The 144,179-nt window shown below is 44.6% G+C and overlaps 2 protein-coding genes and 2 long non-coding RNA genes across 13 annotated transcripts; 3 read left to right on the plus strand and 1 right to left on the minus strand.

Annotated features, from left to right (window-relative positions):
- Nucleotides 1–9,945: 9,945 nt before the first annotated feature.
- SNX31 (sorting nexin 31) lies at nucleotides 9,946–90,688 on the plus strand. Of its 5 annotated transcripts, none has more exons than XM_075920269.1 (14): nucleotides 9,954–10,256; nucleotides 10,617–10,691; nucleotides 20,266–20,380; nucleotides 24,544–24,608; nucleotides 46,883–46,993; nucleotides 51,563–51,653; nucleotides 54,387–54,474; nucleotides 68,199–68,268; nucleotides 73,496–73,588; nucleotides 74,871–75,074; nucleotides 76,212–76,319; nucleotides 79,211–79,288; nucleotides 82,773–82,826; nucleotides 90,520–90,688. In XM_075920269.1, exons 1-14 carry the CDS (start codon nucleotides 10,191–10,193, stop codon nucleotides 90,613–90,615), a joined length of 1,314 nt encoding a protein of 437 aa, XP_075776384.1. In that variant the 5' UTR covers nucleotides 9,954–10,190; the 3' UTR covers nucleotides 90,616–90,688. The 5 variants fall into 5 exon arrangements, with proteins under 5 accessions (XP_075776386.1, XP_075776387.1, XP_075776385.1 ...); XM_014573294.3 differs by having other exon boundaries at nucleotides 9,955–10,256; nucleotides 82,770–82,826; XM_075920270.1 differs by lacking the exon at nucleotides 82,773–82,826 and having other exon boundaries at nucleotides 9,952–10,256.
- LOC142826978 (uncharacterized) lies at nucleotides 20,390–23,056 on the plus strand. The gene is made up of 2 exons (XR_012901290.1): nucleotides 20,390–21,698; nucleotides 22,561–23,056. It is a non-coding gene; the product is annotated as an uncharacterized LOC142826978 (long non-coding RNA).
- Nucleotides 63,724–77,011, minus strand: LOC142826977 (uncharacterized). Of its 2 annotated transcripts, none has more exons than XR_012901289.1 (2): nucleotides 76,953–77,011; nucleotides 63,724–64,592 (listed from the first exon to the last, which is right to left on the minus strand). It is a non-coding gene; the product is annotated as an uncharacterized LOC142826977 (long non-coding RNA). The 2 variants fall into 2 exon arrangements; XR_012901288.1 differs by lacking the exon at nucleotides 76,953–77,011 and adding an exon at nucleotides 67,207–68,192.
- A 6,146-nt stretch (nucleotides 90,689–96,834) lies between the features above and the next one.
- ANKRD46 (ankyrin repeat domain 46) lies at nucleotides 96,835–121,780 on the plus strand. Of its 5 annotated transcripts, none has more exons than XM_075920274.1 (4): nucleotides 96,835–96,985; nucleotides 114,287–114,629; nucleotides 116,565–116,723; nucleotides 120,212–121,780. In XM_075920274.1, exons 2-4 carry the CDS (start codon nucleotides 114,319–114,321, stop codon nucleotides 120,426–120,428), a joined length of 687 nt encoding a protein of 228 aa, XP_075776389.1. In that variant the 5' UTR covers nucleotides 96,835–96,985; nucleotides 114,287–114,318; the 3' UTR covers nucleotides 120,429–121,780. The 5 variants fall into 5 exon arrangements, with proteins under 5 accessions (XP_075776389.1, XP_075776388.1, XP_006122478.1 ...); XM_075920273.1 differs by having other exon boundaries at nucleotides 96,871–97,014; XM_006122416.4 differs by lacking the exon at nucleotides 96,835–96,985 and adding an exon at nucleotides 97,021–97,317.
- Nucleotides 121,781–144,179: the final 22,399 nt, after the last annotated feature.

A 144,179-nucleotide genomic window follows, 5' to 3' on the forward strand; every position in this document is an offset into this window, starting at 1 on the left:
TGACTGACTGGGCGGGGCTGATTAAACACCTGTGAAACTGTGCTGCTTCACAGTTCAGTGGGAACATTGATTACAGCCCAGGGAAAATCCCTGAGATTATTCCAATTCATGGCTTTTAACACCAAGTCATTTACTATGCTTGCAAGGATAGTCTTGTTTTAATAATAAAAGTGTTTTCTTTTTTTAGTTCTGTTGACTGGTATTGGTTTATCTTGTGTGTCCTTAAGCTTAAGTGCCTGGCTGCAGACATGTTATCAGGGAGAGAGCACAAGTTCATTGTTCTCTGCTAAAGTGTGCTCTGTTTGTTTTCCCACTTCTTGGGGAAAGGAGGTTGGGTAATTTAGCCCTCAGGAAAGAGATTCCAAGTGATTTCTTCTATGGAAAAAGATTTGGACACTTGGGGGTGGCAGCGATCGCTGGATTTCAGGGAACTGAAACCGGAAAAGTTGTGGGGTTTTTTTTGTTTTGTTTGTTTTGTCTCCGGGAGTTGCAGAGACAGGATCTTACAGAGGTTTTATTTCGCTAGCCAGCCCCTGCTACCTACACTGTAAGTGCTAGGTGGGGGAATTCAGCCGTGACAATGTGTTTCTGCAAACATGGGGAGAAGGAATAGCCTGGCATCACTTCCCACCAGACTCCATATCTCCTTTCTCTCACCCAGAGAGATTATTATCTAGGGGTCACTCTCAGGAAAAAGCAATTCAAAGGGGGACTGAACTATAAGTGTCAGGAATGAAACACCCTAGCTATGTCTACACTGGCGCGATCTTGTGCCAGAAATATGCAAATGAGGCTAAGCATGGAATATTGCTGAGCCTCATTTGCATATATAATGAGCAGCCATTTTTGCAGAAGAGGCTCTTGCACAAGGAGTGTCTACACTGCCCCTTCTTGCGCAAGAAAAACCTTCTTGTGCAATGCCATTATTTTCAGGAATAATGGCATTGTGCAGGAGGGTTTTTCTTGCACAAGAAGGGGCAGTGTAGATGCTCCTTGCACAAGAGCCTTTTCTGCAAAAATGGTGGCTCATTAGATATGCAAACGAGGCTCAGCGATAGTCTACACTTAGCCTCATTTGCATATTTTTGGTGCAAGATCACACCAGTGTAGACAAAACCCCTATGTTCTCTCTCCTTGACCTGCTCTCTCTCTCTCTCCACCTAAAAAGATAAACAGAGAGACCTTGGACCTACCGAGCAGTCCTTGATCTAACACTTGGTCAGCAAGGACACTAAAAACCTGTGGTAAAAATTTCCTTTGAATCAACTCTATTTTGCTTAGAAAGTGTTCTATCTTTATTTTCATTTCTGACTTTTATACCTCGATGCTTGTACTCACTTATAATCTGTTTTTGTAGTTAAATAAACTTTTTACTCTTTTGTTGTGAACTGTGAGAGTACATCTATTTAAGGTGGCAATTTGCTGTATATTGTTCACCTATGAAGACAATGAACCTGAAGTTTCTGAACGGTCCAGGAAAGGGCTGCACAGTAGAGAACACGCATTCTGAGGGAGGGGCGATTCAGGATTGGAAGTGTGATGGAGTCACCTTTCAAATAATGACCAAGGCTGATTGAAGCCAGAGTGTGGCTTGTATTTGCTGACAAGCAGCTGAAATCAGAGTTGCTGAACCAGCGCTGTGACCATACACTGACACTCCGGATGTGACTTGTATGCTGACAGGCTGTTTGTGAGCGACTCAGGTGGGAACTACTGCTGCAAGGCATTCAAGGCTGCAGGGCAGGGTTGACACCTCCCCCTCACTGGTCTGTATTGCACCCAGAATGTCTTCAGGCTTAATTCTGATGAGTCCACTGAGGCTTACACACAAACATAAAGGCTGTGTCTAGACTGGCAAGTTTTTCCGCAAAATCATCTGCTTTTGCGGAAAAACTTGCCAGCTGTCTACATTGGCCGCTTGAATTTCCGGAAAAGCACTGACGATCTCATGTAAGATTGTCAGTGCTTTTCCGGAAATACTATGCTGCTCCCGTTCGGGCAAAAGTCTTTTTCCGAAAAACTTTTGCGCAAAAGGGCCAGTGTAGACAGCACTGTACTGTTTTCCGCAAAAAAGCCCCGATCGCAAAAATGGCGATCGGGGCTTTTTTGCAGAAAATCGCGTCTAGATTGGCCACGGACACTTTTCCGTAAAAAGTGCTTTTGCGGAAAAGCATCCTGCCAATCTAGGCGTGCTTTTCCGAAAATGTTTTTAACAGAAAACTTTTCCGTTAAAAGCATTTTCGGAAAATCATGCAAGGGTAGACGTAGCCAAAAAGTTTTATGAGAGACCACAGGGTCATTCTCCAGAATAGACCCCAATTCCAGTAACTCCACAACCCTTTTATATAGTTTTGAAGTGGACTAGATGCATCCTCAGCTGGGAAGGCCTGGCGCTAGTGCTGCCTTAGCAAAGGAACTTATAAAAAAGATTTATGCTTCTCTGGAACAAACTAGTTGCAGCTATTGGTTGTAAAGATACAAGATTTTTTTTTAAGGGAGCGGGCGGAGGAGGAGGTTGGGTCAGGGCAGCCTAAATATCTTCTGCCTAAATACTCTGCTGACTTGGCACTTTTCAAGTTTAGTAAATTTGAAGATTAGCCTGAATTTTCACTTCAACAAAAGCTATAGTTTAGATTCTAAGAGAGCAGAGAAAGAAAGTGCTATGTCTCCTGGAGGGCAAAAGTGGTTAAAAGCCAGTTTTGCAGTCTCCCATGTCTGAACCAAGAGAGGCCAAACTAGTCCTAGATATCAGTTTGCTAGCCAAGGACCTGCTCTGTTACAGCAAGACTTACAGGTTGTACTCCACATAATCCAGAGCTGTCTCAAAATTTCAAGCTGTCTGTGTTCTGACTTCACCCCTTACAACCTCAGAGATGGCCCCAGCTGTGTTCCGGAAGCGGGTGCTTGCATTTCTACAGCAGCCCCCTTCAATGCCTGTGCTGAAGGAGTTCTCCCATGGCTGGCAAATCAATTTTTACAGGTCTGTATGCATAGTAGGAGAATTCCTCCAGGTGTCATGGGAACAACACTAAGTGAAGGATCATAGAAATGGGAGAATTTCCAACCTCATCTGAAGTATACTGGGTTGCAGAGGCAGGTTTGTCAGCACTGCTGGACATGGAAGGTCCTGGCAGAAGAAGTGTTTCTTAGCCCACCTTGTAAGTCCTAATCACCTGGAACAGTGGGACATGAGACTCTGGAAATATGTCAGAATTATGGACCATCACTTGGATTATCTCTAAAGATAAGAAAAAAATCTTATGTTTCAAGATTGTCTTGATATGCCATGCAAAATCTTGATTACTAGAAGTAGAAGGAAAAAAGCCTATTTGCTAAGGTTCTTAGTGTAGAAAAATGGTAGTGGCTTTCTTCCAAAATCCAGTTCTTCATGACAGTCACTGAGAATGTTGCTGATTTCTTGGAAGAGAATATAATTAGCCTGAAGGACATTGTTTACTTATTGAAATGCAGATTGTGTGTTGATGTGACGGTCACAGAGCCTATCTGACCTGAGAGAGCACCTGTGATTATGCTGCCTGAACCAGAGATACTGATTAGATATCCCCCTCCAAAATATAATCACCAGGCCCACTGCAGAATCCCAAAGAGAATGCTTGTCAACCCAAATAGTTTCTGTGTAATCCTTTGTATGTGACTAAAAGTATTCTCTGCTTATGAACATTTGGAGATTTAAATGTTTCCATCAAATATTTCTAGTGTCCCCACATTTCATGGATACAACCAGCAGCTTTTGACTCTCTCATCCCATCATCTCACTTGAAATGTTTTCTCTGGTTAAATGGAAGATGGGAGCCGAGGAAATGAAATGCTAGAGGATTCAGCAAAATCAGCTTAGTGGTCAGTGGTACTGTAAAGGATCAATGTTTCCTGGTTTTGGCTCTGGATGGGTTGAACTATGTAAGCCTGTGATAAACAGAATGCCCTGAGGGAATGTGAGATAGAAGGAAGTGATTGCTGATTAAACTAGCTAATAGCCTGAGGTAACAATGCCTTGCCTGCTGAATAAACTGACATTCCTGAGTGGGGGGAGGGGCTACTGCTTAACACTTTAAAAAGATAATATTGCATTAAGAAGCAAAATAAATAATCCTGTTAGCTCTAAAATAATTTAAAGGACAGAAACAATGCTTTGGAAGGTTAAAAAAATGATGCCAATGAGGTGTCTGTTTTCTAGCCTGGGTGGTTATTTTCTAACAGAAAAGTGGGAAAAATAGAGCTTGATCCTTCTTTCATTGAAGTCTTAATGAATGGGAGAACTCCAGCTAACAGCAGAATTCCCTCATCCCCACACACATTTATCTCTTTGTTTAGTGCTGGCACATATATTACAATTCTGAGCATTTATACAGCACTTGTTTATGGATCTCAAAACACTTTACAAGTGTGGGATAACATACTTTTTCCATTGTACAGATGGGGGAAATGAAGCACAGAGATATTAAATGACTTGTCCAACTTACACACTGTATGGAAGAACAAAGAATAGATCCAGGAATCCTGACTCTGCTACTTTAATTGCAGGTCCATGCTAGCAGTTAAGAGAGAAATTCAGTATTGCATAGATTCACTTATTTCATGCTAGCAGGGCCCAGTGTGCTAGGTGCTGTACAAACATAGAACAAAAAGTCCCAGTTCCACAGAACTTACAATTTAAGTGCAAGACAAAAGCGACAGAGGGTGGAGCACAGGAAATTATGAGAATATTGGTCATCATAGATATGTAGTGGTATCTGTACACCAACAGCCCAAAGTTTTTCTGTAGGCATTAAGGGAAAGAGGAGGTATTTATAGGATAAGGAGGTAGCTTTGTGGATATTTAGGGAGAATGCCTCTGAGACACTGAGTCATCAAGAGTTAAGCAACTAGTAGGCTGGTTAAATGAAAAGCAACCTTTCAAGGACATATTAGAAAAGTACTGAAGTGGTAAACAGGGCCATTTTTTGAAGATCATTAGGAAAGCCATATTAAATAGACTAGAGTTCTTGAAATGTAAGTCTCTATTGCTAGAGAATCAGAAAGTAGATATTAATTGTTTTTGACTGTGTTTACTTATATCTTGTTAGAAATTTAACAACCATTTAGTATTTAGATGCTAAACTTCTATTTCTGTTTGTTGTGTTTCAATACCATACTCTATGGATTCAGAGATATAATGAGGATATTAACATTTGACAAAATGTGTGGTGTAATAATATCACTGTCTTTATTTCACTTTGAAGTTTGTGGTAAACAACCATTCAAACAATTCATAGGTAAATTGCCTTATGTTAATCAGTACAACTAGTTATCCGTTTATGCCCAGGAAATAGAAACTTACATCAAAGCAACTGTGTACATTCCCTAGTCTTCATCTCAGGATTGCCTGCTGTGTTCATTTGCTGACAAGAGGCTAATCAGCTGAGCTTCAGGTATAAAGGGACTTTGGGGCCTGATCCTTATGATCTCAGATCTTCTTACATTTTTTCAGGGGAAGGTTGAGCTGCAGGACAAAGGGCTCCATATCCACTCTGGATTAGCCCTGCAATTTCTTATGGAAGAATTTGAACAAACTCTGCACAGGGATGGCCTGCTGGACTACTGAACTAATTCTGGAAGGACTTCTAAAAATCAGCAGTTTCACTGTCTCTACTATGAAACTGACCTAAGAACTTTACTACTATCTACACACATAGTCCTTATTCTTTTAAAACAAATCTTAGATTTAGTTAATTGACTATAAATGTCTATTTGGTAAGATCTGAAATATCCATTGACCTGGTGAGTAATGTGTCCAATCTTAGCGACTAAGCTTCCTCACTTTATAAATTTGGCTGTCTGGGTGGGAACCAAAAATTCGATTGCTTGAAGGAAACTGTATTTTGGCTTCTTGATGATCAATAAGGTAGTCCAGAAGCTGTTTTATTACTGGCTTGGCAAATCTAATTATAAAAATAAACCACCAGTTTTGGGGTTCATTTGCCCTACTCTTCGCAGTTTGCTTTCATTGACCATTCTCAATCTAGCTTCTTCAGTGACCACAGTCAAGTGGGCAATGAAGGCTGGCTTCATGAGGTGATCAAAGGGTAGCATTGACTGCTCCAATGCAAATGAGAAATGATAGGGTGATAAATGAAATGGGAATGGAGCTGCTACTTATCTGGAATGGTTTACAAGCTAGAATACCAGCCTCATGGCTGACCAGAAACAAGGCACAAACCCCAAAAGTGGTGAGTTCTGGAATTAGATTTCATCAACCAAGAAACAAGGGTTGGAAAGGGTGATAACAGTGAAGCACAGTGTCCTGACATAGGTTTTCATTGTGTATAACACCGGCTATCAAATTGAAAGCTGCCTGAAGGGATGGAGATAGAAATGTAGCCGTGTTAGTCTGGGGTAGTTGAAGCAAAATGCAGGACAATGTAGCACTTTAAAGACTAACAAGATGGTTTATTAGATGATGAGCTTTCGTGGGCCAGACCCACTTCCTCAGATGAAGGGATGGAGTGACCATGATACTTAGGTTGGGAAGATGCAAGGAATGTCTAGGAGGAGTGGGGGGCATGGCAAGCAGTTCTGTATTGGCTTCAGAATGAAGGAAGGGAAAACACACACATTCTTCCTGTAGCACAATTAGCCACCTTCTCATCGGCACTGCCTCCTGCCCCACCAGTTGGGGGGTGAGCAGGCAAGCATCCTGCAAGCAGCAGTTCCTATCCCTCCTCCCATGTAAATGTGTAACTGCTGAAAATGTCAGCAGTTACACATTTACAAAAATACACACTTTTAACACCTCTTACCTGAAGGCCATTTACAGTGACATGACATAAAGCACAGGATCTACAATGACACTTTGTCAAGCTAACTTTGCCACAAAAAGTTCTATGCCCCTCACCAAGGTGGATTTATTTTGTTGGCAGAAGTAATGCTTTTGTATGCACATCTCCAGCTTTTTGTCAATGAAAGATTACTTTTAGTGACAAAACTCTGTTGTGTAGACAAGGCCTCAGACACAAGTTCAGCACATGACACAAATGGATGTCCCAATCCAAAATGGAAGTTACAATATAAAATGGATCTCACTATTTGGCCCAAATGTATCCCTGCTGTCACACCTTCATCTGTAAGTCTCACCCAACCCTGTCTCCTTCCACCATAACAAGTGTTGCATAAATTGCTGGTTTCGTCCCCTTGGAGGCTAGTCTGATTTACCCCAAGAAGAGAGTCACACTTTCAGGCTGGGTCCAACTCAAGTTTATTGGTTGCAACCAAGGTACGGCTAAGGAACTCAATGTTCAAATCAGAGCCGACCCCCAACATCTCATAGGCAGGGGTTTTTATAGGGTTCACATCTTTCCTGGTTTAGGTGCCTTAACATGATAGGTTACTTCATCTTTGACATTTAGCATTCCTATAGGTCAGGTTAATTTTCCAAATGAGGTTAAATACAGTGCCTACTTGCTGAACAATGGGCAAGCCATACTTCCCTTTTTCCTTTCCTGCTTGAGCCGGTCACAAGTTTAAAGGATGTGGAATCTATCCATATCTCTACTTAACAGAAGACTGGTTTCACTTCCCCTCGTCTCCTTATTATAAGTTATTACCTGTGACAGGCCTTGACCTTTGTTATGTCTTACTCCTATACAAATAGCAAATATATCTAAGCATTAGCAATGTATGTATATTGTACATGCCCCTCATAGGGGAATCAATAGCTCCGGGGGATTTGATTTCCCTTTTACACATCACAAGGAACCAAACTGCAAGGGAGCTGGGAACCAAATCAAACACCAATCAATCAAGCTCAACCCCCACCTACATCTATCACTGGCTAGTGATTTATTGATTAAAGAACCAAGGAGGCAGGAATAGATGAAAACAGAGAACAGTTTATTTAAGAAACTCTGCCCCAACAACTATTCCCAATTAACAGACAAACCCTACTCACATGTTAACCGATCTAATAGTCTTTAAGCTCCAACCCCAAAACCACAACAATATGGGGTGAGGGGTTAATAGAAATTAAAAGGGTACATATATTCCCATTCTTATTGACACAAGGTACCAGGACAGGAATTACAGGAACCAAAGTACCAATGGACGCCACAAGGAACAGGAGAAAAGAACCATGATTACAGGACTCAAGGACTGTGTCTAGACTGGCAAGTTTTTCCGCAAAAGCAAGTGCTTTTGCAGAAAAACTTGCCAGCTGTCTACACTGGCCACTTGAATTTCCGCAAGAACACTGACTTCCTACTGTCTGAAATCAGTGCTTCTTGCGGAAATACTATGCTGCTCCCGTTCGGGCAAAAGTCCTTTTGCGCAAAGCTTTTGCGCAAAAGGGCCAGTGTAGACAGCTCAGATTTGTTTTGCGCAAAAAAAGCCCTGATCGTGAAAATGGCGATTGGTTTGTTTTTTTTTTTTTTGCGGAAAAGCATGTCTAGATTGGCACGGACACTTTTCCGCAAAAAGTGCTTTTGCGGAAAAGCATCCATGCCAATCTAGACGCACTTTTCCGCAAATGCTTTTAATGGAAAACTTTTCCGTTAAAAGCATTTGCGGAAAATCATGCCAGTCTAGACGTAGCCAAGGGATCTCAGGAACAGGTACAGGTAAGCTGCTTTTCTTCTCCCTTAGCCAATTGCAGTTACCTTACACAAGAGGCTACCAGGAAAGGGAGGGAGAGACTTTGTAGCTTAGTGCCACAGCTTCTCCCTCTAGCAGAGTTTCTGTGGTTTGCCAGAAAAGAGCAATGGCCTGCCAGACCAGCTGTTGAAGTTTATTGTTGTTTGTGCAGGGTATTACCTTTATTAAATCCAAAGGCTAGATGATATTTATATAATTGGTCTAAACATCCCTAAAAAGCCTAAATAACAAGCAATTTCCTATGTCCAAACAGTAACAAAACATTTATAAGCATCTGATCAAGACACTTACAAACAGGCTAAACTCAGGGGTGTTTAGACCCAGGGCTCAGCCCTAGGAAGACTTGGCACAAACTAAGCATGGGGTGGGGCACCCAGTGTCTTTCAAGAATGCTCTTAAAGGGCTTCTTATGTAGTACTGCTGCTTCAACTCTGCAGCACCATAGGGAGACTCTAAGTCCTGGTCCATGTTACAAAGCTAGGGTGATGTAAGTCAGCCTGCAGCAACCTATTTATGCATGTTATTACACTCAATTTTTTTCTCCTGATGAAGTAAGTGCTCCATTACAGTGATGCAGTAAAACCACCCCCAAATAGCATGGATCCATGGTCAACCTAAAGAGTTTGATGCAGTGCGAGAGCAACCATGGAATAACTCTATCACTGCTGGAGAGTGACTGCTTCCATAACACTGTAACTGCTTAGGTATTTCAGAAGTTGTCAGTCACTTGTCTGACAATGAAGAAGCTAAACAAATCAGATGAATAAAAGATATTACAAAAATTGTACTTTATTCCTTTTACTTGAGTTCCCAAAAATTCAGCTTCTGCAAAAGCTTTATAAACCTCAATTGCTTTAGTAACATGTTTTCTCACCACCTCCCTTTAACACGCCCCTAAATGAGACGTTTATGAAGATCCTGTAGTGAAGCTTGGGTATTGGGTAATGCAAATCAGTGTGAAAGCTGCAGGATTCACACCCCAGCCTCCCCATGCTCGTTCAGTCCCATCAGAAGTGTTGCCTAGATAGAGATTCACTGAGAGTCATGGCTATTATCCAAATTACATAGTCAAAGATAAACCCCTTCATGCCAGGTGCATACTGGTGGCTGAGGAGTCTGAAAACTTGGTGGTTGGGTTGTAAGTACCTGTTACATGAGCCTAGTCCCAGATGCTACAGAAAAACAAGAAGGCTGGGGTTAAGAGCTGCTCAACACTCAGCACAGGGGTGGGCAGGCCACATCTGGCCCACCAAGCCTTTTAATCCAGCCTGCTCTTGCAGCATGGAACAGCTCGAAGCGGCTGGCTGCTCCTTTCAGCTCTCTGCTCTGTGTTTTGTGTGGGCGGGGGGAACAGCTGACTGGGACAGGCAGCCCTCCCTGGGGTGTGCGAGAAGGAGTTCCCCGCCGGGGTGGGAACAAGGCACTACCCTCTCCCCATCACCTGCCAGGAGGGAGGAGACATCCCCGCCCTCTGCTCTATCACGTGCGGGAAACAAACGCTATTGCTGCCGCTGCCCGGCCCCTGCGGAGAGCGGGCGCGCCGCGCCATGAAGATGCATTTCAGCATCCCCGTGTCGGAGCAGCTGCTGGAGAAGTTCGGGGGCCGCTACGTGGTTGAGTAACTCGGCTCGGGCTGAGGGGCCAGGCCGCCGCGGGGCCCGCCTCCCGGGCAGCACTGGCGGGGAGCTGGGGAGGGAGTGGAGCCGGGGGGCAGGGGAAGGAAGACATGGGCGGGGAGCCAGATAGGAGGGTGCGGGCGCTGGGTAGGAAGGGGCGCTGGGAGTTGTTTGGGGGAATGGTGGAAGTGGGGGGTTGGCAGGGAGAGGAGCCAGGTAGGAGGAGGGTGGGGGTGCTGTGCAGGGAGGGGAAATGAGAGGTGTTTATGCAGGGAGGGGAGCTATGTGGGGAGGCGGGAGAATGAGAGGGGCTGCTCTCCAGGGAGGGGAGCTGATGTGTCTTGGGTATATTTTCAGCTGTACTCTGTGTACCTGGAAGGCTTCCTCCTCTGCAAGGTGCGCTACAGCCAGCTACACCACTGGAATGATCAGGTAAGAGATTCCAGCCCAAGCCCTTCTCACTCTTGTCCTGCCAGCTTCAGCTAGGGCAGCTTCCATTGAACGGTCTGTTGAATGAGGAGAGGCAAGGTAGGTGAGGTCATATCTTTTGCTGAACCAACTTCTGTTCCTGATAGAGACAAGCTTTAGAGCTGCTCAGAGCTCTTCTTGACCTCATTGAAATGACTGTAGGTTAAAATCCCGTAACGTTACTTGTGGATGGTAGTGAGCTTTTCTAGTGGGAGGGAGTTTCGTAAAATTCTGGATACTGTGGAGCTGAGTGTTTGTTGTGTTTATTACACACATTTTAAGACCCCCTTGTCCACAGGATGTGGCACACTCTGAATCAAATCACAGAGACATATTGAGATACAAAATTCCGGGGATTTGTATTAGTGTCAAGAAAGAGCTATTTTTAAATTTTGGGCAGTAGAGGTGGCATATTTTGGCTATTCCCCATTGCACTTATGCTTACATAGAGGTGATGTGAAGTGCGAATGAAGGTGATTACAAGTCTAACTGCTTCTTGGTCAATTCTCCACCATTTGTAAACACTGATTTATTTTCTGCTTCTTTTCAAATTATTTTCATGGTAGTTCTTTGGCTCTTGTGCATTTCCCCAGGCATGCTGGTCTGAACCATATGCAAGAGATGAGCTATCTTTTTTTTTTTCTTTTATTTGCAAAATATTTTCAACTTTTTCCCCGTATGACTCCCCAATGGAGGTGTGTTAAGGTGTTTCCTTATTGACACTTAGTAACATCTGAAAACTTGAAAGGAGAATTGAGTAATGGTCATGTACCCAATATTCAGGGGAACAGGTTTCACACAGTTATTTTTAGTATCATTGACTGCAAGAAGTTTTCTCTGATTTTAGGACATCTGAAACTATTGCAGCATTCCTTTCTGAGTCATAAATTACACTGGGGCCTCTTTTAGGCCCTGTCTGGGCTAATCAGAGGGTTTTTTTTCCCCCAGAGTATTCTTGCTTGGAAGGTGCTGACGTTGTTTTGAGTTCAGGTATCTAGGCTCTAACTATGTGTGTCAGAGTCAAGGTCCTGCTGTTAACGCACTTCTGAACTGTGAGGGTGTATCTACATTGCACCATAACTTGAAATAAGATTTGCAATTTGAGCTATGCAAATTGCAGATCTTATTTTGAAATAGCTTCTTTCGTAACTTGGTGCTGTCTGTACAGCTAGCCTAGGAACCAGGACTGCTCAGTCCCGGCTTGAGTCAGCTACTGGAGCTACCCCCGCTGTGACTCTGCAGAGTGGCGCTTATCAACTAATCGTACAGGCAGTCCCCGGGTTACGTACAAGATAGGGACTGTAGGTTTGTTCTTAAGTTGAATCTGTATGTAAGTCGGAACTGGCGTCCAGATTCAGCCGCTGCTGAAACTGACCGCCAGTTCTGACTTACATACAGATTCAACTTAAGAACCCCAAGCTTCCCCAAGTCAGCTGCTGCTGAAACTGATGAGCGCTGATTCCAGGAAGCCTGGGGCAGAGCAACTCTGCCTCGGGCTTCCTGTAGTCAGCGCTGGTCAGTTTCAGCAGCGGCTGACTTGGGGACGCCTGGGGCAGAGCAGCTGGGTTGCTCCAGTAGCACCCCTCGGCGCTACTGGACCAACCCAGCAGCACCCCAGCTGCTCTGCCCCAGGCGTCCTGATTCAGCCACTGCTGAAACTGACCAGCAGCGGCTGAATCAGGACCTGGGGCAGAGCAGCTGGGATGCTGCCGGGTTGGTCCAGTAGTGCCCAGAGCGGGTGCTGCAGGACCAATCCGCAGCGCCCCAGCTGCTCTGCTCCAGGGTCCAAAACAAAAGCCTGGTCTGCTGGGGGGGGAGGGGCACACTATCCGCGCCCCCCCCCCCCCCCAGCAGACCAGGGACACGGGGAGCAGAGCAGCAGCGACAGCGGGGTGTCGCGCCTCTGAGGCTTTGCTCTGGCAAAGCCTCAGAAGCGCGGGAACCCGCCTGGTGCCCCTGGTCTGCTGGAGACGGTCTCCAGCAGACCAGGGGCACCGGAGCAGCTTACGAACGGGGCTTTCTCGCCCCGGAGCTCGCAGGTAGCAATCCACCACCTCGACCTCCGGGGCGAGAGCCCCGTTCGTGAGTGCGGATCCGACATAAGGCGGATCCGCGTAAGTCGGGGACTGCCTGTATAGTCGATACAAATTGTATCAACTATACAATTAGCCAGATAATTGCATTTTAACATCCTTAAATGGCACAATAGAGATTAACAAAAATATATAGTTTCAGAGGGATAACTGAGTTAGTCTGTAACAGGAAAAACTTAAACAACAATAAATGGTCTGGTAGCACTTTAAAGACTAACAATGTGTAGATGGTATCATGAGCTTTCATGGGCACAGTCCATGTCTTCAGATGACCAGATTTATAGAATCATGAGCTGTCATAGAGTAGGAGTAGAAATAACAGAAACCAAAATATATATAACAAAAAAGTACCTGTCAATTGTAGTACCTGTGTTAATGAAGCTAATGAAGTGGGCTGGATGTGTCCCATACATAGCCTTTGTTATGAAAATGCAGATGTGAAAAGGCAGGAGAAATTGACTTTGTAATGTGGCAACCAGTTAATGTCTTCAAGAATAACAGCCTCCCCCTACCTGTGTTGCTGCCTCTGATACAGGTAACTGCTAGATATCCTCTGATCTCAGAGACCCAGAAGAGCAAATGATGCAGTTTGCCCAGTGATGATTAGGGTTATAAAATTCCATTTAGTAAGTTAACCAGTTCAGCTTTGTTTAACTAGTTAACTAATTAAATGGAGGTGAGCTGGGCTGGAGCAGCCCCCCTCTACTCACCACATCAGTGCAGAAGCATAGGTCTGCCCTTAAGGATAAGGCTTACCAGTTAACCATTCACATCCCGAGTGATGATGGCAAAGGATAGAAACGTGCGCCTGCTTATAGAACTATAGGAAACTTTGACAAAAGAGAGAGAGAGGAAAAAGAGAGAAATAATCCATTTGTTTTGGTTATGCTGTTTATCATGATCACAGTTCATTTGTTTATTTAAGGAGCATGACATACTAAGGATGAATCCACAACCCACTCTTCTTGAGTCTGTGTAAGTCTGTATGTTTTCTGCCACTGACAGGCAACGAGTGTCTGCCCTAGAAATAAAGTTTCCTGTTTAGTATCTGAACATTTACTGGTTCTCAGCTCTTCAACCTTCTCCACCCTTTGCTGTTAGTATAGCTCCAAACTCTGTTAGAGGGATGCTAAGATATAATTCATTCTCCAGGTTCATTTGGTCTCTCTTGGTCTCTCTTCCAAAGTAGACAACAAAGATATTAACTGTGGTTATTGTGTTTGTCATGTGCACAAGCATCCTCTGGGACTAAGACTGAGATAACTAGACAGACAGTAACAACTTTTGGACATTATCACTAGAGCTGGATTTGAACTGGTGACCTAGATAAAAGTTTCTATAGCCCACAACCAATCTTTGGAGTCATCCAGCCTAAGGATGTTAAGTAATGGTTAATTGACTAGGTGTGTAGTCGATGGAATTTCCATTGACTACTCGACAAGAGGCGCTGGGGCTCTTGTACGTTTCAGAGGAGGAATGTGGAACTCCGAGTGCAGCCAGGGGCACGCGGGAAGTCCCTCTGACTCTGGGCTCCAGCGGGGGCTCTTGTACATTTCAAAGCAGCAGCGCAGCATGGAGCCCGGGGTCAGCTGGGGACTCCCCAGCTGACCCCAGGGTCCATATGTGACAGTGCTGGACAACTGATCCCCCAGCTCAACTGCGTGGCACTGTCACTTTGAAGTACCCCCTGGGCTAGTGGAGCTTGTCTGCAGAGCTGTAAAATTGTGTTGTATACATTTCGGTTCATTTTGCGGGATCTCCAAACCGGGCTCCAGCCTGAGCCCAAACAGCTACATTCAGAGGCGACTAGTGGGAGAGACACAAAGGTGGCACCAGCCAAAAGGGGCCACATGACTCCTCCCTGTGTTACCTCTAGCTCAGGGCCCACATGCTCTCCTTGTCCTGTCCCTTTTTCCATCCCGTGTTAGTTATGGTGTCTGTCCTACTACTCTGCGCCAGGCAGCAAGCATCGTCCCAGGTAGCTTGGCCAAAAGCTTCCTGAGAATGCAGCAGCCAGACAGTATGCCTGGAAGAGGGGAGGCTCTGACCCCACTGGCTGCTGGCCCCTTGCCTCCCCCCTCCTCCCAGAATTTTGGGGGTGATGTGATGCTTCTGTCTCCCCCCCCCCCCCATCATGCATCACCCCTGTCTACGCTGCAGTTTTTAGTTATCCCTGAAGCCAAGCCCTACTACCTCAGGTCAACTAATCTGGGCTCGAAGACTCTGTTGCAGGTTTTGGATTGCCATGTACACATACCCAGGGTGTTGCAGCTAAATGCAAGGGGGAACAGATTGTTTAGCATAAGGACGTCACATGATGTTAGAGAGCTTTCAAGGTGAAGTGGGATGAAGGTGTGTTAGGGGGTTACAGATTGTTATAATGGGCCATATGTCCACTCTCTTCATTGAATGAATGCTAGAAACTAAATATCATGGGAAGTTATGAATTTAAGCTCACAGGCTCATCTTTCAAAGGTGTTGTGCAGTTTCCCTTTGAGTGAGGACTGAGGTGAGATATGGAGCTTCATGCTGGGAAAAGTATTCAGCTATGGTTGATATGGTATGTTTGTCTCATTTTTTCTGTGTGAGCTCAGTCAGGAGTGTAATGACTGTCTCATTTCACCCACTTAGTTGTTGGGGTATGCATGCACTGGATGAGGTACACATCATGTTGTGCTGTGCATGGGTAGGTCTGATGGATTTTAAAGGTTAGTATCATATCAAGGTCTGATGCTGCTTTGATCTGATGTATCCTAGTCTGTGGGGAACTTCTTCTTTTTTTGGTTTTTTTCTGATGACAAGGTTGAAGGGTTGTTTAAAGGTCCGAAGAGAGTTTCAGAAAATATTTATTTCAAGATGTGGTCCTCAAGCATGGGTCTTAATTGTATAGCGATACCCTGTATTGTTCCAGCAGGAGGTAGCATGTGATAGCTTAGGGGTGTATGACCAGATGAGGCTTTTTTTCCTGTATTGAAGTAAGTTCTCTCCAGGTATGTGGGTGTCTTGTTTCAACTCAAATCAGTACCAGACTCTGCCATATTACTGCTATGATGATCAATACCCTCAACAACACGTGATTTGAGATCCAGGGGTCTTACGCCTGCTTATCGCAGCAAGTGCAGTGGTGCATTAATATATATGTGTGTGTGTGTGTGTGTGTGTGTGTGTATATAAAAAGAAACAATGAGTTCCTGGTACTGTGTCTTTTGGATAATGTTGATTACTGGTTTGGCTTCTGAACCACTGAGGCCTAAGTATTAGGGTTGTAAAATTTTGATTATTTGGCTAATCAAATAGTTGATGCAATTTGCATCGACTGTTCAATTAGTCAATAAGGGTGCTTCTGCCTTTTAAGTGTAGCAACAGTTCCAGGGCTGTTGCTACACTTCAAAGGCAAAAGCGCTGTGAGGAGCATGGGGCTAGCAGGGGACTTAAGCAGTCCCCCGCTGGCTCCATGCTCCCCGCGGCATTTCAAAGTGTCAGCGCTGCATGGAGCCCAGTTGATGCCAAGCTCCATGCGGCACTGCCCCTTTTCTGCCCCCTCCCTCCCCCTCCCCGGTTGCCTCTTTCTGATAGAGGCAGCAAGAGGGGGGAGGGGAGTGACTAGTCAACTAGTTGTTCAAATCCCTACTGAGAGTAACTGTGCTAAATAATCAGTTTGATCTTGTGTTTGCTTGTGACACCAAGTACTTTCCCCAGACCTGAAGAAAAGCTCAGTGAGACAAGGTGGGTGAGGTAACATGTTTTATTGGACAAACTTCAGGGGTTGAAATAGTGTCTCACCCACCTTATCTCTTCACAAGATAGGACAGCTTTAAACCTGGCTGGGCATCCATAGGAGCTCTACGTGTGAAAGCAACCATGGAGAGACATTGATTCAGCACGTCTCCTATTCAGGCTGACCTTGCCCAATTTAGGATGTTACCAGGCTGTGAGGTCTTCAACAGAGCAAGGGTTGCAAGAAGCTTTTGCTTCTGGAGCCTTCTCTAGGTGAATTTACTACCCTCTGGAAATCTGCAACCTATGTTGTGCTGGATCTGAACATAGCTCTGCCAGGTACAATCTTAATAATTGTCTGTGTTTAAATTTTAAAGTCTGTCTTCTGGGCTGGAGAATATTGGAAACAAGCAAGATTCCAGTCATGTTGGACTGAAACTTAATGCTTGCAGACTCAGCTCAGCCTAATTAACTCCATGCTCCAGAGTGTGTGTATAATCTATTATGGAAATTTTCTATAGTTCTTAGAAATACAAAAAAAGGGTTACTCAGGTTGAGAAAAACTTGAACTCTGACACCATCTCTGAACTCTGGCAAATCACTTCCTAGTTTTGCCTCAATTTCCCTGTCTTTAAAACTGAGTGCTTCTCTATCTTGAAGGTTTTGGAGGGATCAATGCAGTGCTTGTGTCTGTGTGTGTCTGTGTGTCTGTGTGTGTGTGTGTGTTTAAAAAAAAAAAAAGTGCCAGTTCTCCAGGAGAAAAGTTGTGGAAGTCTGACTGAAGGTTCCAGTACTGCATCTGGAGGTGCCGGTACTGCGTACCAGGCAGTACCGTCACAAAAAAAGCACTGGATCAGTGTATGTGAAAAACTGTCAAGATGAAAAGCACTATGTAAAATCTGTTGCTGTTATATTTAGGTACTGGTTTTATATATCTCGTTTTATACTCTGTGTATTTCCAAGCAATTTACAAGTATCTAATAATATGTAAATAATTGCCAGTGTCCCATTTGTTAATGTGTTACTCCATTACTTCTACACTAGCATCTGCAACATGTGCCACAAGCAAAGCTCCCATGAATCTTTTAAAACATTCAGAAACTGCTTTACTGAGAGGGATTTTTGTCCAGGCTTGTCAGTTAGGCATTTTCAGAAAGAGGCATAAGATGTTCTCTATCTTCTTTCCCCCTGCTTCCAGAAAGTGGCACTTAAATGTATTATAATAATCTGTACAAAGTAATTTCTCAGTAGTGGCCACACAGTATGGGCTCGTCTACACTGGCCCCTTTTCCGGAAGGGGCATGTAAATTTCATGAGTCGTCGTAGGGAAATCCGCGGGGGATTTAAATATCCCCCGCGGCATTTAAATAAAAATGTCCGCCGCTTTTTTCCGGCTTTTAAAAAAGCCGGAAAAGAGCGTCTACACTGGCCCCGATCCTCCGGAAAAAGCGCCCTTTTCCGGAGGCTCTTATTCCTACTTTGAAGGTAGGAATAAGAGCCTCCGGAAAAGGGCGCTTTTTCCGGAGGATCGGGGCCAGTGTAGACGCTCTTTTCCGGCTTTTTTAAAAGCCGGAAAAAAGCGGCGGATATTTTTATTTAAATGCCGCGGGGGATATTTAAATCCCCCGCGGATTTCCCTACGACGACTCATGAAATTTACATGCCCCTTCCGGAAAAGGGGCCAGTGTAGACGTAGCCTATTTGGCTGTAGAAATTAGTCTACGTTTCTAGTAAATAAAATAGCTTTCTAACTAAAGTTTGAATGGTCTGGCCTTGAGCCATTGGGTGGGAAAACCAACAAATAGTATTAATGTGAACCTTTTGTGTAGGATAATGTGTGAGGGTTTTTTTTTAAAGCTAATTATTATTTACTTACTACAACAGTCTCTAGTATAGTCAAGGAAGATCTGTGAGGTGCATATGCTTTCAGTTGACTTGCTGTCACTTTTGCCAGCCTGCAGTCTGGTGGCCCCTTAAGGGTTTACAAAAGCTGGGTCTTAATGTGTGTATGTGTTTAACTGATCAGATGAGGTCCTGAAAACAGGAGCACTTCAAACTTTGGGATCGTATGATCAAATAGGATGAGTAGGAGAGAATGGAAACTTTTCATTTCAGGGTTTTGGTGCTTTTTTTGGTTTTGTTTTTTAAACTTCAGTAGTGCTAATCCTACCATCTCAAAAATCTGGAGTCTGTCTCCCATCCCCCAAACCAATATTTTATTTTTAAGTGGAAGCTGAGCACCTTGAATTCACATGACTCTAGAAGCTGAGGCTTGGCATTTTTTTCTTGAAGCATCATGGGACTTGTGATGGAGTTGGCAGCATTAAAAACATTTGTTCCTTTTGTTTGAGATTCCTCCCTCTCGTGTACTGGAAGATTCTTATTGCATTGTCCAGATGCCAAGTTGGAAATTCTGCATTTAATTCAACTGAACTAAGAGGATCATATTTCCTGTGTCTGTCACTGCTCTTAATCTAAACAATGAGGAAACAGGTATTGTGCTAGGTGGCGAATGTAGGAAACAGAAGTAACTATGCTGGAATAATACATTTTAAAAAAAATAAAAGCTAAGCCAACTTGAATGCTCTGTGTGAGAACAAAGTTCTGTTTTCTGCTAAGCTTGGTTGCAATCTGAATTAAGTGCTCAAGAAGCAACATGCTCTCTGTAAAACTTACTGTTTTAACATTCAACCCCAGGTGACTGTACAATATGGTAACAGCTCACTGGAAGTGTAAAATGTCTCTGAATACTTCTCAGCTATATACAGTGTGTGTAACATGTTAAAGAAATACAGTGATGCATAGGAGACCTGTGAGGAGGATATTTGCATGTTGTGAATGAAAACCAAAGATAGTGATCAGTGGTTTCCAAAAGAGAGGTTTTACGTGATCCTATTGTGTTAGCGTAGATCAGTGTTTCCCAATTTTATTTGGCCACAGAACCCTTTTAAACTCGAAAGAATTTTGCGGACTTCCTAATAACAGCAACTGGTTTAACAGCTAAAGTTTCGACTTTGTCTGATGCAGCGCTAGTACCGGTATATTCGTATTCAGTCACCCATGTGATCCACACTTCCTGAGAGTGAATACGAAGATTTACAGTGGTATATAATAGACGATTGCACCATTGAGTGACTGCGCGTGCAGCGCTGATTAGTAACATCATCATCCCCACTCTCCAGCTAAGCTGGCATTACACAGGCACACTTATTGTGGCGCAAACAAATGAAAATTCTTTTCAATAAAATTCATAAATGCTTAAATATTAATTTAAAAAAAAATAATAATGTTATTGTAATGGAATTTTCTTGCAGAACTCTTATTTTCACTTCGTGGAACCCTGGGGTTCCACGGAACACCATTTGGGAAACACTGGCATAGATAGTGTGGAAAGTAAGTACTGTGGACTAAGATAGCTATAACCCATAGCATTGTCTATAAAATGCACAAGACTTCGTTAAGTAGACATGCTGTGATCCTTCTGACTGGGGCCTGAAAAGCTGCTTCCAAGCTGCTACTCAGATAGTGCAAAGCATGGTGTTTTTAGTTTTATACAATCTTGAATACATTTTAGAGGTTGGGAGAGCTGTCAGTAGCCTTGGGGCCAAAGTGAACGGACACCCCCTTCACCATAGCAGATCACAACTGACCTGGGGAATATGGTGATGTTCACTGAAGCCCTGAGCAGATCGTCACTAACGTTAAGCGTTATTTGACTGCTATTGTAGCTAAGACGGATCTTTGGGAGTACCGTGCCTGCTTTCCCTCCAAAGTTTTACCTTGCAATGACCGAGTCCATGGCTGATGAGAGGAGATCTCAACTTGAGCAGTATCTACAAAATGGTATGGAGTCTCTGCTTTAACTACATATCTGGGTTTTCAACTTGTCGCTTCAACAGTTGGATATGTTTATTGCTTCTGCAAGTCATGATTTGTGGGGGGGGGGCATACCTTTAATGTTGGGACTAAAGTACTTTGGACTTGATCTTGCAGTCCTAGTATGTCAAATAATTCCACTGAGCTCAGAGTGAAAAACAGAGCCTTTGGGCAGTCCCTTCGACATTTTATATCCCTCCTCTTTTCTTTAAATTAGCTTCTTTTTTTTTCCCCCCCCTAGAACAAAATTAATTAGTTTTTCCCAGATTTCCAAGCAGACACTTGAGAATTGTTACAAGATTAATGGAGTTATTAGAGCCTTGCAAGTTTTGTTGCCAAACCCCCCTTTTTGGTGACACAACTTGACTTTTGTCACATCAAAATGTGGACACTCTCCATGACAAATGCCCAGTTTTTGGTGATAAAACTTCCACCTCTGCACAACGCTTTTGTGTCTTCCCCCTGCCTTTATTGTTGACAATCGTGTAGTGTGTACTATCGTGGGGTTTTTGTTGAGTTTATTGACCTCTAGCTTGTTTCGACAATGCTCGATTAGTCACTCTGGCCAGCACTTTGAACTCTGCTGCTCTGCAACCACATAAGCAGATGCGCCCCTCCCACCTGCGTACCACGGGAACTTTAAAAATCCATTTCATGGTGTCTGGCTCACTGTGTAGTGGTTCTCTTGGATCATTGTGAAATGGGTCATTATGGGGTCTTCTCAGAAAACCAGGTGTGTGTATTGCTCAAAACACTCTCCTACTTGGAGCAAGGCAGAGCTTTTGGATCTTATCAGTGTGTGGGGTGAAGAATTGGTGCAGTCACAGCTGCGAATGGCCCATAGGAACTGGGACACGTATGGTCACATTTCTCAAGCCCTGTGTGAGAAGAGGTGTGAGTGAGACACCCTACAATGCAGAGCCAAGATAAAGAAACTCCGACCGGCATACCAGAAGGTAAAGGAAGCAAACAGCTGGTCTGGTGCTGCACCCCCAACCTGACATTTTTATAAAGAACTGGACTGGGGTGACCTCATGGCCACGCCCAAGGAGGGTGTGAATACTTCCTGTAAGAAAGAGTCAGAAACACTTCTCCTGGAGACAGACGTTACTGATGAAGAGGTGGAAGTGGACAAAGGGGCACGAGTCAATCTAGTGACAAGCCGCGCACCAGGCAGTGCGGAATTTTTTAACTTTCAATGTTTGGGAGGACCCTTGGCAACTGTATGTGGGGCGTGAAGGAAGGGAAGAGACGCGGAGCCGTGAAGCAAAGGAAGAGCTGCAGGGTATGTTGCTATGCAGGCAGGGGGGAGGGGGGAAAGAGTCCGGTTGGCAGCTATGTGGGGTGCAAAGTTGCTCTAGTGGAGCCAGGAGAGGGTGGGCAGAGGCTGTGTGGGGCAGATAGTCGCTGTGTATTGCAGGGGGGTGGGGGTAGGGTGGGGCGATAAGTTCCTGTGTATTGTAGTGGGGTGAGGGAGGGATGGGCAGCAGCTTGGGAAGTTGCTCTTCCAGTCATGGTGGGGTTGAGGTGCCGGGCGAACGGAGGCTGTTTCCGTGAGCTGGCTAAGCCCGGCCTAGGTCTGTTATATCCAAACAGGAGCATAACTTGCTGGGAGATGGTGATGAAGCTTTGCCTGACGTACTAACTAATCTTCCTCCCGAGGATTCCATGGTCGGGCACCATTTCCCCACTTCAGTGGTATGATGTGCTCCCAAACCATTCTTCATACCGTGCTGCTGGAGCTAAGGTGGCAGAGTTTGGCTGCATAAGGAGCAGAGCACTCCCTCCTCCCCCGTTCCCTCCCCCCCCATTCACATCCGGAAGCAGAGCCAAGGCTTGCCTGTTAACTTTCAGCAGGGATGTGTCAGCCAGAGTAATGGCAGCCTGTGGACAAGTGTAGGATGATTATAAATTGTTTCCATGTGCAACTGCTGCACAAGCCCAGACTGTCTTGGGGACCCATGCCCAACACTCGCTCCCTTGCATTTAAAACTCGCCATAGTCGAGGGGTCTGGAGAGATTTGTATTTGCCTCTAGGGTAACAAGAAAAGTGTCAAGTTTTGTTCAGAGGTGTGCATGTTAGTGAAATGTTACCATCTTTATCAGGAATAGTATAGTCACTCCATTGTTCATGGTTACTTTTCCAGACCTTGAGAAGTCAGGCATGTTCGCCCTCAGACAGACTCCATCAACTAAGGGGAAAAAAACAAGGGAGGATCTGCGCAAGGAGGTATTGCGTCAGTCAATACTTCAAACAGAGAAAAAAGAACAAAGAGCTACGGAGATGGAAGTGAGAACACGAACCACTCAACTCATGGAAGACCAAAATGAGATGCTGAAGTGTCTTATCAAGAAGCAGAGGAAACACAACTAGAGGCCCCACTCTGAAGAACTCTTTTCATAGCAACCATCCACCACACCCACACATCAGCCTCCATGGCTGCACAGGCAAATTTCTTTACCCAGTAACCCTCCCTCTACATACAATCAAGTAATGATTTGTTTGTTTATCCAGCATACTCTAGTCCCAGTGAAATGAGCTGTGAATTTGATATCTGGACATTATCAAAGTGGTTTCCAATAACCCTTACTACCAAATATCCTGATTGAAAGGTATCAATAAAGACAAAGGTGGTGCAGGTTTCCATGAGTTTATTTTTTGTGACACAACCCACACCAATCTTCCTGGCCCCGATGGCAGCCTGTAATATCCTTTGGGTTTCATGGGAATGCCTCGCTCAGGATGAGTAGTGGGGGGGGGGAGGGGAGGGGAGGCAGGGAAGCAACCCTAACACACAGAAATGTCAGTACCCCTCATTATCAAAGTGGTTCCTCAGAGCCTCCTTAATATTGGTGGCTACCTTAGGGGCTTCTCTGATAACATGAATACCTGGCTGTTCAAACTGCATCTAGGTGCTGAGTCTCATTGTTCCTTCCACAGCCAAACTCTTCACCCTTACTCTTTCACAAATTCTGTAAGGAACAGCATGTGGGGACATGGTCCTCCAATCAATCCAGCCTGCCATAGACACACACCTGTCTAGCTTTCAATCTGCCAAAAGCACATTCAACAGCCATGTGGTATCGGCTTAGCCTGATGTCAAACTGCTCCTTACTGCAGAGAATTGTGGGATCCATGATTTCTCACAGCAGATGCTGGAGTTTGACGCAAGGACTGTCATTCAAATGGTGCAAAAGTAAGCTGGAAGCCCAGGGAGAAGGTGGGAAGCAGAGGTGGCTGACAGGATGGTTCCATGTTCCTAAAATGCATAGTGCTATGTTGCGCATTCCCACAGTTCTTAATAACAGAAGGTGACGCGAGGCATTGTGGGATGCTTACCCACATTGCTTTGCTTTGTCTGTTGACAGGGTACTGACAATGTGGCCATGAAATGTCAGCAATGGGTGGCAGAAAACCGGGTTTGACCGGTTTTCGCTTTTGGTGACTGCATGTCAGCAGCACTTTTGTTGCCAAACTTTCCCAGTATAGACATAGCCTAGGAAAAACTATATATCTGAAATGCAGGGCTCTGCAGGTATAATATGCCATGCATGAATGTCACAAGCCAATAAACAAATGTAACCCTTTCAGCTACAAGATGTAGGAAGCTCTTAGGCCTTCTGAGGCAACATCTGCTTCATGGCCAAGATTTTCCAAAAACTGTAAGACTAATCTCTTCAGTAACCCCACTTCCCAAACTGCCAAGCACTCAGCAGCTCCTGGTGATGTCAATGGGAGTTGTTGGGTACTCAGCACTTCAGAAAATAGGCTCTTGAATAAATGACCGCAGCTTTAGGCCTTTATATTAAATCTTGGGGAGAAATCCTAGCCCTGTTGATGTCCATGGCAAAGCATCTCTTGACTTCAACAGAGCCAGGATTTCCCCATTAGGATGTGTGCCTAATGCAGTACCTGCCTTCCACTGTATGGTACTGGGTGGGAGTAATCTGAGCACCATCCAATAGAGAGCAAACTCTGCTTTAATCAAAGTGTATATGAATAACTCATTCACAGCTTGACCAGAAGTTTGTTAATGCTTAGGAGGGTGGTGTAAGAATCTTACTTTCAGATGGAGATCCTTTCCGCCCCACTTTCAACTAATTCTGGTTTCTATGCCCTTGTTTTTCAGTAACTGTAGATCCAAGTATTACAAACAACGACGTCTTCATCAGTTTTTTTAGAAAATTACAGCAGGTAAGTGTGTTTTTAATGTTTCAGCAACATAATTATCTGCTTGGAACCATTTGACTTATGCTTCATCTTCTCTGCACGTAGGCTGTGTTTTCTGTGTGGGCTTCCTTGTATTCATATGCTCCTAATATTGACCTCCTTTGTAAAGCCCTTTGAGATCTACAGGTGAGAATTGCTGTGTAAAAGCTAGGTGTTATCGTCTTGTCCACATTCTAAATTGTTCCCCTCTGTACAACCTCACCATGCAAATAATTGTTTGCTTTGTTTTATTTATGTCCTGCTGGGATATCTGATGAATCTTTTGCCCCAAAATAATACTCAGAAAAGTCTTTTGTTGGGAGCTCAGTGAAAGGATTATACACATTCTTGGGTTTTGCAAGCATAGAGATTTTTTTTGGTTGTGTCAGTACTTTGGGGCGATAAGTGTATTGATGACTGCTGTGAAAATGTCAGTTTCTCTTATCTTGTAACACCGGTGGCAGGCAGTTTGGCATGTATATGGAGTGTTGCAACCTGGACTGTCTTTCAAAATCCATTTTATTTGCTCCATAGTGAGGGTAGGGGAGGACATGAGGGGAATATCCAGTATAATAAACTCGAATCTCCACTACATTGAAACATCAACCAAAACACTGCAGCAAATGCACAACAAGGCAACTGTTATGACTCCCAAAGTAATCCCCTCCTCCCTGGCCATGTTCTTTCTGGAAGTGCAATACTTTGCATTATGTTAATTTTATGTTCAATGTGGCTCTTAAATTCCATAGTGAGCAGCTCTTTCTGAAAGGAGTGTTTGTCTTTTGTTTATGGAAAGCACCTACCCATTGTGTGACCATAATCCAAATAGCTATTACAAATTCCTGAGAGGAAGTTATGCTTGAAAGAATTTAATACTGCAATGGTTAATGTGTAACTTTGTAACTTATTTTGCTCTTGTTTCATATTTGTTATGAACTTTAGGGCTAACAAGACTCTAAGCAACTATACAAAGAAGCATTCTACACAAAGCATAGACAAATTCTTTCATCATAAAAATGTGGCTTATTTACTGCCTCTTTTTTCCAGATCAGGAAATATTCTTGAGTCTGTGAGCAAAGCAGCTTTCTGTATTTGAGTTAGAGATTTATTTGGGGAAGGACTTAGGCTCTGATCCAGAGCCCTTGAAAGTCAACAGAATGACTCAGGATGATTCCTATGGGGGCCTGAATGAGATCCATAAAGGTCGCTAAACAGAGAAGTCTCATCACCATCTGTGTTCCCTGTAAGCTGCGCACTTCTGTGGCTGCTTGGAGAGATTTAAATCAGCAGAGCACCCAAAATTGGGCTTTTTATTTCTATTGATGGAGCACATTTGCACATGCCTTGGTGCATATAAAATTATTCCAATTAGAACAATTTTACCAATCCCCTTTTTTTGTCATTTCTTCTTTCAACTACTCATTTCTGATAGTGAGCCTTTTCTGCCAGCATTCTGATTGGGGGAAAAAAACATTGATGCTATGTTGTCTTAACTGGGAAAGTTGGGCACTGAATTTGGAATGGCATGTCCCCCCTACATGTGTATTTCAGGTGTTTGACATTGGCTGTCTGCATTGAGAGAGTCTACTTTGGCTTGGGGCACATCTCATGGGGGTAATGTTTCTAATTATGATTATACAAAAATACATCCTATTAAAATATGCAGTGAGAAGATACTGAACACCACATAGTCAATTGATTCCTACATTTCATGGTAGTCTGGAATAAGTCTTACAAGTTTAATACAAGGTCACTATATCCTCCCAACACCAAAATTAAGAAAACTTTCTGTTCTGCTTTGGAATGACTTTTTTCTTGTTCTGTGCTTTTTCTGCCTGGCAAAGGTACTAGTTTCACAGCATTTTTGTTTACAATTTCATCTTATAATTGTTAGACGTGGTACAAAACAGTTTCTTCATAATATACATAGCAATAGTGCTGGGTATAGTCTTTCATTATTGGAAAGAGCTAGATTGAGACAAACCAGAACGCTATGTGACTGACACAAATCCATTCTCCATCATTATATGTAAGTGCCTTTCATTGGTGAAACTAAAGACTTAACAAACATCCACTTAGATATTAAAGAATCTTGCTTAACAACATGGCTTCGGTGGCGATGCTCCAAATATTTAATAACACAGACAATGTCTTGTAAAAATGTTTATAGCAAAGGAATTGTGTAGTAGTTTTGAAAGCAATGAGTAAACTTGATCCTTCATATATCCTTGTAGAGTCCTCAATTCCATTGCTCCATCTTTAAGACTTGCAAGCATCATTTATTGTGTCTTGCATGACATGTTGAATGGAAAACATAAATATAGTAGTGTTAAGCCTTTTAAAGGCCATATCTACACTACAAACTTTGATTAACAGTGCTTACTTTGGCATAAAGCCACCAGTTAGCATATTGCCATGGGCAGTGGGTGAAGGCAGGGCTGAGGGAGCTAAGCCCCGCAGCCCTGCCCCCAGCTCTGCCCCTTCTGTTCAAACCCTGTCCCCTCAATAGGAGCCAAGCCACCACCACCCCACAGCACCGCAGGGAGGGAGAAGTGGATTGTGGCCCCCGTCTCCCCAGCCCTGGAGCACCAGGGAGGGAGGGCACTTTGGGGCCAGCAACAGTCCGCCCCCCAGTATGCCTACAGTAGGTGTTCTGGGGATGGAGTGGGGGTGGGGCCAGGCTGGCAGTTTTGCCTAGCATACCCACCATCCATGTATATTGCTTGTGAACATACATACTTGGCTCCATGTGTCTGTGGAATGTGTACTTGCCGGGAGTACTTGTATTGTTGACATGCAGTGCACTGTGGGTAGGTACTCCACAGCCAATTTGTAACAGTCCCATGCACAGTCTTTTGGGAAGCTTTTTGGCAATGGATGCTGGGGCTGAAACGAGTCACAGAGAAGTGACTGGAAACAAAGGATCAGCTTCTTGGTATGCAATTGTCTCCATCCTATAACTCTGTGCCTCTTTTTTTCCCCCAAAATCCCACAAACCATCTTTTGGAAGCATGGATGCTGCACAGCTCTGCAGTATTGTCGTAAGTAGTGGAAGCACAATGCACGCAAACCTTCAGTATTAGCAGAGCTGCATGAAAAACTGAATGAGTGGAGAACAGGATCATTTCTTGGAGGACAGATTGCTGTGGGACACAGCGAGAACCAATTCAAGGTGTCAAGGGATTTGTGGAGCAGCTGCAGATATTGGAGCACTGCTTCTGGGCTCAAGAAATGAGTGCTGATTGTTGAGATTGGATCGTAATGTGGGTTTGGAATGACGACTGATGGCTTCAGAACTTTTGGAGACACAAGACCATGTTCCTGGATCTGTGTGCCAAGCTCTCTCCTGCCCCCAGTGCAGGGACACCAAACTGAGAGCTGCACAGAGAGTGGAGAAGGAAAATGGTGATTGCAGTGTGGAAACTCGCAACACTGGATTGCTCCCGGGCCAGTGGGAAGTCATTTTGGAATTGGAAAGTCTATTGCCGGGGGCTTTGTCATGCAGTTGTGCTTTTCTGCAGGGCCATTAATTGTCTCCTGCTGCACAGTACTGTGACTCTGGGTGATATGCAGGGCAAAGTAGAGGGATTTGCAAAAATGGCATTCCTAGCCTGCAATAGATGGCACACAGCTGTCTCTTAGCACCAGACCATCTTGCTGCAAAGTACAGTAGCAAAAAGCTACTTTTCCACAGTTATGGAAGCAGTGGTGGGTCGCAAGGGATGCTTCACTGACATCAGCAAGTACTGGTCAGAGAAGGTGCATGGTGCTTGTGTCTTTCAGAACATAGGGCTGTTTGGAAAGGTACAAGCAGATTACCATTGGGAATTCTGAAATGTCTTGTAGTAGTGATCTTGGGGGACCAAGTCTACCTTTACTTCCTTGTCTTATGAAATGTACAGTAGGCACCTAAGGAAAGATACAGCTACTGGCCCAGCAGGGGCAGAATGACCATTGAATGTGCCTTTGGTAGATAGAAGGGATGTTCAGGATGTTTACTGACAAGATTGGATCTCGCTGGGATATTTATCATGTTCTGTGTGGTACCTGTGAAGCCACGGGGGGAAGTTGCTGCCAGAATGGAGGTGGAATGGCTGTTTGAGGTTGAACATCCAGACACACGGGTTATCCAATGATCTCATCTATATAGCTCTGCTCTGAGGAAAGCTTTGAAAAAGCCCTTTAACAGTAAGGCATTGTGGTAGACTGTGCTTTTTGGTGCCTCTTGGGAATTGTGCCATGCTTGATGTACATGTGTGAATAGGACACTGTCAATACACCTATTAATGTTGTGATGATTGCTGTACTTTCATTTGTCACAGACCCTATGAGTTGTCATGCTGCACTGTAACAAGTAATTGGTAGCTTTCAGAGCTGCTAGGCATTCTGCAGCGTATGTTGTGAACTAATGAAGATGAATTGTGTTCTAAATCCTTTAACAAGAATGAGTGGAAAGAATCTCTGCAATTTAAAACGGAGCAGTTCCCACAGGTGTCAGCAACACTAATGAGGAACCAACGTATACTGGGGCGACTTATAGCGGGGATGTCCTGTATAGATTTGTGGACAGATTTGGCGACAGGCCTTATTGCAGGCATAGGTTCCTGGTGAGTGTATCTGAAGAGTGATGTGTGGCTGCTGGAAAGGTTTTGCTTCAGGGTGGAAGCAAATGAGGGCAAGAGACTGGACTTGATGACCTCTTGAGGTCCCTTCCAGTTCTGGTGTTCTGTGATTTCAAAGGAAGAAGGAACCCGCACCAGCAGGGTCTGCTTTGGTCCCCGCTGGCATGGGTTCCTGCTGCCTCTTTCCTTTTGAAATGTGCAAGAGCTGCCCACGGCTCCTGTACGTTTCAAAGTGAGAGACTTAGCAGGTTCCAGTTGTCTCTCCCTTTGAAATGTACAGGGGCCTCTGATGTGTCTCGTACATTTTAAAGGGTAAGGCACAGTGGGGATAGCGAGTGTCTCCCTTATCGACTAATTGAGTAGTCAATGGAAATTCCATCAACTGCTCGGTTAGTTGATTAATTGAAATTTACTATCCCTCGCCTGAGGTGGTGTTTTTTGTTTTTGTTCTTCATTCATCCTTCCTAATTTGACTTAGCTTCCACTTTTTATAAGAATCTCGGGTTTTAGGTTACTGAAGAGCTTCTGGTAAAACCAAGGTGACCTCTTACCATACTTTTGGGCTACGTCTATATTGGCAAGATTTTGTGCAAATACTCTAACGCAAGAGTTTTTGCATTAAAGTATTTGAGTAAGAGAGCGTCTACACTGGCATGTGCCTTTGCGCAAAATATGTGCTTTTGAGCAAGAGCATCCGTGCCAGTGTAGACACTCTCTTGCGCAAGAAAGCTCCGATGGTCATTTTAAACATAGGGCTTTCTTAGGCAACATCAATTTCTTGTTCGCATACACAGGCCTCTTGCTCAAGAAGAGTTGCGCAAAAGGGCTTATTCCTGAGCAGCAGCATCATAGTTCTTATGTATGAAATCAGGGCTTCTTGCACTAGAACGTCAGTGTTCTTGTGCAAGTACTCACGGCCAGTGTAGACAGGCAGCATGTTTTTGCACAAAATCTTGCCAATGTAGATGTAGTCCTAATGTTTCCTATGGACTGAGTTACTGTGCTTTGAGTTAAAGTGGTGCCTCATGTTGAGAGCCTTACAAACAGGCACAGTGGGTTGCCATGTTAAACACAAAGATTTTGCATTTAAATGAGGTGGCATAATAAAAAGAAAATCCACTGTCTAGATTGGCTCAAAAACTGTGCTTGCTGTTGGTTTTGCAATGCTTACTCCCATTTGCATTTAGTGTTTTTTCCTCCATTTCCATCACTAGTGGAAAAAATGAGTGCATCCTAGCTCAGCTTAGTCAATGCAATCATGAGACCTTGAGATCCAGTAAGCTGGTTACTAAGAAAGCAAATGATAGGCTGTGCAGCACTCTTCATGGATTTAATTATAAACACTTTGGGCTGGTAGGCTACACAAGAAGGCTTGGCAGGCCACATTTGGCCCAGTATCACTGCACAAGACACACAACCTTGTCAGGGAAAGAAACTAGGTTGGCTTGGCATGATTAATTCTTGACAAACCCATGCTGGCTATTCTTTGTAACCCTATTATCAGCCAGCTGTTTATGAATTGTTAAAAAAATTATTCCAGTGTTTTTTCAGGTATTGAAATTAGACCGAGTGGGCTATAATTCTCAGTCCTTTTTGTTTCCATTTTGTAAAGATAGGTATGGTATTTGGGCTTCTCCAATCTTTTGGGACTTCACCCAACCTCCTGAAATTCTCAAAGATAATTGTGAAAGGTTCCAAGATATTGTCAGCTAGTACCTTCGTGTTCAGCTACAAAAGCTTGAGTCCTGGAGCCAGCCCAGTCTGGAGACAAGCTGAGGACATACATTTTAGTCAGTGCATCTTGGAGCTGGAGGCAGTTTCTGTGGGCCCTGTGACGGGGCACTCGCGCCCCGCACTGAGAGCGTGCCGGGAGGCGCCGGGCGGGGTGACGGGGCACTCGCGCCCCGCACGGAGAGCGCGCCAGGAGGCGCCGGGCAGCCACACCGGGGGGCGGAGAACACGGCCCAGCCCGCCGCGGCGGGCTACAGGAACGCGCCGGCAGCCGGCGCAGGGAGCGTCGGGAGGCAGCGGGCGCCGACCAGCAGGGCCCAAGAGGGAGGGGCCGGGGAGGCGCAGGGGGATGACGTCACGGGGGAAGGGTGGCCGGGAGGCGTCGCAGGGGAAGTGACACAGAGGGGGAAAGGAGCCGGCGGGGGATTTAAACCCGGGGCTGGCACGGTGCAAGGGAGCGCGGTGGACGGAGCAAGACGAGGAGGGACGGAGGGAGAGGTGAGGCAGGAGAGGTCAAGGGAAGCGGGCTGGGAGGCCTGGTGGAGTAGGAAGCGGCCCAGGGCGGGGTCGTGGAGCCCGTGAGCGGGTGTGTTTTGGGGCGTTCCCCCATCCGCTAGGGAGGGACCACGGGGTCCCTGCCTTTAGGGCCCTGGGCCGGGGTTCGGAGAGGGGGCGGGCCCGAACCCCCCTACTCCGCCGACAGGCCGATCTGGCTCGGGTGTAAACGCGAACGTGCGTAATAAAAGGGCCACCGGCCTTGATGGTGACTGCTCAGGCTTAACTCTCTGTGATAAGATTAGCTCATAGTGGACTCTGAGGGACGAACCTGTTTACAGGCCCCAATCACAGTTTAGGGTTGCTCACAAGGATGAAATAAACAAAACACGTTTTATTTTTCTTTTAGAAAATTGACATTTTGCTTTGTTCTGCTTTGAAATGAAAGCAAACCCTTCTGAAAATTTTTCACAAGGAAAAGCAAGAGAGACACCTTGGGCATTCACCTAGGGCATTCACTCATTGGTTGCACTGAGAGAGTGGGTGTCTCACTTTGACCAGAATTTCCATCGTGCACTTGAGAAACCTTTCCACTGGAGGTTTTGTCAAAATGTACATTTACATAAATCGCTAAAAAAATCAGTTTGGCATTTTCTAATAAAAGAAATATTTAAGTGGAAAAATTCAGTCAACTTTGGTGTTCATCCCTCGTCAGTGTCTTGGGAGGACAGTGGTGATATCTTCTCTTGCCCTATTCTGGACAGGGTGTGTGTGAATCCCTTCCCCCCCCCCCATCTAATTTGGTGCGGCTGGCCTGTGCCCCTTTAGTAAATGAAGAACGTAATCAGTGTAGCATATTGTACACACCATGGGAAAACATGCAGAGTGTTTTAGGGGTTGTTACTGTACCAGATAAACAGCTCTTTGATGTGAGTAAATGGATTAAGGTGCCTCTCTAAAGAAGAGATTAAGAGTTCCTTGATCTATTGATTGCATCAAATACTCAAAGTTGAAGCAGCATTCCTGCCTTGTGCTTTATCAGAGGATTTTTATGGAGCATTTGTTTTCCTTTTAGGATTAAATTGAAAGCCAAGGAGAGCATGTCAAAAAGGAACTGTAGTCTGGGTCCATCAGGAGTATAGGACGATAGGCAATGTTGCAAAGCTGAAGTGTCTCCAAACGATATCAAGAATTATCTTGACTATTCTGACCAGGGCAGTATTTGCCCATGTTCTCAGCATATGCCCCAGTCTTTGAGCATGTAAATACTTTGCTTTCACAAATACTTGCATCCTTATTTTTTTTATCTTTATCACTTGGAAACAAAAAGCAGAACTGTCCGATGCAAACACAGTCACTTGTGCGCATAGCAAAAGTTTATCTATGTGCTTGCATATTCATGCATGCTAACAGAGACCAGATTGAGTCTCCCTTGGCTAAAATGCTACTTTCCCAAGCCAAACAGAATTGGGATTAGGGTTACCAAATAGATCCACAAAAAATACTGAACATGGCGGAAAAAAATTCGTTGAGCAAAAAAAAAAAAGTCACAGTGCCTTTAAATCCCCATGCTCTCCCCTCCCCCACCAGACGTGGCAGGAGAAGAATGTCCCAAGTGGCCTTCCATTTGAGGAAAAACAGAAAATACTGGGCATTTTACATCTCTGGTATTTTCTGTGTTGTGTTTTGGTTTTTTGGGTTTTTTTTTTTTTTTCTTAAACGGACAGAAGCCACAAATACCAGTCTGTCCAGGCCAGTACCAGACACCTGGAAACCCTAATGGGGATTCATATTTACTGATTTCCATTTCAATATTTTTATCAATGATTTAAACCAGAGTTACTCAACTTTGGAAGCCCCGGGGGCCACAGTGATACTCTCAGCACATGCCGAGGGCCGCAACTTAAGTGTGATTGCATATGCATGCAAATATATATGCAAATAGCTTCTTTCACACTGACGGGCATGAATACAAAGATTAAGGCAGGACTACACAACACACAGGCCCCATTTAAGTCAGTTCTGCTCATATTAATAAAATGCAATATTTATCTAATTTCTACCCATATGACAGGACTTTTATTGAGCAACGACAGTCCAAGAGGTTGACTACTAAAATGCATATCAACAGAAGTTCATTGACTCGCTGTTGTGGAGCGTGTACCCAGTGGAGGCCATGTTCAAAGGATCCCACCCACAGGCTGCATGTTGAGCCGCATGTAAACCCAAGGTGCACTGCAGGCTGCAAACAAATGGGCTGTGGTTTGCATGTTGAGTAGCCCTGATCTAAACAATAATAGAAAAATCTATTGGTAAAGTCGGTGTCAGTAATGTAAAAATAAGTAATAAGGAGGACAGGTTACAGTCAGTGATCTAAATCCTAGTTAAATTGTCACAAGCCATCAACATGATATTGAATACAGCCAAATGCAGGGCAATACATCTGAACACAAGGAATGCACAGTATGCCCACAGAATGGTCTCTCTCTTTGAAAAGCAGTGACTCAAAGAATGAAAAGTTAAAATACCCAGATGCGGTGTTCTGAAAAATTTTGATCTGGAGATGTCAAAATAGTTTTGGCTAAGTTTGACTTTCATCTGTGTCCCCCCTGAGCTGCTACAATGTCTGTCTTGAAATGGGTGACGGGGAGGGAATCATGTAAGGTTCACTCCCTCTGGGGCATCTCGTATTGGCCACTGTTGGCAGACAGGATGCTGGGCTGGATGGACCTTTGGTCTGACCCAGCATGGCCATTCTCATGTTCTTATGTACAATGCCTCATGGGAACTGCAGTTTGGATGGCCCTTCCCTCCCATATGGGCTCAGCTCATGGTCTGGGACCCCCATAAAGCACTGCAGCAGCTCAGCCAGAGGGAAGGCTGCTGTGTGCATCAGAGGTAGCTCAGATAGAGAGCCTGGCCTGTAGAGTGGAATGGGGGCATGAGGTACCAGAACTATAATTCCAGTGAGGCACTGCTGCAGCTCCAGCAAGGCGCATTAATACTGATGCTATCCAAAATGAAATATTTCATGTTTGACTTAACAATGGAAAATCCAAAAGAAAAAAATTTCAGTAAACTCAAAACTTCTCCAGGGAAAACGGTGCAGAAATGGCTTTGTCCATCAACACCATATTTGGGGGAGAATTCCTGGCCAGTTCTACTCAGAAGTGTGGCTATTGCTCTGGATTCTTGTATTAAACTATTGAGGGCTGTATATTTATGAGGGGACGGCAGACGCTATTTGCAGTTCAAAAGATTTTACTACTGGTGGTAGTAATAGCAACTCTAGGAGAGAGAAATACTTTTTTTTTAATGTGAGCTGTTTCATGATATCTTGGGAATCTATATATGAATGTATTTCGGAGGCACGGAGATCTAGGGAATATAGTGAGTGGTAATGGCATAAATACTGAAGGGTAGGGGTGCCAAGGTATAAGCTTGCTTTTTTATTTATTTAACCAAAGAAAAACATGAAGTTGGAGTGTGAGGAAAGTTTCTGAGCTTTGAGTAAATAAGACAAAGGCATTGCTCCTCTCCTCAAATAAAATTAAAACATCAACATAGAATAAGAAATAGATGACTAATCGTGCAGGTGATTGCAGCACTGCGGTAGCCAGGCCACACTTAAAGTTGTGGACTTTTAAATAATAAACACGTTTATTTTTCTGTTATGCATAGTAGTGTAATCTTGTATTCCCTTTCCAGCCATGACAAAACTGTTCACAATACGTTGGGAACAAATTAACCCCAAATTCCTATTTTTCACTTTTACATAAGTGTTTTTGTCTACACTGTAGTTAGCTGGATGTGGCTATGACATACACAGAAGATGTTGGCTGATGTATGGAGGTTTTGGTTTTTAACTTTTTTTTTTTTTTTTTTTTTTTTTTTTTTTGGAGTAAATGTGATCTGAGTTGTTTTCACCTGAAAGCATTTAAGATACTGATGAACTTTCGAGGGGGAGGGGAGGGAAGCAGCCATTGGTTGCAAGTATTCGTAGTGTTGCTATGACAAATATTGGAGATAAGGAAATGGAGATCTTGTGACAGGCAATTGGTTCATTTTATTGTATTGCTGTAATTTAGTGGAGACAGAGGTGTGGACATAAGATAGCAAACAAGGGAACTAAGTAATATGCAGTTCCAGAATGACTCCATGTGGCCATTCCTGTTTGGAGAAGGTTTTCTCCATATTTTTCTCTCTTCACACTTACCTCCCACCTTTCAGCAGATATCCAAATTGACCAGTCCACTAGTGCGTTATTTGGTTTGCAAGAAAAATTCAGGCAAGGCCTGTAGTTTCCGCAGCAGCTTCAGTACTGCTTCAATCAGCAGCTTGCTCTAATGACAGCTTGCTCTTTAAGATGTACAGAAGAAAGGACCCTACAAAAGATGGCATTTGTCTCCATTTTACAGCTGGGGAAAATTAAGGCCTGGAATGACACAACTTGTGCAAGGCCACCCTGCAAACAGGGAGCAAACCTGAAGGCTCTTGATTTAATCCACTGCACTCCTCTTGCCCACCCCCCTCCCCCAGTCTGCTGTTAAAACAGATAATGTGGTGTCAGAGGGATTTTTATACCAAATACATCTTAGTTTATGGTACCTTTAAGCTTTCAGTGTTTGGCTAATTTTTGTATTGAAGATATAATCATTGAACTATGGATGGAGGCAAAGCTGGAGATCAACAGCTGGGCAGAGGATCAACTGCTGGTATTTCTGTCTGTCTGGAAGCTAGGCAATAGTTTGTGGGTTGGGCAGTTGTTTGGAGGTAGCTGAAACATCTGACACGAGGAGATGCCTCTCCTCTTTCCCTCACCAGCATAGGCAGGTGACTGGGGGGGCAGGGGGTGAGAAACCTGTGCTCCGCCTCTGCGAGGCACAGCGCCACCTCTTTTCCCAGGTAGAGCCAGGCTATGGTAGCTTTAGGCCTTTCCTACCCACCTGATCCTGGGACACTGCAGAGGCTGGAATGGGCCACTCATGGCATTTAGAAAGCTCTTCACAGTCAGTGTCAGCCTATTCCTGGCTGCCTCGCTATGTGAGCACTGCTCATGCACTTCAGAGGCAGTCTAGACAGGAGATGGCAGCACAAAGTAACGTATGGGTGCCGCTCGACATGCACCTGCAGGGAGTACTTTGTGCAGGGATGCCGTACGCACAGGGTGCCCATTATGAAAGTTTGACACGTTGTAACTTGCTCGGGTGCAGTCCCACTGGTTCAAGATGGAATGATACGTTCCCTAATGTATGCCAGGCGTCAGTGCTCAGCCACACTGGATGCAGCTGGTGGCATCCAAAACATCTACTTTTCATCAGCAATAGATGGGCTTAGTGCTGAATGATTCCACTCATGACTGATAGCGAAATATTTAACAATGCCAGTGCTTCTCTTTCAATCATGGCAACAACTTAACTTCCCATTGAGATGAAAGGGACAGTTCATTATCTGAGCCGTTTAAGGCTCATGGTTAGCAGACTCTGCCATATCTACACTGGCAGATGTAAAGCGCTGGCAGTTACAGCCTCACTCACGGAGCGCAGCAGGAAAAATGCTGTTGGGTGTCCATGTTGTCAGCCACCAGTGCATTAGCATGACCACTTGCAGCACCTTTTGGAGCAGTGCATTCTGGGCAGGTATCACATGGTGCATCTCTTCCTTTTCTGCCACACAGGTTTGTGAGGAGGCACAGGGTATCCTGGATCCTGTCCCAATGCCTCATGGTTTATCGCTTCGCATCCCAGCAAACCCTATGCTTCTGGCTGCATTTAGCACCATTTTTCAACAGCTTCTGTGCTGTGCACTCTGCTCCTGGGTCTTCAGGAGTAGATCCTCACCTGCAGGCAGAAATGCTAATAGGTCTCACTAACAAGTCATAAATGGCAGTTGAGTTACTCCTGAAGCTATGTCTGGAGGCCAAGTTTGAACAGCCAGAAACTAGAGATTTTGAAGGAGCAAAGTATGGTGCTATAAGGATCAAGGATGCCTTGAGGCAGCAATTAGATGCTGAAAGTCAGTAAAACTAGTTGATATGCATGGGAGTGCAGTAGCTGTGTTGCTAGGGGGTTACTGTCATTAGTGTGCACGGTACTTAGTGCTACAGTGACCATAGCATTGCTGGGGTACACTTGCTGGCTTGCTTTCATGTAATGGAATAAAGATTTCTTTGAAACACACAAATTTCATCTGTTAAACACAGTAAATGTAGGACACCCGTGAAGCATGAAACAAACACCGGTACTGTGGGAGGAGGAGGTGAGGAAAGCCCCAGGAATTTCACAGGTTTGTGTATATCCACGGTTCATATGCAGCCTTGTCATCTGATGTGCCTTGAAAGGAGGGCTGCAGTTCATCGGGGCTAAGCTGCATGTGGATTGGCATAGAGTGCATTGGCAGCCTGCATTGGTTGAGGTTGGGCAGGCAGGTGTGGGAGTGCGGTAGGTGATGCCTGTGGACTGAGTGATGCCCAAACTTTATTGGTGTGTATGGGAAAGTTTTCAGACACCGGCTATGGGAATGGGGATGGTCACGCAGCTGCTCCAGCAGTGCCTCCAGTGTGTTTGCTTGCCGCTCCTTAATGCTTAGCAGCTGCTGCATATTCTACTGCTGTCTCTCCTGTCGCTATCCCTCCACTCCTCAATTTTCGTGTTTGGTATTTGCATGGCTCAGGACATGTCTCAAAAGCTCCTCACGGTCTTTCTTGGGTGCTTCCGTGTATGTGTCAGATGCTCTGCAGGAGTTAGAACTTCCTGAGACTGGCATTCCAAGGCAGGTTCTATCAAGGCCAATTCTGCAACATGCCAGAGGTCCTTCGTTAACGGTAGAAACAGCACTGCCTCCGACCCCTTTGAAACGCTTTCACGGTCTACATACCCTAGCACTACCTGGCTGTCCTGGAGCGAGTGTACATAACATACAGGAACCCCACAATGGTGAGTCCTCACTAAGGGCATTCAAGGGAAAACCTAGGTGCAGCGAGGCAGGGGAACGGACTAGGAAAACCCTTGCCATGGCAGCGTGGACAAGGTATCCCTTTGTGCATCTTGGATTCTCACTCTTGCTGGGGAGCAGGAGTTTTCATTTGCACATGGCTGTACTGTATTCTGAGCAGATGTGAATAAAAAAAACACACTGAGTGAGAAGCAAAAGTTTTAGTAATGGCCACTCATTTCCACAGGCTGTGTTCGCCTTGGCATACGCTTCACTGCTTAGGGTCAGCAGGGAAGCAAAGGGGAGGGTCTCTTATTTGACTGCAGATTGCCTCTGGGACCGTACTCAGCTTGTCTTTGTGCAATGATGATCCTTCCTCCCCCATCCCCCCACTGACTTAATGGCAAGGAAACGTCAGCCTTCACGAGTCCAATACCACATTTGCTTATCCAGCTAATCTGAGCAGCTTTTGATGAGGTTTGTGAGGCATTTTACCAAGATGTAAGAGATTACGTCAATGGTCTGCTTGGTCTGTTCATTGTCTGATCGACCCTTTGTTGGTAGCAACATCTCACAGAACAAAAATGCCTCCTTTCTGTTACCTTTTCCATCACAGCAAGTTGCCTGTGTGCTTCCCAAACGACTTACCAGTCGTATCATCCACAGCCTCTGAAGTCTGCGAATAGCTCGTCTCTTCAAGGGTACAAAACAGAACAGCTTGTGACTGCAAGCCTTTATGGAGGCCAAGTCTTCTTCTGGTTCTGGGTCCCTCTCCCCCGAGTGCACTCATCCACAGGTTCCTCCTCCTGACTTGGTCCACTGCCGGTTGCCCCCTGAGCCTCTGAGGTATCCATGGGGTCTTTGGAGTGGAGGTGGGGTCACCTCCAAGTATATCATCCATCTCTTTGTAGCACCTGCAGCGCGTGGGTGCAGCACCAGAGTGGACGTTTGCTTCCCATGCCTGAGGGTAGGCATTTAGCAGCTCTTCTTTTTGACCCTATACTGCAGTGTGTCCTGGTCATGGCCTCTTTTGGTTATGTACTGATAGTCTTGATAGATGTGTTCACAGGTATCATGAGCACAGCTGGGACTGGACAGCCTCCTCTCCCCAAACGCTGATGAGGACTAGTACCTTGACATTGCTCGAAGTAGGGGATCTCCTGGTGCATGGAGCGGGCATGGCCAGCTGGAGAAAGAAGCTGAGAACACACAACGTGTCACTGAGCAAACCGGAAGGGGACTTTCAAATTTCAAAAAAACCTCACCGGGCTGAGGATTGATCACCTGAGCAGGGCTGTAGAGTTCAAACAAATGGCCAGAGAGGCAAGAACAGGCATTGTGGGAAGGGTGCCAGAGGCCAGCCAGGATGCAGTACTACACCAGGGTGTCCAGAGTGGTACCCCAGTGCACTATGCTGAGCACAGCAAGCTCTCTGCTTCTTACACTAAGTGCCTTGCCATTGTGGACACTGTGAAAGTTACAGCACTGGAGGCTGACTTACTGCACAGTAATGTGCTAGTGTAGGTTTGGCTTCTGAAAGACAACACTGCCAGGGACTGCGTTTGTTTTACAATGTGAAGGTTTTCTTCCCTACTGTGTGGCTAGAAGCTTTAAATTAATGTTTGTTTTTGCTTCTGAGTGCTGCAGATTTGGATTTATTCTCTGGCTGAGGACTCGTGATAGGTTCAGGATTCTGGTTATAATACACTTGAGTACAGGGATTGAAATTGGGCACAGGAACATAGGAGTAGTTTGTGCCTGGATATTTCCCGAAGAGGGAAACCCTGCTGGATAATCTCCCTGTTATGTCACTCTGTTTGTTCATCTCTGCCGTTCACTTCTAGAGCCTCCTTTGCTTTCCACTAGCATGAGTATACCTGGTGTTTTGATCATGTAGATTTTCTGCTCTCCAATGAACTCCATGGGTGTCCAAATCAATGGCCAAAACTCCTTGTTTTAGCTCTATGCCCTAAGCATGCTGAGAGCATTATGGGCTTTTAGTTTGTTGTTCTTCCTGTTATAAAAATATTTTAGTATGACACGTATTGGCAGCATTTTAAGATGGAAAAATGTGCTTCGGAAGAAGAAAAATTATATAGATCCAGAATCTATAGTATATCCTCTTTTGAGTGATCGCTCACATGCTTTCCAATGGGTGTGTGCATGCCGCATGCACAGTCCTCGGAAGGTTTTCCCCCTAGCATCCCCGCCTGGAGTGGTTCCTGCATGGCGCAGCACATAGGGCTCAGCTGATCCTCCTCCCGCCCCCCCCCCCCCCCCCCCGCACTGCCTCAGTTCCTTCTTACTGCCAGTGACAGTCGTTGGAGCGCTTGCTCTCTTGTTGGGCAAGTCAACTATAAATACGAAAATGTAGCTAGGGTGGGTTAGTTAGTTGATAGTTGTAGCTGGGGAAGGTTCCTCCCACCTTTCCGATTTTTTTTTTTTTTTAAATTTCCCGTTCAAGTTCCCCCCCGGGCATGCAATGGAGTTTGAGAACGGTGTCGCTTGTAGCAAGCCTGTGCCCAGAGGGGAATCCACATACAGCTTGCCTCAAGTGCTTAGGTGAAGGACATGTAGGAGATAAGTGCAGTATTTGCAGGAGTTTCAGGGCAAGCACTAAGACGGTGAGATCAGTGCTTGATACTCTTGCTTATGGAGTCAGCAGTTTGACCCCCAGTGATGTCCTCTTCAGTGCGCAGCACACTGGCCTTCATGCAGAGTGTGCCGGCTTTGGTGTGGGATATGTCGATGCCCTGGAAAGAAGGCCTGGATGCAGGAAGACGAAAGGCTGAAAGGATGTGGCTACACTAGAGAGCTCACAGCAGCATAGTTGCACTGATGCAGAGAGCTCTTCTGTTGACTTAATTATTCCTCCGCCATCAAGTGGTGGTATCCACGTCTGCAGGAGAAGCTCTCGCTAAAGGGGGTGGCTAATTCACACCCTGAACAACATATTTTATGTCAAATTCTTCTTAAGCTGTAGTGCAGCAATAGCCAAATTCCATGATCTGAAGGACACGAACTGCAGAGGAGTTGCAGAACCTTCCTTTTCTTGGCAAAATCACAGTGGAAATAGTGTCACCTCAGAAGGAAAATGAATTGTAACTAAATCCTTAGACAATCCAGGGAAAGGATGACTCTTCTAAACACACAAGGCCTGTAGTGAGTTTCAACTTTGTAGTGCAAGAATGGGAATCCAGTCAATACCATACTTATCCCTTCTTCTTCGAGTCATGTCCCCGTGGGTGCTCCACCGTAGGTGCTGGGCTCACCCAGGCGCCGCAGAACGGAGACTTTCCCCTAGCAGTATTTGGCCAGACCGTGCATGCACGGTGGTGTTCATGCTCTTTTGTGTGGTCGTGCGGTCTGGCCCCCGCCAGTTCCTCTCAACTGCCTCAGGCTGCAGACAGAGTGAACTGGTCTCCTCAACTTCCCTCCTTCATAGTTCAATCGTGAGTGTTCTGTTAATAGTTATTGTTCTTTGGTTCACTTCTTTCCTGCATTCTTCCTGACTCTGCTCTGCAACATGGCAGGTAGAGACCTAGTGGGTGACACCCTACGTCTTTAGGATGGCGCTGTCGTAGGGGATGAGGCTCTACACTTCGGAGGCTGGTTTGAGGAGGCTGCACTGTCAGAGGTCTCCGGCTGAAGAGCTTTGTCAAACAAGATAATTCGGAGCCTCATTTCTCTGTCCTGTCTGGCCTTTGCAAGCAGTTTTGTTTAAAAAAAAAAAAAAAAATTAATAGCCAAGCTTTTTCCTCCTGTTTTTATGCTCTCTTCCTCAAGTTTTCATAGTTATCATTTATATATACATACACACACACACACACACTCTGTCTCTGTCTCTGTCTCTGTCTCTCTGTTGGACTCTGTTCGTATTTCAACCCCCCCCCCCAAAAAGCCTTAAAACTTTAATAGAAAATGCCGTCCTCCCCTGTTTTTAAAAAGTGTGACACTTGCTGCGAGGCAATGCCTGCCGCTGATGGTCATTCCTCCTGCATCCGTTGCCTCGGAGAAACCCATGTCCCTCAAAAGTGCCTGCACTGCACAAAACTGATATTTTTGTACCCCCTAAAGGAATGGAGTTCCTCTTTACCCATCCCCAACCCAAGTCTTTTTTACCCAGCCGAGGTAAAAAAAACACCGCAGTATAAACATGCTGCTGCTGCTAAGGACATAAAAAGACTCGACTTAATGGGCAGGAAGGTATATACATCTGCAATACTCATGTTCAGAATAGCCAATTACATAGCACATCTCTCTAAACACATCTTTGATAGTTTTACAAAACTCACACCGCTGATTGACCATCTACCAGAATCAAAACGACCCATACTGAAGTCAGTAGTCCAGGAGGGCTATCCCTCAGCAAGAGCAGCACTCCAGACACAGCTACAGCGGTACTGATGAGACGACCATCCTATGTTTATTTGGTAGGGGTGCCCAAAGACCTCCAAAACAAAGTTGAAGACTTACTATTCGACAGGGACAAACTATTCTCTGAAAAGACAGGCAACGTGCTGCACTCATCTAAAGATTTGTGCACGACCCTCCGAACGTTACAGATGATGTCGTTATCCTCCCTCCCATATGTCAGACAGCAATGGCAACACCAACAATGGACCCTTGAGCAGCAACAGGCATGGCAAAGACCTCAGAGGCATTGAAACCATACTCAGACCCCACTGAATAATAAACAGCAAGTTTGACGCCCCCGTTGAGGGTACGCAGACAGTCTCCTACATCTACAAGAGTCACCACGCTCACCTGTTCCACCATTGCTTGAGGCCCTTTTACCATCAATGGGCCACAATCACTGCAGACAAGTGGATGTTGGAGATGGTTCAATCCGGATACTCCATACCCTTCGCAATACCTCCCACTCTTCTCCCCTGTCCCTCTTCAGGTACTCCTCTCATGAGACCCTGGTATGCACCAAAGTCAACCACCTACTCTCCATAGGTGCAATAGAGCCAGTCCCAGACAAGGCAGGGGCTTCTATTCCCATTCTTTTCTCACTCAAAAGAAGTCGAGCAGTTGGCGACCTATATTAGATCTCCGGAATTTGAACAAGTTCCTACGAAAGCAACGATTCAAAATGGTGACCCTTGCTTCGATAATACCCGTGTTGGATCGCGATGACTGGTTTGCTGCCCTTGACCTCCAGGACGCGTATTTTCACATCACAATATGTCCAGCACAGAGAAGATTCTTACAGTTTACAGTCAGTACAGACCACTTCCAATACGGTCCTACCCTTTGGCCTTTCCACCGCCCCCAGAGTATTCTCAAAAATCTTGGCGGCAGTAGTAGCAGCACACCTCTGCCGAGAAGGGGTGATCATATTCCCTTACCTCGACGACTGCCTATTGAAGGGCCGCTCCCGTACCAAGATTCTTGATATGGTCCAAACCACCATGAGAACCTTCCATACCCTTGGACTACCTATCAGCGAGCAAAAGTCCACTTTTCATCCTACTCAGGACCTGGAATTCATTGGTGCCCGCCTAGATGCAACCGCCGCAAGAGCATACTTACCCATCCAGAGATTCCACGCCATTCAGGAATTGATAGAAGTCACTTGAGGCAGCCCTACCGTACAAATAATCACTTGTTTAAAACTCATGAGTCATATGGCGGCTACAACTTACATGGTACGCTACGCCAGACTACACTTTCTCACCCTTCAGTATTGGCCAGCATTAGTATACAACCACACGAAGCGTGACCTATACAGGTCAGTGACCCCTCCGCAATCTGTCCTCCGGTCGCCTGACTGGTGGATGACCCTCACGAATCTTCTTGGCAGCGTGCCTTTCCACCAACAGCAACCCTTGCATCACATCACCACTGACGCCTCCCTTCTCGGGTGGGGAGCGCAGATGGGCACCATTTCCGCTCAGGGCCAGTGGTCACCCTCCAAGACACGACTCCACATAAACCTTCTGGAACTCCAGGCAATCTTCAACGCCTGCAGACACTTCCACAGCCACCTCCACAATACCATGGTGAGAATCTTCACAGACAACGTCACAGCAATGTATCATGTGAACCGTCAAGGCGAAGCCTGCTCCCACACCCTCTGTGTGGAGGCAGTCCGTTTTTGGAACTGGTGCGTTTGCCATGGTATCACACCTGTGGCATTTTACTTACCTGGTGTCATGAACGTCGCCACAGACTTCCTCAGCAGACACTTCGCTCCAGCTCACAAGTGGGAGTTGCACGATGGAGTACTCCACATACTCTTCTGATGCTGGGGCATCCCCCAATAGATCTTTTTGCCATGTGTCACAACAAGAAATGCCAAAACTACTGCTTCAGAGCCGGACTTGGCCCCGGCTCTCTAGGTGATGAGTTCCTCCTCAATTGGAACAGTCCTCTGCTGTATGCCTTTCCACCTACAGTTCTCATTCCCAAAGTTCTGCAGAAGGTCAAAATGGACCGCCACAATCATATTGATAGCACCAGCATGGGTGTGTCAACTGGTTCCCCTTCCTTCGACGCATGTCACCATGCAGACCGTATCCACTTTCAGCCCTCCCGAACCTTCTCCTCCAGAATCAAGAGTCATTATGACACCCCCAAATACATACCATACAGCTCACCGCATGGCTCCTAGTTCACTGAATCCTTCCGAATCCCTCTGCTCTACACAGGTTAGAGATGTATTAATCCACAGTAGAAGACAAATGACCAGAACCACTTACCTTTCAAAATGGTGTAGATTCGTCTCCTGGTGTGCCACACAACAGCTGCTTCTGCATTCACCTACACTCCACCTTATCCTCGACTATTTGTTGCACCTAAAACACACAGGCTTAACCTTAGCTTCTCTCAGAGTCCATCTAGTGGCAATTTCCACTTTCAGACAACCTGTCGAAGACTCTTCCCTCTTTGCTCATCCAATTACCAAGAGATTCATGAAAGGCCTTATGAACCTAAGCCCCCCTCACAAACCCGTTCCCCCAGTATGGAATCTAGATGTTGTACTTGGGGCTCTAACTATGCCACCATTTGAACCACTGGCTACCATACCATTGCAGACCTTAACTATGAAGGTGGTCTTCCTTCTCACCATTACATCAGCACGCAGAGTCTGCGAGCTATCAGCACTCATGGCAACACTCCCATACAGTATCTTCAATAAGAATGGGGTAGTCCTAAGGCTTCACCCTACGTATATTCCCAAAATGTGTTTGACCTTTCATGTCAATGAACCAATTATCTTTCCATCCTTTTACCCCAAACCTCACTCTTCGTTACGTGAGGCATCTCTCCATACACTCGACATTCGTAGAGCCCTTGCTTTTTATATTGACCGAGACCCTTCAGAAAAATGGACCAGCTTATCGTGTCTCTAGTTGAGAGATCTAAGGGACAGCCAATATCATCTCAGCGCATCTCAAAACTCATAACCATGCGCATAACTGAAGCCTACATGACCAGACGAGTACCACTCCCAATGCAACCCTGAGCACATTCTACAAGAGCGATGGCAGCATCAATAGGCCCTCAAGGGTGTTTCCCTCAAGGACATTTGCAGAGCAGCCACCTGGTCATCACATGACACGTTTGTAAAACATTACGCAATCCAACAGAGGGGACTCTCAGATACTACATTGGCATCAGCAGTGCTCTCATCAGCAGACAAATAAGGACTCTGAGTCCCACCTTCCTGCTCATTGGGGTACTGCTGCTTAGTCACCTATGTTGAAGCACCCACAGGGACATCGCTCAAAGAAGAAAGCGAAGTTACTCACCTCGGAGCAGTAACTGTCGTTCTTCGAGATGTGTTCCCCCCTCCCCCCCCGTGGGTGCTCCACTACCTCCCTGCTTCGGAGTCTTTCTTTGTTTCTGTCTTCCGGATTCTGAGGCGGCCTCAAGGAACTGGTGGGGGCCGGACCGTACGACTACACAAAAGAGCGTGAACGCTGCGAAACACCATTGTGCATGTGCGGTCTGGGTCGCCCCAGCACCACACATTTCGAAGAACAGTGAGAACAACAATGAACCGAGGTGAGTAACTTCGCTTTCCCTCCTGTAGACTCTCATGTTGTAGGCCATGTCAACACTATGGATGCCACAGTGGCACAACTACAGTGTTGCATGCATGTTGCTGTAGCGTTGCAGTGTAGACACTCCCTGTTTTGATGGGAAGGGGATTTGCTGTCTCTGTAAGAAATCCAACTTGCTGAGCAGCAGTGGCTAGGTTAATAGAATTCTTCTGTCCACCTAGCAGTGTCTAGCCTGGGGGCTTGGTTGGCTTAACTATAGTGCTGAAGGTCTGAATTTTTCACCTCCCTGAGTGATGTATCTGGGTCAGTTGAAATTTAAAATGTAGACCAGGCCTCCATCCTGTACTAGTGTCTCTCCCTGTAACCCAGCTAATTTCTCTAAGGTAAACAGGAAAGCAGAACACCAATATCTTAAGCAAGACTTTAATAAGTAATAAACCATGTCCCTATTTCACTTTAACAGGATACATTTAAGATCAAGACACAGAGAGCCTCTTTGGATATTTACCTGGCAGATGGAAGGAATGTTAGGCTTGATATCCAGACATCAGACACTGCTGAAAGAGTACTAGAGGTAATGGGTTTCTAAATGTGACACTGCTGAAACTGCTAAATGTAAGGAAAAGTGTGTGAAATGTTGAGATACTTTCCTTCATATTTTAAGAGGACATTGTCAAAAATGCCTATTTGAGCGCATACCCGAGGAAAACCTACACTTGGCATTGTTTACAAATACTATAGATAAGTTTTAGATTTTTTTTTTTTTCACTTCACCCACTCAACATCCCTGCAGCTCTTTTCATCTCCAAAGGTGGTTGTTTTGGTCCTGTGGACAGGAGGCCATCTAAGCTGATTAGCAAACTGGTGTTTTAATTTTAAAAGAGATTGTTTTAATCTAGCTCGAGCCAAATCAGTATAAATGTTGTGGGTATGTCTAGACTACATGGCTCCGTTGGCGGAGCCATGTAAACTAGTTTACCCAGCATAAGCAAAGAAGCAGGGATTTAAATAATCCCCGTTTCATTAAAATAAACATGGCTGCTGCATTGTGCCGACAATCAGCTGATCTGGCACAGCGTGGTAGTCTAGACACAGATCAGTCGGCTGGGGAAGCCTTTGCCGACCGATCCATAAGTCTCCATCTTTTCCACCTATATTATCAGTGCCTCTAATATAGCTGGTCATCATGGGTCCAAGAATTGAGAGCACTAAATCTGTTCTCCAAGCAAAGTCCCTGATAAAGCACAGAGACTTGCTAGCCTCTCTGCCAGAATACTGGCCAGATTGTGTTTAAGTAAAGCACACTGCGACTGAGCAGCTGCTTTGCTGGGTATAAAGATTTCTCTCACGTTGGTTTCTTTTCACTAGAGCTGGTTTAGCTCAGTGGTACAGCGTGGCCACACAATGTTCTTCTAGCAGATCTGTATCATGCGAGTGAAAGGAATTCCACCCACCTTCCTTTCCCTCACTCTTTGAACAGCATCATGCTCAAGTTTGTTGAGACTCTTTTTACCTTTGGAGCTCTTCACTGCTTAGTTGCCAACAAAGGAATTACAGAACAAGGAAATCTATTAATCCAGAACTGACGCACCTTTTTAATTTGTATCTGCAGGAGCGTAGCTTTCTTCTTTATCACTGGCATCTTCAGTCCCATCACTCCATATAATATCTTGCTATCTAAGTGTAACCCTTCTGCCAGGTAGTGCTGGAAGCATCCAGGGCTGGGTTCAATATCTAGGGGTTCCTTTTAATCCATCTCCCACAGAACTGGCTCAAGCCCCCACCCAGTAGCCTGGGAAATTCACATAAACCCCTGGGCTCCTCTGAGAGGCAGTGCTTCCCCACTCGCAAGCACAGAGTCTGTGCGTAGAAAATAAACTGTTAATGGAGGGCAAGAAGTAATGTGGCATTAACTTGGGAAAACCCCACAGTCAGAGTTCATAACCATCCCACTCAAGTGGATTGAGCAATGTCCTTTGCCTCTCAGGCTCACAAGTCCAGCAATGTAAGTGTCCCATTCACATGCCCAACCTTTCTTTCTATCCCACTCACAGTTGCTGCCCTTGGTCAGGGCAGACCAGAGCTCTGAGGTGATTTTCAGAGCTGACCTCACACCCTTGGAGGGGTGGGGATAGGAGGTGTCGCACCCACTCCGTTGGCCACTCGCCACTGATCCTGCCAGCTGCTCCCACCATCTGCCTGCCGGCCATTTGCTCCTGCCAGCCACCCTGCTGGCCGCCGGCTGATGATGGGTTTGAATCTATCCCAAACCTCATGGTTTCAGCTCTCTGTGATTCCAGCTTCTCAGTGATTTCGGTTCTTGACCCACAGTGCATGCCAGCAGAATATAGAGATCTCTTATGGTGTCTGGTTTAGAATGGGTGGGGAGGAGGTGGAGAGAAAGAGGTTGAACCAGTCTTACAGAATATGCCTGGAAGGCATGAAGCCTGCTGGTTCAGAGCTCTGCTCTGCGCTCCCTCACCCCCCCCCCCCCCATCGGCTTGTCCATCTGAGAGTCTTTATAATGACTGTCTCTCTTGCAAGCATTGGCCATATTTTACAATTCCTATATTGAGGGTTAACATGGCTTGTGATCCCATAACAGCCAAATGAGTTACAACAGGCAAAATACCATTCTAACAATTGACCATCCATTGGGCCTAAAGCACTGACTGAGCTGGATTTACATAAGCACACCCGGGATGTCTTTCCCATTCCAGCATGACCTGTATTTACATAACAGTTGAATACCTTGCAGATCTAAACAACTGAGCGAGCAGAACCACACCCAGGATTCCTTTCCTCTTTCAGCTGGCTGCACTGGAAGCATTGATTCAGACCCTGCTTACATAAGCACTTGTGCACATTGTTCTGGTGCCTTTGTTTGTCCTGTTCGAGAGCCAGTGCCACTTTTTCTGTAACAGTACTTTGGATACACTTTACAATGGCACTATATGTAAACTGCAATGATGCTGATAATTCATTGGCACTGTAATTGCTGCCTGTTCTTTGGTTTTAATGTGGGACAGGCTTTGGGGCATGTGTAAGCGTTCCTCATTATTAAGAATGGCCATGCTCAGTTAGACCAAAGGTTCATCTAGCCCAGCATCCTGTCTTCTGACAGTGGCCAATGCCAGATGCCCCAGAGGGAATGAACAAACAGGAAATCATCAAATGAACCACCTCATGCCCCCCATTCCCAGCTTCTGCAAACAGAGGCTAGGGACACAATTCTTACACATCTTGGCTAATAGTCACTGATGGACCTATCCTCCATGAATTTCTCTAGCTCTTTTTTGAAACCTGTGAAAGTCTTGACCTTCATAACATCTTCTGGAAAGGCATCCCACAGGTTGACTGTGCATTGCATGAAGAAATACTTCCTTTAGTTTGTTTTAAACTTGCTACCTATTTTCATTTCGTGACCCCTAGTTCTTATGTTATGGGAACACGTAACTTTTCCTTATTCAGTTTCTCCACATCAGTCATGATTTTATAGACGTCTGTCATATCCCTTCTTAGTCTCTTTTCTAAGCTGAAGAGTCCCAGTTCTATTAATCTCTCATCATATGGCAGCTGTTTCAAATCCCTAATCCATTACAGGTAGCAGGTTATGGGGACTTTGGTTCAAGAACATATAAGGTGAAAGTGCTGGTCAGGATTGTCTTTGCCTGGGCCTGTGAACCTTTCTTCCTGCTGTATCTGAGAAGTGTCTAGGGATCTAAGTTAGAGTTGAGTGAAGTGATTTGATGCTCCAACTCTCTCTCCAGTGGAAGTATTTGAGGAATTGATACCGTCTAAAGCAGGGGTGGGCAAAAGGGCCTCTGCAGACTGGATCTGGCCTGCCGAGTGGGTTGATCTGGCCCATGGAGGTCCTGCCGCTTCCCCGCCCCCAGGCCAATTGAGGCCTGGGAGTAGGGGAACGCATGAAACTTCCTCTGCCTTGTGAGGAGCACACAGAACTTCAAAGTGCTACAAGCTCTTTGCAGGGCGGGAGGAGACGTCTCGCGCTCCCCCGTCCCCCAGGCCCTGATTGGCTCTGAATCATTTATCCTGCAAGCTGTATAACCCCTTCTGGCCGTGTGTCATAGTGTATATAGCAGGGATGGGGAACCTCTTTTGCATCTGGGTCTGCTGACCAGTGTTCCCTCTTAAGGTTGCCAGATGGTTTCAACAAAAATACCTGACACAGTTGACATTACAGCACAATCTACATTACATCTTATTTAGAAAATACCGGATATTTATATGTTCTCAGTTTTTCCTGAAGAGAGAGTTCAAATACTGGACTGTCCCGTTCAAAACTGGACACCTGGCAACCCTATTCCCTTTAAGCTGCATGACAGCTCAGCTTCAGAGGTGATTAATCAGCCCTGCCCAATCAGAGGCTCAGGGCTCCCTGCATGGAGCTGACGAGTCACATGTGAAGCTATGTGCAGGTAGAGAGAACACTGTTGCTGACCCACAGAAAAATCAGTCCGGGGCTGCACCCAAGTGAGAAGCAAAGAAACAAAACCAAAAACCCCTCTGACATGGCTCCTGACTGAGAAGAGGAAAGACACTCCCCACATTCTCCTTGCACACCAGAGCTTTGGGGAAAAGGGGGGAAGATTTTGTGTGCTGTAGCCCCATGAGGAGAGGGTGGGGAGGCTGCAGCCTCGAGTCTCAGGGGCCAAATCCAGCCCCAGGGCCTTAGATTCCCCACCTCAGTGTATAGTATTCATTGCAGTTATATAACAGTGGTAGCAACCATGATTTTGTGTGGTCATACTCTGATCAGTTAACATCTCACATCTCCTGCACTGAGGCCTGGGGGGCAGAGCTGGCACAGGGCTGTTCTTGCACTCTTTGCCAGTGGGGATGGGGGCCATTCCCCCTTTTAGGGCTCCTTTGACACCTGAATGATGTAAATGGGCTATAGCAAAATAGGATCTGCTTCTGAGAGTTCAGTCTTTCCTTCTCATGGTTTCCAGTAGCAAGGCTGCGCAAAGTTGAAATGTACGTTTTAACAGCTCCTTCTGCCTAAAAGGATAAAGGAACAGTTAAAAACCCTATTTGAAGTGGCTTTAGTGGATGGTGACTAGGCCTTGTATAAATTCATATTTGGCTGCATAGGTGACCTCCTTTCTCATTTGTTTTTAAGGTTGTCTCATGCAAGATGGGTCTGTCAAGAGAATTAATACGATATTTTAGCTTATTTTTTATTCAAGATCACAGCAGTGGAGTTCTTTCTGGTAAGTCATGTGCAGTATCTGTAACGTAATGCACCCCAGGGTGAATCGCTGCCAGTGGGGATGGAACCTCTGACCCCTGGATCCAAAAGCATGAATCTGTGCTGCTTGAGCTAAAAGACCCATCTTTGTTAGCTCAAAGGCTGGAAGCTCATAAATCCCTTTATGCAGCCCAGCCAACCACTAGTGGGGGACAAAGGATCACAGGTGGGTTTGGGTTATGTATAGCGGTTGGACTTCAGCTATAAGCAGTTTGCATTGCATTTAATTTACAAGGCACATGGTAACTCAGTAACTACTGTACAGCTTGTTTGGTGAACATTGAGCTAGGTTAGCTTTATTTCAGGCTCCTCTTCCTGGTTTTGCTTTGCAGTAAAGATTGTTTATATAATCTCAAGCTCATATGTGAACACTCAAAAGACTTTTGCCTCCATCCCCTCACAACTTGCTTTCATTTGTGCCCTCATATTCATGGGTGACTGGTGGAGCTGGCTCCACCCCTTCTGCCCATGCGGGGAAAGGGGCCCTGTAGCTGAAGTCGAGAGACTCCCTCGCCCCCTTCCTCCTATGACCAGATCTGCAACCTCCCCACTTACTCAGAGGAGCCTCAAGTCAGCAAAAGCCCTGAACTCCAGCCCCCACCTGCCTGGATGAGCCCTGAGTCAGCTGAAGCCCTGAACCATCTTCCCCTACCTGTCCAGAAGTGCCCCAAGTCGACCGAAGCTCCGAGCGCCCCTGCACTGGTCAGAGTAGTCCTGAGCCAGCTTCAGCCACGCCTCCACTCCCCAGACTCCCAGCAGCCAAAAATGCATGTCTCTGACTATAGCCTCTCTTCTGGCAGAAGCTTTTGCTATGTCACATGCAGGTTCTTGGGTGTCCGAGAGAGCCTAGCACATACCGTCTCCTCTGCCACCCCGGACCTGCATGGGGCATAATAAATCATTAACTTCCCCCCAAAACCTCACAGCTAGCAGTCTGGAGACCGTGCTAGACCTCCCTGGCCTGCTGTACCTGCCACCCATGCTCATATTCCACTCTTCCACGTTTTAGTTAAGGGTAGAAAGATCGTAACAGTGATGGAGCTGGATGTGTTCTAAATCTAAGGTGTCTGTGCTCACAAATGTATAATCTTTTAGAGTCCTGTGCGTTTCTGTCCAGTATGGACTGTTGATAAATCTGTGCTTCCTCCATTTGAGCAGTTGTAGTCTAATGGACAGAAGCCAGGGCTGCAACCCTGATCTGGGGTGACAGCCTGGCTCGGCTGAAGTAAATTGTGAAACTCTCATTGATTTCAGTGGAGACTGGATTTCACCCTTGAATTTGGCTCAGTTACTGATTCTGTGTGGCTTTGGGCAAGTCACTTAATCCTGCTCTGTCTCAGTTTTCCAGTCTCCAAAAGGTGGTAACGATACTCTCCTGACAGTATTTTCAGGTCCATAAAGAGCAAAGTGCTATAGAAGTACCTTTTTACAGTGACCTAGATTTTTTTTTTTTTAATGTATGTTCGATTAATGCTGAAAGAATTTTGGGCATTGGGGTCATGACAGATATTCAGTCCCTTGATGGGTTTGAAGTGCAATTATCACTTGCTGCTAAACCTCCCTACATATCACAGACACGACTTTCTGATTTCCCCAGTTGCCTGCTCCACATCTTCTTGCTCCCGCTTCACCCCATCCCGCCTCTTCCTGCCCTGTTCCACTCCCTTCCATGAGCACCCCATCCTTGCTCTGCCTCTTCCTGCCCCATACTTCTCCCCCTCTCCCGTGTCTCTCAAGTGTAACTCATAAAGTCCAAGTGGCTGAGAACTAATTGCTCTCAGCCAGGCTTGTAGCTATTTCCATTGCTTCACATTGCCTCAGCAGAAGTTCTAGGTTTCAGTGTGAAAGACAGTCAGGTGCTATCCTGGACTTGCACTTCATTATATAATATCTCGATAAAATACATTTTACACAAATGAATTTGCCTCTGAATTGTGTGGTAGTATAAAAATGCACAGCATATTGGAATAGATTTTCCACATAGTGCCAACCTGTAGCATAACCTCCAGAATCAAACCACTTTAAGGAACCACCTAAATACTCACATGCTTAAAGTTATGCATGTTTAAGTATGTTCCTAAATTGGGGCCTAAGCACAGTAGTAATCACATACAGGATCAGGCCCTTAATTTTATATATGAAAAATTTATTAATGAAAGCATTCATCTCTAGTGTGACTTGTATTCCTTATTGCGCCTTAGTGACAGTGTGTTTGCCGTAAGTTATTCATTGCTTGAATGAAACAAAGTGCAACAAGTGTTAGCGTATATGCAAATCACAAAACATGTTTAGTCTCCCATATTTACAGCTGTCCATAACTGCTCAGCATTGTTTGAGATCTATACTAAATTAGATCTTCTTTCCTGGATGTGTCAGTTTAGTACCCCTTGTCTCTACCCCTTGCATTAGCATGAAGCAGAATAAGGCACAAAATTCTATACTGTTTCTTAAAGTTGGGGGGATGGGAAATGGGAAGCATCTAACAACATATGTCACCAAACATTTTTTTATAACTTGTTTTTGTAATGTACTGTAATGTCCTTTTTTTCTTCTACATAAGATAGATTGTCACAAAGCACTTATTTACATACTTAAATAGCTATTCTACTTCAGTGGGGTTTCAAACAATCAGGTTTACTTGTCTCTTTTTTTTTTCCTTCCCTCCCCCCGCCCTTCCCCCCCGACCTGTCCCCAGTGGTGAAAAAAGTGGCAGAATTTGAACTTCCCTATGTGAGTCTTCAAAGTATGAAAGAATCAAACTGTAAGATTGGAATCAGAAAATGGTGAGCTGGAAGCTGAAAATAAATTTGGATAATGAATTAAAATTATACATGTGTTAGGGAAGAGAATCCTCGCAACTTAAATTCTGTGTGTTTGATCTGAGAGCCTACACACACAGCTTTATTTATTTATTTATTTATTTATTTTAAAGGATGTAATGGTTCCTAATTGCTAGTCTTTGGACCTCTCAGTGTAATGTTGGAAGTGACCAGTTTATATGATCCTGTAAGTTTTATATCTAGTCATTGTGGTGGTGATTGAATGTCCATTACTGCAATCCATTGGTTAGTCTTGAACACTTTCAAAATCTATAGATACAAGTATGTTCTGTGGTTGTTTATTTTGCCAAAGCCAACAATAAAGAAAACCTTTTATATTTACTTTTTTTGTTAAATTGCTTAAATTATACGCTGTATAGGATCTCCCAAAAGAAAAACAAGAAGGTTGATCATTCTGAGTTGCATGTTTCTGTATGTGTGTATAGGGAGGAGGGAGAAATAATATTTACTCACAAAAAGCCTGAATTATAGCATTGTCACTATTAGGAAGTGTTGGTCACTGAGCTATATAAAAGCATTTTTGGGCACTTGTAACTTGTCATTTTAAATTTCCTTGTACTGAATCTTGGCATGTGTAAGCTCTTCTGTAAGTTCTCCAGTTTATAAGGGCTTGTCTACATGGGGAAATTGAATGGCGGAACTATACCAGTGCAGTCATAGTGCTATAACATCCTGTGTGGATACTCTAGTTCCAGTCTGGGTGCCTTCTTTTGTGGTTTAGCTTCTATATTGGTTCTAAAACTATGGGTTGTGACCCAGCCAGGCCTGGCTTAGACTTGCTGGGGTCTAGGGCTGAAGACTAGCTCCCCCACCCCACTTCACCATGGCCCAAGGGCTTCATCTATTGACTTTGGGGCTTCATGCCCCCTACCTCGGGCTGAAGTCCTTGGATTTGGACTTCCCTGGTTGGAGCAGTGGGGCTCGGGCTATGGCCTCTCCACCTAGAGCAGGGGTGTCCAAACTTTTTTCAAAGAGGGCCAGATTTGATGAAGTGAACATGCGTGAGGGCCGACCATTTTGCCTGACATTCTTTGAACCATTAAAATTAAATGCAAATTAACTATTTTATGCAAAGTTTATTGCAAACGGCAAACGACATAACACCAACTATACATGTTGTGTCCAAATATATTTATAACTGATTTAGACCAACTGACATTAACTGAGATTTTACAATGTATTCATCTCAATTGAAAAAAAAACTTGCCTACACTAATGTGAAGGGTGAAACTGAGATCTGGACTGCAGTACATAGGCTAGGTCTGGTTCAAAGGCAGTGGTTTTGATGCGCAAAATGTCACGCAGGTGAGAGTCACTTAGTCTTGTCCTCACGCGGTTCTTGTTAAAGTTCATAGCAGAGAATGTCTTCTCACACATATATGTTGAGCCAAACAAGCTCAGCATTTTCTTAGCCAATGTTCGAATCTCTTGAAACCGTCTCTTATCCAGTTGGCGGTAAAAGTTCACAAGAGAGAGCTGTTGGTGACGACTGCGTAACTCGCTGTCACAATGCAGCTCAATGAGCTCGAGCTGCAGCTGATCTGGAGCATCCTCGGGGTCAACAGAGAATGGAGAGGAGAAAAGGCTGATCTCCTTTTCAATAGCTGCAAAGTCCTGAAAGCGCCGTTTAAACTCCCCAGCCAGAGATGCAATGTCTGCTGCATACCTGCTCGTTTGCGCACTGATATTGTCCTGTGGAAAACTGTTCATTATTTCCTGCAACGCTGAAAAATGTATGGTATTGGGCTGTGTTTGTGACAACTGCCTTATGAAAAGTTGCAGCTTTGTCCCAAAGGCTTTGAGGTGTGAATAAAGCTGGTTCACCGCTGCATCTTTCCCCTGAAGACTCGTGTTCAGTACATTCAGATGCTTTGTTATGTCAACTAGAAACCCCAAATCAGCCAGCCAAATAGGATCAGATAGTTCTCGCATTGGTTGTCCCTTTGTTTCCAAGAATTCTCCGATTTCCTTTCTGAGAGAGTAGAAACGCTGCAGTGCAGACCCCCGACTGAGCCATCTTACATCGTTGTGATATAAAACATCTTCGTATTCAGCCTGGATGTCCAGTAGAAACTGTTTAAACTGGCGGTGGCACAGGGCTTTAGAGCGAATAGTCTTTAGCACCGGTTTCATAACATGATCATATTTGAGATGTTTAGCACAGAGAACTTGTTGATGAATGATACAATGGAGTTTAATAGCTTTGCCTCCTTCTTCGATCACCTTGTTACAGATTAGGGTTGATAATCCACTTCGTTCACCAACCATGGCAGGTGCCCCATCAGTAATAATCCCAGTAACTTTGTTCCAAGGCAGTTTCATGTCATCTATGGCGGAACTAACAGAAACAAATAAATCTTTTCCTCTTGTTTGGTCCGTAAGGCTCTGGAGGTCAAGTAGCTCTTCAGTCACATTCATTTCATCGTCCACCCCTCTCATAAAAATCAGCAACTGAGCTGTGTCAGATAGGTCCGTGCTTTCATCACAGGCTATTGAAAAGAAGTCAAAATCCACTCCTTTGGATGTCAACTGTCTCTTAACATCTGATGAAATCTCTTCAATTCTCCGTGCTACAGTGTTACGAGCCAGGCAAATGTTGGCAAACTCTTGCTTCTTCTCGGGACAGATATTCTCAACCATTTTCATAACGCATTCTTTGATAAAGTCACCCTCAGCAAAAGATTTGCAATTTTTAGCAATTAACGTTGCCACCTCATAGCTCGCCCTTGTGGCATTTTCATTTGACTCATGGGCTCTTATGAAAAATTTCTGTTGTGACATTAAAACAGCTTCAAGTTGCTTCAACTTTTCACTGCGGTCGTGCCCTGTAAGCTTGTCGTATGTGCTATGTCTCGACTGGTAGTGTCTCTTGACATTAAATTCCTTATAAACAGCCACAGTCTCTTGGCATATCAGACAAACACAGTGATTCTCTATTTCAGTGAAGAAATAGTCCACTTTCCACCTGTCCTGGAAGCGGCGGCCCTCACTGTCAACTTTCCTTCTCTTATTTACAGTCGCCATTTTTTTAAATTGACCAGAAGGGGAAGGGATCATGTGAGCGCAGTGCCAGAGGTTTAATACACTGCCCAAGTAATACACTGCACTAATACACTGCCCAACAAGAATTCTCTTGCCTTTGTGGCTGTTTGTGGCGAAGTCTCTAATGATGAGCTCCACGTGCCTGAGCCCGTTTGTGGCGAAGTCTCTAATGTTCGCAGCTCCACGTGCCTGAGCCCGCCAGGAAGCTGACAGTGTGCAGGGCCAATCACAGATACTGAGCTTGAGCAGCTGCGGAGTCCGTCCCTGATCTCAGCAGCTGCGGAGTCCGTCCCTGCACTCTCAGCCCCAAGGTAGAGGGCTTGCAGGGTCAGAGGCGGGTGGAGAGCGCAGGGCACGCTGGCCTCACGGCGGCCCGGGGGCAGGGCGAACCCGTAGCCAAGCGGGGGAGTGGGGCTGCAGACGTGCCCTACATGGAGGACTTTAGGACCGCAGCGGCCGCCATGGACGGCGGCGGCGCGACCGGAAGCGGCGCCAGAGGAGCGCCGGGGAGCCAGGAGAGGGGGAGGAAGCGGGGGCTGTCCCTGCACTCTCAGCCCCAAAGCGGAGTGCAGGGGCAGGGTTTGGGACCGCGGCGGCGGCGGCGGCGGCCCGAAGCGGCGCGCTGAGCGCGCCAGTTAAAAAAAGCACCGGGGAGCCGGGAGAAGCGGGGGGCCGTATTAAATCCGACCGCGGGCCGCATTTGGCCCGCGGGCCGGACTTTGGACATGCCTGACCTAGAGTGTCAGAGATTGGGTGGTGTTGCCAGCAAGAGTAAGTCTCAAGTCCGACACTGAGTTCTCAAAGTACAAAGACATGCTACGCAGGTATCTGTCAAACAGAAGCAGTTTATTTTCTGACAGCTATCAGCTGTGCCCCTTAATTAAAAGAACAACATGATAGGAAAAGCGGCATTTCTTACTTCCATTCTGCTAGCCGGGGAGCCCTGTTTCGGCTGCGGATGAAGTGGGAGACCATCTCAGCTTCCGAGGCACCAGTACCCAAAGCCCATCAGTGAGATCCAAATTGCTGTGCTCTGGTGCAGCTTTAAATATTGTGTTTCTACCTTGTTTGTGTCAGTTTGGAAATTTCTGGGGGTTACTCATTGCTTGTTACAGTATGGCTCATCCGCACTGCTTGTCCTTTGACTTTGTTTACATGATCAGTACATTTAGGTGAACAAGATTATGTTCCCGCCCTTATCTACAATTCGTTCTTGCTACAATGGCGTATGTCCCTAGAGGCTTGCTTCTGGCTCATCAGTAGTAGGGAAGGGGGGAATGCAGGCCTCACCACCCCTATACTTCACATGTACAGAGTTCTTCTGCAGTTGACCCCTACATTCTACCCCTGGGTGGTGGGGCACTGCACCTCACCCTGGTATGCCCCTTAATTAGGGTGTCAGCTATTCGAGGATGACCTGGTGTTTTGTTTTATTACAGTTTGTTAAGGATGTGGATCTGATCGTACACTGTTTGCCATTTTGGGCTGAGGAAAGGAGTCCAATTTGGGGGAAACATTTTAGCCAAAACCTTAGATTGCTGATACACTGGTTTGGCATAAATGTGACTGCCAGCTTCTTAGGGCAGAGGCATTGCACCTGCATTTACGGACTGGGGGTAAACTGGGTGTCTGGTCACTCCAGATAACAAGCGTAGTAGATACCACACACAAGCACCGCACATTATTAGTGAGCACCACAATGGTCTGATTAACTATATTATCCATAACATACTCCCCCACTGTATCAATTCGTATTCTATAAGGATCCAGAATGTGGTGTTTAAAAGGACTTCATTCATTCATTCATGGGGTGTTTACGCAAGCATGTTTCTCTTTGGATGTCAGTCTCCAGCTCCTGATTAGCTCACAAGCTTGGATCCCGGGACGAGCCCCCATATTCTCATTAGAATGCATAGGAGTGGTAATGGTGTCTTCCCGACACATGATAGGTGTGGTCCATAGGTGCTTGCCAAGGGGTATAAAGCAAAAACAAAACAAAGAAAGAGACGCAGCAGCAATTGTTTGATATGTCTTTGGTAAATTAGCAAGCTGGGCTCGTGAAGGGGGGGGGGGGGCGCTATTTCTAGTTCCTTAGCAACAATTCGTGGTTGGCCTTAAGAGGGCAGCTGGGTGTCTCTTTCCCATGCAGACTGTGGGGCACCTTGCAGTGCCATAACCTCGAGTGTATATGTGAAATTCACGATAATGGTATTCAATTATGGCTGTCTGTTTAGTGTTGTGCTGCTTAGCTTATGAACAGACAGGGCCGCTTTTCTGCATCCGTCCTGTTTTCTCCAAGCTTCCTGTTGTCTGTTTTGACTTCAGCTAGGCCTTGTCTCTTTGCTCCAACTGAACAGCAGGTTTCTGGGGGGGACAGCTTAGCCACAGATCATAGTTTAAGGTTTTACCTATATATCAAAGGGCTACTGGCTACAGTGGGTTAAAAACTGGTTCCTACATTTCCTTCTCTTAACGTAGGGTTCTCTAACCCACCAGGTTAAATACAGCAATGTTAATGTTTTTAGCTTACTTAAGAACCGTTGATAGAGCACTAGTACCAGTAGGAATGTTATAATTGATACACCCACATAATTTGGCAGAACAACACCCAAATTCATTCCCAGGGTATTCCATCCCCTGAGATAGCACTGCCCATGACTATAGCTTTAACTTCCACTGCCTGGTTTATGGCCTTGGAATACTTGGTATTGGCCTGGTCCACGGTTTCCCCTATCTGAGTGTACCTCAATCGGCCCTTCTGAATGTGTCTCTGGGCCTTGGCCACCAACTCCTTAATCTTCGCCTGCAAGGCGAGTATGCCCTCCTCTAAGTACTTACTGCCATAGTGTCATTCTGGATCCCATGTTGGGTTACCCATCATTGGCGGCATACGGTAGAGCCGCACCTCATCAATGGTCAGGGTTGCTCATCGAGAGACCGTCATGCACAAGGATAGGTGTGTTGCGGGGCAGGGCTTTTCATTTAACTTGATGGAGTGCTTCTGGGCAGTGTAATACCAGTAGGTACCATTTATTTGGACCAACTTTGCGTGCATTAGTTTCTTGGTAACAGCCACCTCGAACCTAGACAGATTCGTTAAAGCGTTAAGTGGACATGTACATAGAATCTTTCTGTTAGAGTGGGTGCAACATTCACTGGGGTACAGTGCCTTTCCAGTGACTTCAGAATATGCCACGCCTTCTATTTTAGTAACATGACCTTGCCTTAACATTAGCAGGGAGGTCACCATTCTTGCTAGCTGAGTGTGAGGGATGCCTATGGGTGCTTGCCCACGTTGTGCACCAGGTGCTAGAAGGGTAAAGATCATGCTATGGTCCATCCATATCGGCCTTTGTATTCTCATATATCCTCTGTTTCCCCATTCCCATAGAAGGGTATTGGGGAGATGGGGGTCTCACCACTTCCATAAGGACTGGGTGGACTCAGCCATCTAAAAGGTCTGTTACAATTCCTTGTGTGCTGATAGCTAGAGCTTGCCCCATTCTTACCTTGTTCCTGAGAACTCGGTTAATCGTTCTCAGCTGAGTGCACTTCAGCATGGGCCATTGCTTCACAAAGATTTGCCATGCTTCCGGGGTGACCTCAGTCTGCTTTAAGTGGGAGGCCCCATCCAGAGTCGGCAGGCCTGACTTCCACAGGCACTATGCTGGTGTAATTAATGCATTAATTGATTTCAGTGTTTGGTTTCTTACCTACAAGATCCCACAAAAGTTATAGTACAGAGGATTGTGTGGTTCTTTCAATGCCAGTGTTGTTACAGTATGCAAAGTAGTTGTGTTTAAACAAGGGGTAGCCCAGTGCCTTGTATTTTCCTTGGCTGTCAGTACTCAGCTGTCCTTAAAGGTGATCTGGATGCTGGTTGCATTAATTGCAAATACCATCCCCCGAGAAGACCACAGCATGGTTTAAAAATGTCTTTCATTATTAATAGGGAACCCATGCAATTCTGTGATTCTCTAGGTATTTTTGAGGCCTTTTAAGGTGTCCAGCACCTGGCACCAGAGTAACTGGATGATCGGCTGTTATTACAATGGTGAGGTTACTAGTTTCCCTATTGTTGTAAGTATTGATGTATGATTTTTATCCACGTTTTCTGATGTTCCACTTGCAGATGTATTGTTACCTCTGGCCAAGCCCCTTTCACAGTTAGTGTGCAAGTTCTGCAAAAGCTAAATGCTCCATTAGTGTGGCAATTAAAGCAAAGCAAACCCAGTGGAAGGGGGTTGGTATCCCACTCCTAGTCCTCCTTTTTACATCGCACACTCCTTGCTCCCTCGTCAGGCTCTGTAGGAGTAGCAGGAGCTGCAGCAAGAACGGCCTCATGGTTACCTTTTTAGTTCTTTTTCTTGTTCACCTGTAGATACATTGTTAGCATTCACCTAGCTTAAACAATTAACTGAACTATTATCCTTCCACTAAGTTTTTAGAGTTGCCATTTGATTGGGCCCAATCCTTTTCTTTCCTTTTCTCTTGCTGAACAGTTTTTTCCCCTAGCTGACGCTTTTGCTTTACTTAGAATGTTCTTTCATTTAAAAAACAATACACAACAACGTTTGCATTACATGTGCCACAAGACAAACTTAGAACACAAAACACAATTTATTATGTCATGACAGTAGAGCCATGGTTTTTTTTTTTTTTTTTTTTTTTCTCCAGTTGCTCTTCAGCTGGTACCAGCTCTTTCTGATATTCTGAAAGACAAAAGAACATTTTCCTACCCTCATGGGGGTGGCACATTATATCTTGTAATACGCCTTTCTTCTTCGGGGATGTCCCCGTGGGTGCTCCGCTATGGGTGCTGGGCTTGCTCCAGTGCCGCAGACGGAAGCTGGTGATGAGCAGTGTTCAGCCGGACCACGCATGTGCCGTGGGCTCGCAGCTTTCACTCTCTTTTCTGTCTCACGCAGTCCGGTCCCCCGCCAGTTCCTCTTCACCGCCTCAGACTGCAGATGCTTGGAACCATGCTCCTTACCTCACTCATTGAATTAGACTCCTTCTGGTTCCCCCTTGTACATACAATCCTATTTCCTACTTTTCCTCTGTTTTTTCTCATTTTTTTTTTTAAAAAGAGACAGAACTAAGAACAGAAACTGCATAATGCTCTTAGCTCCCGCCTCTCAGCTGTTCTCCCGTCAACTCCGTTGTACATAATTGCGTTCACCTTTTAAAAAAAAAAAAAAAGTAAAAAGAGAAAAGGAACAAAGACAACAGAACAGAGACATTATCGCCAAGTTAGCAACATTTGAACAACTAGCTGTCTCTCTGCTACTTTAAAAAAAAAAAAAAACTGCCTCAGGCTGCTGGCAAAATGTCTGTGGCCGGCTTTAAAAAATGCGGCTCCTGCCGGGAGGCAATGCCAGCCTCTGAGGGCCATTCGGAGTGCATCCGTTGCCTGGGGGAATCTCACATCCCCCAGAAGTGTACCCATTGTACAAGACTCACCTTCAGGGCTAAAAAAGATAGAGAGGTGCCTTTGCATGCTCCTCTTTGACAAAGCCCTGCAACCACAACAAGCTGACTCTGTTTAGCAGCCACACAAATGCCGGGCTTCCTCCCCCGCTTCGGGACTCCAAAAGAAGGCAAGGCTGTCCCCAGTGAGATCCCTGCCAGCTGCCTTTAATGGCAGGGAAAACCAGGCAGACACAACCGGGACGTCTGGCAATGTAAAGCCACGTCCCCCTGCCTCAGCGGCTCCGAAGCCTAAGCGTCCACGGGAGGCTTCCCAAACGCCGGCTTCCCAGACAGCACCCGCTCAGCTGCTTCCCTTCACTCTGGCGCAGAGCGCTGAGATGGCTCCGAGAGCCTCAGTCACATGCCTCAGACTGATGGGTCATATGGCCCCCACAACGTACGTGGTGAAATACGCCAGACTACATCTGCGCGCCCTTCAGTACTGGCTGACTCTCGTATACGACCACACCAGATACGATCTCCACAGGCCAGTAACGCCGCCACCTGGCATTCTCCAATCACTCCTGCCATGCAAACTTGCTGTCAGGTATACCTTTCCATTGGCAGGAGCCACTCCACCAAATCACAACGGATGTCTCCCTACTAGGCTGGGGGGCTCACATGGGCTCCCTCTCAGTCCAAGGCCAATGGTCCCCAGAAGAAGCACGGCTCCACATAAACCTTCTAGAGCTACGTGCCATTTTCAACGCATGCAAATCCTTCCTCATCTACATTCAAAACACCATGGTGAGAATACTCACGGACAACATCACAGCCATGTATTACGTGAATCGCCAAGGCGGCACTTGCTCCCGTTCCCTATGCACGGAAGCCATCCGCTTTTGGAACTGGTGCATTTGCCATGGAATAACACCTACGGCATCCTACTTACCTGGCACCACAAACGTAATGGCAGATTTCCTGAGCAGACACTTCCATGTGAAGCACGAATGGGAAATGCACGATGGCGTCCTACGCGAGATCTTCCAACATTGGGGTACTCCCCAAGTGGACCTCTTTGCAACTCCCGCAAATACAGAATGCCGCAAGTACTGCACCAGGGCGAGCTTAGGCTGCGCATCCCTGGGAGACGCCTTCCCTACGACTTGGCGCGGACCCCTCCTCTATGCATTCTCCCCCATACCTCTGATTCCCAAAGTCCTTCAGAAGCTGAAGGCGGACAGGGCAACACTAATCCTCATAGCCCCGGGCTGGCCTCACCAGCACTGGTTTCCCTTCCTCCACTGTCTCTCTGCGCAGACACCGATCTGCCTTCCACTTCTCCACAATCTCCTCACGCAACACCGAGGACGCCTGAAAGGCCCCCAGATACAAATGATGAACCTAACAGCATGGTTCTTAACGGGCTGACTCCATTCGAATCCCTCTGCTCCGTTCCAGTCCAGCACGTCCTAGTACACAGTAGACGACAAACCATGAGAAAAACTTACCTTCACAAGTGGCACAGATTCTCCACCTGGTGTATCTCGAACGACCACGCTCCGACACGTCCGTTGATCACCTCTGTCCTGGACTACGCATTGCACCTAAAGGACAAAGGCCTCGTGTTAGCCTCCATCGGGGTGCACCTTGCAGCAATATCAGCATTCATATCACTGATAGATGGCATTTCTGTCTTCGCCCATCCTACTACTAAGAGATTTCTCAAGGGCCTTACCAACATGGCCCCACCGCACGACCCAGTCCTACCGGTGTGGAGCCTGGATGTAGTCCTCGACGCCCTAATGAGGCCACCATTTGAGCCTCCTGAGACTGTATCCTTGCATTTCCTCACTTTGAAAACCGTTTTCCTGCTTGCCATAACGTCGGCACACAGAGTGAGCGAGCTTTCCGCCATGATGGCCATGCCACCATATACAATTTTCTGTAAGGATGGAGTAGTCTTGAGACTACACCCAAGATTCATACCGAAAATCGTCTCACGTTTCCATGTCAATGAACCAGTGATCATGCCAACCTTTTTCCTGAAGCCCCATGCCTCACCACGAGAAGTGGCCCTACACTACTGCTTGGACACCCGCAGGGCCTTAGCATTCTGCATAGATCGCACTAAACCTTTCAGGCGTACGGACCACTTATTTGTCTCCTTGGCACAGAGGTCAAAGGGTCAATGCCTATCTTCCCAGAGGATTTCCAATCTCATAACCTCATGCATAATGCAATCGTACGCAGTGAAAGGCTTACCCCTTCCATCCCAACCACACGCCCACTCCACTAGAGCCATGGCCACATCTACAGCATTTCATAGAGGGGTATCTCTGAAGGACATCTGCAGGACGGTGACCTGGCCCTCACATGAGACCTTCACCAAACACTATTCCATTTTTCTTATCACTCGTTCAGATGGAGCAGGGGCGACTGCGGTGCTCTCCACAGCAGATAAATAGGGACTCCTTGCCCTCCTTCCATTCTGGCGACTTCTGCTACGCAGTCACCCATAGTGGAGCACCTGCGGGGACATCCCCGAAGAAGAAAGCGAAGCTACTCACCTTCAGTGCAGCCACTGTTATTCTTCGAGGTGGTGTCCTCGCGGGTGCTCCACTACCCACCCTCCTCCGCGCTTCGGAGTCCCCTCTCTCTCTCTGCTCTTGTCTCTTACAGACTCCGAGGTGGTCTCGAGGATCTGGTGGTGGGCCAGACCGCGCAAGACAGAAGAGTGCGAAAGCCACAAGCCCGCGTCACATACGCAGTCCGGCCGAACACTGCTCATCACAAGCTTCCGTCTGCTGCACTGGGGCAAGCCTAGCACCCATAGTGGAGCACCCGCGGGGACACCACCTCAAAGAACAACAGTTACTGCACCAAAGGTGAGTAACTTCATTTTACTTTTGCTGACTTCTTGATCAGCCTGCTGTTACCCAATAATTACTTATGCTTTTATTTTGTAAACCAGCTTTGGAGGGTTTGGGTAAATTACTTCACTGCTCAATTATTAAGTTAAAGGTGGCATGCCTCAATTTCCCTTTTAGCAAATTTAACAAAAGTGTCCATAGCCAACTGTTTTAATTAGCTTGTTTCTTTGCCTGGATTATTTACACATTGCTTAGGAAAGAGGCTGCACAAAAACAAGGAGTCCTTTTATAGCAGGTTTTCTTCTCTCACATTACAATAATTGCTTAATTCCTTCCACACTCCCAGGGAGTCAACTTCTCACCTTCTCATACCCTTAATCACTTGCGTGGTCCCTCAAATGAAAACTTTCCAATGTCTGTACTACTGTTTTTCTTATTCTTTCTACTATGCCCACACAGGGCCCCAAACCTCTTACCCCCTTTCACATGCTTATTTCTTTCTTATGGTCTGTACCTGAACCTGCTTTTCTGCTAGATGGCTCCTTTCCAGGGACATAGGTTTTGTCCTTTACTAATTTAGTAAGAAGGGTGAGCTCCTTGATTAGGCATCATACCTTCTGATTCCTTTACATGGGTAAATCCAACTGTTCAGTTTTGCAGTCAGCTAATTGTTTTTTAAACTCCTCAGTACAGGGTTTTTCATAGCAGCCAGACTGCAGCAGTATTTTTTTGAGTGAGATTAAGGGTTTGTAAACGTTTGCCAATTTGCTTTCAAGGTCTGCATAATATAAACAAGTTAAAATATTGCCAGACCATGGGCCATGCCTAAACTTTGGCAATACTTGCTTTAAAAACATTGTTTATTCCTTCTCCTCTTCACATACACTGCGGAATGTGCTTAGGAATAGTCATCCAGCCTGTCGCACCCCCTTATCCTCCTTATGCACTTCCAATGCCTCCAGCACCTTTTGGATACCAGCGGGACTGACCCCATCACCTAGCTCCCCCTCAAACCGCATGGCAGGCATTACATCATACCAGATTTGAGCAACCGCACCCCAGGCTGATGTGCAAGGCCAGCCTGGAATTTAGCTCTCTACCCTACTCTCTCCCTCGCCCATCTGCTTCCCCTTCTTCCACATGCTGAGCGATTTGTACCAAGAGAACCCTGCTCGCTGTGCCAAATGTTGCCGGCAAGAGTAAATCTCAGGTCCAACACTGGGTTCTCAAAGTACAAAGACATGCTACAGAGGTATCTATCTGTCAAACACAAGCAGTTTATTTTCTGACCGCTATCAGCTGTGCCCCTTAACTAAAAGAACATGATAGGAAGAGTGGCATTTCTTACATCCCTTCTGCTAGACAGGGTACTCTGTTTCGGCTGCAGATGAAGTGAGAGACTGTCTCAGCTTCCGGTACCCAAAGCCTATCGGTGAGGTCCAAATTGCTGTGCTCTGGTGCAGCTTTAAATATTGTGTGTCTACCTTGTTTGGCAGTTTGTAAATTTCCAGGGGTTACTCATCACTTGTTACAGTATGGCTCATCTGCACTGCTTGTCCTTTGACTTTGTTTACATGATCAGTACATTTAGGTAAAGAAGATTATGTTCCTGCCCTTATCTACAATTCATTCTTGCTACAGTGGCGTATGTTCCTAGAGGCTTGTTTCTGCCTCGTCAGTAGTAGGTGAAGGGGGAGGGGGGAAGGGAAGGGGGAATGCAGGCCTCACCACCCCTATACTTCATATGTACAGAGTTCTTCCACAATTGACCCCTAGAGGTTGTCTCAGGCTTCAGTCATGGGGTCATGTAATAATTTTTATCAGAAGGATATTGCAATATGATGCAATTTGAGAACCTCTGGCTTGTGTGTGCTTGGAAATAGTGAAAGCTAAACCACAAAAAGGCACCTAGACTGGAATAAGTGTTTCCACACTGGAAGTTATAGTATGTAACAGCACTGGTCTAGTTCCGCCATTCAATTTCTCCATGTAGATAGGCCCTAAGTTTTAATCACATGCAAGAGAAACATTTGATGGTTTTTTTTTAACACTTGGATTCTACATTCATCGTTTTCCAGGGTACTGCGATAAAAGCAGGTGAGCAATTGAATTTATTCCATGCCGCAGACTATTTGCTACAATGCTGTATAAGAGTAATTTTTTTGCATAATTCACAGATGTGTAATTTCAATGGTGTAACGTAGCTGTCTTGTACTGCTTTGTGAGTAGCGGTATCTTTCTGTTTCTGTTACTTTTTGGTTGTATTCCCAACTGCATGGAAATGGAAATGCTGATTGGTGTGCCTAGAAAAGTAAAGTGGAATATTTTTGCATTTGTCAGGTATATGGATCCCTCTCATGATAAAATGCTAATGAACTGTAGCTCTTCAGTGAACTTACTCTATATGCAGGTAACGAAAGAAGAAAATTCCTGATACTTTTAAAAGTTAATTCCCAAAATGAGTCTCCTATTTTAATAATGTACAAACTATGTTTTACATGGTGCAGGTTATCTGAAGATTAAGTATGAGCAAGAACTTCTGTCATGGTGTATTTTTGTTTAATGGAAAAGATATAACTATGGATGAACTTGTTCTTGACAATTTTTCGTGTACAAATAACACTATCTAATTTCCCTTTTCTGTTTAGTGTAAGTAATTATTCCATGCATAAAGGGAATGTATCTAGACCCTGGTCTGTCTGCTTCTCATGACAATATATGTCTGTGCTATTCTGCTGGTGGTGGTAGGGCTGAGATTGCATTTGCATACTAAACACTTTCACTACTTACCATTTTCTCAAAAAAAGAATTGTCTCTTGGTGATTCGGGGCTGGCTTTAGGGAAACTTGCCTGGGCAAACGTGCATTGTGGCAATTCTGCCCCTCCACTGCTTTCCCTTGCTCCCCCTCCCATTACCCACAGGTCCTGCAGCCTCTCCCTCCATTGCTTCCAACTCCCTTCCATGGCCTTGCACCCTATCCTGTGCCTTGCCTCTTGACCACGGTGCCCCCTGTTGCTTTCCCATTCCTCCTGCTGGAAACTCACTATGGCTGCCTTCCAATAACAGGTTCCCCAGGAAACCCTGGAGCAGAAGCAGAAGAAGCTGTTTGCTATCCCAGGTTAAGGGGAAGTCTCCTTCCGTTTACTGGCCGAACTCCCTCTCTTTACCCATGCCCCTGTATTCTGTGGTCTGGGGTTGCTACTGACTGAAGGCCTATAGCTCCTTCCAACCCCATAGTTTCAGAGGAACTGGAGCAAGCAGAAGCAAGGTTGTGTCTTCCTTTGCCCCGAAGGATGCAGAGAGGAAGAGGAGAAGGAGGTGTCAGCATCTCTCCTCCTCCTAGGAGTGGCCTCTTGTATCTCACACACTTGAATGGCTTGACCAGCCGACAGACAGAGTTTGTTGAGTGTGAGGACGGTCCCTCCAAACAGACAGTCCTTCAAACACAGCTACTTCAAGGGAAGGAAGAACAGTGAGGTGGGTCCCTCAGCCACGCCTCTTCATGCCAGCTTCGTGGGGGGGAGAGAGCCAGGGCTGGCCTCCTCAGCGGAGGGAAAGCATGGCCTGGCCCAGCTTGCCATGTTCCCCACCTTCCCCCATTCTGTGCAGCTCACCAGGTGCAGCAGAGGGGACTCCACCCACCAAGCAGTAACTCCATCTCCCCCGGCCAGCGCCCCCCAGGGAGAAGCGTGCTGCGGCAGGGAGTCACACCTGAAAATAGCACAACTGGGCTGGGGGACGGAGCTGGACACATGAGCACACGCTCCATGAAGTCTCTCTGGCCTCCAGGGTGAAGCCTGGGAACCCCCATGGCAACAGAGTAGAAATCGGCAAACTCCACTTTTGTTACTTCATGTGTCCCCCAGCTGCCAGCCAGTCCCATGCTGGCACTGGGCTCCCAGCCCATAATGGTGCTTTCCAGGTGCAGTGACCCATGAGGGGCACATAGAAGTCCCGAAGCCAGCCATGATACTTAGGCTAATTGTGGCGAAATCCATAGGTGGGACTGGGGAGGGAATAAAGCTGCCTATAGAGCAGTGGCTTTCAAACTATGGGTCATGACCCAGTCCTGAGTCGTGGAATGTCAGGCCCTGGGTCTCATTGCTGTAAGGTGATCAGTGGAGGTGCTAAGGCAGCTTCCTGCCTGTCCTGGCACTGCAGATTGTGCTGCACCCCAGAAGCAGCCAACAGCAAGCCTGGCTTCTGGGGTGGGGGACGGGGAGGGGGAGGGGGGTGAGTGCACAGGTCTCTGTGCACTGCCCCTGCCCTGAGCACTAGCTCTGCACTTCTATTGGATGGGAACCTGCTGCTGGCTGCTTCTGTGCTGCAGCATGGTCTGCGGGGCCAGGAGAGGCAGGAAGTCTGCCTGCGCACCCCCGTTGCACCGCTGACCAGGAGCCGCTCAAGGTAAACACCTTCTGCCTGGGCCCCCAAAGCCCGAGCCCCCGCCCATACCCCAAAGCTCTTATCCTCAGACCTACCCCAGAGCCCACTCCTCTAGTCAAATTATGTTGGGTTGCAGGCGTTAACAATTTTCTTCAACTGGGTCATTAAAAAAAAAAAGCTTGAAAACCACTGCTATAGAGCCGGGGCGAGCAATTATTTTTGATGGGGAGGCCACTCCAAGAATTTGGTTTGTGGCCGAAGGCTGCACTCTTTCATTATATCAATGGAGGAGGTCCAGGGGTCTTGGATGGAGGTTGGGTGCATCAGGGATTGGGGTGTGGGATTTGGGAGGAAATTTGGGTGAAGGAGGGGATTGTGACCTGGGACAATGGAGAGGGGTAAGGTGGGGGTGCAGAGTCTGGGAGGGAAGTGTGACCTGGGGTATGGTGCAGGGGTTTGGATTGTGACCTGGGACAGGATATGGGGTTGCAGAGTCAGGGAGGGATATGGGTACTGGAGACGATTCTAGCCTGGAAGAGGGGTGTAGGAGAAGGGAGTGCAGGGTCTGGGAAGGGGTTGTGACGTGGGGCAGGAGTGAGGAGAGGGTGCAGGTATTTGGGTTGCCAGGGGCAGCAGATGGAGGTGCAAGGTCTGAGAGGGGGTTGTGACTGGAGGAAGAGTATGGGGGGGTGCAGTGCCTGGAAAGATGTATGGGGGCTGGAGCAGGGTTGCAGAAGGTTTGGGGTATATGGGGTAGGAGTGTCTGAGGGGGGCAGAGATTGGGGGAAGGAGAGGCTGGGGTGCCATGGGTAGGCTCAGGCTGGGAGACCTTACCTGGCTCCTAGTCAGTAGCCTAGCAGGTTTTTTAGCCAAGGTTCCTGCCTTTCAGCCCCTGTATGTGCTCAGGGGAGCTGCAGGAGCCATGTTTACTGCTCTGAATTGAATGTTGTAAGCCCAAAAGATAAGGGAAGAGGGGCACTTCACATGCTGCCTGTCCTGCAAATAGGGAGCTGCTATTAGCCAAAATTGGCCAACGGGAGCTACTGGGGGGCAGGGGCAGCATGAGAAGCCTCTCACCCCCTCTCCAGGCTCTCAGCTTTCACAAACACACATGTGGCCCTGCACCCGGCTTTCTGGAGTGCCAAGCGCGGGAGTGAGGCAGTCAGGGACCCAGCTGAGGCTCTTGCGGGCCGGATCCGGCAGCTTGGCAGGCTGGATCCAGCCCACAGATCATCTTTTTGCCCAGCCCTGCTATCGAGAGTCCCTTGTGGTATCTTGCACAAGAAGCCTTTTTGTGCCTCTTGCTTCTCCCCACCAGGTCAGCACTCCCAGAGCTGGAGGGGGGCACACCCAACACCAGCTTTGCTCTGGTGGCCAGCTCTGGAAGCCGCTGATAAGTGGAAGTGTTGATTCTGCCCCAAGCAGGCAGCCTACCCCGCAGGGGCAGTGCCGGACACCAGACAGAGCAGGGGAAGATGGGAAGCATGGGGCAGGTGCCGCAGTACCAGTAACTGAGAGCACAAGGCAACAAGTAGGATTCTGAGCCCCTTTACCAGGGCACCCCAGTGACCGTGGCACCCTAGGTGGGCCCTTAGGTTGCCCATATCTAAGGCCAGCTCTGTAGGGATTAAAATGTCTCTCAGAAGTCTCTGCCCAGAGGCTACTTATTTTGGAAGATTTTCATAAAACTCCACTAGGCTCTTTCTCATTAATCTAAAGCAGGGCTGGGCAAAATGCCCTCTGTGGCTGGATCCAGCCGCCAAGCTATCAGATCTGGCCCAGGGATACAGCAGGGAGTCTCAGGCAGACTCTGCCCCCAATGCTGCTGAGGAAAAGCGGCCGTTGCAGGGCTCTGTTGGAACAGTTGAGAATCCGAGGGAGGGAGGAGAGGCTTCATGTGCTGCCCCTGCACCTAGCACATTCCCATTGGCTGGCTTCCGGCCCATGGGAGCTGCCTGTTAGCAACAGGCAGCTTGCAAAGCACCTTCCTCCCTCCCCTCGGGCTTGTAGCTGTTCAAAAACCACATGGCCCCTGCAGCCTGTGTGAGGACAGGACAGGCAGGGAGGCTGCTTGAGAAGGCTGCTGGCTGGGAGTCAAGCAGTTGAATCTCCCAGCCACGGGATGCCTTTGGCATCCCAACACTTTGCCCCCTTAATCCACATAACCCAAACCCTCTGTTTCCCCCTCCTGCACCCATACCCCCTTCTAGATCCTGTACCTCAATCCTCTGTCCCAGGTCACAACCCAAACTCTCTGCCCTCATATTCCCTCCCAGATCCTGCACCTCAATCTCCTGCCCAATGTCACAACTCAAATCCTCTGCCCCCCTCCTGCATCAATATCCCCTCCCAGATCCTGCACCCCAATCCTCTGCCCCGGGTCACAACCCAAACTTCTGCACCCTCTCCTGCACCACAGCCCCCTGCCCCAAGTCACAATCCCCTTGTGCCCAAGATCACAACCCAACCCCCTTCACTCTGGTCCCCTAACCTAGGTCACAACTGCCTCCTTCACCTAAACTACCTCCCAGATCCTACACCCTCTCCTGTACCCCAACCCCTTACTGCAAGATCACTTCTGCACACAACCTCCGTCCTAGACCCCACACCTCCTCCATTAATATGGAAGAGTGTGGCCCTTGACCACTTTCCAAATTCTTGGAGTGGCCCCCCCATTAAAAATTATTGCCCACCCCTGATCTAAAGGTATAAAAATATCCATAATAACTGTAACGCTCCTCCTTTCGCAACGGAGAACTTGATTCAAAAGGCTTTAAACCTGTGCATAGTCTCTGTTGGCAAATTTCATGATTGTAATTCATCCTCAGAGCACACCATCTGCAATAGCATTGATGGAAGCTGTAGTGTAGACATGGATCCAATGACCTTACCACTATATCATGCTGTGAGATCTTTCCTTCCCATGGTTAATTAGTGCTTCTGCTTGCTCATTTGATTTTTACAATGGGTAGTTGTGACCCCATCATTCCATATAGTGTTATGTTTTCTCTGTGCACTGGAATAATGTTGTGACAGAATAAGAATAGGATGCCGCTTTTCATAGTCAGAGGTTGGGGCTTGCAGATATGTTGAGCAACACTGAGCATTGGAAACTTCTTTGGTGCAGGGACTGAGGGTTGAGTAGACTAAACATTTTGTGTTCCATTGTTCATCTTCATCCCTGTCCCTCCCTAAAGAGCAGATGGATATGCTATTTTTTAGTTAAAATTGTCTAACTTTTCTAAATAAGGCTCTGCAGGAAATTGAAAAGAATTGGGTCAAACCCACAGATGGACAGATGCAGAAACTGAAATTGCTACAAAAAGCAGCAAACAAAATGAAGGTAATCTGCTCTTTTTAAAGTGATATAAACCTACTGAGAGAGTATATTTCCGGATGGAGGCCCTCCAGGCTGCAGCCTCATATGTTAAATGGGGGATTCCTCTGAAAAGTGACTGTAAAAATAGAATCATAAAGTTCCATATACACTCTCTCTTGCTCTGACTTTCAGACCCATTTTACAGATAGGGAAAGTGAGTGAGAAGATACCAGATGATTAGAGATGAATAATGGATTTTTTTTTTATTCACTGTAGTGCCAAAAAATGAAGAGAAAATTCTGGGTTACACATATAATGTCTTCAAAATAAAATGTTTCACTTATGAGCATTATTAAACACTGGAATAAGTTGCCTAGGGAGGTTGTAGAATCTCTATTTCTGGAGATATTTAAGATCAGGTTGGTTAGACATCTATTTGGGATGGTTTAGATGGTACTGGGTCCTGCCATGAGGGCAGGGGACTGGACTCGATGACCTCTTGAGGTCCCTTCCAGTCCTAGTATTCTATGATTAAACACTTTTAATGTTTAATAAAAGTGAAGGAAATTTCTAAACATGAAGTCCTGAAGCAAAACAAATCAGTTTAATTTTTAAAAAGTCAGAATAAAACATTTCCATTGTTTCAGATTTTGGGAGAGGGGCAGAGGGGTTTGACGGAAACAATCTGGTGAATTTTACACCTGGTAGCTATTAAAAGCCATTTTGGAAATTTTAATAGACCAAAGTCCAGTCTTCAGCACAGTGGGCCAAAGGTAGTCTCCCTACCTGCCCTGGCTTCATACAGCTTCTGGGAGCAGCCAGCATGTCCAGCTCCTAGGCACAGGGGGTCTTTGCGTGCTGCCACCACTCCAGGTGCCAACTTTGCAGCCCCCATTGATTGGCTGGGAACCGCAGCCACTGGAAGCTGTGGGGACAGTGCCAGCACACCTCACCCTCTCCTGCATTCCAACCTCCTGTCCTAACCCTGAACCCCCAGGGCACCCAAACTGCCTCTCAGAACCTGCACCTCACATCCCATCCTGTACCTGAACCCTCTGCACCAGCATCAGCCTGGAGCACCCTCTCACCCTCCAGACCCCTCAGTCCCATGCCCCAACCCAGTGAAAGTGAGTGGGGGGGAGAGCAAGCGCCAAAGGATTGGGGATTGGGTGAGCAGGGTGTGGGGCCTCAGAGAAAGTCAGTGTAGGGCATAGCCTTGAGTCATGGCAAGCTAACCCTACATGGTACAGAAGATCACGTGGGACACTACTTTACATCACTGTCCAATTCTGTGTTTCTGATGCAGTTTCTAGAGCTGGTTCAAGAAGTGCAGCACTATGGCTATATACAGCTTGATCCCTGCACCTGTGACTACCCAGAAGTAGGTTGTTCTGCTGCTGTTCATATAGGAAATAATGAGATTAGCTGCTGCATAAAGCTGCCTAGTAACCAGACCAAACAGGCCAGTTTCAAGATCAGCAGGGTGAGATGCTGGCAGGTTACTTTTCTAGTAAGTACCTTGTTGACATTGCACGTCTCAAAATATTTCAGTATAATTCAAAATGGGGTCTTTTTGGGTCTAAGTCAACCTTTTGTTTCTAGGCTGTAAGTTCTATGGGCCTGTGGGGCCTATGGGAGCATGGGGGCCTACCTCCACCAATGTTCAGGGTCAGTCCTGTCCTCCAGCCCCACATGCTGCCCCTGGCCTGTCCCTGTGCCCTGTGCATTGGCTGGCTGCTGCTCCCTGCCCCCCTCCCTCAGCCAGGACCACAAGCCCTCTGCATGGAAAAGCCCTGAACCTCCCTCCTCACTGCTTGCCAGGAGGTGCCCCCAGGTAGCCATAGCTGAGCCATGCTGACCCAACCTGCTCTGGGGAACAGCTTCAGCATCTCTTGATTCAAAGACGCTTTTGATATGCCCCATAGCTTATTTGCTACTCCACTGCCTCATCTACCCTGGAACCTGCATTGGGCATATCAGAAGTGTCTTTGAATCGAGAGACGTTTTTCAGCAAAGCTACAGAGGCCAGGACTCCGGTGCCTTTTTAAATCACCTGGGCCCCTGGACAACTGCACTCTTTATTTCTCCCCCCCCCCCACCCACACATTGGTGGGCCAGGTGGGCAGGGAAAGGGAGGCCTCTTCCCTGGAGCTTGTTGCTACCGATGAGAGAGGGCTGGGGGGAAGCCTCCTCTGGCCACAGCCACAAGGTAGCCTGTCTGCACCCCAAAAACTTCATCCCCACCCCATCCCAGAGCCTACCCACCCATCCCCCAGCCAGAGCCCTCACCCCCCCTGCATCCCGATGCTGTACCCCAGCCCTGAGCCCTCTCCTGCACCCTGAGCCTCTCATCCCAGATCCCAGCCTGCAGCTCTCAATTCCACATGGGCTTACAAGGCATTTGGGGGGGAGAGGGGGAGGCATGGACCCATTCTTGGCATTGCCAAATATTATATAAATCTACTGCCCCTGCTTAGTGGAGATTTCACCCTTCACAGGGGGCCTCTTCCAGTACAAATCGCCATCTGCTTCAATTGCACTTTTGTCCAATAAGCCGCATAAACTGAACCTGTCTGAATGGAGAGTCCAGCCCTGATTCTGAGTTAATACCCTTTCATGGCTGTTTCTTTTCTCTCTTGCTTTTCAGGGCGCGATTACACGGCCAAAAGACCAGGGATATGAGCAGACCCTAGAACTCCGGTTCGAGTACAAAGATTCAGACTCATGGAGATGGATCGTCTTTTACACAAAACAGGTTAGCTTCCAGGCAGGAAAGGAGAAGGCCTGTGGAGAAATGTGGGCTGCTAGCCAAAGGAACTGGAATTTACTCTTCTGTAACTGGACAACAGCTGTGCCGGTGCCAGTTCAGTCTAAGACCAGACTTACATGGGACCTCAAAGAGGGGATTGATTTTTGGCAAGAGAGATTGCCCTGAACTGGGCTGCAAGTCTGATATTTACTAAGCCCCTGAAATTCACAAAATTTAATGTGGTGGAAATGATTAATGACTAGACCCTATCTCCGTCTGGTAGATGACGCACATGAATATTTACATGCAAGTACATATTAAACAAAAAAACAAGAACATGGTTGATATAAATCTGTATAGCCTACTGTAAATAATAATAATCCCTGTTTCCACAGTACCTCAATAGTGTTCCACCACCACACCATCAGGTTTCTGGTTACTGTTCAAAAAGTAGCCATTTTACAGTTATGTACTGTAGCACTCCGAGCTAGATATGAAAGAACCCAGATTTTAGTGGAGGGGTTGAATCTTGGTACAGATCCATCCCTAGTACTTGGCTTTTTTAAAACAAGCAAACATGGGGCATGTGGGGTGTTCTTCAGATAAGCTGTTTCTCTTTCTTCCCCTTTTCTCACCTACCTTACACTCCCTGTTATATGCAGGATCCAGGGAAGTCAGCTGAGGTCACTCAATTAGGGTACACAGCAAAAAATGGGATGGCCAATCTCCAGCCCTGGTGATTATTCCAATATTTATAGTCACCAAACCAGCACAAACCAGTTTCTGTATTATCTTATTAGTCACTCTGCAGTCCAAACCATGCAGTGCCCTTAAAATACCCAGCCCCAGGCCAACACCCACACACCCCAGTTAAACAAATTTCTAACAATCCCAAAGGATCAGACACATTGCCTTCCAGGTCAATGCATATTTCAGACCTTGTTCCAAACACACACTTATAGCCAATTCTTATCAACTCAACTAAAATGTATTACTAAAGAAAAAAGAGAGAGCATTGGTTAAAAGATCAGTGTACATACAGACATGAGTTCAATTCGAGATTCAGTTACATAACAGAGATGGTGATTTTGTAGTTGCAAAAGTTTTTAGAATTTAGTTCATGGCCATAATTCAAAATCCATATCCAGGGTGATTCTAGCCCATGCCTGGGACCTCAGTTCTTGTGGCTCAGGTTTCTCTGGTATGAAACCTCCAGCAGATCTGAGAATCTAAGGCAAGGAGCACCAGGATGTCCGGGGATCTCATTTCTTATGGCTTGCAGCTTTCCCCAGGAGCATCCAAGCATATGAGACAAAAAAGGATCCTGTTCAAAGGGCCTTTATATTTTTTGTTACCGCCTCTTGGCCTGGGAGAGCACAATAGGGTTTTGACATAACATCCTGTCTCCCAAACATCATGCCAATTAGTATAAGGTAATTTGTCCTTTTTAAACAGTTCACATGCTGTTTACCACAACTTTCAAAGGGATATATAAACAATAATCCACTTCAATCCAGTTTCATCATAAATGTTAATATTTCCTTCTGATCTTGAATCAAAGCTACAGTATAGTAACGGACAAGGATTGTTTGTTTACATTACAAGACCTGAGCAAACACCTACCATTCTACCGCTCTAACAATGCAGGTTCACATTTCAAAGTCAATTCTAACGTAAGGTAATAATCCAACTACCATTTCTAGGTCTTCCCAACACGTCTTTAAAGGTTGATGCTGGTTCAGTCAGACTGTGAGCTGGCTAACTTTTTCTGGCCATGTGCCACATTTTAATCAGATGACTAATATTTCAGTTAAATAAAGTCACCCCTTCCCAAGCCAGCCAAAATTAGTAGCAGATCATTTTCCAAGGGAAATCAAAATGCTTAATTTTTCATGCATTATTTCTTTATTTCAGCATGACTCTCTCTAGTTCACCCACTTATGTAAAAGCTCATTAACTTGCTGCCACTCAGAGTTTTACAAGAACATCAGTCACCCCCATATTCACAAGCTATGAGGCTTTTCACTTTGGTCACTGTTCTAGGAAGAGAGCAGCCAAATCAGCATTCCCTTATTGTTAACTTTCCAGGTGAACATGTTTACTAAAGCTGCCCCTAGGTGCTAATGAGTAGAAAAACTGCATTCCTTTCTTCAAAGATAAGGTGAAGAAATTAAAACCTGAAAAGCTGCTGAGAGGACCCCAAGACTTGATCCACTGAAGTCAATGGAAAGACTCCCAAAGGCTTTGAAGGTCTTTGCGTCAGGCCTCTGTAGAACTAGTGATGCTGTCATGCCCAATCCTTTCAATTCACACTAGCACTATAACCATGCAGTATAAAACGGTGGAGAGACTGGCTCCAAGCAATAGCAGTATACTGTCAACATTTGCATTGTTGCAACAACTTTTGCATGTAGACAAAAAATTCAGATCCACGTAGACACAGCTGGATCTGAATTTAAGAGGTTCTGAACTCCTGCCATTTGCATTTTCAGCACTTCTGAAACTAAGGTGTGTTAGAAATATGGTAGGTACTTGTATTGGCATTGACAATACCAAATTGGCTTGTCTAAGCTGGTCTTGAATGTTCAGCTGCCTTACAGCCACAAAACATGGGCAATTATAAAATAATTAGTTGCAGTTCAGAACCCACAATAAAAACTCCTACCCTAAATTTTCTAAGAGGTGGTGTCATGGTTTAGTCACAATGATATTGGGTTTTAACAACTACTTGCAACTAATTCAGTAAGCACACGTTTTAAGTACATGGTAAAATTAGCCAAATAAGGCAAGTAATATAGTTCAGTAGTTACTGAGAAAATGGGGAAGGGAGGAGGGAAATAGGGTTGAGTCAATCTTTAACAAAAGAAATTAAAATATATTCTCTTGATCTATTTTAGGCATTTCTACTAAGTAGCTGCTTAAAAAAGATAATATCAGAACAGCTGATGAAGACAATGAAAGAAGACAAAGAAATGGTGAGCAAAGCTACCTCTCTTATCTATGCTAGGGAATTTTATGGGAATGAAATTCCCATTGCCGCTACCATCAGTTGTGTAATAGGTATATATCCATATATTATATCTCATAGAGCTGGAAGGGACCTTGAGCAAGTACCATCCCTGACAGATTTACCCCAGATCCCTAAATGGCCCTCTCAAGGATTAAGCTCACAACCTGGGGTTTAAGCAGGCCAATGCTCGAACCACTGAACTATCTGTTCCCCCAAAGTGGCTTGTAGTTTCCAGCATTGTTAATGCAGGATGAATTGACAAGGTGGTGGAAATGTCAAGAAATACTGTGCAATCTGGATTTTAAAGCTGACCTTTTGTCGCACACTTACTTTATAACTCTTATCTGTGTCTTTGACTTGCTTTATTCATGTCCTGTATGAATTTTTGTTTTCTACTAAAACATTTTGTTCACCATGTTTACTATGATCAGTCTGAAATTTTGAAAAATTAATACTGAGAGACTTCAAGAGAAATTTAGTAAATTTTAAAAAGTGGAGAGTCAGAAAATTCCCTGTTGTCCATGAATGTATTTTTTAAATTTAAACTAGAACATCTTTTATAGGTATTAGAATTATTAATTGACATTATTAATATGGGAAATCACTAAACACTATTTTAACCATAAATTCTTTTATGAAATCCAAAGGCCATTTGGTACTTCATGCAGTTGCTCTAAAGATGCATAAAAACCTAACTAATAAGCAATTTACTGTATCCAGACAGTAGCAAAACATTTATAAGAATGTAGTCAAGACTTTTTCAAATGGGGTAAACCCAGGCATACTTAGACCCATACTGGTTGGCTCCAAGTGGTCAGGCAAGTATTAGCAATAGTCTCTTTAAGAGTTTACTTTTTGTACCTTTAAACAACCAAGTGATGTCATCACCAATTATTGACTTCTGCTAAAACCCAATTTGAGACAGCTTACCCTTCCTTCTTCCTAACACCTGTCCTTTCTTATCTTGTCACTTACTCTTTGCTTACCAACAGAACAGTGGGAAGTTTTGGGCTTGTTTCTTTAAAGACCATTTTTCTTTGTCTTGTTACTGCAGCTCTTTATTTTATTAGCTACTTTTGGAAACATACATTCTTCTCACACTATAGTTAATACTACTTATTCTCATGGATTTATTTACTTGCCGATTCTGGCTTTCTTTATAAATATATATTTATATCTCCTTAACCAAATTAACCTTTAATTTTATACTTATCTTCATAATAAGAGTTTCTGTGGTGTTCTTAGCTGTACTGAGTGCTAAATGTCAATACCTTTGCTGATGTCCTGACATTTGATGGTAGTGTAGAACAGCTGCTATGTTCAGTTCTTTTTAAGAACTGAAAAAAAGACACTACATGTGGACTGCAGGGTTAGTACTAGGATTTTGATATCCTCTTGCTCATTAAAGTGACTAGGAAGGCAACACATGACTTATGTGTTCCATTTTAAACAATTTTAAAATTGACACTGAGTAAATGGAGATGGAGACCAGTTCGAATTTTGAAACTGATTAACCCTGACCCAGTCTTCTCTGTTGGAGTCTTTGGTCGTCTTCTCAGAGTCCTTGTTGCTTATAGCAGTGTGTCCCAATTGCTGGGGCTGTGGCAGCTGCCAGAGCTGAAGTTGGCTGTTCGCAGCAGCTTAGCTCCGGCAGCCGTGTGGCTGATTTTGCTTGGTGGTGGCACTGGGGCTGAGGCCATGGCAGGAGGCACCTCCCTCCCCCTTTCCCCAGTAAGATGGCAGCCTAGCTGGGGCTCTGCACTTCCCCCCTCCTCCACTTTGCCTCAACTCATGGAGACATGCAACACACTTGGGGAGGAAGGGGAAGCAAAGGAGGAGGAAGCGTGCGCACTGCCAACAGCCGCTCCCCCTGCCTGCGCAGCAGTAATAGCTATGCCTGCTCCCTGGAGGGGGCAGCCTTGCTCTGGGGAGTGCAGGGCTTGGGTGAGGTCAAAGGGGTATTGGGTGTGGGTGTGGTAGGATCATCGGGCAAGAGAGCATTGGCATGGGCTGTAGGGGCCAGAAGTTAAAGGGTCAAAGGACTTGGGGTGTAGGGGTGGGGTCAAAGGGTATTGCACTGAGGAGCAAGGGGCTGGGTTTGGGCTAGGTGGATAGTTAACATTGTATTTGCATATTCATTATTTGTCTAATAAATATGCAGATAAAATGTTAGTAGTCCTCCAAAAGATTGCAAATGGGTTTGCCGATCTGCAGTATAAAATTGGTTGGGAACCACTGGCTTGTAGCATAGGTGGGGACAGGAGAAAGGCTAAGGGCCCCTCTGTTCTGCTTTATACTGTTGGGCCTATGAACACAAGTACAGGCATGTCTGGTGGGCATTGCTGAGTCCCCCAGAAAGGTTGAGAATTCCCTTGGTGTGGTCTTACGCAGATGAGTCATTGACTTGTAGCTCTCTTGCTGGACAGTGGCTATTGATGGTTGTTTGACACCTGCCCGGGGAATTATCGTAGAACACTAGAACTGGAAGGAACCTCGAGAGGTCATCGATTCCAGTCCCCTGCCCTCACAACCAGACCCAGTACTGTCTAGACCATCCCTGATAGATGTCTATCTAACCTGTCCTTAAATATCTCCAGAGATGGAAATTCTACAACCTCCTTAAGCAACTTATTCCAGTGTTTAACCACCCTGACAGTTAGGAACTTTTTCCTAATGTCCAGCCTAAACCTCCCTTGCTGCAGTTTAAACCCATTGCTTTTTGTCCTATCCTCAGAGGCCAAGGAGAACAATTTTTCTCCCTCCTCCTTGTAACACCCTTTTAGATACCTGAAAACCGCTTTCAATCTTCTCCTTTCCAAACTAAACAAGCCCAAATCTTTCAGTCTTCCTTCATAGGTCATGTTCTCTAGACCTTTAATAATTCTTGTTGCTCTCCTCTGGACCTTCTCTAATTTCTCCATCTTTTTTGAAATATGGTGCCCAGAACTTGACACAGTACTCCAATCAAGGCCTAATCAGCGCAGAATTAGTTACCTTCCTTCCTAGTTGTCTCTGGCTGATTCTCTAACTGACAGCATGTTTTAGAGACAGCCATGCAACATAATCTCATAAATCCTTAGTCACTAAGATAAACGTATTTAGCTAGGACAGTGACTTTCAGCCAATCATAATTGCAGGCCGCATATATTTTATACTATCACAAATCCAGATGAGGATTATGGGGGATACAGGAGCTCCCCCAAAGTATAGCATATCACAATATGTTAACATTTTAGATGTAACAATGACTAATTTTCAGCTGCTGCTACTGCTCCTACTTGGTAGCTATGGTGACTTTGAACTGGATTAAGAAAATATAAATAAATTAACTAACGCTCTGCTTCTGTTCCTCCCCTTGGATTCAATGGAAACCGGGTCAGTCCAGTTTGTCTGCATAATTGCTTTCTTTGAGTTTACTGCATTTTAAATTTCATTACTTTGTTTAGCAGATTGAGATGCCTGAATCCTTGAAGAGTAAGAAATCTAGTATCCAACAAAGCCAGGTCAGTGAGGGAGTGTGACACGCCAGGGTACAATCTGGACTGAGGCCCAGTCTATACTACACACTTATATCCGTGTAACAGTGTTGCTCTGGGTGTGAAAAATTCACACCTGTCAGTGATATAGTTACTCTGACCTAACCACCTGTGTAGACCGTGTTACAGTGACAGGTGACCTTCTCCCATCAACATAGCTCCCACCTCTGAGAGGGGTGGTGCAGCTGTAGTGCTGTATGTGAATACAAGCTCTGAGTAGCTGTGTCATCCCTGCCTTGGGGTTCCCTTTATAGTGCTTTGCTGTTATAACCTCCAACCTGGACTGCTCACAAACAGCCTCCAGCATGTAAGTCACTCCTAGCTCTGTCTGTGTGTGCTGCAGCCAGCCATTCCTTGATCCCCGAAACTGTGTGTCTTGCACTGCCCAGCCCCCCCCCCCACACACACACACTAGAACAGAACAGGTATAATAAATCCATTATCTCATTAAGGGTCTAATACACCAGTTTATTATTTAAAATTGTTATCCAAACTCTTCAACTTAAACACACTGTATTACAGTGGTCACCAACCAGTAGATCAGGATCGGGAAGGAGGGATAGCTCAGTGGTTTGAGCATTGGCCTGCTAAACCCAGCATTATGAGTTTAATCCTTTAGGGGGCCATTTAGGGATCTGGGGCAAATCTGTCAGGGATGGTACTTGGTCCTGCTGTGAGGGCAAGAGGACTGGACTGGACTTGATGATCTCTCAAGGTCCCTTCCAGCTCTGAGATGGTATATCTCCATATATTATTATTATTATTATCTTGGAGCCTTTAACAGGTGATCTTGACTGGTTTGGTCAAGAGGCTATCAAGCACAGCACTTCAGTTGCCCCTCCCCATACTGCTATGTATCTCCTATCCTTAACCTTGGAGCTGCCCTGCCCTGGGAGCCCCCTGCTTGCTTTGCAGAGCAGGGAGGGAAGAGGAGGGGTGCTGATGTCAGGGTTCCCCCTCTCCCATCCTGTATTCTATCTCCACAGAACGGAGGGTGGGGGCACAACAGGGCTTGGGATGGAGGGAGTATGTTGGCTGCTTTGGAGTGTGGTGCAGGGCCAGGGCAGAGTGAGCCTGCCTTAGCCTCACTGCCCCACCACCCAGGAGCCACCTGAGATAAGCAGTGTCCAGCTGGAGCCAGCTCCAATCCCCCGTCCCAGCTCCTGCCCCAGGCTTAGCTCAGAGCCCCTCACACTCCAAAACCAGAGCCTGTGCCCCGACCCTCTGCCCTAGCCTGGTGAAAGGGAGGGAGGATGGGGGGAGGAAGAGAGGACGGAGTGGGCGGGGCCTTGGAGAAGGGGTAAGAAGGAGGCGGGACAAGGGTATTTGAGTTTGAGAGAGATCCTGGATTGCACTTAAATTCAAAAAGTGATCTTGTGCTTAAAAAGTTTGGAGACTACTGCTGTATTAGATAAAACAAACAAGCTTATTAACTACAAAGACATTGAAAGTGTATGTAATAAGGCTTAATCAGAAATGGTTATAAGAAAAACAATGAAAAATTGCTTATTGCTGCCTAACTTAACACATGATATTAGTTCAAGCAAAGTTCATCACCATGTGCCCCAATAGATTACTGGCTAAACTTTCAGGTCAGGACCGTTCCTTTCCCATTCAAGTCCCAGTGGCTGTTTTCCTTTGTCACCTGAGGTGCAGCCAGAGACACTGAGGAAGAGAGAAGGGGCCTCTTCTTTTTATAGTCCTGTCCCCTGCTCAGAGAAGTGCTTACAGCTAAGAGCGAGGCAACAGGCAGCTGTGTGGAAGGGAATGCTGTGGAATTTTTGTTTTGTTTTGTTTTTTTGTTGTTGTTGCTAAGATGTAGATTTCTGACCCTGCCTCCTTTCCAGTCAGAGAATGACCACTGAGTAGGTAATGATCCATCAGCTTTGTTTACACTGTGGTGAGCACCAATTTGTCTTTTGTCTCTGAGGAACTGATTTGGCCACTGCCCAGACTTACTCAGAAAACATACTTCTAGTTATGATCTCAGCTTATGTTTATAACATCACATATAATGCTGCTGTGTCCATTTTGCCATAATATTATTGAGCAGCAAATTGAGCTTTTAAATGATCATTCATAAGGCATATCTTAGAAAATAGGGCCCAGAATATCTTACGGCCCCTGTATAAAACTATGGTATGCCCACATCTTGAATACTGTGTACAGATGTGGGCTCCTCACCTCAAAAAAGATATTTTGGCCTTGGAAAGGGTTCAGAAAAGGGCAACTAAAATGATTAGGGGTTTGGAACGGGTCCCATATGAGGACAGGTTAAAGAGACTGGGACTTTTCAGTTTAGAAAAGAGGAGACTGAGGGGGGATATGATAGAGGTCTATAAAATCATGAGTGGTGTGGAGAGGGTTGATAAAGAAAAGTTATTTATTAGTTCCCTAAATAGAAGAACTAGAGGACACCAAATGAAATTAATGGGGAGCAGGTTTAAAACTAATAAAAGAAAGTTCTTCACACAGCGTGTAGTCAACCTGTGGAACTCCTTGCCAGAGGAGGCTGTGAAGGCTAGGACTATAATAGAGTTTAAAGAGAAGCTAGATAATTTCATGGAGGTTAGGTCCATAAAAGGCTACTAGCCAGGGGATAAAATGGTGTCCTTGGCCTCTGTCTGTCAGAGGCTGGAGAGGGATGGCAGGAGACAAATCACTTGATCATTGTCTTCGGTCCACCCTCTCTGGGGCACCTGGTGCTGGCCACTGTCGGTAGACAGGATACTGGGCTAGATGGACCTTTGGTCTGACCCAGTACGGCCACTCTTATGTTCTTATGTATCTTGTACAAACATTATTACAATAGAATGTAGGATATAAACATGGGCAGGGCTCAACAAATAATACAATCTACTCGCCCGTGGCAAGCAGATTGTAACCCGGAAGAGCCGGGTTCGGGCGATCTGTGCATGTGCAGATCACCGGACAGCGTGGCTGGCGAGCAGGGCTTGCCGCGGTTCTACAAACCCTGAACATGGGTATAAGATGTCAAAGTGAGAAATGGTGTAACGAAAACAAAATTGCAAACAGCTTTGCCTGTTAATGCTGTTCAAATAGACATTGGGCTTCCTTACCTGAGCAGATTCCCATTGAGTTCAATGTTGGACAAATATTTGGGGGGGGGGAATTGAATTTGGTTTATATAAAAATGCTAGCTTGCTTTGATGGATTTGATGACCCCCAGCTCCTGTTTTCATTGCATGTTGTAGATATTTGCATTACTGAAAATTTTGTTTGCAGAAAGCAATGGTTGGACCTTCCTGGTCCGCCTCTCTCCCCGCCCTCCCCCCCCCCCCCCCCCCCGAACCTGATGGGTCCCGGAAAAGAGAGTTTTCCAGACCAGGGGAAGTCTGGGAGAGGGAGAATCAGTCTCTCCATTAGGCTCCTCTCTCCAGCCATGAGGGCTCTTCTCCTCCAGCATCTCGACCCTGCAAGCTACAGTAGCCCCACTGGAATTCCTGACGGCCCCGTCATGCCGCCAGAGCTCATACCAGTATTTTCGCTAGCATTATTTGTGAAATTTTCTTAATCTCTTTACTTGATTGCAAGTTATTCCATCAGTGAATAGAAATGATAATATGTTTAACAGTCACACAGAGAATATAACCAATCACAAGTAGCAATTGCTAGTTAATACTTCATGAGCACCTATTGGCTAAAATATGTTACTTAAACCAATAGATGAATAAGATCCAAATGTATAAATTGAAAGGTAAGCAAATCTAAATCTAATAAAGAACTTTTTACACAATGCAAAGTTATCATGTGGCATAAGTAAATAAAACCAACAGCTTATCAGAATTCAGAGAAAAATATATAAGGGCTAAAAATCCTCAGGCATCAGGGTATAAAACAACCACTAAATATGCTGAAATTAGGAAGAAGTTTTCCTTCATCAGGAAATTATCCAATACTTTTCTGTTATCGAGTTCTTGTCCCTTTCCTCTGAGGTGTCTGGTACTGGGCACTACTGGAGGCTGGCTACTGAACTAAGTGGACCACTAGTTTGCTCTAGTACAGGCAGTCCCCGGGTTACATACAAGATAGGGACTGTAGGTTTGTTCTTAAGTTGAATCTGTATGTAAGTCGGAAATGGCGTCCAGATTCAGCCGCTGCTGAAACTGACCAGTGGCTGACTACAGGAAGCCCGAGGCAGAGTTGCTCTGCCCCGGGCTTCCTGGAATCAGCCGCTGATCAGTTTCAACAGCAGCTGAATCTGGACGCTTGGGACAGAGCAGCTGGGGCGCTGCGGGGACCAACCCGACAGCACCCCAGCTGCTCTGCCCCAGGTGTCCCCAAGTCAGCCGCTGCTGAAACTGACCAGCGGCTGACTACAGGAAGCCCGGGGCAGAGTTGCTCTGCCCCGGGCTTCCTGGAATCAGCCGCTGGTCAGTTTCAGCAGCGGCTGACTTGGGGACGCCTGGGGCAGAGCAGCTGGGGTGCTGCTGGGTTGCTCCAGTAGCACCGCTCCTCAGCACTACTGGACCATCCCAGCAGCACCCAAGCTGCTGTACCACAAGCATCCCGAGAAAAGCCTGGTCTCCTGGGTCCCACCGCCCGCGTCTCCCTGGTCTGCTGGGGGGGGCGCAGCTAGTGGGGCCCCCAGCAGACCAGGGAGACGCGGAGCAGCTTTTCTCGCCCTGGAGGACGCGGGCGGTGGGACCGCGGCGCGTCTGGGCGGTCCCGCTGCCCGCGTCCTCCGGGGCGAGAAAAGCCCCGTTCGTAAGTACGGATCCAACATAAGTCGTATCTGCGTAACCTGGGGACTGCCTGTAATGTAATTTCTACATTTGCAGATACTTTATAAGTGGAAAAAGAATATTAAACTTGCTGAATCGATTGTTCACTGTCTATAGTTCACCTAATGTTTCTTATGATTGAGAAGGCTCATATCCTATGGTCCTAATAGCGTCTGGTGTATCATTAAAATAAACCAAAACCTCTTTCTTTTTCTTCAGTTGTGAGGAATGGTCAATTTTAGGGACCGCTCTTCTGATTCCAACTTACTTCTCAAACATCCCACTTTATTAGCCTTGTTGACATTTTACAGTGACATTCACTACAGTGTAGAAGCCCTGTAGTGAGTCAGCATGGCCTCCCGCTGACCCAGAGAAGAAAACTCCCCTCAAAACCCCTTGGTGGGTGGTGCCAGACACAGGAAGCTAGGGCTGGAGGTATAAGAAGGGAAGCTCCCAGCTCAGTCAGAGCTCAGCAGCCGGGGCGGTGTTTCAAAGGGGCAGTGCACAAGCCCGGGGTCAGCATGGTACAGTTCTGCCCCTTTGAAACACCCGCTTTGAAGTACCCCCTTTTTCCTCCCCTTTTGCTGCCTCTAGGTGACTAGTTGACTATCCTGTTGACTATCTGGTAAGCATTTGCTATTGGATAGTCGACTAGTCCTTCACATCCCTATTCTGTACCGCAGTGAATAACATCCATAGCAAATTCTAAAAAAGTAATGTGTTCACTGATACTATGTGCAAGTACTATTTTTCTACACTATTAGCACTTTTATTGAATCTTTACATGAAATGCTAGTCTAGACTTCAAAATCCTTTTTCCTAAGCTATAAAACCAACAGTGGGTAGGTCTTCAATTTTCATTATACCTAGTTTTAAGAAACCAGACTGTATAGCAGGTGTGGGGAACCTCAGTCCAAGGGGCTGGATGTGGCCCCCAGCTTGCTTGAATCCAGTCCTCAGGACTCTCCCCCAGCATTTGGGAGCCCGTGCTGGTGCTCCAGCCCCTCCACCGCCCTACCACAGGGCTGAAGCACACACAATCTAGTACCCTGGGCCTCCCTAGGATCTTGGGAATGTAAGAAATGACTTTTTCCTTCTCGGTTGGCAGCCATGTCAGTGAAGGGATTTTGTATGCTTCTCATTTGTATGTGGCCCTCAACTGATTTTTCTGTGGGTCAGTGGCCCCCAGCCCAAAAAAGGTTCCCCAAACCTGCTGTGTAGAAAATTCAATCTTCAAATTAATTTTAATAATCTCAGGGCGAAAGAAGTTGATTGTGGACATTACATCTCTGGAATGCACTTTTACATTATCAAAAATGTGAAGATTTCACTTGATTGTGTCTTATTGAGTTGAACATCTTAAAATCTCCTATATGTCTCAATTTTATGGTTCTTGAACCTTCCCTACTCCATCCCCCTCCTTGAAGCTTTTCTATCACTTGCTAAGATGCTTGAAAAACTATACGTAACATTTAGTCTTTAACACTTCAGAAGGAGAGAGAGACATTTGCTTGGACTGCCTGTGTTTACTTTCACAACTATCAGCTTGATCAAAGATCTTGCTCATCTTCCTTCTACCAAGGCCAGGCTTATATCCTCAGCGTATTTCCCAGAGCCCCAGGCTTTTGCCCCAGGGGTTTGAAAGTGTTTTCCAGAGCTCTGTTCTGGACATCTCTGGTTGAATGTAAGCACTGAGCCCAGGAGGATGCTTAATAAACTACTCTCCAAGTATCTATCTCTAAAGAATTATGCCATGTATTTCTTGCCTAGTCATGCAAGCAAAAACAACAGAGTCCTGTGTCACTTTAAAGACTTACACATTTATTTGGGCATAAGCTTTCATGGGCAAAGACCCACTTCATCAGATGCATGAAATGGAAACTTCAGTATTGAAGGTAGATATACTCATGTCATGTAATGATGCGAGTGTTACATTACTATACCGAGCGCCAGTGCTAACGAGATCAGTTCAGTCAGGGTGGATGTGGCCCTTTCCTAACAGTTGATGAGAGGGCATGAATACCAAGAAAGAAAATTATTATTTATTATTTTGCAATGAGAGAGCCATCCTCAATCTCTATTCAGACCCAGTTTGATCGTGTCAAGTTTGCATACAAGTTCTAGCCCTGCAGTTTCACACTGAAGTTTTTGAAATGTGTTTTGTTTTTTGCTTAATTGCAACTTTCAACTCTGTTACTAAGTATGCAGGGAGACTGAAGTGCTTTCCTACTGGTTTTTGAATGTTACTGTTGTTGATGTTTGACTTGTATCCATTTAGTCTTTTGTATAGACACACTCCAGTTTGGCCATTTCTAATGTTTGGACATAATCACTTTACATGGGCCTCAGGCCTGCAAACACTTGCTCAGTGTTAAGATCATCTCATCTGAAGAAATGGGTTTTGTCCACAAAAGCTCATGATACTATGTATATATTAGTGTTAGTCTCTAAGGTGCCACAGGACTACTTTTTTTTTTTTAAAAGTTACAGACTAACATGACTACCCCTCTGAGACTTTTAAGCATGTGAAAATTCCCAGTGACTTCAATCGGACTGGTCACATACTAAGGTTAAGCACATCTATGTAGGTCTTTGCTGGATTGAGACATTGTTATTTAGGCATAACACCAATAAAAAGCAGCCCCAAATGTCCCAATGTGTGTCATATTTAGAACATTTGAAATAAACATTGCTGTAAATGTCTTAATTATTAGAGCAGTTTCCTGCTCTAGTAAGCAATTCTGTCTCCTAAATGCTGACCTAAAGAGCTACCCACTGCATCAATAAAACAGGATACTTGTTAAACTTTTTTTAGTTGCACTGTTCATATTTATCTCTGAATGTCTATTGGCTTTCTTGATTACTGTGCTTTGTGTGCTCTTACTGTATTTAATTGTGTATTTGTTTCTCTGCAGATAGCTCACTCTGGTTTTATACCAAGAAAAAGGATTTTGGTTAGATCAGATGAAGAGGATAATGTGTTTGAGAAGATAAGAGAGGAAGATTTGTGAGATTCTTTAGAACTGCCTATAAAATATGTTGCAAAGTCTCAATTATAATAAAATAGTCTTCAATTTAACAATACCTTATAAATGTTTCTAATTCCTTGATAATTATGACATTCTTGATTTTGTAGTTTTTAAAGATTCAGTTAACCACTCCCTGGAGTTAGAATTAGCAAAATAAAAACATCTTGTTTCTTATATAGGTGTATTTTTTAATAACTTAAAGCATACATTTTTAAAATAGAAAACAGTCTATTGAAATGTTAAAGAATTGAAAAATTTTATTTTGCATTAAAATGCAAGGTATTAATTAATTCTAAAGAGTGTTGGTTTAAATATTGTGACAATGGTTGAGTGCAGCTACAGTGTTGCCATCTTGGGATAATGTGGGAGGTCCACTCGTTTCCCTTGAAAACATTCCTTATGATCATTTATGCACTTCCTTATCAAGAGCAGCCAGCCTACTACCGAGCCTCCGTGCTTCTATCTGAGCTTCACTTGATGCTGATCTGGAGACTGCAACAGATCCTGAATGCAACTGTAAATGGACTTCCTACGGGGGCCACTAACAGACTGAAAAAATCAGCCAGGGTCCATGCACCAAGTGAAAAGCAAAGAATCAATCAATCAATAACTTACACTCCAGCCCCCTCAGCCAATGCCACCAGCATGAGGCCTGGAGCATGAGCGCCAGCTCCCCTTGCTGCACACGGAAGCTCCAGGTCTTGTCATGGGCTGAATCAGTGTGCGAGGCTGGGTGATTGATTTTTTCTGACCATATATTGTGCTTGTGCACACTTTGTAGTATGGTGTGAAGCTACTTTGTGATAGACATACCTCAACATGTAAATAATTGGACAGTTGAAAGTTACGATTCACATGATAAAAAATTGGCTGACAAATTTCAATAGGGAAAGATTTATTCATGATATAAACGAGGCATAATGATTACTAAATGTCTATTAACTACTTGAAATGTTTTTTTCAACATTTAAAGTTTTCAGGAGTATCTAGTACTAAACTAAAGACACGGGCCTATAATAAACAGTAGAACAATCCTAACAACTAAAAGAGCCACTGTTTTCTTAGCGGCAGTAGCACTTATCTTCATTAATAATACCCATTATATTGTAATTCTGAGGGAAAAAATAATTACTGTGCTAACATAATTTAAAATGCCTGAAGTCCATTACTGTCTTAATAGTAACAGCTGCTACTTTTAAAAATGTAAACATATTTTAGTAGTATACAATGGGAAATCACTTGAATGCCAAAAATATTAACAATGAATATGAAAAATTGTTGGAATAGGCTTTAACAACCATCAAGAATCAGCATAGTAACTCTGCTGTTGTTTGCTATAAGTCTCTTATCTTCATGTTCAGGTTCCTTCTGGGGCAGCCTTAAATATTATAACCATTAGCTGGGATAAGAGTCTTTATTGCCCCATTCATGGACCCACTGAGCACTGCTTTCCACTGGCACCAACCTTCCATTATGAATAAAAATACACATTTTAGGCCATTCTCAAAATGATTCAAGTATTTCACTTATGGCTGATGCCTATCTGGTATCTGTCAAATAAGACCAGCCATGGTAGTCTGACAGTAAACATTTAGAAGTGTGTTAGGACTGGATATGCTTTAACCAGTATACTTTGTAGAGGAAAGCATTTCAAAAGAGTCACAACTTGCTCTTACTACTCACCCAAAGCATTTGGAGACCAGCCTAACCTGTAGGTGCATACTTTTATTGAGCGAAAGCTGACTATAAAAAGAATGCAAAAGACTCCACTAGGTCTGTGACAGAAATGGTGTGAACAAATTGTTACTCCATTGTATGGTCAGAGTTTTGTGAAGAGAATAAAAATGTAATGTGAAAAAAATAATACAAAACAAAATGAAGATCAGACTAAATACATGTATTAGATGATGAGCTTTCGTGGGCCAGACTCACTTCCTCAGATCAAATTGTGGAAGAAAATTGGCATGCCCATATATGCCAAAAGGATACAGTCAAAAAAATGAACACATAAAAAGGACAAATCAAATTTCAGAACAGAGCGGGGATGAGGGGGGGAGGTTAATCAAACAGTAAGGTCACTGTCAATTATTCTTATGCATGAAACGTATCAGTGATAGACTGTGTGTGCCTTAGAGCCTGGGTTCCCAAACTGGGGAGTGTGCCCCCTAGGGGGGGCATGAAGAAATTCCAGGGGGGGCATGAGGTGACCCAGCCCCCTCCGTCAATCTCACCCCAAGTTTTGCTGCTTTTTTGGGGGGGGGAGCATGAGGGTTTCTCAAAAATCAAAAAGGAGGCGTGATGCAGAAAAGTTTGGGAACCACTGCCTTAGAGTGTGAGAACCTTGTGCTGCCTCTTTGTTCTGTACATAGTGAAGACTTGCAGTTTTGGGGCAGTCTGTGTAGCACCTTTGCCAGCACCATTTTTTTTTTCAAGTGGCCTGAGTAACTTTTTAAATGACTGAAAATTACATTCTTAAAATCGTTATTTTAAAAATAAAAGTATACAAAGTCTTGTTAAAAATATGAGTGGAAAGTGAGAATTACCAGAACACAACAAATTTCTCACTATCTTATGGTATATTAAGGCCCCAAAACAAAGAATTATAAGGCACTATTAAAGCAGGCATAATGCTGGGATCACTTAATGATTGCCTGTTCTGTTTATTCCCTCTGAAACACCTGGAACTGGCTACTGTTGGAAGACAGGGGGCTAGATAGAACTTTGATCTGATCCACTATGGACATTTTTATAAAACTAGTTTGTAGCTTTGGCAGCAGCCCTAAACAGTCCCAATGTCACTCTTTAGCATATTGGTGAAACATGTTTCACCTTGTGTTAATTAGTGATGTCAACGAGTAATAAACTAGGGGTACGTCTAGACTACATGCCTCTGGCGACAGAGTCATGTAGATTAGACTACCCGGCATAGGAAAATGAAGTGGCGATTTAAATAATCACCACTTCATTTAAATTTAAATGGCTGCCGCGCTGAGCCGATCAGCTGTTTGTCGGCTCAGCGCGGTAGTCTGGACATTCCGTGGTCGACATCAAAGGCATTTGTCGACCTCCCAGGTATGCCTCCTGGGATTATTTAAATCGCCGCTTAATTTTCCTATGCCAGGTAGTCTAATCTATATGCCTCTGTTGCCAGAGGCATGTAGTCTAGACGTACCCCAAATTATTAACTGATAAGCCTAGGTTTATCCATTAATCTGTCAGCTACTTGTATTTCCCTGCTGCCTCTGTATCTGGTTAGGCAAACTCCCTGGTTTGAAACCACTCTGGGCCTGAGTGAGCCAGACTAGGGAGGTCGAACCTGTATTTTAAGGCAGGACTCCTTTTGGTACCTGGACCTCTGGGCTATGTCTACACTCGTGGCTTCTTGCACCAGAAATATGCAAATGAGGCTAAGTGTGGAATATGGTGAGCCTCATTTGCATGCTTAATGAGCTTCCATTTTTGCAGAAGAGGCTCTTGCACAGGAGTGGTCTACACTGCCCCTTGCACAAGAAAACCCCTCTTGTGCAATGCTTTTACACCAATTATTTTTAGGAATAACAGCATTGCGCAAGAGGGTTTTTCTTGTGCAAGAAGGGGCAGTGTAGACAGCTCCTTCTGGCACAAGAGCCTCTTCTGTAAAAATGGCAGTTCAGCTATGCAAATGAGGCTCAGCGATCTTTCACGCTTAGCTTCATTTACATATTTCTGGCGCAAGAAGCTCTGTAGTTGTACATGGACAAGGCAGACAGGAAGTGTGATTGCAGCAGCCCAGAGAACACTACCTGAGCTAGCTGTGAATTGGAGTAAGGCGAATGAAGAGGCATGTTAGCCCCCTCCCCAACCCTGATCCCAGCCCTGAGTGGTGCCTACTCCCCACCTATGGTTGCCAGCTTTCCAAATGCAGAAAACTGAATACCATTGCCCTGCCTTTACCTGCCCCTTCTTGCAGCCCTGTTTCTACCCCACCCTTTCTTTGAGGCCTCCCCCAACAATCACTCTTTCCCCCCCCCTCCATCATTCAGTGTCCCCTACCCTTGTTCACATGATAATTTTCACTAGGCTGGGCAGGGGTTAGGCCTGCCAGTGGGCATAGGAAGGAGGGCAAAGGGGGAAGTTGCCTCAGGCCTCTGAATCGCTAGGCCTCAGGGCTCCCAGCCACCACCACTGCTACTTCAGCAGTGGTGGCATCTGGAGCCCTGGATCCTTTAAATTGCATTAGAGTGCTGCACCGTGTGCTCCACGTAGCTTTGAGGGCTGGGAGGGGTGCAGTGCTCTCTGGGTGGCATGCAGGGGTGGCTGCCCTGGCTCCTTCCTAACTGCCCGAATTTCCACCCCTTCTGGGAGTGCAGAGCCCTTCCCTACACACACTTTGCCCAGGGGCCCACAGAAGCTGCCTGTGCCCCTAGTGGGGGGAAGAGGAAGCGGGATGTGCATGGGTTCCAGGCTGGGGGCAGAAATGAAGGTTTGGAGAGTGAGAGGAGGCTGCAGACTAGGGCAGGGGTATAGGGAGATCCGGGAAATATGGGCTCTGGGCTGGAGGTGTGGGCCAGAAATGAGGGGTTCAGAATATGGCAGGTACTCTGGACTGGGGCAAAGAGAGAGAATATGGGAGGGGATCAAGTCTCTGGGCTGTGGGTGTGGGTTCTGGGGTGTGGTCAGAAAGGAGGGGTTCAGGCTGTGGATGGGCTCCAGGCTGGGACAGGCTGTTGTGTTGTGGAGGGGGTTGTGGGCTCTTCCTAAAGATGCAGTCTCTGGGATAGATAGGGATAAGGATAGAGATGAGCTATGCAGGGTGTGGGCTGGGACTGAGGGGTGTGGGTTCTGAGTAGGGATGTTAAATTGCAGGCAACAAACTCATCGAATAGTCAATGCATTTTGCTTACTAGTCAATAGGGCATCTCTGCCCTTGAAGTGTAGCAACAGCCCTAGGGCTCCGTGAAGTGCTGACCCTGGGCTCCGTGAAGTTCCTTGGTTACTGAGGACAGGACAAGGAGTAATGGGCTTAAAGTGCAGCAGGGGAGGTTTAGATTGGACATTAGGAAAAAATTCCTAACTGTCAGGATGGTCAAATATTGGAATAAATTGCCAAGGGAGGTGGTGGAATCTCCCTCTCTGGAGATATTTAAGAACAGGTTAGATAGACATCTGTCAGGGATGGTGTAGACGGAGCTTGGTCCTGCCTTGAGGGCGGGGGGCTGGACTCGATGACCTCTCGAGGTCCCTTCCAGTCCTATTATTCTATGATTCTATGAAGTGCTGCCACTTTGAAACGCTGCAGGAGCCCAGTGTCAGGCTCACATGGCGTTTCAAAGTGGCAACGCAGTGTGGAGCCCAGGATCAGCTGAGAACTCCCCCGCTGGCCCCAGGCTCCATGCAGCGCTGCAGCTTTGAGATGCTGTGGAGAGAGCCTGGTATCAGGCTTCTCCCAGTGTTTCAAGATGGCAGCAGTGAGTAGAGCCGGGGGGTGAGCTGGGGACTCAGCTGCCTCTTCGAAAAGCTGGGAAGAGCCTGACCCAAAGCTCCATGCGGAACTGCCACTTTCAAGTACTGTACCCTGTTCTTTCATCCCCCCTTGATGCCTCTTTCTGATAGAGGCAGCAAAGGGGAGGGGCAGCAAAGTGGAGGGAGTAATAAGCATTTGCTTATCAGATGGTTGACTAGTCATTCATATCACTAGTTTGGCAGAGAGGTTAGGTGTGGAGGGACTCTGGGCTGAGGTAAGGGCTTGAGGTGCAGGAGAGGGTGCAGGCTCTGGGATACGGGTTTGGAGGGGCTCCGGGGTGGGGCAGGGGCTTGGGGCAAGTGAGTGGGGTCGAGGAGGGGATTGGGGGTGCAGGGTCCAGGCAGTGCTTGCCTCAGGTGGCTCCTGGCAGCAGAGTACTTGTGGCGTGTCTGCCTGTGAGGCAGAGGGACGTGCCAGTGGCTTGTGGGAGCTGCCTGCCCTAGCCCGGCCGCAGCGCGGAGCAGACTTTTACCGCCCAGTCAGTGATGCTGACCAGAGGCACCGGGATCCCTTTTCCACGGGTTATTCTGGCCCAGAGCCTGGCACCTACCAACCCCACCCCTGCTGCCCGGCTTTGCTGCGCTGGGGTTGGTGGGCCGGGGCAGGAACGCTGAGAGCCACTGACCCAACCCGTGAGCCCGTCTCTCGCGGAAACCCCGTCGGGGCAGGGGGGCAGCACCCGCCCCTGTGCACGGGGCCCAGCAGCCTCCCCCCAGGGCCAGCGCCGGGCCGAGGCCCCTCGCACTGCGGCCCAGGGAGCTGAGCAGGCGGCCTCCCGCCAGCAGGTGGCGCGGCCTCAAGCCCGGCCCCGCTGCGAGCGCCCCAAGGAACAGGCCGCGCGGCGCTGAGGCAGGTACCGGGACGGCGGCGGGAGCCAGGCAAGGCCTGCGGGAGGGGACCCGGCGCGGGGCCTGCTCCTTTCTGAGCGCCCGGCCGCTTGGGGACGCGGGGCTGCCGGGGCGGGGGCGGCCTAGGAGCCCGCACTTATCTGGGGGCAGCCGGTCGCCACCCACCGTCCGGGCGGAGACCCCGGCGCCGCTCGCTGCTGCGGAGCTGCCACCCCCTGCCCAGCCCGGGGCGCCGCACGGGCCCGCCGAGCGGTGTTCTGAGCCGGCCATTCCCGTCCAGGCCGGGGCAGTTACGGGCGATGCCGGCCAGAAACGTGCCTGCCCCTTTCGCAGGTAATCGCCTTGGGGCTCAAGCCTGACCAAGTGATGGCTTGTGTGTGTCCCCGGACCCACCCTGGGCCAAGACCTGTACTCGGCGTAGGCCTCGCTACAGGTACAGGGGAAGAGCCCAAGGCGTTATGCAGATGCACGTGTTGAAAAACAGCTGTGATGCTGCCTAGGCGGCTAGGTAGGTTCCCACTGTGATGTGGTAGCAGAGTTGATGCCTACACTGGGGCATAACTGACTGAATTTTAGTACCTTCGCGTCAGGAACATCCCTGACAAATTTGAGCCTAGCCACAAAACTGTCAGGATGTGAGAAGACTAAAATACAAACTGTGCATAGCTTGGGTGATGTAACTGTCTACAAATATTTGAAGTGTCACTATGAAAGCGGCAGGAGTAGAGAGACCTTTAAAATGAAGGGGGGAAAAGCTAGAAGTAATACAGGTTGAACCTCTTTTGTCCAGCAACCTCAGGACCTGACCAGTGCTGAACCAGAGAATTTGCTGACCCACAGGAGGTCAGTATTGTCTAGCAGCATTACCAACCCTTCTACTGCTTACTGGGCTCTTAGAATACATTTAGAGGTAAATAACAGCACAGAACACTAAGAGCCAGGACTCGTGACTGTAAACAAACTTTTGGGGACTGTGGGAAACTTGGCCACAGCCAGATGTTCACTTATCATGGGTAACTAAAATCATGCTGGACCACAGATGTTGCCAGACCAGAGTATAAAGGACTAGAGAGGTTCAATCTGTAGAAGGAAAATGAGTGAAGAAAAAAATTCTCTGACGGTTAACCTTTGACTTACAAAGCAAAATGAGCAAATCTATAAATATGCACAGCTCAATTTAAATACCCAAATGAGTGTGAAAGATGTAAACATGTACAAGAAAATTAAGTGTGTAAATTGTAAGGAGACAGATGAATTTTCTTTTTGTTCCACCAAAAATATAACTAATGACATTAGGGTAGAATTAAGAAAATGTGGTTCATCAGGAACAACTTACTAACAACAGTGAGGTGATCTGTTAGACTGAAATAGTTTTTGAAGAGAAATGGTAGATCTCATTTTAAAAGATACTTCCCTGAGCACCAGCTCTTGCCTGCCAACCTGTGCGTACGCACGCACTCTCTCTCTCTCTCTCTCCCTCCCTTCCTCTCCTTGCTGCCGCTGGCAGGTAGCAAAGCAGAAGCAGACAGATCCGTGGGGGGTCACGTATGGAGAGCTGGCTGAAAAGCTGGCTCCTCATGCGTATCAGCTCTTGCTTCTCCCCCCTGCCTCTGTGGGAGGCAGCAATAGGGAGAAAACAGCTCCCATGTGTACCAGCTCCCACCTGCCTTCTCACCCTCCATGCTGCTGCCTCTCTATCAGAGGCGTCAGTGGTGGGACAGGTAGCGCCATGGGATCTGGTACTCATGGGGAATTCCCACCTGCTCCCCATGCTACTGCCTCTGTGGGAGAGGGTAGGCAGCTCCATGGGAACCAGAGTGCATAAGGAGCCAGCTCCCTATGGGCACCAACACCTGTATTCCCCCTCTTCCCGACACAGAGGCAGCAAGGGTGTGTATGTGCATGTAGTCATTAGAATTAACTGATAAGCCCTTTGAAGTAGGAATAAGAGATCCTCCGGAATAGGGCTTTATTCCGGAGGATCGGGCCAGTCTAGACGCTTTTTTCCGGCTTTTCCCCAAGCCGGAAAAAAGCGGCGGACATCTTTATTTAAATCCCGCGGGGGATATTTAAATCCCCCGCGGATTTCCCTATTCTGAAGTTGAAAATTAGCATGCCCCTTTCGGAAAAGGGACCAGTGTAGACGTAGCCGGTCTGTTGATATCCGCATTCACGGATGCAGATATGAAGTGGCTGTCCATAGATTTGCAGGGCTCTAGATATAAAAATGGAATCCACATCTATCCGTTATCCATCAACATGGTACACAGATATCTGTATCTGCAGGTATCTGCTGATACAAAGCGGATATCTGCAAATTTGCAGGGCTCTAAGAGTGTGGATTTTGCACATCCTCCAGTGATGTAGTTATACTGACACGAGTCTGTGATGTAGACCAAACCTAAGACAATTTTAGTTCCATGTTCAGATTTGTTTCGTTTTTAAATACAAACCAATAAGTTTTATTATCAGGCCGTATGTTCTGTATTTTTAATATGCTATGAAAGTAATGCAGTGTTTGCAACACTAATATGGAATCATGCTAATGTGTAAGCATCAAAAGGTGAAATTGACTGGATGCAAGTTTTGTGACTTCAAGAGAATGGCGTGTCGGGGGGAGAAAACTAACAATACTAATGTTAGATTTTTAATATTTGTACTAGTCTAAATTGTATTAGCTCTACAAGCTAGTTATTGTAAATGTTATTAATCTGATAATCTCATACATAAGTACGGAATGGTCCTGCAGTGGCAGAGGAATGACCAGATGACTGAATGAGACTTTCACTTCTAAATTTGGTGAGCTAAATTCTGCTGTATTCAGCAATCCTTTCACATTGACAGAGCAACATAAAGGGCAGCCCCACCCACCAATGAATACTCCTGCTGTAAGGCTTTTTCCTTCAATGGTATAGAACTGCCAGAATAGAACTAAGCTGCTTCCAATGCAATGTGACTTTGTGATCACAGTAGCTGTAAGTGCTGTGATTCTTTATTTTGTGTACATTTTCTAACCACTCTTTCTCATGTTGGTATGAATTGCCTCTCAAGGCATTTTTAGGAGATCTGGTTGTTATTCATTTCTTTTGGATACTAGCAATTTTAGGGTGTTCTAGTTAGTTTAAAGTTTAATTTTTCTAAAGTAACTGTCATTTATATCCGTTCCTATCCTGAAAATTTTATAATCCAATACACCAATCCTGCATACATTTATGTGGTGCTTAACTTTATGCCTTTGTCAGTAGGACTACTCTGGTGTACAATTAAACATATTGAGCCTAAAAAGGCAAATTGCATGTGAAATGTGGTGGGAGAAGGACAACACACACACACTCATTATATGTGGGATGTGAATAGTTAACCAGCAAAGGCTGAAGGACCCCTTGCCTGATGCAGGCATGATGCTGTTCTAGCCCAGCAGTGGGAGGGGTGAGGTATGTTTCAGCCTTACTGGAGCAGCCCTTGCCTGTGATGGGTCTGGGCTGGCTGGAGCAGTGTGCTATGGGTGGGGACCACTCCAACCCAGAAAGGCTGGAACGGCCCTCCCCCTGCTTCTGTTTAAGCAATTAATTGGTTAAACATAACTAGTTAATTGATTAAATGGGATTTTACTAGGGAAGTTAAATAGCAGTTAGGAAGCTAATTGAGTAATCGATGGAAATTCCATCAACTACTCAAGTAGTCAATAAGATGATTTGCTGCAGGTCTGTTTTTTAAAAGTAGTAAGAGCCTGGTGGCTCTTACTATATTTAAAAAGCAGAGCTGCAGTGGTCTGGGACCAGGAGCAAGCAGATTTTAACCCAGCTGCCCCCAGGACCTGCTCTTCCTCCCCCACCCCTTGCTGCCTCTGCCTAAGCTTATCAGATAGTCGACTACTTGCTTACATCCCTAGATTTTACACCTCTAATATATAATAAACAATTGATCACTTTTAAAGTTATTTATTTAAGATCAGGTAAAATATCAGTTACCCTGTGATGGTACATCAGGGTTCCCCCCGATCCTGCATCCTCGTAGCAGCCAGAACAGACTCTGCCAGCCAGTAGAATAGAGAGGGTTTATTGCTTCTCCAGGATACAGCACAGCATAAACGTGATGTGGTTACAGGAGTCAGGGCCAGAATCCCTGAGACCCCTTGGGTTAGGGGGTCCATTGCCCCCTCAGTACACAGCTTAGTCTGTTCCCTTCATGTTTCCCAGCCAGAAACTGCCTTGTTCCCAGACGCTGCCCCCCAGCCAAGTGGCTGTCTCCGCCTCCCTTCTTTTGTCTCTCCCTTTGGGAAGAGATTTATCATCTGGGACTAGGTATCTGGGCCAATACACATGTGGGTGAGTCAGTGGGAATCACACATCAGCACAGGGGAACCCCGGGTTACAGAGCAGACAGCACCCCCACTACGTCACACCCCCATTTATTAACTGTCTCATTATTTGCCTAACCTTTTTGGTATTGTGACAGAAGTGCTTTGATAGCAGCAAACACTGCACATCAGCAGATATTGCAGGTTGAATGGTGTTTTTGTTTTGCCTGGACTTGCTGTGCTTTCTGAACCTTTGGTTTTATGTAATTTACTGAATATGTTGAGTAACTTAACAGAAAAAAAAACTCCAAAATGTTAAATTTAAAACTAATTACGAGAACTGCTAGCCAAATGAATGCACAGGATAACTTTCTTTTTAGGGGGAAAAATGCTAACTTTAAAATAATAGGATAAATGCCCCAATTTAAGCCTAAACCTGAGAAGGAGCCAGAATTTACTAATGCACATTGCCAAAGAGCAACAGTTCTATGTCACCAGCCCTGATGATCTCCCCACCACCACCACTCTCAGCACATCCTACCTACTGGCAGTCCCGCCGGTTGGTGCCTCCTTCTCCTTTTCCTCCTGCCCACTGAGATCAGCTCTTTCTCAGTGGGAGATACTTGAGGGGAAAGCATGGGTGTGACAGGCTCAGTGAAGAGGGTAGGAAGTGGCAGGATCCTAGGGGAAAGGTCTTAGGGCAGAGCTGGGGGTTGAACAGTGAGCACCCTCTGGCCCAGTGGAAAGTTGGCAACTGTAGCTCCAGCCTCGGATTTGATTCCTATATAAAGAGCCGCATGTTAACTTCTGAAGAGCTGCATGTGGCTCTGGAACCACAGGTTGGCCACCCCTGCCCTATTTTGTGGCCATTTGTTTAATTAAGGATTGAGTTAATTTTAATTAAATAAGTTGCAGCTTAATTAAATAAGTATAATTTTATTTTACTTCTCATATGCCTATTATTTTATTGAATATTCTTACACCCAGGGAAGAAAGTATGATTTCAGTTTAATCAAGAAAGGTGAGGCCATTCCAGAAAGGCTCTGCCTTTAAAATAATTGTGTACATTTTTATTTAGCTTTTTAATAGATGCGACTTAGGATGCAGTCGTATTATTTGTGTTTTAAAAACACATCATTGACTACAAACATTTGAAAGTCTGGGCATTCACAGTCCACTGGCAACTGGGACAACTTTTGCTGATGAGTGTGGGGTGCAAAGGTACCAATTTTTCTAGAATTTGTTTCATTTTTTATATAAAAAAAATAGTTTTGTACCTCTTGCAGTTGTGAACTGAATGTAAAATCATAGTTGTAGTATTTTCCTGAATTTTCACAAATTTGCCTAGAAGTGGAGTAGAATTAAGACACTGGTCACTTTCGTTGTTAATATTCAAAATCCTGTAAATAGCAGTGTAACTCTCAAGCATCGTGTCAAATGCATATTTCTTCTGCCTGGAAAAGCTATATTGTCATATGAAAGAGAGAGAGGGAGGAAGAGAGGGGAAAAAAAATCCAACACTAACTGACCGAGTAGGGGAAGGGTTGAGTAGCAGAGACACCTTCTGATAGCCCCAAAGATTATTTAAGGGAGGAGACATTTCTTCAAACTTCCAGCATAGAGGGTTGAGCTTCAGATTTTTCAGGTACTTCCCTAATCAGCAGGAGGGATGTGAAAGTGTAAAGGTGTAATGGTTAACCATGAGCCTGGGCTCATTGGTTAACCATCATAGTTACATGCAGGCTTCTGGTATGCATGAGGAGCAGGCTTAAAAGTAGACTTCCCATGCACCTTGGCTCCCAGGGAGTGGGTACACGTTTACATAATTAATCACATTTGAACATTCCTCTTCAGCAGATGATTATAAAAGATGGAATACTTTGTTAGAAATTCAGGAAAAAATCTAGCCTAGCTGTAGCAAGTAATCATATATATAGTAGCCCAATGTCTGTGACTCTATAACGCTGAAATGCTGGCTGTTCCCTCTGGGCGGCGCTATTGCCTCCCACAGTGGTGCTCGGCTGACTTCTGCGCACTCAGGAGCAAGCAGCATAAACGGCCGTTTGGGGTCCGCGCTCTCTTTGCAGCACAGGGGTACTCCCGCGTGGTGGCCTGGCTGAGCAGCTCAGAAGTCAGCCGAGCACCATGGCGGGAGGCAACAGCGCCGCCCAGAGGGAACAGTCAGGGGGCAGGGCTTGGATGAGCGTGCGTCTCTGACATCAGGAAAGGGCGCTGGATTCAAAAGGAGGAAAGCGGAGCAGACACAGAGGACACGGAGGAGGCAGACGACAGCAAGAGAGAGAGAGACGCAGCAGGAGAAGGAGAAAAGAGAAACAGAGTGAGAGGTGGGGGGGGGAGAAGAGAAAGAGATAGAGACGGAGAGAGAGGCAGGAGGCGGACGAGAGCTGAGAGAGAGGGAGGGCGAGGCAGACAGAGGAGGAGAAGAGAGAGAGAGGCCGTTTGCGCCACTTGCTCCCGTCCGGCAGCCTGGCTGAGTGGCGCAGAAATCAGCCAAGTGCCACGGCAGGAGGCGAAGGGGGGCGGAGCAGCGACGTGCATGCCCAGGGGGTGGGGCCTGGACGAGCGTGCATCCCTGACAGAGACATAGGAGAACGGAGAGAGAGTGAGAGGCAGGAGGGGGAGAAGAGAAAGAGAGAGACGGAGAGAGGCAGATGGTGGAGGAGAGCTGAGAGAGAGAGGGGGATGCAGTAGGAGGACGAGAGAGATGGAGGGAGAGACCGGAAGCTCAGGAGAGAAGACCGACATGGAGGAGAGACCTAAAAATTCCATCTTATGATGGGCTAATTGGCTAGTTATTCTAGAATAATGTCCATATGGGGGAGTTATAGTTGGTCATTTTCTCCAAACATACATACATACATACATACATACATATAAGCACTATGTTAACCAGAAGAGCCAGGATTAATACTGTTGTGGTGGTAGGAGAACTGAGGGCAACAGGCAATCTCTAATAAAAACAAAAGTAATTGAAACAGTTTTCACAAATTTTGGGATCTTTGGTTTGCAAGGGTTTTGAGGATGCAATTTAGATAGCAGAAATTAAAGTGAACAATTTAGTTGAGTCTGTGTCTACAGACTGCTTCTTGCTGTAACCTGATGACTGGAAACTTTTTGTTTTGTGTTCCATAGCAACTTCCTAGATGGGTGATTCTTTTGGAAGCAATTAAGATGTGAAACTTGGGCAAATAGCTGTCTCTTATAATCCTGTTGAACAAGTTATGGATGAATTCCTTTAGCCTGGAGAACAGGAATTATTTTTAACTTTTATTTTTTTTTCTTTACTGATATTTTTTCTAGAAAAATTCAAAACCACCAAAAGTATTACTGAATGAAGAAGACATTTAAATTTCCTCAGCAATAATTATTGACATGAGGGGAAAGAAATTTAAACACTAGGCTATTGATTTGTATGTTTAGCTTCTGTTTTTTAAATTTTGGCACAGGAAAGTGTCCGTGCTTAGCATCAGTATGTACTCATTAGAAATGTAGCCTAAAAATGTTTTGCCGTTATATAATTTTATGCCACATGATGTGGCATGCCCTTGCATAATGTGATATTGTGTAATAATTTAAAAAAACATTTTACTTATAGAAACATACCCACTTCTTAACAGATGTTCTATTTCAATCCATCACATATTTAGCTATAATATACATTGCCAAAACTATCATTCGTGTGTCGGTTGTATAGTTAGAGCCATAAATCAGATGGTGTCAATTTCATGGTCTTCAGTATTGGTAAATAAGCATATTAGTAATAAAGACCTATTGTGAACAAGCACAGCAGTGCATTTCTTATATTTTTAAAGTTGTTACTAGAGAGTATAAAAAACTATGGATGTATAATGCACACTTTTAAGATGGCTTCACTAACCTATGAGTTTCTCCAAACTGACCTGATTTTGTTTATTTTGTTTTAGCCATTAAATGGGGCTGAGTGTTGTAATTGCCAGTGAGGCCACTAAAGCTTATGAAGTGGCTCAGAGAGACTAAATGTATGGGTAAGAGATTTTAGGTAGAAAAATTTAAGCAGAAATGTTCAAATGTACATTTGTGCATGCCAAATTGGAATCCTCCTAGTTAGAGTATGGCAAGTGATAGACAAAAAAGAGAAGAAAAGGGCAATATAATAATACCAAGTTTGTGTGTCTGACTGGTTTATAATTCACAATATGCAACATTTTGCCAGAGGTACCCATGACACTCAGGTCTGTCGCTGAAAGGCAATAATACTGTATGTCGCTCTGTTTTAGTAATCTCAAGGTATTAAAGCTGTTGACATATGTAAACTGTTCTTCTGTAAACAGAGAAAAGTAATCTTGAGTGGTTTGAAGTAAGGTTGTAAAAGCGTAACAGTTCAAATGGATAATGGATAAGCATCAGCTTATGGGTTTCCATTACAGTTACATGTGGGGCCCAGCTGTCATCCTGTGCTGCGGGCTCTGCAGCCTAAAAGTTATACTGCAGAGCCTGCAGCATATGTAACTGTTACGGTTTTTAGTGGTTACACGGTTACATTTTTACACAATTGTTTACATCCCTGGTTTGAAGGAAACTAATCTTATCTTGAGAACCCATGGCCCAAATCCAAGCCTCTAATATCAATAGAATGGGATCAAAGACCAGGAAGGATAACCGCTTTTAGCATATTTGATTAGAGATGTTTTAGTACAAAGCTTTGGTATGACTGGACAACGCACTCTGGTTTTAGAAGTAAACAGATCAAAGAGTCTTGTAACTGTTCTGCAAAAAGTTACTCTCTAGCTGTTCCATGAGTGATTTTGGATTTCAGGATCCCCTTTAATCCACCTAGTAATTTAAACTTTTACTAATATATTTGCTTTCAAGAAAACAACAAACACAAGCAATAAGAAATAGTAAGGGAGTTGCATGCTGTTTGCTTCAGCTGCATGTGAACTCAACAGGTCACATGGTGGCGCCATTCATCCACATACAAACAGCATTTAGGCAATTGGAGAATAATTTACTTATTAAAGAATTGATTTCTGATGGACAGTTGCTCACTGGCACTTGTCTCCTATTGCATAAGAAGCTGCAGCAAGTTCAAGCTGAAATGCATCATCAAGAGCTAAAAATAATTACCAGTAGCTATTAAAAAAATGTTGCAATGACCTTGAACTAATTGCTGGAAGTACTTGTTTAGCATTCCTGCAGTATACTAGTGAAAAGAGAATTTGCATAAAGGTTTCTAAGTAGGAAGATATTTATACTTATGAAGAGTGTAATTCAGTAACATCTCATAAAAACTGAAGTATTCGAATTTATGGCTTAAGTGATTTCAGCCTTTATATGGAGGTTAAATATAGAAATATATGTTTATATTCATTTTCCTCAGTTATTGTATCCAATTTCTGTGAGACAAAAGCAGTGAATTAAGACTGTAAATAATTTGAACAGGCACATTCAATCAACATGACTGTAAATTATGCTCCTCACCGAACACTCCCTATCTAAAGGATAAAAATGGGAAAGGTTCAGAAATGTTTTTTAAAGACCTCTGTTAAACAGCAAAATATTCTGAAACAAATTCTGTCTGTAAAAAGACTTTGGTGCAACTGATTTTCATGCACGTGGTTGGTAGGGAAAATATTTGTGAATTCCCTCATGAGTAAAGCTCTGATACAAAGTAACATTCTTTTCTGCAACAGAGCAAGATCTGATTTTTTTTTTTTACAGCACATTCATTATACTGTACTGGGAGGCAGTGTGGCGTAGTGGAGAGAGCACTGGATAGAAATAAGAAATCTGGGTTCCGTTCTTGGTTCTGTTGCCACTGACTTACTGAGTGTCTATACAAAGACACTTCCACTTGCTGTTTTTCTGTTTAGCAACATGTAAAATGAGGATAACTATATTTACCTCCTTTGTAAAGTACTTTCCACTCAATTGATGAAAAGTTTTTCTCAGTCCATGGTATGGATGTTAAAATGTTTAATTTTGTAAATGTGTAACTGCTGTACATTGCAGCGGTTACATGTTTACACACAGAAGAGCAGGCCTGAGCACCAGTTCCTGCATGCCCCCCCAAGTTGCTGCCTCTGTGAGAGACAACGCAGGGGGGAGGAGGCAGATCTGCAGGAGTCAGTGTTCTGGGGGAGCTGCTTTTAAACTGGCTCTCCGCAAGCACTGGCTCCAGCACATCTCCCTCCCCCACCTCCCCGCTGTATCAGAGGCAGCAGTGTATGTGTGCGGGGGGAGAGGGGGCAAGTGGGCTCCGTGGTAGCCAGTGCTCAGGGAGAAACACTGGCTCCTGCATGTCTCCGCCCCCCCCCCCCCAGAGGCAACAGTAGGGGAGTGTGTGTAACCATTAGGATTAACCGATGAGCCCAGGGTCATCGGTTGATCATGTAAATGGCTATACAGTCATCTCTCTAGGGTACAGTTGATATTAAAATTAGGATAGTATAATTATAAATCCCACACCCCCATGTTTAATATTGGAAAATGGGAATGATTATGTCTAAGTTTGGTATCTAGAATATTCCAGTTCTAACCTGGATTTTCAGTCCCAGTTAGTGGAAAGGATTTAACACTTGAGTCTCTTCAGTGTGCAGCAAATAACATAGGTAGTGCTGCTTTTGCACTGCCAACAACTCATACATTCCATCTGAAAAAACACAAAATGATAGCAGGCCACTAAAAATGATCATCTCTGTTGCCCCTTGGTACGACATGCCCGCAACATGGAAAGAGGAACTCTTGGGAAAATAGGTGAAGGCAGAAGGAAGGGAAAATGCCAAGTGCTGTAGGTTAGCGAAGCGATCTGTATATTTTGAAAGGTATTCGGAGCCCTCTGTGGGATTGGTTCTGGCTATCTGGTAAGTTACTTCCCACAACAATTCTTATTTCACTGGAATAGTGAAACTAATCCAGAAAAGAAGAGGGTGTGAGAGAGCAGGAGACCTTATTTTCAGAGGAGCTGAATGTAAACTATGGAATTCTCTCCCTAAACAAAAATGATAATAGATCTTACCATTTTCAGAACTAAATACAAAACGTATTTGTTCAACTTAACTTTCCCTTAATTTCTATATACCATAGAATTCACATGCAAACACATCCTGTAAACTCACCAAATTTCTCCTGTTTACCAGGAAGGGGGATAGGGCCATTTGTTTCTATTTTTAAATATTTAAGAGGTACTATATACAGCAGTGATGAAGGAGAGGTCATATAAGTACTGAGAGAGTGTTCGTGTGCTTTTGTCTCGTGGATAAAATTACATAATTTTAATTTTATTTTTATCTTGCATGCACATATAAATAGGGCTTGTTTTTGTCTCGCTGTATTTTTATGTGTGATCCCAGTTGAACAGGAAACCTCACTTTCAGAGGATGTGGGCACACTGCTATAGCAAACTATTTATGATGGATGCTTAGTTACTTTTTAAAAAAAGAGAGGCTACATAAGCCAGTGTCAATTAAATATTGCAGAAGTGCATGACAAAAGAGTGGAAGATTATATGCAATTAAGAAATTGATGAATGAATAGCTCATGTGTAAACTGTGTACCACTTGCATTAACCTCCCCATGTTTTCCATCAGAGTACACTGACTTGTGGACACACCATTAATATCCTATTGCTGCTAGTCAGAATATTGCCAGCAGTAATCACTGGCACTTTGACTCTGGGAGTCAGAAGTAGTCATTAATGTTGGAAAGTCTCATTGACGGTTACCATATGGTTGCAGAATATTGATCTATTTTAAAAGGGCAAAGGTAATATCAGTTACTCTTGTTCATTTTCTGAGAGATGGCGTGAGTGTTCCCCCCCACAAGCTCTCAGAACTGTTACATTACAGGTGGTGCTGATTGGGTGATTTGTACATTTTAGCCCATCCTATCCAGAGATCCTAGTTTTTCTGTGATTAAAAAATCTCTGATAAAAATCTGTGATTAGATTGCAACACTAAACTTTACTTTCTCTAACCACAGTGTGGGTAGGTATGAGTTGAACACAGTCTTTTACTGATAAACAGTAGAACCCCATTTTTCTGAGTCTCCAATATCTAGCTCTCTCTGTAACCAAAAGCGACAAGGAGTCTTGTAGCACCTTATAGACTAACAGATGTATTGGAGCATAAGCTTTTGTGGGCAAAGACCAACTTATTCAGATGAATCTGATGAAGTGGGTCTTTGCCCACGAAAGCTTATGCTCCAGTACATCTGTTAGTCTGTCAGGTGCTACAAGACTCCTTGTTGCATTTGCAGATCCAGACTAACATGGCTACCCCTTTGATATTTGTGTTAACCAAGTCACCAGCTACCTGGGAGTCGCTGAACCCTGCTACTTTCAACCCCAGGCTGTTGGTTGTTTGATTAACATATAGAGTTGAATGATAGAGGCTGAATGATGACATATAGAGCTGAATGATGGGTAAATGGGGTTCTACTGTATGTAAATTTAAAGCACATTCAAAAATCAACAAGGGGAAGATTCTGCACATTGAACAAGTGACGCTTTCAGAATATAGTAGTTAGTTAATATATGATTTTTCTACAATACTAAAGATTCTCTAAAAACATAAATTCTGCATTTTTCTGTGGATCCCTAATCATAACTAATATTTTTGTGATGAGTATGAGAAAAAGGGAGAACCTGTCCCCATGAGTGGTCCTGTCTCATTTACGATCTAGCCATTTCTTTGTGTCTCCGTGGCACTGACTGGGAGCTGCTTTACTTAGCTGTTCTGATTTCTACATATTGAAAAATACAAAGAGGAAAATATCCACTTGCTGCAAAATAAAATTACACACAGAGTTGTTAAATTCCAAACTTACAAGCAGTATAAGATTTCACAAATTGTGCTAGTAGTGTGATTTGACTTGCTAACGATAATTCCTCCCTGCTGCTTCTGCAGTATCTTGCCTAAAGGGGCACAAAAAATTAAAAGTAGTAGTAGTGTTGACATAGTAGTGTTACAAGCAAAATTACAGATATCAGGCTTCTAATAAATACATGTAAATGACATTTACAGCCATCTAAGTTTAATGATCCCAGCACTGTCCTCCAACCTTTGAAAGCAAAATCTTATTTTTTTAGAACAAGTGAGTTTTTTTTATACTGTTGATATGTTTGTGCTACTTGAAGATTTGAAAGTGATTTAAGGTATCTCTAGTGTACAGCTCTCTAATCTGCAAATTGCATCTTTTGGAGGTTGGACATGTCAGCTTTCAGGGACAGTTAGCGTTGAAGAAGATACGGTTGTGCTACTTTAATTTTGAAAGGGAAACAGGCAAGAAAATTTAGATTGCTGTAGAGTCCTTGTCTTGCAACTCACCACAGTTCTTGTAATATTTCAGTTGGAAGTACCAGATAGGTTCTGTGTTCTTTCAATTGCTCTGTCCATATTTGGATAAAATGGAAGCAGTTAATGCCCTCAAGGAGAAAAATATTGTTTGAACTATCTTATGGCTTTCTGTTGTTAGAGGTGATTGTGGAAGAGAGTGCTTTCAAGTAGGCACTAAATTATCCCCTACAAAAATAATACTTATGGACTCAGAATGTATTCTGCATGGGGGCTGAATAATTAAGTCATTATTTTTGTAGCTGTTAAGAGCTAGGAGCTTATTCCCATCTCTCCCTCTTCCAAGCCTGAGATAAGTCAGTTTTGTCTCTTGACCTAGACAAATTAAACTATATTTTTGTAGCAGAATTAGTCCAGATGAGAAATACCAATTTGTGAGGGGTAAATAATACCTGTTAATTTGATTAGACTAAAATATTATTGTCTCATAATCAAAAGAGCATTTAAAATCAAGGTTTATGTAGTATAGGTATTGTAAAATGATTAATCTGGAGCATTAGAAAAGAGCTATAAAGCATGAATGGTGTAAACTCCCCAAAAGCAGAAGTCTTAAATCTAATTCTTTGGCTGATGGCCATATTTCCATTCTTCCAGCCAAATGAGTGTGCTTGGATGGGAGGATGCCTTATATAGGCAAGAGAATGTAAGTACTTAAGTATGCTATTAAAAAAGGTCCAGATAGCTAATCAGAATCCTGTTATAATATGCTAGAGATTTGTCATGACCATGGAGTACTGAGTGTCCAAGATCCTTCATTTCTTCTTCATGCTCACTAGAAAAATTCCAATCTCAATCCTCTTTCATTTTATTTATTTAAATGTCCCCTCTCTGACTTTGTGATTCTCTACTTACTCCAGTCTATTCAGAATTTGTCTGGTAAAATCATTTTGCCTGCCCACTACCCTGACTACATTACTCCTGTGTTCAAAGCTCTCCACTGGTTACTATTTGTTTTCCACTTCAAGTTCAACTACAGTAAACTTCCGATAATCCGGCATCTTTAGGACCCAGGGAGTGCCGGATTATCAGATATGCCAGACTATCGGAAGGGGGGGCTATGATGGGTCTGGGGTGGGGTGGGGACTCTGCTCCAGGCATCCTGATTCAGCCGCTGCTGGTCAGTTACAGCAGCGGCTGAATCCGGGACTCCTGAGGAAGAGCAGCTGGAGTGCTGCCGGGTTGGTCCTGCAGAGCCGAGGGGCGGTAATGGGACCAATCCAGCAGCACCCCAGCTGCTCTTCCCCAGGCGTCCCCAAGTCAGCCGCTGCTGAAACTGATCAGTGGCTGACTCCAGGAAGCCGGGGGCAGAGCTGCTCTTGCCCCGGGCTTCCTGGAGTCAGCCACTGATCAATTTCAGCAGCGGCTGACTTGGGGATGCCTGGGGAAGAGCAGCTGGGGTGCTGCTGGATTGGTCCCAGCGCCGCCCCTCGGCTCTGCAGGACCAACCCGGCAGCACTCCAGCTGCTCTTCCTCAGGCGTCCCCAAGAGCAGCTGGGGTGCTGCCGGGTTGGTCCCGCAGCCCCAAGGGGCAGCACTACAGGACCAACCCGGCAGCACCCCAGCTGCTCTGCCCCCGGCTTCCCCGATTCAGCTGCTGGTCAGTTTCAGAAGCGGCTGAATCGGGGAAGCCGGGCGCAGAGCAGCTCCAATTGTCCGGCAGCCAGAGCACTGGTTCCTGATGGTGCTGGACCATCAAAAGTGCCGGAGCATTGGATGCCGGACCAATGGAGTTTTACTGTACTTGGTCCTCTTCTGTAAGGTCCTGAACAGTTCTGTTCCTACCTTCCTTCCAGCCCTCATAACTTTTTATCTTTCTCATGCATTCTTGCAAGAGTGAATCCTCCTGTGTAACCATTCTTTTCCTCTTCTCTCATATTTGCCTTCATGCCTATTCTCCATCATGTATGGAATATGGTCTTGTGAGCCACATATTCACTCTCCCCTCATTCAGATCTGTGCTCAAAACTCACTCCTTCCACAATACTGATTATCTCTAGTCAATCAATCTATTATCTCTGTCTATATATAAAAAAGTTTTTTCTGCTGGGCAACAGAATAACGTCATCACACTCTCATGCTCTCTGGCCACTAAAGCAAAAGCTGCCAAAGAGAGGTGGAAGGCGGGCGTAGCTAGCTTGGGGTGTAGTCCACTAGTATATTTTGAAGAGTTTGTTAGTGGATTTGTTTGTGCAAAATAAAATCATACTTCGTGATTACCTACAGATATCAAATTTTGCATAAACAATCATGTCACTTAAACACACTACTTTTTACACTGGAATATGCTGACTGAAAAGTTTAAATAATTATTTTTGTTTTTCATCTGAAAAAAAGAATGACTATTATTATTAGAATTCATAAAAATATTTGCTAACAAAATTAAAATGAAGTCACTCATTCAACTATCATTTTACTGCAAAGAAAATGTTACTGTTACAAATCACAAAATAATTCCAATTAGTTACAGAAAGAGTAATGGAAGCTTTACGAGTTTCTCAAATTTACTATGTATGGTAATTATTCAATAAAATGAATAATGTTTGAAGTTGAAATGCTGCAAATTTAAAACTGTTCTTTTACTTCTCTTTTGCAAGCACATTACTAAAAACATCTATTACACGTACTTAATTTCTTGAACTTTCCTATAAGTGTAATCTACGCAAAATGACTTTGCTCGGTCAACAATAGGACTCACCTGCTAGTTGAATCATATTTCATCAAATAATAATTAGCAAAAAATCTATGGAGCAACCATTTCTACCTCACACTTTTAGGCTCCTAACAGCATAGCACATGTTTATCTTTAAAACCTCTTGCTCTGATGGATATGGGGCGCTAATGTAAAAATTGCACCCACGGCACTTCTAGAACTTCCTTTAATTTACCTTTGTTATCTTCACATTGTCTGTTTTATCATTTTGTTCTTTGTCTAAAAGCTCTTCTAGGCAGAGACCTCATCTTTATAATTTGTTGTGAAACCCATGCGCCCCCCCCCCCACCTCATGATACTGTATAAAAATGTTCTTCACAGGTGGCAGAAGAATGTGATTTCCTGCAGAGAGTGAAGGAGTTAATGCACACAGTAACAATGAATTTTTAGCGGCTGTCACTATTGTGTATTGAAGTTCAGATGTAAATAAGGAACAGATAAATGAGAGGAAATCCCATTAGTGATTTTATTTATAGTAAGCAAATATCCCCGATTGATGTTACTATATCTGTTACTTTGAAAGTGTGTTTGTTCAATCCTGTAATCTGAATTATAAATGGTGATTGCCCCTCCCCGCAAACAGAATTAGCTCACAGGCTGGACTCATCAGCTTTTCCTTTTTAATATAAAAATATAATAATATGTTCTCTTTCTCTGAGGGGTTTACCTAGTATCTTGCAAGTCATGGCAATGTTTTTGCAATCCTCTGAAAGAACAAGGCTATGCATTTCTGTTCCAGCAGATGTGAACAGCAATAAAAGGAGCATTCTCTATGTATCATAAAAGACTGCAGCATATTAAAATAAGCAATACACGATGATTTCAGAGTTTATATTCATAAACTACTTTGCATTTTTATTGGTGAAAGCATTTGCAAAGTATTTGTGTTGTATTTATTTACTTTGCTTCACCATCATTTCATGTCATTTTTAACTGCAGGTTTGCCACGTATTCCAGACAGAAGTGGAGCAATGTCCTATGTTTTTGTAAATGATTCTTCCCAGACAAATGTACCCCTCTTACAGGCTTGCATTGATGGAGATTTTAACTATTCTAAGCGGCTGCTGGAGAGTGGCTTTGACCCTAATATTCGGGACAGTCGTGGCCGAACTGGTCTCCATCTTGCAGCAGCCAGAGGAAATGTAGACATATGTCAGCTGTTGCACAAATTTGGTGCCGATCTACTGGCCACTGATTACCAAGGTAACACAGCCCTTCACCTATGTGGGCACGTGGATACTATCCAGTTCCTAGTCTCTAATGGACTCAAGATTGATATTTGGTAAGTTTGTTTTTTCTTTTTTTGCCACTTTACAGAATCACCAAAAATCCTCTAAAAGAAAGGGAAACTGAGTTATATAAGTGTCTTCTGCAGTCAATAGAAACTGCCTGCTAAAATTAAAAACAAAACAAAAAAACCCCCAGAACATACTATAAGATTTATCCAATGTTGCTCAGGTCCTTAACTCAGTTTTTGTTTTTCTTCTTTTAAGTCATTGCTCTGGGGTGGGGCTGAGGGGTTCAGGATGCAGGCTGCCCCGGGGAGAGAGGACAACCCCAGCTCTCTCTCACCATAGCAGCTTAGAGCCAGGTGAGAGAGGCCTGTCCGTGGCCTCCGCAGCAAGCATAGATGGCTGAGAGATATTTGTCCTCTGACTGGGGGACAGACAGACACACAAACAGATAAACTCTGAAATATATAGTAGATAGCTGTCCCTTTCCCCGCTCCTGCTCCTTGCTGCCCAAATGGGGTTATAGCTGTCCCGCTCCCCATCTCTGGCCCCTTATTGCCCCCCTGTTCTCATTAAAAAATATAACTGTCTCTGCTGCTAGCAGAGCCCTCCATTTCCATTGATATGAGAGAGCCACATTTTAGGCACATCCCATTGTCCTGACACAACCAAACTCTGACCTTGGTTTAAGTTAGGAGAAGAGGAAGCTACATACCAAATTTGGTGGTCCTAGCTCATACCATTTAGGAGGAGTTCTTGAACAGACAGGCAGACACGCTCATAGACCAACTCTCAAGTATATAGTAAATTATTCTTTCAAAAGTATTTTGTACAGATATGTTGCCTGACACAAATGATTTTCAGTAAAGTTCAATTTTTAAAAATTATATATATAAGAAAAGCAGATAGAAGGAGGGGATGTTGGGCTAGCCTAGCCCCAGCCTAGCCCCTGAGTTAGCTAAGGCTCTGCCACCCTGGTTTGGCCAGACAACCAGAAGGGGGTGGATGGTATCACAGAATAATTTAGCATAACAGGGTTTTGTGGGGTTTTTTAAAATTTTGTACCACAGTTCTAATGCTTTAATTGACAGCTGTCTGAAAAGAAAACTGTAAATGTGTAACAGTTCTTCTGTACTCTTTGGGTGACAGTGGTGACTTTCAGTGCTCCCCCTTTCATTGTTTTTAAATATTGTATATTCTTTCTTCCTACCTCCCAGCAGCTGTCAGATGCTAGTGTCCAGACACAGGCACTCAAAATACCTAAAAACTATTATTTTGAGTACATTTAGGTTAATCAGGGTCACATTGTTCTTAGAACATTCTGCACATGCATCCTAGCATAGGAAAAAATGGCAGTCAGCAATTATTGGTGGGTTAGGTCTTTGGTCCTGGCAGTATTAATTGGCCAGCCTGGGGTCATTATGTTTTTTCTCCCCTTCTTTCTTTATCCCAAGCGCATGTTTGCTGGCAGCTTCTAATCTGAAGGCAACAAATGCACTCCTGCTTTTTTTTTTTTTTTCTTTTCAAAGCTCGCAGTAGGAGGATTTATCCATCTTGTATTTCATTTAATACTTAATATTCTGTGACTCATATACAATAATGAGCCATGAAGCAACTTAGATTTCAAGGGTAATTGTATGAAGTCTTATACACTGGTATAAATATGTTGTTAGTTTATTTTTGTCACGATAGCATCCAAAGGCTGCAATCAAGATAAGATTCCATTGCACTAGGTTTTTTGACTTTGTACCAAGAGTATTATACAGCTGTGTATTTTAAAAATAAATTGTACTGAATTTTTTCATACAGGTGTGGTTTTTCTTTGATTTTTTTATAACTAAGAGTAGTTTACTAGTCTGTAACTAGAGACTAGTCCTAGATATTTATTGATCTTATGCTTATGCAGATTCATCCTATCTTAGAATTCTCATTTTATGTGTTGTCTTCCCCATTTCCTCCTTTTTTTGGGGCGGGGGCTATTTTAGCAATCACCAAGGTGCAACACCACTTGTTCTGGCAAAACGAAGAGGAGTAAATAAAGATGTGATTCGATTGCTGGAGTCTTTGGAGGAGCAGGAGGTGAAAGGGTTTAACAGAGGAGCTCACTCTAAGATGGAAACCATGCAAACTGCGGAAAGTGAAAGGTATTAAAAGACAGATGTTTTCTATAAAAATAAAAACATGTATTAAAAGTATATCTTTATTGGTGGATCCATATTGTTTTCTGCTAGATACGTGTGTTGACATGCTTGTTCCTCAAAACGGAATAAAAACAATATAAAAAATACCTTACCACCCAAATATAGTGCCATTTTGTTGGTGCAAGACAATCTGAAAATGAAATTCACTAGAAACTGATTATAAGCTGGCCCTTCAATATCCTGCAGCATTATACACTAGAAATTAAGGGTATGTCTACATTGAAATTACACACAACTGGCCCATGGCAGCTCACTCAGGTTCATGGTGCTTGTTGTGCTAGGGAGCTCTTGACCGTGGTCTAGACATTCAGGTTGGAGCCCAAGCTCTAGGACGCTTTTCCCCTCATAGGGTCTCAGATATTGGGCTCCAGCCTGAGCCCAAACGTAAGTCACCCCATTAAAAAACAAGCCTATTTTCTTTACATTTAATATCATTAAAATTTTACAGTCTTAAAAGGGTTTGGGCAATGATATGGATAAGATGACTATCCAGAGTTAGAATAGTTACTGCTAACAATTTTGGAAGAAATGTTATCTCATGCTTTGGGGGCTAAACCAATTTCTAACAACTGGAGAGAGATCTAATGTGGAGGAAATATTATCCTCATATCTACCTGCTCTGGGATTTCTTGCATCTTCCTCCAAAGTGTCTAGTGCTGGCAACAGTTGGAGACAGGACACTGGACTAGACAGGCCATGTATCTGATCCAGTGTGGCAATTCCTGTTTCCTAAAGGAGTTTTACATGTGGGAGTTTTACCATTGACTTAAATGGGGCTTGGCTTTAGCTATGATTTTTGAACTGATAATGTCCCTTTAAAACCTGTAACTTCCTTTCCTTTGTCTGACCTTCATTAATAGTCTCTTGTTTGATTTAGCAGGGAAACATGGAACTTGCATTTTGGAATTATAGATTTACAATTCAGGGTTGGCTTTTCAGACTTCTAGTTTCACTCCTAGCTCTTGGTAATATTTCCTGATTCTAGAGACTCTCAGAATACAATCCCCATCTGTCTCTCTCCTCCCTCATTCCCATCTATGCATGAAGCCAAAGGAGGATAATTGCTATTCCCTCTGGAAACACTGAAGTTCACTCTTGAACTGACTGGAGAAGTTTCTAGAGATCAGTGCAAAAGTGTTCATTCCCTTCGTGGCTGAGTTTAATCCTACCACCTCCTCATTCCCTTCAGTTGCTTCTGACTCACAAGCATAGAACATATCTAGATTCCCAAATCACATTTCTTCTTTTTTCCTTTGTGCCCTGTGTGATGCCATGTTGTGCTACACCTGGGCAGAACCCTCCCTCTCTATTTTAAAATAGAAAATTTGCTTGTATGCATAGCTTTAGTGACCTGTAACAATAAAAGGAAGCAACATTGAATGCTTTTGTTAGAAGAATTTCTCTCAGTTTTCCCAGAAGAGTTTTATTCAGGAATTTTTAATGTAGCTTTTAATTTGGTTGCAATAGAAAAATGCCACAGGAGTCTTCTTTAAGATGAGTGAGGTCTTTGGTTTTGTTGTGGTAGGTGTTTTTTTTTTTTAATGATTTGATGTGGTAGGTTTTTTTTTTTTTAAATGAACACCTTTAAAAAAAAAAAAGATTGCATTTTAAGTTTATTTAACCCCTGGAGAGATTATGTATTATCTAGTTGGTACTTAATTAATAAGTAGACCTATATTATGCCAACAGATATTTTTTAAATAACCCTGTTGTTTTGTTAAGAAATCATAATAAGCAGGGAAGATGACTAACTCCTGTAATTGTGGGCAAACCATCATAGCTTTACAGCCAAGTAAATATTTAAAAAACAAAAAAGACAAGCTACTTTACAGGAAATGCCTGCAAATTTCTGCATACGGCACTGTAATATTTCAGTAAATTACTGGAGCTTTGTCTAATTATTATTCAGTGCTTGTACTCCACAATGAGGAAAAATGTCATATGAATAACACTGTTAACCAAAAGTGTATTTTTAGAAAAAAGGTTTACAAATGATTCTTCCTTCTAGGCATGTATTTCTGTCATCTTAATCGTATCAGAAGCAAGAGCATTTAAACAGATATTGCTAACTTGCTTTTATCTGAAATATTTTGTTCCTATTATTGGTACAGGATATGACCGTAATTGAAGAGGTATTGGTGAAAGGGGAAATCTGGTTTTACTCTGTTTATTTTATGCCTTAACATCATGGTATATTTTCACTATACCCAATTAGCTATTTTCACTGTATCCAGTAAGAGCCTGATTCCGCAGACACTTATGCTCATACATTGCTCATGTGGGAAGTCATGGGGCTACTTACAGGAGTAATGTTAGACACACACAAGTGTGTGAGCAAGACTTTAGCCAGTTCTGCTGATTTTGTAGTTCCTTCATACATCAGTAAAGGAAATAACTTTGCTGATTTTTTTAAATCATAGACTACTAGGACTGGAAGGGACTAGAGGTCATAGAGTCCAGTCCCCTGCCTCATGGCAGGACCAAATACTGTCTAGACCATCCCTGATAGACATTTATCTAACCTGTTCTTAAATATCTCCAGAGATAGGGATTCCACAACCTCCCTGGGCAATTTATTCCAGTGTTTGACCACCCTGACGGTTAGGAACTTTTTCCTAATGTCCAACCTCAACCTCCCTTGCTGCAGTTTAAGCCCATTGCTGCTTGTTCTATCCTCAGAGGCCAAGATGAACAAGTTTTCTCCCTCCTCCTTTTGACGCCCTTTTAGATACCTGAAAACTGCTATCATGTCCCCTCTCAATCTTCTCTTTTCTAAACTAAACAAACCCAGTTCCTTCAGCCTTCCCTCACAGGTCATGTTCTCTAGACCTTTAATCATTCTCATTGCTCTTCTCTGGACCCTCTCCAATTTCTCCATATCTTTCTTGAAATGTGGTGCCCAGAACTGGACACAATACTCCAACTGAGGCCTAACTAGCACAGAGTAGAGCAGAAGAATGACTTCTCGTGTCTTGCTCACAACATACCTGTTAATGTATCCCAGAATCATGTTTGCTTTTTTTGCAACAGCATCACACTGCTGACTCATATTCAGCTTGTGGTCCACTATAACCCCTAGATCCCTTTCTGCCATACTCCTTTCTAGACAGTCGCTTCCTATTCTGTATGTGTGAAACTGATTGTTCTTTCCTAAATACTACTCTGTACCCAAAGCAAAGATACTTTGAAAAAATAGATTATGGGATCATCTGCCTTGAAGGGTTGCTTGTCAATTACTGTATGTTGATTTGATGTATTTAGGGAAGGGTTCTTTTCTTATATGCTATTTTGAGATTATGAGTAAATACTGAAAACTTGAAAAATGTTTAATTTTTTATTTGGAGTATTTTTAGTTGTATTAGCAGGATTACTGTTATATTTTAAGGATGCATTCTTTGACTTGATATAATTATAACTTTAATCCTTCACAGTGCAATGGAAAGCCATTCCCTCCTTAATCCAAATCTGCAGCAAGGTGAAGGGGTGCTTTCCAGCTTCCGCACAACATGGCAAGAGTTTGTGGAGGACCTTGGATTCTGGAGGGTGCTACTCCTGATCATTGTCATTGCCCTTCTCTCTCTCGGAATCGCATACTATGTTAGTGGGGTGCTTCCTTTTGTGGAAAATCAGCCTGAATTGGTGCATTAAAGCAAATTAAAAGAGGCACAACAGTCTTTTCCTGAGTTCTAATTTGTATTTTGAGCTTTTATAATTCTTAATGCAGCTGTGTATATTGTTTGCCTTTTATATGTACTGCTTACCCTTTTGGAAGAGAGCTGCATTATTTCTGCCAGCAACACTAAATTCTAAAGCATTCCTAGGCTACCGCTGACATATCTTGATTTCTAATAAAAACGTATAGATAGTAGTCTATATTGATCAAATGTGATGGTTATAAAAAGATCCTTCATAAATAAATAACAATTTCTTGAGCATGAAAAATGTGACATTGTACAGAACCATATCAGCTTCTTTTCCATATAAAAAAGTGAACGTTCTTTTCCTATGTTTCAGCAATTTAAACATTTTGTCCTGTATTGTTGTGGAACATTGTCTCATGCAGAATAACTGTGCTTTCTTAGAAACTACATTAAACAGTATTTGTAGTTTTGTGGGAGGATTTAATTAGAATGTAATTTTGGTAATATTGCTGTCAATTTCAGCTATTTTCAAATGTCACTAAAAACTGATGGGGCACTTGAGTTAAGATAATTCAGTGCTACAGTGAGTGTCTTAATATTTGGGACTTATGGAAATTTAAATCTGGCCCAATACAAGGTCTTTGTTGTAGTTAATCTAAGGTTATTATATATGTTGATTTCATACTCTTTTATCGAGAGAGGGTAAATATGCATGCAGTAATGTTGGGATTGTCAAAGGTGCCCACCTCCCATTCAGTTTAGTTGCAGTTAGGTACCTAGCTTCCTTAGGTGGCTTGGACATTTCCAGTCTAAGTAAATTCAGCAAACTTTAATATAATAGCAAAATGATTTTTAATTGAAAGCGTTCAGATTATTTTGCAATAATTTAGGATCATTTTAAAGTCAGAAATTACAGTAAATGTGAGTGGATATAAATATATCTTATTATTGTGTTAATAAGTTTCTGTTGTCTTTATTTTGTGGGCATTGACTGAGGAGACTTCTTCTGTTTATAGTAGGCTTCCCTAAATATCTGTTCTAAATTGCTTCTGAAGAATTGAGTTTTATTTTTCATTTAGAAGCTATTGTCTCAAAATGGTACAAATGCAGCAAAGAAGGAAACCTCCCAAATGAGTTTCTCTTCTAAAGTTTAGTTTGTTGTTAATCTGTTTTTGAATAGAGGAACATAAGCTATTATATATAAACTGCTTTCACTCATATAGGTAAGTTCATTTCTGTTAAGAATACTGTGTCATATGCTATATTAAATAATTATGTTTTCCATTATGCGCACTCAGTATCATTTGCAAATGTATTTTAAATGTGGATAAATGCCAGAAATAAAGGTGTATGAGTAAACATGTTGATTTTATTACTAATTTAGAATAGAACTAAAGATGTTATTTCATTTTAGTGATTGGCACTAATTTCTTTCCATTTTGCACTGACCACATTGAAACACTGAGTATTAAAAAAAGAGTCTGTTTCTCCATTCCCACGGGTTGAGACATGACGGTTTGTGATGATGCAGGGCTTTAGTCAAACCTAGCTTTAATATACGTTGTTTTGAAGAATGGTTATTTTTTGGCTTGCTTGTTTTTTGGCCTTATTGGAATTATTTTGGTCAGTTGTTTGTTTCTCTAATGTCTAAGGTTATAGATTAATTTAGCCTGTTTCATCCTAAAAGAATACAAAGCACTCCTTGTGCATCAGTATATACCGATGACCACTGAAATTTAGCCATCTGTGGAGTAGAGGAAATCAGGACAGCACTGTGCAAAGAGAGCAGGGAGGATAAGTTTTGCATAAATACATAACAGCAATCCCCTTCACTAAAGAGGCTATTTATATCTTTTAAGTATCCACATCCTAGGCTGGACTTCAATTTCTGGGGTCCATTCAAAACAGCAGACCCCAGATTCTCCCACACAGCAAACTGCTTGGAATTCAACCTTCACTTTTGCAAGGATAGAGAGCTAAGTTTAACCTGCTGTATTCAAACCTGTGGTTCCAGGGTTTTGGACATTTTTATGGGAAAGAATCAATTGTCTCACTTCCTTAGAGTCTGTACAGTTTCTGGGCAGTATAAAATAGTCCAGTATAGTACGTTTCCTGGATGATGCACTATTAGTAAGCTAGCAGATTTGAGATGGATGGTGCAAAGAGCATTTGCTGGTTGAGCCCAAATGTTATGAAACTCCCTGCCTAATGACATTGCAGCTAATTCAGTATCTCTGCTTATAGTTAAGTCCAAGAAATCTTGTCTTTAACCTTTCCGGTGCTTGAAAGGAATTTGTTTTTTGTGTCTGTCTTTGTACAGTGCTCAGAGATGCTGTATGAAAAGATACTTAGAAATGTATGATGAAAGGGAAGAAATGCAATTGTAAGAAATGCAATTGTACGTTATCTGTAGCTAGGAAATGGGGCACTCCCAGACTTTTTTTAAGTCAAAATGTAGCAGACATCTGAGAGAAAGTAGGAGTTCCCATAGTCTTGACAATGATATTCTGTGATATCAGAGGTACTGAACCACTGCTGATGTTCTTATCAAAATAATTTTTAAATTTGCAGTAGACAGCCATTTAAAAAATGTGTATCTTAGATATTAATAGAGTGTCTATCACCATAGTAACTAAGAATTAAGCAACTAAGGAATTTTAGGAAGACCCAGTACTAGCAACGTTGGGTTTTTGGTTCCTCAGAAAGAATCATGAGGCAAAAAGACACTTCTGCCTTCCCTATAAAGACAGCAGTCCCCCAAATAAGTATGATGAGATGGCTGTATTATAATCCTTTAGTGTCCAAAGAAGATTGAGAATCTCTGATGTGCCATGATTTAGGGGCAACAAGCTATAATTCCTGTTAAAATGAGAGTGTAGTGGCCAATGTGTCTGCAAAAGGAATTTCTCAGGAAGATCTGAAATTTAAAAATACACTGTACTAGAAATAGGAAAATGAGGTGCACTGTAAAAAATCCACAGATCTACTCCAAAAATCAGGATGGCCCCACCCTGGGTAGTAGCAGATAGTGTGGGAGGGACCATAATTAATGGTGTTTTAGATTTAGGTTGTGGGTGCACCATGGCCCAGGAAAACTAGGTGAGCTTAAATAGCTTGGACTGATACCTCCCTGTACATATTTCCTATGCACACGGGGGTGCTGAGAGCTATTAAATCAAAATGTAAACCCTCTAAATAATGGACACTATGCCAGGAGCTGTAGCAGAACCCCTAGTTCCAGTACCTATGCTTTTGGGGAGAGACTAGGTGGGTTTCTCAGCCCTGATGCAGGAGGGACTAGATCATCAGCCCAGGATCGGGGGTGAGGATACGGGACCAACTGGGAAAGGAAGTAAAAAGGCTCAGAACCAGAGTAAAGACAGCAAAAAGAGGCTGAAGAAGAACATGGTTTTTTCCCAAGGCTCAAGGGACCATCTTAGGAAGTGTCAACAGGAGTTGTATGAAGTAAGCACCTCACAGGGGAACCTCAGCCAGCTTGTCAGAGTAGAACAAGAGTCAGCCAGGGTTTGGGTGGAAGTCTGAGGCAGAGGAAACAATGCTGGGCCCTGCGGAAAGAACCGGCCCAAGGTCAGAGAGGGAATACTGATTGGAGACCCAGATAGAGTCGTGGGTACAGCAGGATACTGTGGGCCCCCAGAGTAAACTACCCATTGAAGAAGTTAGTGTAGGGATTCAGACAAGACTGCTCTAACAGAGAGACCCCCAATAAGAGGTCTGGGTAGGACAACAGGGCCCCAGGACGGGGAAAGAGGTAGCAGGGCCTGTTTTATCAGCCCCATTCCTAAGGGCTGATGAGCAGTGAGAGCCACTCGAGTCAGCAGAAGTGCTGACTAGGCTGAGAGGCCTGAAGGAGAAGATCCTGAGCAAAGCAGGACAGAAACTGGAAAATCTCTTCAGCCAGAGGTCTTGGAAAGAGCCCCGACTAAAGGGGGCAAAGATTATAAACTCTCTTGGTAGGCTAACCAGGGCAGAGACTGCAAACAGAGTGAAGATCCCAGAGACAAGACAGGCAAAGATAGAAAAACTTTCCAGGCAAAAAGGTCTATGATGAAAGGGAAGAAATGCAATTGTAAGAAATGCAATTGTACATTATCTGTAGCTAGGAAATGGGGCACTCCCAGACTTTTTTTAAGTCAAAATGTAGACCCTGTGAAGTCAGGGTCAGACGGGATAGGAGGGGACATTACCTTCCACAGTACCCCCAGCCTAATTCTTTCTGTTGGGAGAGGTATGTGATGGGGTTTATCAGGCCCTTTGAGGCCCCCTACTAGAGGCCTACCACACTACTCTCCAGAAAAGGAGCAATGAAAGTGGGTCCTTCAGGCCCACCTAGAAAGGCTGCAGGGAAACAGCCAATCAATGCACAGGAGTCTCAGATAAAAGAAGTTGAAAGCCTGGAATAAGCGCTGAAGGTGCCTGTAGCTGGAGCTCAAGGGAGAACCAGAAGACAGGGTTTGCTGGCACTGTCATTGAGGAAGAACTTCAGCCATGAGGTAAGAGTGACTAAGAGACAGTTACATGGGAAGCAACTTAGAATAGCAGCAGCAACTGTTAAAAGAAGAAGTGTGTGGCTGCTATTTGTTGGGTTTGGTTTTGGAGTAATGTATGGGCCTAAGTTCCCACCAGCCAATGGCAGAGTGGTCAAAGCCCCAAGAAAGGGACAAGCTGAACTTCAAGGAGTGGCCTTGTTGGACAGCTGGAACAATAAGAACTGAGAAGGCAAAGAAATTCCAGGGAGGAAGTCCTGAACCACTGCTGTATACCAGGGCAAGCATGGACTTAAAGCTAGCTCCAAAGCCTGAGGACTGATCAGGGTTAAAGGCTTTAACAAGGGCACAGGAACAGGCCCCCTTGGGCCTTTTAATCCAGAAGGAGTTTTTTCATGCATATTGATTGTGTGTGACTTGGCCAGAGAGCTGGGCCTCTGAAGCCCCGCCTATAGAAAGCTATTTGTAGGTTACAATTTAGAGATGCATCCTCATAAGAGATAATATTATGAAGATAGAAATTTGGAGAGGTGCAGACAGCAGAGGCCAGATTTGGGGCTAGTGTGTTTACTAGTGTATTGTCCAGTGTAGTTTTAAATGCCCTGAGCAATGAACCAGTAAAACCTGTCTGGCCTTATTTTAGTTTTTGAACATACATCTGTACCATCTGCTGAAATGCTTCTCTGGAACTCTTTACTCAATGCGGTCCTCAGCCCATTTGTTTGTGGTCCATGATGTGGTTTGGATTTATGCGGGGCTAACCACATGGCTCGCGGGAAGGAGCCAAAACAAAAAAGTAGTCACAATAATGGTCTTCTGTTGAGATGTGTTTTAGTAGTTAAATTCCTGGACTGTCATTGATGATTAAAAGTGCTGTCATATGGGTGGAAATCTGGTAAATATTGCATTTTATTAATATCAGCAGAACTGACTTAAACGGGGCCTGCGTGTTGTGTAGTCTTGCCTTAATCTTTGTATTCATGCCCGTCAGTGTGAAAGAAGCTATTTGCATACATTTGTATATATATTTGCATGTATATGCAACCGCACTTAAGTGGTGGCCCTTGGCATGTGCTGTGAGTATCATTGTGGCCCCCAGGGCTTCCAAAGTTGAGTAGCCCTGATTTACAACTGTGAATCACAGCCGGGGTTCCCATGTCTTGTATAAGCAGCAGCATACTGTATACATAGGGTGGGGTTCTCTAGCAGTGAAAAGATTATACCTGGAACAGAAAGCCGAAGCACTGATCTCTTTTACATAATTTTAAAAGGCCCCTCAAATGGCTTTGCTTTGACACCCCTCTCCCAAAGGTGGGGGTTTGCTGATGGAAGCCCTACCGGTCTCTTCTCACTGCTATAAGCCACTTCCCCTCTCAGTTGCAGTCATACAACATTCCTGTGGCATCTTCTACAGGCAGCCAGGTTCTTCCTTGTAATGATGAGTGTTGACCTATGTAGAAAATACTGGTAAGAAAGGAGGCAGAATCTGCATTATCCCTGAGGGACCCCTCAACAAGGGGTCTGTGAATCACTGACTACTGCTTGAGTATCATAGATGCACAAAATAGAGCATATTTTCTGCCTGAAAAGTGCTATATATACATTAATTTCCTGTGGTTTCCAGTGATAAAAGCAATAATAGAATCTGAGTTCCAGTGTGTCTCTCTGGCACATAAAAGAAGAATGCTTGCAAGAGCAGGATCAAAAAGTGGTGAACAAAGAGCTGAAGAGAGATTAGCCAACATCCATAAAAACTACAGACATTCCAAAGAAGCAAGCTGGACAGGCTCAGACCTGTTGCTGGCAGGAAAGAGTAAATTTCTTGAGAAATCTTTCCATTTTCATTCTTCCAGATGGAGGCCTTTAAGTGTCAGTTTACTGGAGCTAGTACAGCTGCGACAACCAAAATATGCTCAGTTTTGTAACAGGAAACCTAAACAATCATATTTGTTCTTGGCTAGTATTTATAGGAGTCTATTGCGTACTTTCCTTGTAACAGCATTTAAACAGAATTGACTGAAACCGAACATGAAACTACTGAGATGGAAAATCAGGGTAGAAAATCTTCTGGTCTGAACTGCTACATACAGAATGAGTTTAAGAAGTCAGGTTCTATAAATAAGTACCCTGATGTTTAATTTCCACTTCCATTTTTTAACAATATACTGGATCAAAAGCTCGCTTTCAGCTGCTTAAGCCAAATTTAAATGGGGCCATTCAACTCTTCATTCTCCACTTGCTTTTTGTTTTCTTCCTTGTACAGTTCTTGAACTTTGTCCCTTCTCAGTGTTTATTTCCAGCTGGGAGGGCAGATGAGAGGCTGCCTTCAAGGCAAGCGTCTATGTTGTTCTTCAGAACCATCAGCAGGGATGGATTAACCCCAAGACACAGCAGAGCTGTGCCAGGGATGCCCAGCTCTGGACATTAGCTGGAGAAGAGAGCATGTGGTGCAGATTGCTGGCAACACAAGGCTCTGCTCCACAAAAGGCTCCTTCAGATACAGGCGCTCAAGTAAGTACCTGCAGCCAGGTGCCCTACTGCTGATGATCTTTGGGCAGAGCGGAAGGTAGCCCTGGCTTCTGCTAAGCCCAGTCTTCAAGGGAGGACAGCCTGACCCGGCTGCTTCTGGTCAAGTGAGGCCCTTCATCTCCCCAGCCATTGCTATTGCGGTGACCTTTAGGACACGTGCATTTGCTGGAGCAGCCGACCCTGCGGGAAGGCTCCTGTAACCCTGTGTCTCATGGAACAGAGGAGTGAGTATGCTCCTTCAAACAGGACTTAATGGTGGAGGTGAGTAGAAAGGGCTGCTCCCCTATATCACAGCACCACACGTGTATGGACGTTTGCAGACAAGCCCTGATCCTCTGTTAGATTCCTATGCACCTATGTGGAGTTGCCTTGTCTTCAATGGGACTTGGCACAGGTGCCAGGTCCACACTAATGGGTCCTGATACAGGACTGGGGCCAAAAATGGAGACAAGCTCCTTGTCCAGGAGACCTTATGTTATGATAATAGAAAGGAACATACCAAAGTTGGTGTCCTATCTCTTACTATTTAGGAGGAGTTCTTGGCTCATAGACAGACAGATTGACACATTTCTAAAATATATAGTAAGTTTAAAAAAAAATTACTCCAGAAAATATTTTTGCACTTTCAGCTAAATTAACTGTTTAAAGGAATAACTTCCCCGACGTTCCTAGCTGATGGGCCTGTCAGAATGTGACCCATGCAGCTGCACACACACTTTCCATGAAGGTGGATATGGTGCCAGTGCAAGGAGATTTCCAAGTTGGAAATTCCTTGTTCTTTACAAGAACAGAATGTGTGATGTTAACTGAGAGTAAGAATCCGCTCAGTTTTGTTTTGGCTTTGAGAGAAAATGAAAAATAAGTGATCACCAGTATGCCAGGTTCTAACCTCAGTTACCCCAAATTAACTGATGTGACTGAGATTAGAACCCACAATGCTCCCACATCGTTGTATAGACCAATATCTAGTAAATATGTAGCAAAACTATGCTAAAGTCCCTTGCACTTTTGCCAGCTGTGAAATGTGCAGGATACTGCTTCACAGACTAAGGCAATATTTTTACAGCAGTCACCAAGATGAGTTCCCTGTTGACCTATTAAGCATTTGTGAGCATTGACAGAGTCGATAGCTTATGAGTGAGTTTTTTGTCTTGGTAGTTACTTCATTATAAATATAGAGTTGCAATATATGAAGAATATATGAATGGCCAGACATCTCCTGAATCTGGTGAATTCTTGGGGGGTTTTAGATGGTTTTTGTTTTGTAGGTTTTGTTTTGTTTTTTGTTTTTAATGCTGTGAATACAATATAATGGCCAAGAGCATTTTGAAAATCTTACAAGTTTTTGTGATCCATCTTTATCCGTCTTTAAAGGCCAGGTTTGCTGTTCTTAATCACTAGAAACAATTCCTAGTCTTTCAACAATTTGTAAATTGACAAACTTTTTATCAGCTGCAAATCATCAGCCTGGCAGCTTTTCAATCAGTTTGGTTCCCCATCACCTGCCTTCAAAGCACAATGTGGAGACACACTTCTTAGTTTCTCAGAACTGTGTTTTATAACCAGTCTTTTAAGATCAGCTGGTGGGCCTGTTTTAGCTGCTCTAGATGACAGCTTTTATGAGCTGTGGTTGAACAATGCTCATTTCCAAGAAGGAAACATCTTAATAGCTCCTTTCTGTTAGGTCTGCCTTGTTTATTTTGATGTCACTGAGAATTGCACTAAATGGTATTTTTTTGAAAGGGAGATTTAACAGTCGAGTGAGCTTTCATTATTTCCCAAGCAATTTTTAGAAAAGCTTCTATGGTAGATGGAAATTGTAGATCCAGAGCCTGCTCTTGCAGCTTACTCTGCATATAGTCTTTACTTGAGTGTCTGCTCCTGACCGAATTCAGCGGTATTGCTTATGTGCATGAGTAAGAGATGCAAGCTCATTTTCCTTAATACACAACATTTAGTTGCTCAGCATGGAGACAAAAGTCATAGATATTAAAATGCTTGGCCAGGAGTTGATTGCAGCAGCCTGTGATTAAAGCCTGTATACATATTGATATTTGTATTTATGCTGTTTTAAAAGTATCATGAAATTTTAATTGTGAAATTAATAGTAAAAAACTCTGTAACTGGAAATTAGTATCTCAGCTGGATGGAAGCCAAGGGACCTAAATAAAATCCCCAGTTACACTTTTACTTCTTTCTAGCCAATAACCAGCTCTGCTTGTACATGAGGAATACTTTACATAAAACTGAATGCATGACTGACTAGCCATAGGATTCGGGTAAGGAAACCTGATTATAGGAATAAGGAAGTCAAATTCATTTTTAAAACACAATTAGAATTCTGATATTTTAACAGCATCTTAACCCTATTTTAATGTCATCCCAATAAATGTTTCCAGTGGCTTCATTTTTTCTATGTTTAATAGCAATTTATACTACAAACAGTAAAGCTGAAAGCCTTTTTGTGGGACAGAAATATTACCCTGCCTTGATAACTTCATGGATGCTAAAAGGGAAAATACATTATATCCGATGCCTTCCTGCCTATGGTAAAAATGAAAGGTAGGTCCATCTCAAACTCCTCAAAGTAATCCACTGTATCTTATGCCATTAACAAATATCCAGAGAATAATTGAGAACTATTATTACGCGGGTCTTCCAGATACAAGACAAATGCTTTACCACTGAGAGGAGGTAGTGATGTCTTTATTTGAAGGCAATAGAGCTTTGTGTGTCTTTTACTGTTTACCCAATATTCCATAAAGCCAGCAGTCACTGGTTAATGCAACACAATAGATACTGTATCACAAGAAATGGGGACGTTAAAATATTTATATGTGACATTCATGACTATGAATATTCTAGTGGAAATTCCACTAAACTCTTTTAGAATCCTTCAGCTGGTCTCTGCTGGTTTTTCCTGGGCAATGCTAGTTTCAGTGAGTAACTCCAAAGACCAGTAGATCTGCTGCATGGTCCGAAAACTTAATTGGATCCATAATGAAACTGAACATTTTTCACTTGAAGTTTCTCTACCCAAATGAGTATAGAGATGCAATTCAATGTTGCCACCATTTGGTTGCCATGATCAGAAGAAGCGTGATCCAGTGTCCATTAGAATCAACAGAAAAATCCCCATTGGCTTCAGAGGACATTGGATCTGGCCCCAAAGTTTTCCCCCACTTTATAGCACCTCTCACACCAGCTCACAGTTTGTTTGTGCCTTGAGGTCTGACCTTTTAAAATCTCCCTCTGGTTTTTCCTTTTTGAAGTATAGTAGTTACTATGGAGACGGTGGTGTGGCTAATGTGTGTGGAGCTTTTGTACTGATACTGACATTTGCATAAGGAAGCTGGTTTAAGTTGAAAAGCATGCCATGTGTGAAATACAGACTGGAGTTTGAGAGAGTTTTCATGAACATTTATGCAAACATGTTTATTTTGCATAACTGTGATAATTACAAGAGAAGTACTAGGCCAAATACAGAGATAATATAAAAAGACATTGTGGCAAGGGCCCCTCTTACCCAGGCCACTGCTGGGGCCAGCCTCTCGCTCCAAACCTCAGGGGTTGGGGTTCGCAGTGGCTGTCTGTGGGAGGGAGCCCAGCCACTCCTTCTGGGACTCCCTCCCCTGCTGTTTCTGCTCCAATGCTGGCATGACTCATTTTCAAACTTTTTGCTCTCTGTCTCTTCTTTACCTGTCCTCTCACTCTCCCCCACAATTTTCAACTGTGGAGGCTTTTAAAGGCCTTCAGCAAGCCAGCAGTGAAGTCAGCTGTCCCCAATCTGCCCAAGCCAGCTCCTTCCCAGTTGCTTCTAATTGTCCTGCAGCCCTCTGCTTCTATTTAGCTGGTCTTTTACCTTTTAGGGGCTGCTTTTCTCCCCCTCTGCAGCAGCCCTCTGGCCTGATCCTGCCACAACATCTAAATTACACAATGGTAAATCAGTGTAAACTGAGGTAATTTATATTCAGAGAGGGTGGAAGGAGAGGGTATGACAGGAACAGCTAAGCAGTCCATTTTACTCAGAGCTAAATCTGGGGTACCACCACTAAAAATTCAGTGGAGATACACCAGATTTCTTACACATGTGTAACCAGGAGAGGAATTTGGCCTTAAGACTATTATCTTACACTTTTTATATCCTCCTGTCAGCTGTTTTCCTGCTACAACCTGTCCTTTTATCCCTACAGTATTTCATACACCAACTTCTGCTGCATTATAGTTGTTGTTCCTTAATATGTGTATTGAAATAGTCTCTGATTGAGATCAGCCTTACACTGTGCTAGACATCCCACATGCTGGTGGTAAAGGAGACATACTGCTCCTCAAGATCTCTGAAATATTGGTAATGCTCTTGGTAAATTCAGTAGAAAATTGACATTACTGCCAGCATTAGTCACTACAGTAGCCTACAACTTGGACTTGATGATGGCAAGAATCAGTAACAATACAGATAATTTTATCTGTGTGACGTGAAGTATAACACAGGAAAGGCCACTCTCAGAGGCCTTGAGAGAAAAACCTATTCTTGCTTACAGACAACCCCCTAAGCTGAAAAGTATTCTTTCTGATAACCATGCCACACAACCACATCATAAGCGTCCAGGAACCTGACCCTGCAACCAGAAAAGATGCCAACTCTGCCCATATATCTACACTAATGAATTCATCACTGGAGCAAAGAACACTAGACACAAAATCAAAGGGTCATTTGACTGCTCATCTAGTAATTTGATCTACGCCATCAAATGCCAACAGTGCCCCTCTACTATATATATTGGTCAAACTGGATATTCTCTTCATGAAAGAATCAATGGATACAAATCGGATATATGTAAAGAAAATACTCAGACGCCAGCGGCAAAACATTTCTGTTTACCTAACCATAATCTCGCAGATCTGAAGGTGGCGGTCTTGTCACAGGCCAGTTCCTCAAGTCAAATCCACAGGGAAAGCTTGGAATTACAATTCATATGCAAATTCAATTGAATTAATTATGGACTCAATCAAGATTTGGAGTGATGGAACCTTTATCATTGAAGGTGCTAACTACTTTGTGAATGGTATCCTTCCTGCCTTATCCATCCACTGACTTTCATCTTTATCTACTCAGGTTTAGCACCCTTTCTCCTGATACTTTTTGCATAGAGGTAGGGGGGGAAAGAACATCTTTCTTCCCCTCCCCCCCCCTTCTCCTATTTATTTTGAGTTTCCTTATCCCCTAATCATAACTCCGGTAATCTGAAGAAGTGGGCTGTGCCCATGAAAGCTCATGATACCATTTACATGTTTTGTAAGTCTATAAAGTGCTACCAGACCATTTTGTTGCTGTTATTTTTACAGGAAACAGAGGCACTTTTGCTAAAGATCTGCTGACTGACATCTGAATGATGTACTGGAAGAGGTCCTTAGCTCATTGGAGTCCAGGGGAGTCGTCCAGGGGAATGATTTAGAGGGTTTTAGATCAGGATCTAATAGATCATGGAGCTTTTTAAAGAAAATATACAATGGGAAAAAAGCATATTGTGTTTAGGATGGCGTTGGTATTCTTCACTTCCTGTCTCAAACTGCCATGAAGTGCTGCTCTACACACTTGGACAGCTGTCACTTGCCATTCCAAAGGCAGCTATGTTTTATTGACAAGCAAAGTGATTTCTGTCCCAGAAACTGATTTGTAGTGCACCTTTGGAATTTGTTCTCAATAAGGCTGCTTATTAATACTGTTATTTTTCATTTTTAACACCCTATATGAGCAATTATATGTGTTAAATAATAATTTTTTAAAAAATTTTAAGAGTATTCTGGGGCATCTGGCATTGGCCACTGTCAGAAGACAGGGTACTGCACTAGATGGACCTTTGGCCTCACCCAAATGATCTTAATGCTACCTCATATTTTATGGCTTTAAAATATATTTTCTTATGATAATGCTATTAATTTAAAGGGAAAACTTCTCCATGACATACCTTAACAACATGCCTCAGCCGAAGCATGTAGTAAAGCTGAACTAGAGTAAGAGTTGGTGCATTGCAGGACCGGAATCAAAATGTAAAGTTTTGATGAATTTTTAAAAGTATTCTGTCCTGCGTAGATGATTAAATTAGCCTCCTTGCAACAGCATCTGTGTTAGGAAAAAAAAACTCCCCCCCCCCCCCCAGTAAAAAGTTTGGCCAGGCCGCTCTTGCTATAGTGGGCTGCAGTACTCCTTGAGAGAAACCAGCCGCACCCTTCCTGAATACCATTGCCTTTAGAAAAAGGGAAGGTGTAAAAAGGGGAAAATAGCTTCAGACTCTCCCACCCATCACCTTGGCATGAGAACTGCGGGGCTTACCTGGTCGCATGAAACCTGCACAGTTTTGGCCCAACCCCTGGGACACAGACCCCCACTTGGTGACCGTTGGGCCGTATATGGTAATATGCAAGCGTGGGAAAGCGATGTGCAGACTTGGGGATAAATACCCATCGCACAGTTCGCTCAAGAAGGTCTTCGTAACACACATACCACCGTGCATGTGCCTTCCCATATACATCAAAGCACTGCCAGCCTGATCAACCAACCAATCACCTCCCCGACTCTCGGGCGTAACCAAGGCCTTCGCAACTGAACCGATATCTTTGAAATGTTCCTGTGCTATGTAAGTTGGTATGTATGATTTGATTTTCTTTGTTGTATAAGCTTAGTGTTGTAGTTGGTTTTGGTAGTACATAGAGTTTGTAGTTATCACTGTTATTTAATTAGTGCAGCTGGATATCTTTAGAATAGAGACTATTCCCCTTACCATTCCCATCCTTATATTTCTGACACATTTAACTAGAAACCATAGAATAAATATAATAAATACTGTAAATTCATTCTGACATGGTCAATTAAAAATCTTAGACTAACTACTATAAATTCATCACTGTCGTAAATAAATATCTTTTATTTGCTAAAACGGTCCACCTGGTTCTGTCCTTCTCCCCTTGAGTATGCATCATCGGACCTGTGGCTCTCACGACAATCTGCTAGTGCTAACATGTTTCATTCATGGTTCGTTCTCTCTCTTATCCTGTCCTCACTGCAATATAGTGTGTCTTCTGTTTGAGTTGTGCCCAGTCTGTACTGTCTTCTATTTTAGACTAGCTTTTATCTGTATGTAACACCCTTCCTTCTCCAGGTATCCAAAGCTGCTTTTCAGTATACTGAGTGATGCTGAGAGTGTAGGTACTCTGTCCATTGCTGGCTCAAAATAGTTCTCAAACAGGTGTATTGGCATCTCCTCTCCTAACAACAGCCTATGCTGTCTATGTCAGTAATTATCTCCATTTGCTGAAAAAATGTGATATATAATCTTTGCCTACTGGACTCACATATCTGTGGAGAAGGCTAAGGGATAAAAATGGATCAGTTCAACTGCAAATAAAATTGATCCACCTCTGCCATGGAACTCAGCTGGTGTTTAATGTTCCATAGCAGAACCATGCAGCAGTTGAGAACTTCACTGACACAGCAGGAAGGGGGCAATACCATAGTTTGCTACACTTCCTCCTGTGCTGCTGCTGGTGGTGGCACTGAGGTAAAGCTGGGCTCCTGCTCTTTCCAGCCCCCAGCTTGGAAGATAGAGATGCCACCAGTAGTGGCACAAAAGGAAGAGTGACAATACCACGCCACGCCACCATTCGAAGAAAGATGTGGATAAATTGGAGAAGGTCCAGAGAAGAGCAACAAGAATGATTAAAGGTCTAGAAAACATGACCTATGAAGGAAAACTGAAAGAATTAGGCTTGTTTAGTTTGGAAAAGGAAGATTGAGAGGGGACGTGATAGCGGCTTTCGGGTATCTAAAAGGTGTCTCAAGGAGGGTGCCTCAAGGAGGAGGGGAAAAAAATTGTTCTTCCTGGCCTCTGAGGGTAGAACAAGAAATAATGGGCTTAAACTGCAGCAAGGGAGGTTTAGGTTGGACATTAGGAAAAAGTTCCTAACTGTCAGGATGCTTAATCACTGGAAAAAGTTGCATAGGGAGGTTGTGGAATCTCCATCTCTAGAGATATTTTAAGAGTAGTTTAGATAAATGTCTATCAGGGATGATCTAGACAGGACTGGGTCCTGCCATGAGGGCAGGGGACTGGACTGAATGACCTCTTAAGGTTCCTTCCAGTCCTAGTATTCTATGATTTAATGATTCTGCACTGCTGCTGGCAACTGCATTGAGTACTGAGCTGGGTGTCCTGCCAGCAGCTGTCACTCTCTAGCTATGCAGCTGGGAAAGCAAGTGCTGTACCCAGCAGTGGCACAAAAGCAAGGGTGGCCAAAGCAGACCATGCGGCCTTCTTTCTGCGCTATTGCTGGTGGATCGGTTGCCATCTAGTCTGGGCACCTCACCAATTGCCAGCACTTCCTGGCTACCCCGTTAGAAGGCAGTGCCACTGCCATCAGTAGCACACAAGAAAGTGAGGCAATACCACACCATGCTACCCTTCTTCTCCACCAGTTTGAAAGGTAGAGCTGCCATGAGCAATGGTACAGAGGGAAGAGTGGCAATACAATACAATGCCACTTTCCTTTTGTTCTGCTGCTGCTAGTGGCACTGCCTGCTGAGGTAGGCACCTGACTAATGGCATCAGCTCTGCACCACCCCTACCCCCACAACAGCAGCAGCATAACAGTGCAGTGCAGAAGGAACGGAGGCGATTCCAAATTTGTCAATTTCAGATGTTTGTCTGAAATTTCATGATGTTCTAACTGTGTGGGTTCTGACCCAAAATAATATTGTGTGTGTATGTGGGGGGGAAGGTATTTGCAAAGTTGTTGTGGGGCGGGGGTCACAAGAATGCCACCTTCATCTTCTGCTTTCAGGGCAGAGCTAGAGTAGGTTTCACCCTCATTTCTTCACTGCCTCTCAAGTCGGCTCTGATCTCCCCACCAAGAGTGGCCATGTAGGGGAAGGACAACTTTTGTCTCCCCCCAGCCTGGCCAGAATAGCAGCTGGGTGACTTAGCCCCATGGGGAGATCAGATTTCACCGTGCAGGGCAGAATTCGTAGTCTGTGACACATTGTTCATAGCTGTGAAATTGATAGGGCCTTAGTCAGAGTCTCAGTGACCTTCTTCCCCATAATGGTCTGCACTCGATGATAGTTTCCATTGGAATGTTCTGGCAATGCTATGGACACCAAGGGGAGGTCTGCAATTCATTGTATTTGCTGTTTCATTTCTTTCCAGCTTCAGGAATTAAGGGCTCTGGCAACCTGTGTTCAAGTTCTGGTGAAAAAGGCAGCACCTGATTGCTTGTCTTAAAAGAGAACAAAGGGACCTGGGTCTCCCCTGTTAATAGCCACCTGTTCAGCTATGTGCCTTCTCCCATACAAGTTGGGTCCTGAGCACCAGCAGCACAGCCAGCCATGTGCCCTCTACCTGCTCATTTGCTTGCAGCCTGAGGCTGGAGCAAGCAGCTGCTGCATTAAGAAGCTGGTGGTGTTTAAATCATGCCTGCTCTAGCTCTCCTACATCACTGACTCCCTGCAGTGCCCTCATTCCCAGGGAGTGATCCCTGCAGCTGAAGCCAAGGAAGTCAGGGAGGTCTGTTAAAGCCACGGAACCCATGACGTCTGTTACAAATTTGTATCCTTAGTCATAGTGGTTAAAGCAATTATTGCACTGTTTTGTAAAGCAGCTTAAAGCTGGTATGGCCAACTATAAGAGGATCTCGCCACCAAAGTAGAGTCCTAGAGTGGCATAGAGCTCCTGTGACACCTGTCCTTTCCATAACAGTGTAGGGCTGGAGTGAAAGGGGCATTGACAGGACAATTGGACTGGTAAGTAGCTGGCCCAGGTTTGTGGGAGCACAAAATTTGTGTAAAGCCTCTGTCCTGGTCACGAGGACTTAGAAACGTTTCCAAGGAGCCCAGGGGAATTTGATCTCCCACATTTCTGCTGAGTTCCCAGAAAGCTTTTTGAAATCTCCCACAAGCCACTGCATCCCACCTTGCAGTTGTTCTGGAAACTGTGGGAAAGCTGCCCTGTGCAACCTCCACGGTGTAGTGTAGCACAAGAGAGGACATGGTGCAAAACTGCAACGTAAGCAGCATGGTTATTGCACTATTGATACTGTCCAACCACTTCAGGTCTCTAGTGCATTAGGGTGCGCTGATATTAATCAAGAACATGAACTGGTCAGTATCCAAACTAGAGGCAGAGGAATCAATTTAACTTTACCTGCCTTAATGCTTGCTTGGAGCCATAGGCCACTGTCCTAGGGTCTTTCATGGATGCTCCCTTCTGGATCCTGTGTTTTGACCCTCCAACCCCACTCCGCTAGCTATTTTCTCAATATTTGTCCCCTATCAGGTAGTGGAGCCCCCTGTTTTTGTGGTCCTTTCCCCATGTTGTGAGGGAGGTGCCTTTGGAGTTCCACTGCTTTCGTGGACTTCACATAGACCAGCACCTTTTACCAGAACTAAGTTCACACAAACAAAAATATAGAAGAAATAAAAAACAGGACTATGTAGCACTTTAAAGACTAACAAGATGGTTTATTAGGTGATGAGCTTTCGTGGGCCAGACCCACTTCCTCAGATCATGGGACTGGCCCACGAAAGAACATCACCTAATAAACCATCTTGTTAGTCTTTAAAGTGCTACATAGTCCTGTTTTTTGTTTCAGCTAGACTAGACTAACACAGCTACATCTCTAAAAATATAGAAGTTCCTGGAATCTCATCATTCAATCCAGACTATGGAGAAGTAGATTGTGGTGTACTAGAAACTGTGCTAAAATTATAATCTATGACTTTAAATTTCAGGGTGTTTCCTCATCCTGCTTCAGGCGAGGTGTTTTCTAAGGAATCTGGGCATAGCAGCAGTTAGTTTGAAATCAGAGAGAGAGAGAAAGAGAGAGAGAAGGAGTCAGAATAAAGTGAGCTGAGTTGTGCATCTGTGTTTTAGGAAGCAACCTGTTTTGTGTGTTTGTGCATTATTGTTCTGAATTTTAAGAAAAAAAGTAGCGTTACTTTGCAGCCTTCTTGCATGAGTATTTAAGTTAACTTCGGTGTGTGTGCTATCAACATAAAACAGTTTTCTTCTAATCTTGATTAATATTGTCAGCCAAGCCTGCTTGTTAAGTCTCTGAGCTTGAGGGCAACAACCGGGACCTTTAAAGAGGTCTTATTTAAAATGAAGTTTTGTAATCATGACAAGCTCCTTATTACAGGACCAGATTCATGACTGTGTAGTTACGATGGCAAGCAGGCTTTCATTGTATGCCATCTGAATTTACATGCATTTGTTTAGCCAGAAGGATTCTGGCAGAACAGAGTAAAATAATCGTCTTGCAATGGAGTAGAGCTTATCTAATGTTTATATGCAAATAGTAGAGTTAATAATCTCAAAGAAAACTGTTCCAGTTCTACTTGCCTTCTGGTATTGGCCACTGTTGGAAGACAGGATATTGGGCAAGATGGACCTTTGGTCTGATCCAGGATGGCCATTCTTATGTTCTTGCTTTTGATGCTTTGTCAGTGCTAAAATGCCCCAAATAGTCAGGGTACGGCTAGACTACAAGTTTTTGTTGGAAAAAAGGTATGCAAATGCGCTATGCATTTTGCGTACCTTTTTCCGATTATTTTGTCAGAAGAGGCTTTTCCGACATTTGGCCCATCTACACTGGGCCAAATGTTGGAAAAAAAACCTCTTTCAGAAACCCCCTTCTTCCTTGTAAAACAAGGACTACAGGGGCTTCCGAAAGAGTGTGTTTGCTCTTCCACAAAAAAATAAAGCAGAAGAGCAAATGTGTTCCCTGGACGTGGTGGAGTTTTTTTCGGGATCTCGGAGGTATCCCGAAAACCCCCCGCAGTCTAGCCGTACCCTTAGATAAAACTCTTGGACTCAGTCACTTATTTGTTTAATAATCATTTTTCCTTCCTGACTATTTTGCTGCTGCTTCTTTCACTTATAATAAATCTTTATATTTAGAAAGGAATGATTTGTGACTGGTCATGGCAAGGTATGTAAAAAAGGGTGATTGCTCATTAAGATCTCAATCTTAATAAATAGTGTTTAGCCCACTGGGCATAAGTCCTACTGGGCTAGTTGTGAATATAGAAAAGCCCATATGCTCTCATGATTCAGCTGTGTATCCCAACTTAAACCAGTTTATGATCCAAGTAAGATTTCTGCAGCTATAGGACAAGGACTTCTTACTGTCCACGGCCAAAGTGTCAGGTGAATCTCCAAATTGCTATGCTCTATTACAGGGGTTCCTAAACTTTTTGACACGGGGACCAGTAAATCCATTCACGAACTTTTGGAGGACTGGTAACATTCATTTGCATGTTTGCATATTTATTAATCAAATGATGAATATTCAAATAAGTTGTTTCTGGTCCTCCCAAAATCCCCAGTGCCAGCTTTAGCAAAGCTTTTGATATGGTCACCCACAATATTCTTGCCAGCAAGTTAAGGAATATGGATTGGATAAAATGGACTGTAAGACAGACAGAAAGCTGATTAGACCAGGGTTTCCCAAACTTTTTACTTTAGTTGGAACCCTTTTTTTTCTGTACTGTTTTTTGCAGCCCAAAAATATAAACACATACAAAACAAACAGAAAATACCAGACATATAACATGTCTGGTATTTTCTCATTAGGTAAGTTTTACTATTACTAGATGTATCAGTTTGTAGTTTCGAACTGCCTGGCTGACAAATGTGCTCAGGCTACATGAGTGTGTTTACCAGCCAGACAGTTCGCAACTACTTGAGGGTGTGTGTGTGTGGCGGGGAACAATAGAATCCCGGGCCAGACTAACTCGTGCTTTGCAGGGGGGGAGGAGGAAAGGGGGGCAGCGCCCCAAGATCTGCATATGGCCAGATCAGTCCTGCTCTCTGCCAGCCGATTCACTCCCCCACCCCGCTCCCCACTTCCCCCAACCCCCTCCCAGACAGCCAGTTCTCCCCTGCTTCTCCTCCAATCTCCCTTGGCCAGCCCCGCTGCCGGGTCCAGCCCTCCTTCCGGCGGCCGCTTCTCTCCCCCTCCCCCCCCCGCCCATCTTCCCCGGCCAGCTCCCTACCCCTGACCTCGTGCCCCCCAGCAGCCTTGCTTCCACCAGCCCCACAATCTCCCCATCCCACCCCGATTCCCCTGTCCAGTGCTGCTTCCAGTGACCGGCTCTCCCTAGCTAGGACTCTGCCAGGAGCTGGAACATCCAGCTGCAGACTCTGCCCAGGCTGGCAGAGGGCTTGGGGGACCCAGCGCTACACGGGCACTCCGGGAGTGCAGAACACCCCGGCAACCACGCTGAGGCCCGGTAGTTTTTTTCCGGCAGTCCGGTACCGGGCCGCGGCCCATAGTTTGGGAAACGGTGCTCTATTATAAAACAGCAAATAGTCCTGCAGCACTTTCGAGACTAGCAATAGGACCATTTGCTGTTTTTTCAGTCACAGACTAAGGCAGCTACTCCTCTGGAGCTCTATTAAGTTTGAGATGTCAGCTAGGCTTGCTGCTGGAGGTGCGGCGGGGCAAAGGGGACAATTGTCCAGGGCCTAGGTGATTTCAAAGGGCCCAAAGCGGCCCTGCCACACAGGAGAGATTCACGTGCCTCTCAGTTGAGAGGCAGCAGGTGCCCCTCACCACAAGATTGCTCAGTCCTGCTGCAGTTCAGTGCTCCTGAGATCTTCCTGCTAGCTGTGCAGAGCAGGGGCAAGGGATGTGACTACAGTCAGGGTGTCTCTCTGCTTCTGTGCCCCCCGCTGTGCAGAGCAGGGGGGAGGGGATGCAGGGGCTCAGCTTTAGGAGAACTCTGGTCCCTCTATTTGATTCTACTTGGGATGGTGAGTGTGTGAATGCCCTGGCTCTTAAAGAGACAGTGCACTGCTTCTAAGATTTCCCCAGCAGCTAATACATATAATCTCTCTCTCTCCCCCCCCCTCTTCCCTTCCCTGCCACGTACCCCATCTCTGCAGAGCTGGGGAGAGGAGACAGGAATGAAGGAGAACTTTAAGTGAGTGTTTTACAGATACAGTTCAAGCATCTCAAGTTTCCCCAACAGCCAGCACACACACTGTCTTTATGTCTCTCTCACACACACAGAATCCCCTGTCCGTCTGTCTCTCTCTCATACACACGTGCGCGCACACACTCGCACACAGCATCCTGCGTAAGACCAACTCCCAGCACATACTGATATTCTTGTTGGTGTTACTACTTGCACTTCCTGCAAAGCACAGATATTCTCTGTAATTGTGTTCTTTCACACTGGGCTAGTTTAGTGTTTTGGTCTATGCGATTTGTAATATTTATGTCTCTTACACCTACATTTAATTCTTTGAGCAGTGAGTTCTGAACTGCCAGGCTGGGGTAATGAGCCCAATGGGAACTTATTCAAATATAAACTATATTTAGGTTTTTCTGTTTAGGTGGTGTGCATCTGCACATACCTTGGTGCACAAAACAACACATAATGCTCATGGATGAAAAAACTGAGTAGGAGCATGCCAGCAGTGCAGGAGTAACCACCCAAATATCATGTAGGGAGGCCATTGTCTATGCTGCCCCGAGGCCCAGAATTGCTACCAGCGGGTCTGATGTCAGCCATTGGTCGCTGTGATCAAGCTTGCCATTGGGGGAAGAGGTAGGAAGGGAGCAAATGCCCCAGGGCTGGGTGATTCAAAGGCATCCAACTCTCCTGGTCACTGCTACCGTGGCTGTGGCTGGAGCTCCCAGACTTTAAATCATTTCCATAGTGTGACACCCCATGCTCTGCACAGCTCTGGGGGTGGGGGTGGGGGCAGATTCTTCTCTCATTTGCATGAGTTGTTTGCCAGTATAACCCTATTGACTTCAATGGACTTCCTCCTGTATTACACTGGGGTTAGTGGGAGACAAACTGTTCTCAGAACATGGTGAGGCAAGGGACAGGCTTAAAGCGATTGTGTGTTTCTGCATTCCCAAATGTTTGCTTTTCGGGTCAAGAGATTTTAAGTGTATCTTTAACTGTGAATTTCCTGCCTTTCTGATTTCTTAATGATACTCTTTTAAGTTTTCCTCCTAAGTTGTTGAGACATATTTACAAATGTAATTCCAATTTCTCAGATTTTTTTGATCTGGAAATCTCCTTGGGCTCTTTAAAATCCATTTTATGAATGGTCCTCTAACTCTTTTCTGTGTTAGGCACACAGAAAGAAGGGATTGGAATATATTCCTCTTTACATTGGCAAACTATTAATGTAGTGCAAGCCTCCTACTGGATCCTAGCAGGTAAATAATCTCTTCAGGAGCCCATCCTGGGTTTATAACTTCCCCAGGGATTCCAAGTAGCAAGCTCCACAACAGTAGCAGGATTCCCACAGCAGTTTTGTGATGCTTTCATGTACAGACATGTCAGATTCCAAAATACCTGGCCAGTTCTGCTAGAGCTCTGATATAGGCAGTCTGTGGCTGCCTGTCTGAAGTGCCTCCAGTACTATTTCAGACTTTTACAAACTGCCTGGGCTTCTCATTAGATTGGATCAAATCAAGCAAATCTAACATTTTCCTACCATACTTGCACAAAATACCATTGCTGCACTAACTCCATTCCCCAGGCAGGCAGGACAATACAAACCTGGAGATAATGGAGTGATGAAACTGGCAGAAAAGTGGTAGGAAAAAAAATCTAAAATATAAGCATAGAATTTTCATGAACTTTCATATCTGATAAGCACATTCTCTAGCTACCCTCAAGCCTTAAAAAATTCTCCTCTTGTAAAGAAAAACAGATTAGAAATTTCAGGCTGGTTCATTTATCTTTAGCAAATAGGGGTGTGTATGTGTGTTCACAAGAGAGGGAAAAAATCAAATTATAACAGAAAATTAGTTAAACCTTAACTCTTGCTGCCATTGCTCCATAAAAACCATTGAAACATTTTAGAGTGGATATTTCCAGCACTAGAAGTGAAATTGGATCCTGATCCTGCACTTGCTGTGTTGGGAATGTTGCCAAAAACTCCTTTTAAAAAAAGACATTCCAGTTGGAATATGTCACAGGTTATTCTTGCTCACAGCTCTGATGGGTCTGAAACTAGGGAATGGAATGCAGCTGTCCTTCCCACACAAAGGAATGGCCGGTTTAATTGGGCTCATGTTACAAACTAGGAGAAAATAAACACACAGGTAAGGACCACATTGCACATATATGAGAAACAGAAGTAAATGGAAACAGTTCATGCAAGTAGAGAGCTATCTAAATTCTCATTTAACCTGGGTTGAAGTCACTGCAGTGCAAGTATTAGTTTATTACTTGTATTTACTTTGACTGAAAAGTTCATGTTGTTGCTGGGAAAAAGTAGAAAATGTCAAGAACAGAGCTGAGAGTGAGGAATACGGGCAGAGACACAATGAGTGGTGGAGAAAGGTCAGAGTCCAACCAGTCAATGAAGAACATTAATAATAAATAACAAAGGGCCCATTCTTTCCTCTCCTGGTAAAAGAAACGGTTAGCTACCTATCATAACTGTGGTTCTTCGAGATGTGTAGCTCAGGTCCATTCCATTATACGCCCACGTGTATGGTTGTTGGAGATTTTTGTCTTGGCAGCATCCTCAGGGCCATCTGTGGTGCCCTCTGGAGTGCTGCACTCATGCAACAGTGTGTTAGGCACTGCCAGCCATATGTCCTCACAGGTCCTTCTTGCCAACAACTGACAGAGGGGCAAGAGGGTGGGTAACGGAATAGAAATGAGCAACACAGCTTGAAGAATGACAGAG

Source organism: Pelodiscus sinensis, chromosome 2 (assembly GCF_049634645.1).
Source record: "Pelodiscus sinensis isolate JC-2024 chromosome 2, ASM4963464v1, whole genome shotgun sequence".
In the NCBI taxonomy this organism is placed as follows: Eukaryota; Metazoa; Chordata; order Testudines; family Trionychidae; genus Pelodiscus; species Pelodiscus sinensis.

Excerpts from the sequence above, each read along its gene's own strand:
- SNX31 (XM_014573294.3), top strand. The coding sequence starts at position 10,191 with ATGAAGATGCATTTCAGCATCCCCGTGTCGGAGCAGCTGCTGGAGAAG. Across the intron at positions 68,269-73,495 it reads TGAACTTACTCTATATGCAG|GCTCTGCAGGAAATTGAAAA; the intron begins GTAACGAAAGAA and ends TTTCTAAATAAG. Across the intron at positions 82,827-90,519 it reads CTAGTATCCAACAAAGCCAG|ATAGCTCACTCTGGTTTTAT; the intron begins GTCAGTGAGGGA and ends GTTTCTCTGCAG.
- ANKRD46 (XM_006122416.4), top strand. The coding sequence starts at position 97,284 with ATGCCGGCCAGAAACGTGCCTGCCCCTTTCGCAG. Across the intron at positions 97,318-114,286 it reads CGTGCCTGCCCCTTTCGCAG|GTTTGCCACGTATTCCAGAC; the intron begins GTAATCGCCTTG and ends TTTTAACTGCAG. Across the intron at positions 116,724-120,211 it reads CAAACTGCGGAAAGTGAAAG|TGCAATGGAAAGCCATTCCC; the intron begins GTATTAAAAGAC and ends AATCCTTCACAG.